The sequence below is a fragment of the Mustela lutreola genome, chromosome 10 (genome assembly GCF_030435805.1).
Source record: "Mustela lutreola isolate mMusLut2 chromosome 10, mMusLut2.pri, whole genome shotgun sequence".
Lineage (NCBI taxonomy): Eukaryota > Metazoa > Chordata > Mammalia > Carnivora > Mustelidae > Mustela > Mustela lutreola.
The window spans coordinates 108,541,988-108,686,166 of NC_081299.1; the positions used below are offsets into that span (position 1 = coordinate 108,541,988).

The 144,179-nt window shown below is 42.1% G+C and overlaps 2 protein-coding genes, 1 non-coding gene and 2 pseudogenes across 8 annotated transcripts in view; 2 read left to right on the forward strand and 3 right to left on the reverse strand.

Annotated features, from left to right (window-relative positions):
• The first annotated feature begins 2,462 nt into the window (after nucleotides 1-2,462).
• Nucleotides 2,463-3,234, forward strand: LOC131808917 (transcription factor BTF3-like; annotated as a pseudogene).
• Nucleotides 3,235-6,718: 3,484 nt separating this feature from the next.
• On the reverse strand, nucleotides 6,719-74,084 carry SNX27 (sorting nexin 27). The gene is made up of 12 exons (XM_059135198.1): nucleotides 73,555-74,084; nucleotides 48,857-49,088; nucleotides 33,824-34,016; nucleotides 31,771-31,835; nucleotides 30,166-30,270; nucleotides 24,420-24,498; nucleotides 22,241-22,404; nucleotides 19,696-19,785; nucleotides 12,382-12,531; nucleotides 11,949-12,077; nucleotides 11,443-11,502; nucleotides 6,719-10,530 (listed from the first exon to the last, which is right to left on the reverse strand). Exons 1-12 carry the CDS (start codon nucleotides 73,863-73,865, stop codon nucleotides 10,483-10,485), a joined length of 1,626 nt encoding a protein of 541 aa, XP_058991181.1. The 5' UTR covers nucleotides 73,866-74,084; the 3' UTR covers nucleotides 6,719-10,482.
• Nucleotides 74,085-97,880: 23,796 nt separating this feature from the next.
• The window catches only part of TUFT1 (tuftelin 1), a 48,316-nt gene continuing 2,017 nt past the window's right edge, over nucleotides 97,881-144,179 (reverse strand). For 2 of the 6 annotated variants that reach the window (XM_059137584.1, XM_059137586.1), the window contains exons 2-12: nucleotides 120,632-120,733; nucleotides 116,019-116,105; nucleotides 115,392-115,481; nucleotides 113,014-113,079; nucleotides 109,250-109,363; nucleotides 105,564-105,692; nucleotides 104,852-104,946; nucleotides 102,536-102,641; nucleotides 100,754-100,837; nucleotides 100,078-100,178; nucleotides 97,881-99,468 (exon numbers count right to left, since the gene is read on the reverse strand). In XM_059137584.1, coding sequence (XP_058993567.1) covers nucleotides 99,402-99,468; nucleotides 100,078-100,178; nucleotides 100,754-100,837; nucleotides 102,536-102,641; nucleotides 104,852-104,946; nucleotides 105,564-105,692; nucleotides 109,250-109,363; nucleotides 113,014-113,079; nucleotides 115,392-115,481; nucleotides 116,019-116,105; nucleotides 120,632-120,733 — 1,041 coding nt within the window. In that variant the 3' untranslated portion in view covers nucleotides 97,881-99,401. Of the gene's footprint in view, nucleotides 99,469-100,077; nucleotides 100,179-100,753; nucleotides 100,838-102,535; nucleotides 102,642-104,851; nucleotides 104,947-105,563; nucleotides 105,693-109,249; nucleotides 109,364-113,013; nucleotides 113,080-115,391; nucleotides 115,482-116,018; nucleotides 116,106-120,631; nucleotides 120,734-121,122; nucleotides 121,198-144,179 lie in introns of all 6 variants that reach the window. The other 4 variants (XM_059137582.1, XM_059137581.1, XM_059137585.1 and 1 more) reach the window with 4 other exon arrangements.
• On the forward strand, nucleotides 113,150-113,869 carry LOC131810023 (prefoldin subunit 1-like; annotated as a pseudogene).
• On the reverse strand, nucleotides 142,948-143,052 carry LOC131810661 (U6 spliceosomal RNA). Its single transcript, XR_009345648.1, has one exon. It is a non-coding gene; the product is annotated as a U6 spliceosomal RNA (small nuclear RNA).

Here is a 144,179-nt window from a genome sequence, read left to right on the forward strand (position 1 = left end):
AACCCTGGGCTCCCAGCCCTAAAACTCACTGCCTCCCCCATGGGCCCCCTCTAAGGAGGGTGTGGGGGAGCCCTGAGGGCCGCCTCTCGGCCGGTCAGCCACAGAGACCCTCCTCCTCTCATGAGGCAAAGACCTCCCCCGAAACCCCTAAGAATGTTTACAGTCTCTGCTGGTCCCCTCCGTGTAAATACCACTACCACCCGTGCGTTATCCAGCCCGGCCTGGCCCGGACGCTGCCGTCTCTCTTTCTGGGAGTTTAGACAATGTTTCCCTTGGATTTTTTCTCTCTCTTGATTTCTCCCTTTGCTTTGGGGGTAATTGGGTATATGGGAGGAGGGGTGTGGGGAGGGGTTACAGGGGTTTATTACCTGATCATTTTCTTTAGGAAGAAGTTTTAGGGGAAAAAAATGGGCGGTGGGGGGTGGGAGTGCTAAGGGGAGACTGGGGAGTCCATTTCAGACACTTCTCTATGCTTAACTTATTTATTTATTGCATTTTACTTTTAAAGAGTTGGTCTTTTCTGTCTAAATAAAGAAAAAAGTTTAAAAGCATCAAATAAGAGTCTTGGAAAGTTGAGGGTAGGGGATTTTGTGCACTGGGGAGGGGACAAAGGTGGGTGGAGGGGAGGTTTGGGAGAGAGACCTGTCAGGAGCGTCTAAGACCTTTGAGCTGGTCCAGGTCTTGACCATAGCTTCACGATCCCATTCTTCCACCCTTCCTTGGGGCTTAATCCTGGAATGCTCTGCAGCACTAGGCACAGAGGGAAGAAAGCAGGTCAGCAGGCCTTTCTTGTATCTAGCCCTGTCCCCCCGAAGGCTGGGGACTTGAGTCTCACATTCCTGGTCTCCATTTCTCCCTTGTTTGTGGGGGTGAACTGTCCCTGCACCCATCAGTGGGATCCAGGGAGCTACGATTTTGCTCTGCGATTCTGTTACAGGCCCTTTATGTACATTTCCTCCCTTAACCTCCCAACAACTCTGTGAGGCAGGATATAATTTTATAGACAGGTTAAATAAAAAGGGCTTGGGAGGGTAACTAACTTACCCAGAATCACAAAGCTACTAAGGGATGGCTGCGGGAAGGAGGCCCAATATGTCAGACTCCAAAGCCCATGATTCTCTCATCGGGCAGGCCCCATTACCCGTTCTTTGACCCAAAACAGAGATCCCAACAAGTACCAAGCAGGCTGCGGCAGTGAGTCCTATCACGCAGAAGGTGGACTGCGTAAGCCCTGAGGTCCCTCCGCTTTGGGTCTTCTTTTGATTCTTCTCTGTGAACTGCCTTAGGGTTGGGTTCAGGGGGCTCACATGGGCTCACATGGGCTCACACAGGAGTAGTGTGTGACTTCACAGCATCTCGGCCACTTGATTTTAGCAGCTACCTGCTATCCCACCCTCATTATGCTCCCTACTTTAAACTTGCTTACCTTCCAGCCCAGCCAGCCTTAGGCCAGGGTTGTCCCAGCTGAGCACATGGATGTGGCTCCTCACCACCCGCCCCCACATCGGCCCCATACTTTGGCCTTCTCTTAAACTGCTCCAAACTAGTAAAAGTAGTAAAAAGAGAAGCAACGTGTGAAGTACAATAGAAACATATCTGGATATTCTTTCAGGGAAAAGAGTCTCTTAGCTTGGCAGAGATCAGGGATGGGGCCTTACTCAGAAGAGAATCAGGTAGGAACATCTGAAATCTCGAATATATAGGTGTGTGTGTGTGTGTTCACAGACAGGCAGAAGTGTGTGTAAGGACAGCAGGAGTTGGTATCAACACCAGGAATTCTCCCTTGAAGTGACTCGCTTGTGTCCTCACCACAGTTTCTGGGTCAGGACAGAAAGATGGAAGGTGAATTTTAGACCAAAGAGCGTTTCCCAAAGTGTTATACTGGTGGGTTCTCGTAGGATGGAGGAGAGGGGAGGCAAAAGACTCCAAAATCTCCTCCTCCTGGTATCCTCCCTGATCACAGGCAGCCCCTTGACAAACACTGAAGACTACTTATTGTCATTGCTCACGGCTGTGTCCCTCCCTGCAAGACTGCCGTCACATTTTCTCCGGGGAAGCAGCAGATACAAGTGAAGTTGAAGGATGAAGAGGGAAACACAAGGGCAGTCTTTTGGGGGACAGGAAGCATTTTGGGGCAGGGATTCTCCAGGTCCTTTTTTTTTTTTTTTTTTTTTTTTTAAAGATTTTATTTATTCATTTGACAGAGATCACAAGCAGGCAGGGAGGCTGGCAGAGAGAGAGGAAGGAAGCAGGCTCCCTGCTGAGCAGAGAGCCTGATGTGGGGCTTGATCCCAGGACCCTGGGATCATGACTGGAGCTGAAGGCAGAGGCTTAACCCACTGAGCCACCCAGGCACTCCTTTCCAGGTCCTTTTTAAAAATTATTTTAGAGCTGCCATCTTGCGTCCCCGCGTGTGTGCACCTAATCTCAGCTGGTCTGCCCGAGACCCCCTGAGCGCCAACCCTAGTCCCCCGCGCAGTCCCATTTCCACTCCAACAAGATGAAAGAAACGATCGTGAACCAGGAGAAACTCGCCAAACTGCAAGCACAAGTGCGCATTGGTAGGAAAGGAACTGCTCGCCGAAAGAAGAAGGTGGTTCATAGAACAGCTACAGCAGATGATAAAAAAACTTCAGTTCTCCTTAAAGAAGTTAGGGGTAAACAATATCTCTGGTATTGAAGAAGTGAATATGTTCACAAACCAAGGAACAGTGATCCACTTTAATAACCCCAAAGTTCAGGCATCGCTGGCAGCGAACACTTTCACCATTACAGGCCATGCTGAGACAAAGCAGCTGACAGAAATGCTACCCAGTATCCTAAACCAACTTGGTGCAGACAGTCTGACTAGTTTAAGAAGACTGGCTGAAGCTCTGCCCAAACAATCTGTGGATGGAAAAGCACCACTTGCTACCGGAGAGGATGATGATGATGAAGTTCCAGATCTTGTGGAGAATTTTGATGAAGCTTCCAAGAATGAAGCAAACTGAATTGAGTCAACTTCTGAAGAAGATAAAACTTAAAGAAGTTACTGGGAGCTGCTATTTCATATTATGACTGCTTTTTAAAATTTTGTTCATGGATCTGATAAAATCTAGATCTCTAATATTTTTAAGCCCAAGCCCCTTGGACACTGCAGCTCTTTTCAGTTTTTGCTTATACACAATTCATTCTTTGCAGCTTATTAAGCTGAAGAGGCCTGGGAATAAAGTTTGAAACAAGATTAAAAAAAAATTATTTTAATTCTAGTATAGTTAACAGTGTTATATTAGTTTCTGGTATACAATATAGTGAATCAGTAAGTCCATACATCACCCAGTGCTCATCATCTCCAGGCACTTTCATGGGAAAACATAGGACACTTAGGGTCAGAAAAGGAAGTCCTGAACTTGTACCTTGTATAAACAGATTTCTTTGGCATCATATTAGCTTCAAATATAGTAAGCAGGGTATCAAGGAGGGTAGTTCTGTTAGCTCCCAAAGTTCACTACCACCTCTTCTGAGCAGGAGAGGTCTGAGCAGTAACAAAATGAGAAAGCAGAGGAAATAAGAAATGAGAATAATAGGATCCCCTAAGTCAGACCAAGCAGAATGAAACTCAGCTGCTGCTTCTAAAATGATCAAGTTACTGTTCCCATGTTAATGGTAGCATTAAGAGAAGGGAATGGGAAAAGAACTTACGGCAGAAGAGTGGAGCTGACAGATTAATAGCAGGGATTGGGAGAAGCCTTCCATTTATAGAAACAAAAACAGATATTTAGAAAAATATCCACAGTTAGGGGGCTCTAGGGACAACAGTGTGGCCAAGAAAAGCCCTGGATAATTCCTCCAATGTACCCCCATGCCCTGGCCATATTTTGAGAGCTTAGAAATGCACAAACGTCATGCAAGGTGTTTCCATTTCCTCAGTGGAGACGGGGCACAGCCTGTCTGATTTACATGGTTTCCTTTGTCTTTACACTCTTCCTGCTAAAATGCCAAAGCCAGTCTTGGCTTCTAGTATTTGTGACTGTAGGCATTTCCGCTCATGGCCAAGACTCACTCTTTTCTCCGAGTCTGACAACTTTGAGTTACCCTAAGCCAAGAGTCTAGTCCTTGGAAGATTCCCATTCTCTGGATCTACTTTCCTGAGTAATCAGGCAGGCTCCTCTTGCCCCCCACAAACTGGGTCTCCCTCTAATATACTGTATCCTCTCATCCACTTGATGAGAAGGACTCCCAGCTGTTTCTAACTGAACTTTTGTCCTGAACTCACTCTGGGTCGTGCCTTCCTCCCTCGGTCTTCCTCATGAGTGTCTAGTACTACTGCCGTCTCATGCCTCCTATCCAGTCCAACTGCAAAGCCCTACTTGTCTTCTCTCTCAAATATATTGTTGACCTACACATATCTGTCTCTCCGTCTCCATGGCCACAAAGTCCAAAGTCACCCTCGTACCACCAGAGCCCTCTGGTGGGTTCTCCTCTGTCTCTGTGGTTCCCTACCTGCCCTCCTCCAACCTGTTCTCCATAGAAGCCTTCTACAGATCCATCCACAGGGAGATGCTGAGTCTGTCCCTCACCTTGTTTACCACTGTATCCCCATCACCCTCAAAAGCGCCCAGAACACTAGGTGTTCAACAAATAATTACGAAGTAACTGCTAGATGCCTATGTATCTAGATTTCTCACCCATGCCTAAATCGTAATAGGTCCAAAGCTAAAACATTTTCTCCCTGTTTCAACTCTTAAATATTTCTATTTTCTAGCCACCTATTCATGAAACCTCAGGAGTCTTTTACTCCTGACACATGCATTCAATGTTATTTAATCACAAGATATTACTTCCACATTTTTTTTCCTCACATCCTCCTTTCAATGATCACTGCCTCCACTTACCAACAATGTCCTAATTGAGCCTTCTGTATGTATTTAGAAGTATCAGTTTCTAAACTGCAGCTGATCCAAAAAACAGCTGCAGGTTTTTTTTTAATGTAGAACTCCTCACCCTAGCATCCAAGGATCTCCAAACCTCATCTTTCATCTTATTCCTACACAACCCTAAGTTCTAATCAAATAGGACTACTCATTGTTCATCTGGACGTGTTTGATCCTTTCCCTCCCCCCATGGCTTTCCATTCCCAATTGTAAGTGTCAGACACATGATAGCTCAATAATGTCTGTGGAAAAACCTTCTTGTTGAAATCCTGCTTGTCCTACATGGTTCACCTTAAACACCACTTTCTTCACAAAGATTTCCTTAGTTGATTTCTTTCTTTCTTTCTTTCTTTTTTTTTTTTAAATTTGACAGAGATCACAAGTAGGCAGAGAGACAGGCAGAGAGAGGAGGAAGCAGGCTCCCCGCGGAGCAGAGAGCCCGATGCGGGGCTCGATCCCAGGACCCTGGGATCATGACCTGAGCCAAAGGCAGAGGCTTTAACCCACTGAGCCACCCAGTCACCCCTCCTTAGCTGATTTCATCCAGAAGTCTTTTTTTCTCCCCTCCTTATGGCACTTCAACCTTCCACTGCCATGTACCCGCATTCGTGAATCTCTCTGTTCTCTGCTGGGCTAAAAGCGGGAACAATGCCTCTTTTCCTTTGTATCTGCTGTCGTATGGAACAGGGTGCCCTGCGCAGGCAGATAGCCAATCAGTATTTGTCGACTTAAACTTCTGTAATTCAGCTCTGGGATTCCACTATTTCTCTACCGATTCTTTCCCTGTTAAAGAAAAATAAATTATTTACCCAATATCAGATTTATCAGATTCCAATTATTTAATGCTGATGGCTGAGTGAATGAGACCCAGAACAAATGTCTCTCCCCAAACTGCCAAAAGAAATGTCACAGTAGTTCCTGCTTTTATAGCTTTCAATCAAGGAGCAAAAGCATATGGTCAGGGGTTATAAAGATAAAACAGGTTTATAAAAATAACAGAAATATCTGACCTAACACAAATGCTGAGCTTTTCAGAGCAGATTCAGCCCAGGAGCTAATGTAGAGAAGAGCAGGTTTCTTTGGAGTAGGTCATTAGGTCACAGCACCTGAAACTCCTCTGTAAAAACAAAGTATATCCACAACCACCTTTATTCTCAGGGGTGTGGGCAGAAGGAATACAACCACCCAGAGTGCCTACTATTATGCATTACTATTATTATTGTTGTTATTGGGTTCAGATTCAGACCAGTCTCCTGAGGCATTTATAAAATGAAATACCATGTTGCTGGGGTAGAGGGACAGTGCTGTGTGTCCCAAAGGCTTTGCTAGGCTCTGAGTAAGGCTGAGGGAGAGGGGTCCTGTGAGCCTCATGTGGATTTGGGGGGGGCGGGGGGCTGGCACAATCAACTCTGACATCTGAGGGAGTAGGAGGCATTTTTTTTTTTTTAAGATTTTATTCATTTATTTGACAGACAGAAATCACAAGTAGGCAGAGAGGCAGGCAGAAAGAGAGAGGAGGAAGCAGGCTCCCCGCTGAGCAGAGAGCCAGATGCAGGACTCGATCCCAGGACCCTGAGATCATGACCTGAGCCGAAAGCAGAGGCTTTAACCCACTGAGCCACCCAGGCGCCCCAGTATGAGGCATTTTTAAAGAAGCCACATTCTCCTGCTCTTCTCTATCTCCTGCCCTCAGAAGAGTGCTCCTCTAGCTACTTTTTTTCAGACTGACCTAACTCCCATCTCATCCCTCTTCACGTCTTCCCACGCAACCCAAAGGATGTGTAGCCTAGGAAAGCACAGACCAGTTTCATCAATAAATCAATTTATTTAAAAGAATATGTTACAATTAATTACACTAAGTGACATTACCAAACAATTTTAGAGTGGTTAGCTCTAGAACAAGGAATGAAAGAAACACTGTTAGCCATTATGTGTCTGTGTATTTTCTCTTCACATTTCTCAAATCACAAATAAAAAATACAAGATACTGCAGTGAAAATACAATTAGAGTTTCTCAAATAAATTAAAAGTATGCATGGCCTGGGGAAAACTGAAGCCCAGCTCACTGGCTTAAAAAGGGGGGGCATGATATAAAACTGGTGTCCAATTTAGCAGATGGCCAAGTGCCTCCAGCCCCCAGCATTCCCCTCTTTGCTCCTGCCCTTCCCCAGAACCCTAAACATTCCCCACACTCGAGATTATTGCTGAGGAGTAAGCTGCTGTCCTGGTATGAGTGAGGCCTGGCATGACGTGCTCAGGGTTAGAGGGAAAGGAAGGAAGGAGGTGGAACTGGAAGACAGGAGTTGAAGAAGCAAACCCACTGCCTCTCTTCTGAGTATCAACAGCGTTGTCCTCCTTTCAAAAGGAAGCTAATGGGAAACAATCAATCTGGTGAGCGAACCTAGCAGTATCCTGGGCTCCAATAGCCCAAAGGGTCTCTATGCTGAACTGACCCAGCCAGAGAGCACAATGGAGAGGAGGGGGCACAGTAGTCCCTCCAGGTCTGGAGACTTCAGGTCAATCAGGATGTAGTCTCCATGAGGAAAACTGCCTTCTAGGAGCCAGGACATAAGCTGGCAGATTCTGAGAGAGATGTCCCCTCCTGTCAATGCCCTGTACTATTGCTCCAAGCACTAGGTTTGGTGCTACAAGAGGAGATAACCAAAGCCACTAGCCTGGGTAATGACAGAATGAAAAAGGCCAGGCCTAGGAGCTGCCCTGAGCACACACCTGGTTGAGCTTAGGCTGAGGGCAAGGGTAGGGCAGGAAAATGGAAGAGAAGAATAAAAATATAAAGAGCAGAGAGCCCAAAGCATGGCCCTAGGAAACCTTTCTGTAAGGACAGGTTTCTCAGGGCCTGCATTTTCTCCTGATCTATACAAAATTCTGACCTTTTACCAAAGAGGACAGAAACTGAGTGCAGAGGGGAGGAAAACAGATCAGGAAGATCCTGCTGGTTCTGCAGGGACAAAGCAGAGGGGAGGGCAAGCCCCTCCACTTCCCAGAGACAAACTGCAAAAGAAGACTGGGCAGAAGTCTCCCTGGGCACAATCCAGGACTAAGAAAGATAGCAGAGATTAGGGAGAGGAAGTACAGAGCAACAGGGGAAAGGAGTGTCACACTAACACTGCTTCATGCAAAAAAGAGCTTGATCCTATGAAGCCACAGTGACCTCTGCCTGGTCCAGGAGGCCTGCTGTGGGTGGAAGAGGGGAAGATGCTGTCTTCCAGAAGCTCCCTCCTTCCCCCCTCCTTGATGCAACTGGGTGCTTTGTTAGTGGTATGGCTGCTAGTAGGGGCTGTTTGATTCTGCCCACAGGCCAATACCCATGGGGCCCTCACCCCGTCTCCAAAGCACCAAGTGAATGAACGCTCTGCCATGAAGGGACCAGAGCAGCATCCACCCCCACAAAACGGGCCTCCATCCTATGGGCATCCATCCCCCCACCATCTCACATCTCACAATCAATGGGAGGTCAGTATTTGGGATACTGCACGGACCCCGGATTTGCTCATTCCTCTCGCACTCTGAGGGAATATGGGCAAACGGCTGCTATGTTTACAATTTGAACAAAGCTGGAGCCGAAAGCCTCTTTAGCATCTTGGAGTGGGGAATCAGCATTATCTTCTTTCTAGGGTCCTTTGGCTCATTATTAAATTCATTTAAGCCAAAAGAAGTTAATCCTGTATCAAAACTTTCAAACCAGGGATCACTCTCTGTAACTTTAAAACATTTAGCATCCCTACGTCTGTATTCTGTGATTTCACCTATGTTTGGAGAAGGGGAGGGAAGACAGGTGTCCTGTATGATCCCACACTGTCCTGGGGCAAACAGCTGCCAGGATAACAGAGTGAGAGGGAAAGAAAAGTGGCCTCATGACGATCCGCAAAAACAAGTTACCGAAAAAGAAACTTCAAACCACCCCACCACTGCTCAGTAGACTGACTAAACCAAGTATGGTTGCCTCCCAGTTAGACAAAGCAAAAGATGCCACCCAATGGAGGTTTCTGTTTAGAAGGTAGAGAAGGGAAAAAGAAAAGAAGGCTCACAGACGTGCTTTGGTTGCATGGGAGCCCAACTTCACACCCCCAATGCAATATCTCTAGAGCCGGGGGCTGAGAGTGTTGCCCCACCTGGTCCTGGGATACAGTTCTCAGGTCTCAAAAGCTCAAACCGCAAGGTGAGATGAGGAGCTCTTTGAGGGACAAAATGGTTTTCTTTCAGGCTCCTTTTCATTAAAAATTGAGATCCAACTCAAATCAGTCATATTCCTACTGGTTCTTCCTGGGTCCTCAGCTGGCTTGGATGAGCAGTAGATTGGTTGGCACAGACCACTGACTCATTCCAAGTTTCCCCAAGTCCTCAGGGATATCATCAGAGCCCTCTTCCCAAAACGGCTCTTTAAGGAAGTCATGGAGAACATAACTGGTTATGGGTGATTATTGGTCAGGAATGGATAGGGAAAAGCTTAGGTACTTAAGGGACATTTCTTCCTTCTTTTCCCCTAAGTCCGATCTTTGTGCCTAAAGGTATTGGCTTTAACTCTGGTCCCTAATACTCTGCCTGCTTCAGAAATGGTAGGAAATGGGAAATTACAACCACGAAGTGTTTCAGGTTCCTGTGGCATCAACCTCCTGAGCTGACCCTCCCCCTCCATTCTAGGCCAGTGGAGGAAGAGCATTCAAGGGGCCCTCGGGAAGTGAGAAGGAGATGAGAATGTGGCTAGAAAGCCATGAGTGGGAGAGCGAGATGGACCAGGAAAGGTGTCTTGGAATCAAGGACCACACCAAGACTTTTGACTCTCCCTGCAGATCTGCAAGTCTTGCTGCCCTTGAGATATACATCTCTTTCTCCTCCCCAGCAGCCTTGTGGAAGATAAAGAAACTATGCTCCTTGCTCCTCAGACTCTAGGCAATGCATAAGCCAGAATCTTCACTCAGTACAAAAAAGGGGGGGAAAACCCAAGCAGGTTGTAAACTTATCGAGTCCTTCATGAGGAGAGGTATTTTCCTGGTAAAATATTTTTTTTCCTTTTTAAAGTTTGTTTCAAAATAAAGAGAGCAAGAGAGAAGTCATGAATTCTAGTGAAAGGTGTGTAAAAACACAAGCTAAAAAAGGTACTGCCATCAATATGAAATTTAAAAAGAAATATATATATGTATATACGTGCAGCTAATTTGTGTATATATAATTTTTACATACATACATATATATGTCTGAACAGTGCAAATGGATGGAGTTCATAGTTCCAGTTTTAAAAATATAGTACAAGGAGAGTCTGTTGGTATGAGGCCCAGGTGAAAGGACCAAGATACCTTTGGCGCATTGTTGGCCTTATTTTCCTGTCTTAACTCAGCTGACTCCTGGTGCTGACCAATCTGTTGTTCTCTACCAGCTCAATTCCAGAGACATGAAATTCAGAGGGACTATTAATAGTATTTAGTTTAGGGCTTTTGAACATAATGACTTTTTTCCTTTTTCTCTTCTTTTGTGTTAACGGTTACTCTGTCTGACACAGGAGACGAAAGGGGCGAGAGGATGAGGGTGAAGAGGAGGAGATGAGGAAAGGCTAGGTGGCCACATCCCTCTGCTGTGACCTCGCCATCTGGAAAATGTTCTGAAAGGAAAACAGAGATCAGTTACTGAGGTGTCTGCATCTCCTCCCACCTGGAAGCCACCCTCAGAAAGGAGGAGAAAAATGTATGGCTACATGACTCAATCTGATCGGCCTCCTCCTCTTCTATAACTTCCCATCTAGAAGCACAGCTGTGTAGACCCAGAAAGAAGCTTAGAGATTAATTATCTGGTTCAGCTTTCCCATTTTATAGATGACAAAAGACAGGAAAAATGGGATCTAGGGAGGCTCATTTGCCCAACGTTGCAGGGAGGAAAAAAGCTGGGAGAAAATACTGAACTGATTCTTGGAGCCCAGTGCTCTTTCTACTATACCAAGAATACAAATTTTTATAATCCTGACTTTATCTTCTGAACTTCGGAAACATTGTCTTTGAGAATCAGTAGCTAATTATTCAGAATCTTCCAAATTCTGCTCCAGCACTGGCATATTCAGACAGCAGTAAAACAGGAGCAGAACGTTCCCACACCACGCACTCTTGGTTAGCCCAGACAGGTTCTGTCATGACTGGTCTAGTCAGAACGGCTAAAAGTGAGGACAGCTGCCCTTCTGGGTCAGGAACAACAAGGGAAGTAATTTAATTAAAAAACAAAAACAAAACCACTGCAGAGGAGGGTCCAGGAAGTCATGGGAGATGGAATAGCTGACATCCAATGGCTACCCACTAGGCAAGGGAGGAAGCAGGGCTTCTTTTGCACATTCCATTCAGCATCCAAAGCCTGAAAGAATAACCTCTCTAGAAGAATAAATTGTCTCTAATATTCCTTTAACGACTGAGATGGAGGTGAAGGTCCCAGGTATTTGGCCATAGGCCTATCATTTTAAACAAATGATTGTTTCATCTCATTTAAACAAATGAGATGAAAAAGTCAATTCAAGATTGTTTAGAATTACCTCTTTTCTCCACTTGAGCTCACAGAACACCCTCTCGAAGCATTCATGCATGTAATTAAACTGAAAAACAAAAACAAAATAGCAACACGGACTTCTCAAGATTAGGCATCACAGGGCCACACCTTTGAACTCCTGCCCTCCTTTACCGCACATCACAAACTTGCTCAGCCTAGAGGAAAAACCTGCAAGCATCACCAAAACAAACAAACAAACAAACAAAAAGCCAACCCAAATGAACAAAATAAAACAAAATAAAAACAAACAAAAAACCCCCAGGCCTGGTTCATCTACTATTCTCTGGCTCCTTCTAGTGGTAATTGTGAGTCAAATGGGATGTGAAACTGCCAATCCTAGTTAAGTCCTCCAGGAAAGACAGGAAGACACCTGGGGCTCTAGGATTCAAAAGACAACTGCTACCTCTACAGCTCTCCCCATTTATGCATTCAGCTTGAGAACTTCAAACCCAATCTACTTTCCCCTAGACCGTTTCCCTGTCTACCACTCACGTATGGTGTGAAGATTTTAACCCATCGAGGCTTCTTCTCTCCTCGGGCATATTCAAAGCAGAAGGCCATTCCTTCTTCATCTGTATCCCATCGCTGCATCTCATCCCATTCAAACGCGATTACCTGGTTCTAAACAACCGAGAATAAGAGTGTAAGTCCAAGAATGCTGGAGAGTATAGCTAGGATAGTTCTGAACCAGACAGCAGAAGTGAAAGGGGTGAGATGTCTGGATCATTTAAAAGACTTTGACAGAAGCGTCAGAGTTAGTAGCCAGGAAGGTAAGGATTAGTGTGGATCCAGTGCTGATTTACCTACCCCATCAAAATAGCTTTGATTTCACCTCCCCTCCCAACAGGAACTAAACCCCAACAAGTAAGTGAGCAACAGTGTCAATTCTAGTGCTCCTAGCTGCAGCCCCATGCTGAACTGTCACCTCCAGCTGTCCTTCTTCAGTGCAGGCATGCAGTTTAAAGTGCGTGATGCTGATGGCTGTGATGACATGTCCCTTCCTCCTGGAGTCACAGGCACAGTGGGGGAAGATGATTTCATTGTAGCCCTCACAAGTCCTTAGCATGTTGAGGTACTAAAAAAATAAAAGGAAGGTAAAAACAGTGTTACTATGGTACTGACCCACCACGAAGAACTGCTGGTATGACACCAGAGAAAGAACAAGGAGAATCCTCTCACCCAGCAACCTGAAGCCCATGCTTTGGTCTCATAACCAGCACTAAGAAGAGCCAGACTCCCGAACTAATTCTTTGTTCCACTTTCAGCTCCTGATTCTTTGTTCCATCTCCGCATTGCCAATCCCACCTCCTTTCTCTACCTTACTGGTACACAAATGGAGTCAGAACTCACAATGCCATTAAGTCTGCCTCTCCTTTCACTTGCCTCCGGGACGGGAATCAAACCCATCTGCATGATTAAGGAAAGGGAGCTGATATCTCCTTCCAAATCAAAAGTTATAAGGACCTCCATGAGGAGGAGTAAGCTACCCCAAATCTCATACTCATAACATGTTGAAGCTGAGAGAGACTGTTAAAGCTAGACCCAGAGTCTCCCACAGGAGACTTCCTTAAGATCACAGGTGGCACAGTCCAGACTAGAAGCCAGGTTTAATTTCTTGGCCACCGGTCCTTTCTCTGTTGCCAACTAGTCCCCAAATCAGTGCCACCATCCCCTGGTCTCCAGTACCTATGCCTCCTTAAAAAGCACGTGGACCAAATGAGTGGCATATACAACCCTTCAAGGTACAGTGCTACAAGACTGACTCAGAAAGGACTCCCAACTCAGCTCTTTGTCCTTTCCCTCTACAATAAGGACTGGCTTCTCTTTCACTGAACTCATTATTTTGAGTTTGGAGGGGAGAGTAAAAGATGAGTGGGAAGGAGAATAGAAGAGAAATAGGGAAAAGATGATTTAAAAAAAAAAAGATGCATGGACTCTGACCCAGTTTCCTCTCAGGGACTAACTAGAAAATAAGCAAAGAGCCTTGAGTCCCCACACACAGAAAGGAGCACACTGGGGACATGCAGGGAATGCTGGAAGGAAGACAAAAGCACAGCACACTAGCTGATCTGCACTAGATCAGCTAGTAGCCTTCTGCCTAAGAGAGAAGAGACAAAGGGGCCTAGGCACAAAAAGGGTCCTGAGCAACCTGTAGTTCTGGTACCAATGAACAGCACTCAAGACCATCGCTACTGCCCCAGAGACTGTCTGGGAAGACTTTAAGGCCCACAGAAATAAAATCAAACTACATGCTCCCTTCCATACTTTGTATTTATTTCTGTTTAGGTAAAATAATGGCAACTTCAAAGAGGGAAAATTATAAAATGACAGCAAGAACACAGCGACAGGCAGTGCCACAATATCTGATTTGCATTTTTCTTTTCTCATTTCTCCTTCCTTTTGTCACCTTACTCCATCCCCCTATTTCATCATCCTTCCTGTACTAGGGATAAAAGTAGATACTGCCTGGCCCTGCCATTAGCACTATGAGCAAAAAGATATCTCTGGCCACTAAACTTTGATATATAAGACGGGCAGTGCCATGGAATAAAACTCTTCTGAGATTTTAAGCAGAAACAAAGGTTGGGACAGGAAGCAGTACAAAGAGAAGTCAAGAGCCTGGGCCCAGACTACCCTGTGCTTGAATCCTGGCTCCATCACTTCCTAACTATGTCACCTTTGGCAAGGTACTTGCACTCCAGCAAATTACTAAATCCCAGGAGCCTTAGTTTCCTCTCCTGTGAAAAGGAATATAGTAATAGCACCTACATCACACAGTTATTTGTGACCATTAAAGTATTTAGCATAGTACTCAGTACGTAATTAGGTATTCAATAAATGACAGCTTAAAAAATAATTTTATTTTATTTTATTTTTTTTTTTAAAGATTTTATTTATTTATTTGACAGATAGAGATCACAAGTAGGCAGAGAGGCAGGCAGAGAGACAGAGAGGAGGAAGCAGGCTCCCTGCCGAGCAGAGAGCCCGATGTGGGACTCGATCCCAGGACCCTGAGATCATGACCTGAGCCGAAGGCAGCGGCTTAACCCACTGAGCCACCCAGGCGCCCCTAAAAAATAATTTTAAAGGCTCCATTATCCTTAGCCAGAGGGCTCAACTATTTTCCCTCTCAGGAATGCCCTGTGAAATGATGTATATATTACTCTTTTTTTCTTTTTTTAAATTTTATTTTTTATGTATTTATTTATTAATTATTTGTATATATTACTCTTAAAAACTCCAGGGGAGGGCGCCTGGGTGGTTCAGTGGGTTAAGCCTCTGCCTTCGGCTCAGGTCATGATCTCAGGGTCCTGGGAGAGTCCCTCATAGGGCTCTCTGCTCAGCGGAGGGCTTGCTTCCCCCTCTCTCTCTGCCTGCCTCTCTGTCTACTTGTGATTTCTCTGTGTGTCAAATAAATAAATAAAATCTTAAAAAAAAAAAAAAAAAAACAACTCCAGGGGAAGAAAGCATATGTGTGAGACAGATGAAACATGAACGGCAGAAAAGTGGAAGGTTGCTGGAACTGGGTAACGAGTACATGGAGGCTAAATGTACGATTCTTCCAACTTCTTTACATATTTGAAATTTCCTAAGGTATTAAAGGGAAAAAGAAGAGTGCCCTGCAAGCAGGCCTGCAAGTGCTCAATTCATGGCATCCTCCTAACACAGTCATCGGGGAGTCCGTAAGCTCAGTAAGCAGCACATTCTGCTCAAAGGTGCTTAGAACCTCTGTAAATGCTGGAAGGTGTCACGCAGCATTGGGACTGGTTCTGTTCATGTCCTTTACTGAAAGAGCCTTACATGTAACACAGCTGCTGAGACCTCTCTTTGAGAGACACCACTACTGTTTTAAAAATATTTCTGCCATATTCCTAATAGGGAGCTTTATTTTATTAAAAAGAAAAACATGTAGACAAAGGGAGGAATTAGGGAAAGACATCAGATGAAGCCTGGAGCTGTGCATCCCCTAAACTCTCTTTCTGTGACTTTGTGTAAGTCACTTTGCCTGGGGGCTTCACCTCTGCCATCTGGAAATAAAAGACACTGCTGCCAGCTTCTTTGCTCTGCTATAGGGAAAAACATACACTTTGAAGCCAGGCTGAAATACGTTCAAATTCTAGTTCCACTTCTGACAAGCTAAGTGATATTAGTAAGAATCAGACTCCACTTCTCCATACACCTCCATGGTTATAAGGAGGAAATGAGAATGTACATATTGTGCCTAGGACAGTACCGGGACATTCTATGTGCCCCTCTCTCTCACCTTCAAATCAAAATGCTCATTTATCCCTCCAAATTTAAGAATGTAGTCCTTGAAAGCAAAGGACCTTTAGGGGACTTTCTAATGGCATTAAGTTCTGAAAATAGCCTGAATGGAAACGAAGGGTACCTGTGGCTTGGTGTGATGACAGAGGTTAAGTGTCATGTGGGAAATACAAGGTTTTCAGAGATTCTCAGGTCAGGTAGTATTTGTCAACTTTAAATCTCTACACTCTTAGATTTGCACAAAGTATAAAGATATGAGCTGTCCTCTATATTTGGAAAATAAGGGAACTTACAGAATGTTTAAGAATTTTGGAGTCAAGAGTGTACTTAATAGCTGGCAATCCAAATATTCCCATTTTATAGAAAAGAAACTAAAACCTTGAAGTTTGTTGAAGATCTCACAGTGATTTGGCAACTAATAGTAGTGATGTGGCCTAATCTTGGGACAATCAACCATATTAAGTTATTATCAAGAAACATAGGCTCAGAAGGGCCCATCCCAGTTGGAAGATTCAATGTACTGAACATGACCACTGGGTAGGCTAATATCTTTGAACACTAATACTTGAATACATGAAATTATACTTGAATAAAATTCACACTTTTCAAACTTTGGTGGGACTTTATTTAAAATCTAATTGCAATATTATAGGGCTAGTACTTGCTTGTGGCACTAGGTTTTTAAGACAACAGAATTCCATAAATGTTTAAACATATGTTATACTCAATTCCAATGATCCAAGGGGATCAACTGTACTCAAGGTTTGCTGTTGCTGTTTAAGATTCATTTCTTTATTTGAAGAGGGGAGGGAGAGAGAGAGAAAGCACACACACAGGAAAGCTGGGAGGGAGGGGCAGACCCAGAGGGAGTGAGAGTCCTAACCCACAAAGGGCTCAATTTCGTGACCCTGAGATCATGACCTGAGCTGAACTCAAGATGCTTAATCAACTGAGCCACCCAATCCCCCCTATTTTCCAGTTCTTAACTGAGTGATCACAAGATAAAAATTTGAGTCTAAAAGTAATTTTTTAATACATAACCAAGCTTGTTAGATTCAGATCTTTTATATTTTGCCATAGGACAATCCAAATCTCTTCATATATTTTTAGCACCTTCTACTGTGCCTGCCACACAAATGATAATCAACAAATATTTGTTGTTGAATGCATAAATGGAAGACATTGTGTCTCGAGTACTACATGTGCAAAGAAACAATATGTATTCCATACTGGAATTATCAGAAGCCCTTATGAAATTACTTTGATTTGTTGCCTTTGGAAAAGGCAAAGAAGTACTTCAGAGGATGATGGTCCTTTAGTACTTGCTCCTTTTCACCAAAAAGATGCAGATGTGTTGGTCAGAATCATAAATTAATATAGAGAAGACAATGCCATGATCCTAAAGAACAGGTAGAAATCGAGTTCTTTGTTTTTTTTTTTTTTTAAGGTTTTACTTATTTATTTGAGAGACAGAGCAGGGGGAGCGTCAGAGGGAGAGGGAGAAACAGACTCCCCACTGAGCACAGAGCCTGAACCTGGCGGTGGGGTGGGCGGGGAAGGCTGGCTCAACTGCCGGACCCCCAGACCGAGGCCTAAGCAGAAATCAGATACTCAACCAACTGAGCCACCCAGGTGCCCCAAAATCGAATATCCTGTTTCTCACATAGTAAAATACCCTTTACCAAAATTCTGCCAAGAATTAGTTCTGTCTAAAAGATTATTGTATTGTCTATTTTAGCCTGTTGGTATGTAGAGCACTGGTAAATGGTTCCCTGATCTCTGGCAGTTTTCTAAGGCAAACAGATTTATTATTTTTTGTCAGATAAGCAATAAAATAACTATCCCAGCTAGATATAAGATTATGGGCTGAGTTCAATGGCTGACTTATTTGTATACTTATTCCAACCTGTTAGTTTAGAAAGAGAATATTTCCTCAGGAAAAAGTGCACACACAGAGAGTACAAAAGAAATTCAGTGACTTATCAGCATCATCACCAAAGTAACTGTCTTGAGTGAAAGATCACCAAAGATAACTGTCTTGAGTGAAATCATGAAAAACTGTAATGGGAAAACTTTCAACAATATCTGAATTTGCAAAAAAGAAATTTTAAAATTCTATAAGTGAAATTTTATATAAGCGTTCTTTACAAATTTTACTTTTGACAATTTCCAACCCTGTATTTATGGCAGGTGCAAACTGAAAGCTCATTTTAAAACATTTAAGGAGGGGTGCCTGGGTGGCTCAGTTATTAAGCATCTGGCTTTGACTCAGGTCATGATCCCAGGTTCTTGGGACTGAACCCCACATCAGGCTCCCTGCTCTGCGGGAAGCCTGCTTTCCCTCTCCCACTCCCCAGCTTGTGTTCCTGTTCTCACTGTCTCTCTGTCAAATAAATAAATAAATAAATAAATAAGATCTTTAAAATAAGTAAGTAAATAAGGGCGCCTGGGTGGCTCAGTGGGTTGGGCCGCTGCCTTCGGCTCAGGTCATGATCTCGGGGTCCTGGGATCGAGTCCCGCATCGGGCTCTCTGCTCGGCAGGGAGCCTGCTTCCTTCTCTCTCTCTCTCTGTCTGACTCTCAGTGTACTTGTAATTTCTCTCTGTCAAATAAATAAATAAAATCTTTAAAAAAAAAAAAAATAAGTAAGTAAATAAATAAAAATAAAACATGTAAGGAATACTGTAGCTAGCTCCTCTCTAACAGAACTTTCTGTGATGATCAAAATGTTTTGTATCTGAGCTGTCCAACATGGTAGGTACTAGCCATATGTGGCCACTCAACACTTGCAATGAGAACAGTGTACCTGAGGAATCGAATTTTACATTTTATTTAATTTAAATGAGTTTAAAATTAAATTTAAATAGCTACATGAGGCTAGCAGCTATTGAATCAAACAGCACAGCCCCAAGATATCACACTAACAAAAGGCACCACTGAGCATACATGTTTTAAGCCACTGCAGAGAAGGAAATTATAAAAACAAATAATTTTCCAATTGCTAAATCATAAATAAAATCATTTAAAAAACATTTATTTGAGGGGTGCCTGGGCGGCTCAGTTGGTTAAGCAGCTGCCTTTGGATCAGATTATGATTCCAGGGTCCTGGGATTGAGCCTCGTGTGGGGCTCCCTGCTCAGTGAAGAGAGCCTGCTTCTCCTTCTCCCTCTGCCTGCCACTCTGCCTAGTTATGCTGTCTATCTCTCTGTCAAATAAATAAAATCTTTAAAAACAACAACCACCCCAAAAAACATTTATCTGAGAGAGGGAGCCCACGCACATGAGCATGCAGGCACATTGAGGAGGGTCAGAGGGAGAGGGAGAAAAACGATCTCAAGCAGCCGCCCTGCTGAGTGCAGAGCCCTACGCAGGGCTTGATCTCACGACCCTGAGATCACAACCTGAGCCAAAATTAAAAAATTTCTAGTGTTAAAAATCTAAATATCAACTCTTTAGAACTGATATTTACATATTAAATGTTTTGCACATCTTTTGCTTCAGAAGTTTTTATCAAAAAAGAATACTGTTGGGGCACCTGGGTGGCTCAGTGTGTTAAAGCCTCTGCCTTTGGTTCAGGTCATGATCCCAGGGTCCTGGGATCGAGCCCCGCATTGGGTATTCTGCTCTATGGGGAGCCTGCTTCCTCCTCTCTCTCTGCCTGCCTCTGCCTACTTGTGATCTCTGTCAAATAAATAAATAAAATATTAAAAAAAAAAATACTGTTTGGTTGTTGTCAATAATAATGTTAAATACCCACACATAGCAAAATATCCTCTTATATGCTAAATGGAGGAACAAATATGACGGAGGACCCTCATAGTTACATGAAGGTCTATATCCCCCTCCTTTTTTTCTTTTTTTAATTAATTAAGCCACTGACCAGTTGCAACATCTTTCAAAAATGACTGGAATAACAGGTTTAAGAGATAAGAATGAGCATTCTATATAAAGAGATTATGGGAACATAAACGTACCATGACCATTTTCCTTTGTTCATACAGCTTCTGTAATTGGTAGGACTTTTCCTCTGCTTTGATGTAACCTTTTTTCACATCATCAACAGCCTGTCACCAAAACAAGGGAAGGGAAGAAAGGAAAATCAAAGTCATTATCAAGCACATTCTTGACAAAAGTAGAGAGATACAGATTCGTTTTCGTTTTCAGAACAACTCTTTTTTTTTTTTTTAAAGATTTTATTTATTTATTTGACAGAGAGAAATCACAAGTAGATGGAGAGGCAGGCAGAGAGAGAGAGAGGAGGAAGCAGGCTCCCTGCCAAGCAGAGAGCCCGATGCGGGACTCAATCCCAGGACCCTGAGGATCATGACCTGAGCCGAAGGCAGCGGCTTAACCCACTGAGCCACCCACGCGCCCCCGTTTTCAGAACAACTCTTATCCACTTGAACCATCATCATCATCACCAGTGAACTCTGCCACAAGGATATATTTATTGGACTAAAGTAGCATTTAAAGAGTGCCCCAGTATGTGCTTAGAATTGTTCTAGGCACATGAGGATCTTGTTTCTCCTGTTAAGAGATTTAAATTGCAGTTCATTTATACAGATTGAAGCAATTAGAGAATGCTGAAAGATAGTATATAATTGTTAAAGGTAACAATGAAGTAGCAAAGATGTACAGTATAGAGAGTAAGTGATATACAGTAAGAACAGCAGAGTTTTTTGCTAATTATAATTATCAGGGAAGCCTTGGTTGGACCCCGAATGTTAGGATGAACAGAAAAAACTATAAACAGAAGTCAGGAAACAGGAATGCATCTGAGCTTAAATATATTCAGGAGACAGATCTGCCTGATTTAAATAAAGGGTACATGTCAGGGGACAACAAAATATAATGCTGGATGGGTAAGTTAACAGATTATGATGGACCCCAGAAAACAGGCACAGAAATTTAGAGTTAAGTACAGCTCTAAGGACTACTGGAGCGAAAATAAGCAATAAAAAATTGTGTTATTTTGAAATAATAAGACTGATTTATACATGAGTGCCAAATGAACCAAGCTACAAAGAGGATGAAATAAGGGAGACTGATGAAGTTATGGTGCTTTAAGCATGAATTGAAACAAGACTATAAACTAGGGTGGTAGCAACTGCAAGACAGGAAGTGATAAATCTGAGACCATACATGGAGAAAAATCCCCAACAGGACTTGATACATGCATGATGGTACTTAAATATAAGTGCTTACTCTCAACTACTCCTGGTTCAGCTATCTGAAACATGTATCCCCTTCCCAACCTCATTCTACCCCAAGAAAAATTTTAAAAATCTAAGAGATGGGAATATTCATCTTTGGGAGAGGAAAAAAAGGAGGGAAAAGAACAAACAATCACTTGTCCAGGGCATTAGAATCCAACCTCAGTGATTTGCTATAAGGACAACTTTTGTAGGCACCAGCCTGGGGCCACTTGAACCTTCACTAGAAGACTGCTTATTTCTTTAAGGTAAAAATCATTCCCCATAGCCATTTAAGGGAAAATATTTACATAACACAATGAGTTCAGAGTTGAAGTCAAGAAACTAGTTTAATTTCTAGCTCTGTCACCTAGCAAAGTATGCTTGATATGCATATGCAGGAGTACGCAGTGGGAATGCAGGAGGAAATGGAGCTAGAGTCTCATCTTCTATAGTGGCAAATTAAGAGATACTGCTTGAATCTGAAAATTCAAGTACAGGAATGTAACTAAGTCATAAAAGAGATATAGGAGTAAATATAAAATAAAACAACAGGGACGCCTGGGTGGCTCAGTTGGTTAAGCAGCTGCCTTCAGCTCAGGTCATGATCCCAGCGTCCTGGGATCGAGTCCCACATCGGGCTCCTTGCTCCACAGGGAGCCTGCTTCTCCCTCTGACTCTGCCTTCCACTCTGTCTGCCTGTGCTCGCTTTCGCTCGCGCTCTATCTCTGACAAATAAATAAATAAAATCTTTAAAAAAAAAAAAAAAAGATTTAGGTCTATAAAACAACAAAAAAAGGTAAAGGAGGGGTGAAAATGGTTGTCTAAAAGAAGCAGAGATAAACGTAAGTGGAGTAACTGATATTTTTCATAATAACCTTTGTAGAACTATTTGAGCTTTAAACTCTATACGTGTAATTTTGATGAAAAGTTTTTTAATAGGTACATAGCCATATATGCTCATTTCTTGTTTTTAAAAAAATAATAATAAATTTATCTTAATTCCAGGACATCTTTACTTCTTTAACTTAATTATCTTCTGTTAAATGGGATAGAACATTTATTTTTTAACTTTTTTAAAAGATTTTTTTAAGTAATCTCTACATCCAACATGGGGCTCGAACTCACAACCGGAATATCAAGAGTTAGCATCTTCTACTGACTGAATCAACCAGTTGCCCCATGATAGAACATTTTAAAAATATAACTTAACTAAGATCCAGGAGGCAAAGCAGTTTATCAAGAATTCACACTGGATTGGCAAATTACATACTACATATAAGCAGAAAAAGAAATCAGGCCTTTCCGGGAAGATCAATTCACCTACCTGATGAAAAAAGTAGGTAACAGCAAGGTCATTGTCATTTAAGAGGATTTCTTCTTCTGTGGTAAAAAGCCACTTTCGAATGGTTAGGCAGGTGCCTGGCACAGCTGATGTGTAATTCTGGACGTAGAGTTTATGAGGAAATTCATTAGGTGCCAGCTTACGTACTGAAAAGAAAGTAAAAAAAAAAAAAAAAAAGGGGAAAGAAAGAAAGCTGAAGTGAAAAGATACATAAGGAATTTCCTCAGGACAACTGTGTAAGATCAAGAGTGGTGGCAGGCTAGGGGCACCTGGGTGGCTCAGTTGTTAAGGGTCTGCCTTTGGCTTGGGTCATGATCCCAGGGTCCTGGGATCAAGCCCCGAATTGGGTTCTCTGCTCAGCGGGGAGCCTGCTTCCTCCTCTCTCTCTCTGCCTGCCTCTCTGCCTGCTTGTGATCTCTGTCTGTCAAATAAATAAATAAAATCTTAAAAAAAAAAAAAAAAAAAGAGTGGCAGGCTATCCTTAACCAGAATACTGGTTTACAACCATCAACGAGCTCTGCTATGGGACCACAAAATAACCATTTCTCTAGCCAAATCTATCCCTTCTAACTGTGACTATGGCCAATCGAGTCTCAAATTGACAGAAATCTATCACTTGCATGGCATGCCCTTGAGTTAACATGTTGACTGTGCAGACAGCATTTATTCCAAACTCAAACTATCTTATCCATTATCTGGCAAGTTACCACAATGTCCACAGACATCTTTAAAGCAAGCCTTACCCACCCAGCTATGGTACATTCAGAGTTTCCCATGTGGCAATTCTCAATGAACTGCTTCTATTGTTAAGAGCTGAAAGCCTCTCCCTATTACTCTAAGACATCTATCAAAGTGAAAAGCGTCTTCCCAGTAATGTTTCTTCCTCTTCCTAACAAGGCACAGCAGGATAAAACACTATCGTGTTTAATTTCTATGTTACTTTTCTTTGGAAAGGTTCAGACTTTTCTTCTCTTGATGTTTACCTGACTTTCTAACACTGCAAAAAGACAGATCTTGTATTTCCCATTTTATTTGTTAACTAAAGTTTAGAAAAAAAGAGTAAGATTAGAATCCAAGTGCCCTGGTTCCCTAGCAATCCTCTGCAACATTTATATCTGCCTAGTTAGACCACAGGGAGTTGGGAAGATGAAGAATAATAAGGAGATAGCTGCTTTGAGGGGAATCGACCTTGTTATACCTCGACCAGGGATGGCAAGGCGACCCAAAGCTACCAAACTCTCCCCCTTTTTGGAGGAGGAAGGTGGGATCAGTCAATATTACCTGTCATTTCTGGCCTTAGCCCCATATATATATGATGTAGAAAGACCCATAAACTGTCATCAACAGCAAGCACTCGGCATCAGGGTGGCTCAGTTGGTTAACCGACTGCCTTTGGCTCAGGTCATGATCCTGGAGTCCCAGGATCGAATCCTGAATTGGGCTGCTCCTGGCTCCACAGGGAGTCTGCTTCTCCCTCTGACCTTCTTCCCTCTCATGCTCTCTCTCATAAGTAAGTAAGTAAGTAAGTAAATAAATAAATAAATTCTTTGGGGAGGGGGACACTCAGACTTCCTCCCCTTTGTGATCTCAATGCAACCAATGTGACCACCATCCCTAGCTTTTATAAAAGAACATATGAGAAACTTCCTGTCAACATGCAATAAAACTTCCTAGAAAAAGAATATCTATTTACACGGAAAATTAAATACATGCATTAAAGCAAAGGTTTTTAAGCAATGTATCTCTTTCTAACTCCTGAAAATAAAAAGCTATTCTTAATTACCTACAAAAAGCAGAGAAGTACACTAAAACAAGTTGTGGCTAAATTGACTATCCCTCTTTTTGGCTACTTCACTGGAATATATTAATTTTGAAACTCTGATTTTAAAAAATGCCATGAAGTATCAGTGCTAGGTATAAGTAAGCTGTATTTACAAAAGAAGAAAAAGGATCAGTGATCAGACACCCTTTTGACTTGGACTTAATAGGATCTGCCTAGTCTGCTTCTGCAAGACAGTCCTCATGAGTGGGATCTCCCCTTCTGCAAGCTCTTATTCTCTAGGCAAACAGTTTCAGTCTGACAGCTTCTGGGAGCTTTAGTTTGATAGAATTAGAATAAAATACCCTCAAACAAAATTTAAACAAACCAACTGGCACTTACCAAAGGAATGATTGATCACTTCAAATAAGGCAAAGTAATTCACTGTCGTACTGTCCATGCCAACCTTTGCTGCAATAGCCTATAGTGTAAACAGGATAGACTCATTTTAGGGTAACTAAATCAGACAATACTATGGGAAAAGACAGGTATGTCCCCCATGTGCAATGGGGGAGAAGGGAGGAGTTTTGCCATCTTGGTTTCAAATAAACTAAATACATAGTCTATAGCTATTCTTCTTTGTATGTATGTCTACATGCACTCATACACACATATGTATGAAATGAAAGGCGAAAAAAACCTGTATCTGACCCAAAGAGCTATGATCTCTAAATATAAGTCTTCCCCTTCCACTTCAAGCTAATAATAATCTCTCCTTAAATATCTTTTCTCTCTGAAATATGACTTCATCCCACGAAGGTCTTTTTTAACACCACTTGTAAGTCATGTGCTTGATAAGAACAGGTCTTAAGAAGAAAATAAATTCTTAAATATCCACTCTCACACATTTAACCTACAAAATCTGTATCTTTGGTTCTTGGGCTTAAAATAGTTTGACAATTTTATTCATGCTTCAAAATTATTCTTATTTATTTTTTGGAGGATCCATGCCTCCGCCTGGGGACCTCCGTTTTCTAAGCATTATCACCATGAATATCCACATGAAAACAATAGAATGTTGGAACAACAGAGGCATATTAAATAAGTATTAGGGGATGCCTGGGTGGCTCAGTCAGTTAGGCACCTGCCTTTGGCTCCGGTCATGATCCCAGGCTCCTGGGACTGAATCCGACATCAGGCTCCTTGCTCAGTGAATAGCCTGCTTCTCCCTCTGCCTGCTGCTCTCCCTGCTTGTGCTCTCTCTCTAGCAAATAAATAAAATCTTTAAAAAACAAGTATCAATCCTTCTTTCTAGGAGCTCATAGGACAAAAAACAATTGAAAAACTCCATGTGCAAATAAATGAAAACTGAAATTACAAACAGAAGACATCAAAACTCAAAAAACACAAAATAGTACCACAAGATCAATCTCAATATAAATATTAACAAGATAAAACTGTTAAATATTAGTGTCTCGGTAAGCCAAATATCCTTCTTCCTATATCAAATTATATCCTTCTTCCCATATCCTACTCACATTATCAAACCTAAGCTCATCCCTGATGTGAGACAGAAACTGGAGATTATAAATGTTCTAAGTCACCATTCTATACTGCACTGAACAGAAACTGAAATGCTTTCAAAATTTAGAAAATGGCTGACAGCGACAAGTCTCAGGAAGAGACTTGTGCCAAAAAAAAAGAAGAAAAGTGCAAAAAAAAAGGGGCAAGTAATTGGCTTTGCTAGAGAAATACTAGAAAACAAAACAAAGAATACAAAACAAAACTAGCAACTTGTAAAAATAACATTTTCCTTGTAATCACTGCATCATGCTATAATCTCAGAAATATATATCCTTTGTCATGGTATATAGTACATGAGTAAATGTAGGAGAAAGAGATTTATTTCTTTGCTACAAAGGAAAAATAAACATTAATATCCAGAAACCTTGTCTCCCTGAAAGTCTTGATCAAATCAGGATTAAAGATAAACAAAAAGGGGGGTACCTGGGTGGCTCAGTGGGTTAAAGATAAATAAAAAGCCCCACATCGGGCTCTCTGCTCAGCGGGGAGCCTGCTTCCCCCCCCTCTCTCTGCCTGCCTCTCTGCCTACTTGTGATCTCTGTCAAATAAATAAAATCTTAAAAAAAGAAAAGAATAAAAGTAAGGATTATATCTAGCACCCAGATCATAACCTTTAAATATAACTTCTCAGAATAGAGAACCCAGAAATGGACCCTCAACTCTATGGTCAACTAATCTTCAAAAAGCAGGAAAGAATAGCCAATGGAAAAAAGACAAGTCTCCTCAACAAATGGCGTTGGGGTTTTGGGAAATTGGATAGCCACATGCAAAAGAATAAAACTGAACCATTCTCTACACCATACACAAAGATAAACTCAAAATGGATGAAAGACCTAAATGTGAGACAAGAATCCATCAAACTCCTAGAGCAGAACACAGACAGCAACCTCTTTGAACTTCACTGCAGCAACTTCTTGCTACAGGTATCTCCAAAGGTAAGGGAAACAAAAGCCAAAATGAACTACTGGGACTTCATCAAGATAAACTACTGGGACTTTCCTTTGCACAGCAAAGGAAACAGCTGACAAACCCAAAAAGACAACTGACAGAATGGGAGAAGACATTCACAAATATATTACCAGATAAAGGGCTAGTATCCAAAATCTATAAAGAACTTATCAAACTCGGGTGCCTGGGTGGCTCAGTGGGTTAAGCCTCTGCCTTTGACTCAGATCCTGGGATCAAGTCCCACATCAGGCTCTCTGCTCAGTGGGGGGCCTGCTCCCCCCCCACCCTCTCTGCCTGCCTCCCTGCCTACTTGTGATCTCTCTCTGTGTCAAATAAATAAATAAAATCTTTAAACAACAACAAAAAAGAACTTATCAAATTCAACACCCAAAAACCAAATAATCCAGTCAAGAAATGGGCAGAAGATATGAACAGACATGTCTTCGAAGAAGACATACAAAGGGCCAACAGACACATGAAAAAAATGCTCAACATTGCTTGGCATCAAAACCACAGTGAGATACCACCTCACACCAGTCAGAATGGCAAAAATTAACAAGTCAGGAAACAACAAATGTTGGCAAGGATGCAGAGAAAGGGGAACCCTCTGACACTGTTGGTGGGAATGCAAACTGATGCAGCCACTCTGGAAAACAGTACGGAGGTTCCTCAAAAAAGTTAAAAGTAGGGCGCCTGGGTGGCTCAGTGGGTTGGGCCTCTGCCTTCGGCTCAGGTCGTGATCTCAGGGTCCTGGGATCGAGTCCCGCATCGGGCTTTCTGCTCAGCAGGGAGCCTGCTTCTCTTTCTCTCTCTCTCTCTCTGCCTGCCTCTCTGCCTATTTGTGATCTCTGCCAAATAAATAAATAAAATATTAAAAAAAAAAAAAAAGTTAAAAGTAGAGCTACCCTATGACCCAGCAACTGTACTCCTAATACTCCTAAGTATTTATCCCAGAGATATAAATGTAGTGATCTGAAGGGGTACCTGCACCACAATGTTTATAGCATCAATGTTCACAATAGCCAAACTATGGAAAGAGACCGATGTCCACTGACAGATAAATGGATAAAAAAGATGTGGTGTATATGTATATATATACATACACATACATATATACATATACATATACATATATGTATATATATGTGTATATGTGTATATGTATATACATAATGGAATATTACTCAGCCACCAAACAGAATGAAATCTTACTATTTGCAATGACGTGGATGGAATTATTATGCTAAGCAAAATAAGTCAGTCAAAGAAAGATAATTATCATATGATTTCACTTATATGCGGATAAAACAGGGGATCACAGATGAAGGGAGGGAAAAATAAAATAAGATGAAATCAGAGACAGAGACAAACTGTAAGAGACTCTTAACTAAGGAAACAAATTGAGGGTTGTTGGAAGGGAGGTGGGTTGGCAAATGGGGTAACTGGGTGATGGCCATTAAGGACGGCACATAATGTAATGAGCACTGGCTGTTATATAAACTGACGAATCACTGAACACTACCTCTAAAACTAATAATACACTATATGTTAATTAATTGAATTTAAATTAATGTGTGTGTGTGTGTGTATGTATATATATATTATTTCACTGATTATGAAACCAGGACTCCTGAGGAAAGTGGCTGATTCTAAATCTAGGATGAGAAATATACAAAGATGAGACCAGAACATCTTGTATCAAAAAGCAAGAATGTTATTATAAACAAGTAAGTTGCATCAAAAGAATACAGAAGCAGACATGAAGGAGCTTCCACTGGCCAAAACTGGAACAATCTGAGAATCAAAGATAATATATGTTAAATTATATTAAATAACCTAAAACCCCATGATAATAAAATTAAATTACATTTAAAAATAAAATAAAATAAAACAAAATAATTATTTCACTGGCCCTCACTGGAATCAACTAGGACACCAATTCTTTACTCTGAAAATTGGCAATAAAAAAATTCAATATTTATCCTCCCTTTTCTATAAACTGTATTTTAGGGTAACTATACAGCCCTAGTTAAGGACAAGTTCTTTACAGAAGAAGCCTACTTAACAAATATGAAGAAATGACAGAATTAGAAAACTAGTACTTTGTAACGCTTAATGAAATCAGTGGTTAAGGCAGCAATCACTGATGGCACATTCATCTAATTACATATCACTGGGAAATTTTACAGTAGAGGGCCCAGGTCATCACCACCTCAACCTACTAATTAATCTTAGTATCACAAAAAGTGGGATAACAAGATATTGTATAACTTCTGTTGAAAAGCAATAGGAGATATATATTTATATATTTGTTTTATAAGAATACTTCACTATCTATAAATAGATAGATATCTACCTATGTATCACCAATTGTGAAGTATTCTTATAAAACAGAGCTGAACCTGAACCTAATCGAACCTCTAGAGCAAACTTCAATTTATATAAAATGTAAGGAGAAGATAGACATATTAAATGACACAGATAAAAAACAAACAAAAAGATAAACTCAGAATGTGGGGCACTGTACACCACAGACCCAATTTCTGCAATAAATCAGTCACATGGAAATTAAAAGTTGGAGAAGGGAAGGGAGATTGCTTTATATTAAAACAAACATAAAGGGCGCCTGGGTGGCTCAGTGGGTTAAGCCGCTGCCTTCGGCTCAGGTCATGATCTCAGGGTCCTGGGATCGAGTCCCGCATCGGGCTCTCTGCTCAGCGGGGAGCCTGCTTCCTCCTCTCTCTCTCTCTGCCTGCCTCTCTGCCTGCTTGTGATTTCTCTCTGTCAAATAAATAAATAAAATCTTTATAAAAATAAAAAAAAAAAAACAAACATAAAAACCAAACCTTGTTTAGATTCAGATTCTTTTTTTAAAGGTTTTATTTATTTGTCACAGAGAGATATCACAAGTAGGCAGAGAGAGAGGGGGAAGATTTATACTGAAATATACACAGGTCCAATAAAATGGAATTTGCTTTAAAATATTTAAACAAAGGGGCACCTGGGTGGCTCAGTTGGTTAAGCACATGCCTTTGACTAAGGTCATGATCCCAGGGTCCTGGGATTGAGCCCTGCATCAGGCTCCCTGCTCAGTAGGGAGTCTGCTTCTTGCCTTTCCTCTCCCTCTGCCCCTCCTCCCCCTGCCTGTGTTTTCTCTCTCTGTTTCAAATATATAAAATCTTTTTAAAAAAATTAAACAAAGGAAAAGGAAAAAAGGATATATAATACAAATGTGGCAAAATCTTGATGATTATTAAATATAAGTGATAGAAAAATGGGGGATCACTGTATTGTTCTGTTTTCATGTATGTTAAAGTTTTTTACAATTAAAAAGAAGGGGTGGGCTAATCACAGCTACTAGGTAGGTAACTATCTAGTAGTTACCTACAGTAGGTAACTGTAGGTAGGTAACTGTGACAGTAGGTAACTGTACCCTTCCTTCAAGGGGGGCAAACTATTTTCACATTAATAATAACATCAACAAGAGTACCTAACATTTAATAAACTCATTATATGCCAGGTAGTTCAAGCACTTTATATGTTTTAACTCATTTAATCTATCTTCCTTAGCTTTATACCATTCAATATTGAGTCTACATGTTCAAGTTTAACTTACCTGATATACTTGGTCTGTAGTACTGTTCTTTTTAACCCTGACTGTAACTGTTGTTCCATCTGGTAGTGCTACTCTCAGCTCTACGTCAGAGACACCATTATAGTTCTGGGGGAAAAGACAAAGAGATAGAATTTATGACCCAGCATATCCTCACTCTCCTTGTAACATGTTAGCTAAACAACAAACCTAAACATGTGATAGAAAACAAGTTCCAGTGAAAAGGGGTAAAAAGAAACCTTAAAGTCAATACATTTTACAAGTCAGAAAGCTGACTTCAGGCTGCAGCAGAAGTTCACCTTTAAGATGAACAGGGAGGAAAGAAACATGTTAAAGCTAATATGTTCACATTTCAAAACGAACACTTGTGTGAAGCAGTCTAGGTCAAAAAAAGATGAGATTTTTGGCTTACTTCCAAAATTCAGAACTCACAAATGAGAAAAGAGAACAACTAAACCCAGTAGTTTTGACAAACATTCTCTGGATTTAAATGGTTAAGCATGCTAGATTGGTTCAAGTCGTATCTTAAGTTCCTTTCCAAACCCTGAAGTAATCATAACACCTTTGACAGGAAAAATGGATGAAATGCAGGATTCTGAGTTAGTATAATGCCCAATTTTCTTCTAGAGAAGAGTACACAATCCTTATCCCTTAATTTAAAAGATCCTTCTTTCTTATTGCTTTTGATGATTAATATATTCTTCTAACAGATTTTTTTTTTTTTTAAAGATTTTATTTATTTATTTGACAGAGAGAAATTACAAGTACACTGAGAGGCAGGCAGAGAGAGAGAGAGAGAAGGAAGCAGGCTCCCTGCTGAGCAGAGAGCCCGATGCGGGACTCGATCCCAGGACCCTGAGATCATGACCTGAGCCGAAGGCAGCGGCCTAACCCACTGAGCCACCCAGGCGCCCCCAGATTTTTTTTTTAAAGTAGGCTCCATGCCCAGTGTGGGGCCCAACTCCGGGCTTGAACTCATGATGCTGACATCAAGACTTGAGCTGATATCAAGAGTTTGATGCTTAGCCAACTGACCCACCCAGGTACCCCTCCTCTAACAGATTTCTGACTTTCTAAGTTTTATTAGAGAGAAACAACTATTTAAGAGCAAGTGGATTTTCGTTTACCACTTAAAAAATATTCATCATCTAAAACTATCCTAAGTATTACTTCATTGTAAGCCCTTGTCTGAAAGAAACTTATTTCTAGTTGGGAAAAAAAAGACATATACATAAAAAATAATTAGCTGATAAAACACTATTTAATATAGCAGCATTACATATTCATTCTTCTACTCCATTAATACTTATTAAGCACCTACAATATGCCTGACATTATGGTAAGGCACAGGGAATAGAAAGATGACCAAGATTTAGCTCTTGTTCTGGAGTTCTACTGCATGGTGACCAGAGTTAACAATACTATACTGTTTTATCTGAATTTTGCTAGGAGGATAGATCTTGAAAGATAAGCAGGGTACAGAAGAAAGGGAAGCTGAAAAAACACTCATTTGGAGAATTTATGGCAGTTCAATCTATAACCAATATCTTTGTTCTCCCCCACAAGGAGTCAAGGGGTAAATAGTCACTGAAGGGATTCTTCACCTACCTCATCTGATTCTGATAGGAATTCCTGCATGATGTCACTCTCACCAATGACTCGTATTGAGCACACTGTAGAAAATAAAAATAGAATCTGGCATGAGATTCTAAAATCAAGACTTTATTTATTTTTTTAAGATATTATTTATTTATTTGACAGAGAGAGAGATCACAAGTAGGCAGAGAAGCAGGCAGAGAGAGAAGGGAGGAAGCAGGCTCCCCGCTGAGCAGAGAGCCCAACCTGGGGCTCGATCCCAGAACCCTGGGATCATTACCTGAGCCGAAGGCAGAGGCTTTAACCCACTGAGCCACCCAGGTGTCCCTAAAAATCAAGACTTTAAAGTCAGGAACATACCAAGGTTTAAGCATAAATCGTGAGTAGCAGGCAACGCAGAGGAGGTATGCCATTCCTGACATATGACATGTTAAGGCACAACAAATATTCTTATAAATATGAACTACAACAGAGGAATAATAGGATGTTCAAAGATGTAGCTTGCTGATGGGGCACCTGGGGGGCTCAGATGGTTAAGTGGCTATCTTTGGCTCGGGTCATGATCCCAGAGTCCTGGGATCAAGCCCCGCATTGGGCTCCCTGCTCAGCGGAGAGGCCGCTTCTCCCTCTCCCTCTGCCTGCCACTCTGCCTACTTGTGCTCTTTCTCTCTCTGTCAGATAAATAAATAAAATCTTTTAAAAATGATGGAGCTTGCTAAAAATATTAAACATGGCCAAAGGAAGTCACCCAAAACCAGAGAAAGTTCAGTAAATTTAACTTTGCAATCACATGTGAACTAAGAACAAGACAATAGAGCAAGGATAAGGTCAATTAGGAATAAAGCAAATACAAAAGGAAAAAAGACTACTTTGCTTAGGAACCAGGCCAGTCAGAGAACCGTAAGAACTTAAAACTACTTCAGAAAAAATGGGTAGGTAATTAAGTAGTAAGCTCAGCACATCTTCTCATCTCACCAACTTTAGCTTCAAAACAACCAAAAAAAAAAAAAAAAAAAAAAAAAAGGAAGGAAGGAAAGCAAAGCAGGTAAGTAGTTGTCTAAATCTAAGTTAATTTCCTGACATTCTCATGAGGATGTTAAGTTATATGGATGATTTTACTTCATTTTATTAAAAAAAATTTATCCCCTTTTTCATTTCCCGAGGGCTATGTTTAGAGGCCATTCCATGTTAGAAAAAAGCTAAAAACAGATGAGGGAGTCTCACTAACTTCTACAGGGGAAACAGTTTTTTCTTCAGGGATAAGGCTCTCTACAAAAGTTTTAAAAAAATTCAATTAGGCCAATTAGTTCTTATACAAGGACACAAGGACATAGAATTAATAAATATCATGTAAGACCATTATTCTATTAAATTAGTATTTTCAAAAAGGCCTGTTGCACAACTGGGAAATTACATAACTCCATAATATAAGGATCTCTTCTCTGAGCCACCAGAATGAACTATCTTATTCTGGAAATCTTGGTCATTTCTCCTAATCTTTCCAGATAAGCAAATGTTTCAGCACCCACATCTCAGACTTCTGATACACTACTTGGAAGTCCTGAGATAACAAGTAGGTTTCAATACTTTAACCTATAACCTGCTTAGATCAACAGGACCTTAGATTACCTACAACTTTGCACCTGTAAGAGGAAAAGGAGTTTTCAAGTATGATTTGCCAGTGAACTGAGTCATTTTAATAAAAATGTTTTAAGTATGGCCTGTTTAGTTCTGAAGTCAACTCAGCATGTTGATGAGTCTGTCTGTGTTTGCTGGCAAATAACGTTAACCCTATAAATACAGGTCCCTAATGCATCAAAAACGAATTATGTATTTTTCTGTTGTTAAGTCCTCACCAAGTCAATGAAATGACAATTAATCCTTGTGCTGGACATTTCAGTCTGAGCTTCAAAGCTCAGATCACTCAACATCAATGGTCAGAGAAATGTGATTTACTTTCACTACTGAGTTTCGGGAAACTTAGCTATGGAGTTTAAGAGTTGCAACATATACCCACCAGACTCCACGTCTACTTGAGAGAGTAGAGTTTAGTAGGCCAGCTTACCTTTTTCTAGATATTCTTCCAACCCCCGACGTCGGGCATCTAGTTGCTGTTCTGACAAAGAGAATGGCCACTTCCCTGGAAGTCGGGGAAATGTAAAGTTGGCAAACTCTCTCTTCAGGTTCTGGTGTAGGATGGCAAACTCCCGGTACCGCTTAGAACACAGCTGCCTCCCTGCCATATAAACATTGTATACCTGGTGAGGGGAAAGAACAAAACAAAAAAAAAAACAAAAAAACAAAAAAAAAGCCTACTTACTACAAATTAAATCACAGAATCATCTAAAGTCAAGCTCAGACAAATGCTGGTGAGGTATATTCTGCTACGTACTTAACAGAGAATATGTTCATGGTCACTGTAAAATAAGGCTTACTTTTAAGAAACATGCCAGAAATGATAGGTACAAGAGTGCCACTCCTTTTAAGCAGTCCATGACCTTATTTTTGCTATTAAAATTACCTCCAACACATTGTTTTAAATATCTTCAAAGGCAATTATCAGCTTTAAAGAGTGGATTTTATTTTCAGAAAGTTAAGTCATTCAAAGTCAATGTGGTAAATCTAGTGAATGAACAAGCAAGTAAATTTGGAGATTTATAAAGTGAGGGTTGACTAGAAAGCAATGTGACTGTTATTTGTGTGTGGCCCAAACTTCAAAGAAGTTCCAAAAATTATGTAATAGTAGCATTTTGTTAGTAAAATGTTTTTGTTGCAAAAACTACTTTCCCAAAGTCAGATAGCTTTAGTTTTGTTCTTCCTTCCATCATTAAAACAGGGCTAACAAAAAGTTGAAGAATAAACATATTCTAAGGACCACCTTGTAATTACGAAGAGTTAAGAATCCTCATGAAGAAATGGTTAGAGACTTTTGTCTATTGTTCATAGATACATGCCAAGCTTCTAGAACAGAGTGTGGAACACAGCAGGCACTCAGTAAATATCTGATTACAAAATAAATGGATATATGTGAAATTCTTGACTATGTACCCTCATAAAGGAAAGTGATAGAACATGCAATCCAAAAACAACTAATAATCCAAGTTACTCTGTATTCTCAGAACATAACAAATGAGGCAGAGATGGAAAAACTGGCTCCAAATCACATTAACTGGTTTTGCAAAAATCATTACAAATTTTAAACGTGCACAAAACAGATCATCTACTCATGGAATCACAAGTTAATCACTGAGAATGTATAGGCCAAAGCCTTTCCTTCAAAGCTCAAGATGTGTCTTTCCCATGGTTCTGTGATTTAGGAAGTGAATTAAATGCAAAAAAAAAAAATTTTTAATTTATTCAAGATTCCTCTCCTATAACTTTTTACCCATGATTCCTCCAATTAAAAACAAAGCCTCTAATCACTATCAAACAGTCTCCAAGGATGTGTATGATCCGGATCAATGAGCGTTCTTCCTGTGATTATCACTCAAAGTTGTAATGAATCACATATATTATCAAGTATTCCCATCACTGCCTCCTGAAGTACAAATGCATAAAAGGAGAACAGCATTTCCCTTAGATAATACCACAGTTTTCCTGAGGGCAGGATGTCTTAAGAATTCTTATTTAGTCAGTCTGGCCTTATATACTTCCTTCTCAAACTAAAGTATCCAAATTTCTCAATAACATCACCATTCTTTTGCTTACAAAAACTAAGCCCGTAACAGTATGGGTGATACGTATCAGCCTGAGTTCCTCATACTAGGAAGGAAGGAAGGTAAAACTACTTAGGGACACTGCTAGTTCAAAGATACTCCCCAAAATCTTTTTCCAGGGAAGAATAGAATAGATCAATAGATCTTTGAATAATGCACAAGACTATGACTGTATTTAACATTTCCTAGGATAAAAAGAACGCTACAGCCTGAGAGGCCTTTGTGATAATTTCAACAAGAAACCTGAGAAATTGACTCAACTTTCAGTTTCTTTATACAATGAGAAGAGTAACATCAAATAGCCACTCACCTACCTCCCCCATCCCAATTTAAATGTGGTGTCAAGGCAACAGAAATATAAATAATCTGGATGCCTGACAGTTCTGTAATACTTTAAGGCAAGCAGGAATGTCCTCCCCAAGAGCCAAAAAGCATTTTTAAATTAATTGTGCTAGGGGCGCCTGGGTGGCACAGTGGGTTAAAGCCTCTGCCTTCAGCTCAGGTCATGATCTCAGGGTCCTGGGATCGAGCCCCTCGTTGTGCTCTCTGCTCGGTGGGGAGCCTGCTTCCTCCTCTCTCTGCCTGCCTCTATCAAATAAATAAAATCTTTTAAAAAATAAAATAAAATAAAATAAATTAACTGTGCTAAGCAAATAAGAAACATACAAAAAGAGTGCCAACAGATTGTCTTTGTTCTTCATTGGTCCTGAAAATTAACCAAGATCTATCAGTATTCATAGTTCCCTGGTTTGGACACACTCACTTGCCAAAAAAAAATGACTGATTGACTTAGTGCATGCTGAGGTCTTCTGCCTAAAATTCAAGAAATGTCCATGGGCCATGAGAAATGCCCACAGTCTCAGGATGCCTGGGTGGTTCAGTCAGTTAAGCATCTGCCTTAAGCTCAGGTCATAATCCCATGATGATGGCATGGGATGGAGTCCCACATTAGTATCCTGCTCAGTGCGGAGGCTGCTTCTCCCACGCCTGCCAGTTCCCCTACTTGTGTACTCACTCTCAAATAAATAAAATCTTAAAAAAAAAAAAAAAGAAAGAAAGAGGGCGCCTGGGTGGCTCAGTGGGTTGGGGCCTCCTGCCCTCGGCTCAGGTCGTGATCTCTGATCACAAGAGATCCTTGTGATCTCTGACTGTCAAATGAATAAATAAAATCTTTTAAAAAAAAAAAAAAAAGAAAGAAATGCCCATAGTCTCATTACAAACGAGAATGTCTATCAAAAATATGTATTCTCTGGGGGTGCCTGGGTGGCTCAGTGGGTTAAAAGCCTCTGCCTTCGGCTCAGGTCATGATCCCAGGGTCCTGAGATCACACCCCACGACGGGCGCTCTGCTCAGTACAGAGCCTGCTTCCCTTCCTCTCTCTCTGCCTGCCTATCTGCCTACTTGTGATCTCTGTAAAATAAATAAATAAATTCTTTAAAAAATATATATATGTATGTATATATATTTTTTCATTCATTCTCTGGACTTGAGGAGGACATAATCAAATAGGAACTACAGCTGTACATGGGCAGGCAGTGCTTTTGGGATCTTTCTACCTTAATTTAAACCCTAAGACTGGCTGGATCATAAACAGAATTAGATGAAGTTAGTCCAGCTTACCATAGTACACTGAATTTAACGATCACTGTTCACTTTCTTCAACTTGGAAGGTTCACACTGCAAAGCCAGTTGTCTGAGGCAACAAGTTTGTCGGTCTCTCTTTCTCTCTCTCCCCCTCTCCCTCCATTCCTTCTTTCCTTCCTTTCATACTATTTAGGGGTTCCATTTTTACTCCTCAACAGATTTTATGTATTTCTTTATATGCTTCTTTACCCATTAATTCTTCTAATTCTGAAGGATTACTGAGTGTTACCTTGATCAGCCAACCATCTTCATAAAAGGATTTGTTGACAAGTCCTGGATTTTCTGCAATTAATTTCAGTGACTTCTCCTGATGGTGGAGAATAGAGTTCACTAGCAGCTTCTACACTTTCCAAAGGACCAAACTCTTCTTGTTTGTTCAATTTTGTCCCACCTTTAAGGAGACTACATTAAACAACATCTCCCAAAGCTTCCTGTGCAAAACTGCTGAATCTCATTGTTCTGATACCACTTTCTGTTGTTATCCATTCATGGGCAGAGCCCGTGCAATCAGACAGCACCTGCCCTCAGGCTCCAGGGCTGGGGCAAGCAGGGCCCAGTGGGCTTAGAGGCTCTGCACTGCTCTTAGCACCATTGAGTTTCAAGTTTCAGTCCTCTTGAGATCCTCTTTGCTTAGTAAGAACCCAACAGAAAAAAATATGGGTGAGGAAAGTATAAAACTTCTGTCAGGGATCTAATTTTGTTTCTCTGGATTCTGTAGGTCAAAGTTTCAAAATTCAGCTTCAAAATAATTTCTAATATGTAAATGCTGAAAATTCATGTAATGTCATTTTTCTCTCTAGCCTCATGACTTAATCCTATGTAATAAATGCCAGATGATGATAACTGATAAATTCTTTTCTCTCTTTTTCTTAAACAGGCCCCATGGCCAATGTGGGGCTTGAACTTACCACTCTGAGATTAAGTCTTGTGCTCTATTAAATGAGCCAGCCAGGTGCCCTGTAACTGATAAAATCTTACAATGAGCACAATCCACTGCAGGGAAAGCAATTCTATTAACATCTGGGCTCTGTATTCAGTAGCAAAACCAAAATCCCAGAATATCAGATATCCCAAACATCAGAGATCTCCATTTTGTTGGTTCCTTAGATCCCCACCTTAAGGCTTTGAAATGGTAACATCTCATCCTATGTAGGATGTGAATATTAAAAAGTTTTCATTTTCTGACAGGAATTATGTTACTGAACACACAGAGGAGAATCTCCTTATATAATGCAAAAGTTACTAGAAAATAAAAATAGAATGGTGACATTTTGGCAATATCATCCAAGTTCAGCTTCCAAAAGTCAAATAGATGCTGTCCTGTTCCCTTTATTGATCTGGATGAAACTTCAATGTACATTATGACCAACAAATTGTTTCTAACACCATCCTGCTATTTAATCTTATTTTTATCTGAAAATTCATCTTTAAAAAAAAAAAAACAACACTGGGTGCCTGGGTGGCTCAGTGGGTTAAGCCTCTGCCTAGGGCTCAGGTCATGGTCTCAGAGTCCTGGGATCAAGGCCTGAATCAGGTTCTCTGCTCAGCAGGGAGTCTGCTTCCCCAGCTCTCTGCCTACTTGCGATCTCTCTCTCCTATCAAATAAATAAATAAAATCTTTTTTTAAAAAAGTCTCAAAACAGCAACAACAACAACATTGCCATTCTTAAGCTGCTTATAAAGTAAAAGGAGATACAGCACTCTTAGTTCACTTCTGTGAGATCCTTAACTCAGATTTTTCCCTAATGCTGAAGTATTTAGGCTCCTTCCTGGAAATAAAAAAGCACAAAGGCCACAATATGCTCTTCAATAACTTGGGTTTCTTGTGTGTTCGTGCATGCATGTGTATGTGTATTCTCCCACAAGATGGATCATAAATGGTCTATTTTTTTTTCTTTATGTAGACCTCAGGTGTATAGAACTAGATTAATCATAATCCCTGGTTCATAACGCAGTCTCATTTATGGCAAGCTCTTTGTTTGGAAATTTAATTAGTTACTTTAACCTTGTCAAAAGTAAACTATAAATAAGACCCTGACAATAATTTCTAACCATAGTCACTGCCACCTTTATCCCCTCCTCTCCCTGCTTCCCTGACCCTCAAAATTAACATATTCAATCACGTTCATCATTCCTTTGCTTTTCTTTTTATAGTATTTTCCTGTATCTATTAGTAATCCTTACATTTTTATTTTTTATATTAATTTTTAAAGGATATTTTAGTTTTAATGGAATATTACAAAAAGAAAGCTTGCCGTTTGCAAGGATATGGATGGAACTAGAGGGTAGGTTATTATGCTAAGCAAAATAAGTCAGAGAAAGACAAATACCATATGAATTCACTCACATGCAGAATTTAAGAAACAAAACAGATGAACATAGGGGAAAGGATGGAAAAATAAGATGAAAATTGAGAGAGAGGCAAACTGTAAGACACCAAACTCTAGGAAACAGAGGGTTGCTGGAGGGGAAGTGGTGGGGGAGGGATAATTGAGTGACAAGCACTAAGGAGGACGACTGATGTAATGAGCCCGGGGTGTTATATGCAACTGATGAATCACTAAATTCTACCTCTGAAATAACAAAAAAAGGGGGGGTATTTTAGTTTTATAAAAAGGTTATCATGCAGAGTGAGATCTTTTCATGGCTTATTTTTTTCCCTAGTCTCATCTACAATGTTACATACCTTTGTGGTTTATTCTGCTGTATATAACAATTTGTTGTTTTGCTTTTTAAATATCTGTTATCCCACTGATGGGCACTTGGGTTGTTTCTGGGTTTTGGCTATCGTGAACAAATACTGCTATGAATTTGTATACATACCCCCTGCTGTACATATATAAAAGATTCTCTTGGGAATGCTAAGAGTAGAACTGTAAGGTTATGAAGTATGTGAATAATCAACCTAAATAGATAATGCCAGACGGTAAGCTAAAGTGGTTAGTTACATCAACTTATACTCCTCTCAGTAAAACATAAAAAGATCCTCTTATTTCTTGCCAATGGGGAATGGGTATGAAAAGATTTCTCACTGTGGTCCTAATTCACATTTCTCTAATGTTTCATCTAATGATGTTTATCATCTCTTCACACATTTATTGGCCATGTGAGTGTTCTCTTCTGTAAAATACACATTCATATATTTTGCCCAGTGTTAGACTGAGTTTTTGTGCTTTTCTCACTGATTTGTAGAGTTCATTATAAGTCCATGACATAGGATTTTTCATGTGTGTATATTCTAACTTCTCCTACTGTGTCATTTGTCTTTTTACTTTATTATGTAACTTGATTTTTTAAAAATGTCTGTTTTATGAAGTCCAATTTATCAGTATTCTTATAATCACTGCTTTCTGTGTTAAACTCTGCTATACCCAGGACCAAAAACTCTTTGCTATACCTATTCACCTATACCTTCTATTAACAGCTTTTAATTTTTTTGTTATTTAAATCCTTAATTGAACTAGAATCAAATTTTCTAAATAGTATGAAGCAAGGTTCCACTGGTATTTATTTTAAAATCAAGAATATTAAAAATCAAGTTTTAATTACCTATAAATAAAAATATTCTGTTTTTATAGGATAATCTGGGAACTTCTAAATAGTCTGGAATTAACCTCTTACAATAAACACCTAGAAAACTGGGCAAAACATAGGAAATGACTATTTTTAGACACTAGACAACCAGCAACTAAGAACTGTGATCCCTGAGAAAAGGGAAATAAACAAGATGACCTCTACCATAACCTAGGCTTTCTAGGTTCTGGTTTCTCCTGAAATGGGGGTCAGACGGGGCATCCAGTGAAGTTGGGGCATCCAACTTCACTGAGTTGTGGAGACAGAAACTAGAGTTCAGGGAGGCCAAAGCAGCTAGGATTTGTAGGACAGAGTACACAAGAGGGGGGAGCAAAAGAGAGACAGAGCTCTAGAAATCCCCTTGATTTTGTATAGGATCCCCTTGAATTCTGGCCAAATAGCAATTTGAGGAAAGAACTATTACCAGGGTAAGCTGTAAAAATAATTTACTAGAGTTCAAAGAGCATCTGTAATCATTTGACTTCCCTCCAGCCAGAACAAAGAGACCTCCCTTGAATCTCCATGACATTCAAAAGAACTCAAAAGGGCCATGCTTTAGGAGTAGAGCTAAATTAGCTCTAGAGTAGAAAAGCTACTCTAGGCTTACCCTAAAAGAGCTTAAAAACCTGAAAAAGGATCAAAGTAATGTATAAGTAACTTAACTGCATGCCAGCAGAAAGAAAGAAAGAAAGAAAGGAAGGAAGAAAGAAAAGAAAGAACAGAACCCATCATTCTTTAAAGGAATATAACAAAATCTAACATACTGTCACATTAAATTAACAAGGTGCAAAACCCCATCAAAAATTACTAGACATATGAAGAAGCATGAAAATTTGATCTAAAACCAGAAGAAAACTCAGTCAATAGAAACAGACTCAGATACGACAGAAACAAGTAGTAGCAGACAAATACATTAAGTAGTTATCATTGGCTGCTTCTGTTTAAGATTTAGGAAGTAAATCTTAAATAAGTAATACTGCTCTAGATATAAGAGATTTCCCATGCACTTGGAAGTCTTTTTCATGCGCCTCTTGAAAGAAAGAAAGACCAGAGTCAGAGCAGGACACTAGAAATGGGCTACTGTGGCAGCTTAGGCATGACAGAGGTGCTTAGCAAAAAAAAAACACAATGCCCCACCTACATCCCCTAAACCCTTATCTTCTATCATTAAGCAAAAGCCTTAAGCCCTTGGGGGGGATAGCCAGCATATTCTCTCATTCAGAGGGCACTGGCAAAGATCCACTGCTTCTGGGGAAAAACTAAAATGAAAAACCCTTTACTCCCTACTCCTGGTGAGAGGCAGGAACCATCTTAGACCCAAATTCCTACACTGATACTAAGTAGAGCTCTGCTACAGCTAGAGAAGGGACAAGAAACTCTTCCAAGACTAACCACAGATACAAGGCAGAGTTTAGCTATGATAAGGAAGAAGGGCAGAAAAACTAAAAAAGTCTTGCTCCCAAGATACAGGCATAGACCCTGTCTGAGCCAGAAGTTGGACCAGATAACACAGAACTCCCACTATAAATCTAGCCTAAATAAAAAGCACGAGCAGTCTGTCAGAGGGGGATAGGCAAAGGTAGAGAGAACTTGTCTGTGGTATAGGCAACGCAGGGGAAGCTAAAAGTTGAGAGGGCAGGGAGAGCAGAACACAGAAAAACAGAACTTCTGACCCCAGCCCGTACTCTAAGCACAAAGCAGCCTATATTATTAGAGAGATTCGAAGCCTATGGAACAATAAAGGTACCAAAAGCCAAAACAACACCCAAACTGAGCCTGACTGACTCAATCCCCTGATGAAGACATGTGCTTATTTTCAGGTTCAAATATTATTTACGTTGGTCTCTATTTTTTTCTACACATGATACTTGGTACTCAATCATGTATTACAGGGCAAAAAAGTAAGAAAGAAAAAACACTTATGGCAAGAGATAAGGCAATCTCAGAGATAGCTAAATGTCAAAACTATCAGGCACCTTAAATAACTATGATTCATACATTAAAAGATGTCATGGAAAAGGCAGACAACATGTGTAAATAGATGGGGAATTTCAGGGGAAATGATAGAAATAAAAACATGGTATCAGAGAAGAAGAATTTCTCTGACAAGCTCAATAGTAGGCTGGACACAGCTGAGGAAATAATCAGTGAACTTGAATACAGGGTAACAAAAACAATCTAAAGCAAAAAAAGAAAAAAAAAGGAAGGAAGAAAGAAAAAGAAAACAATAGAACATCCAAAAGCTTAGGACAGTATCAAACAGTCTAGCATACAAGTAATTGGATCTCAGAAGGACAAGACAAAAAGAACACAGCTAAAGAAATATTTAATGACATACTGGCTGACAATTTTTGAAAAATAATAAGATATCAAACCACAAATCTATAAAATTTAGAAAACCCAAGCAGGATAAACACCAAGAAAGACTTAACTTTGAAGTTAAAAAACTCTGACGGTAACTGTAAGGGGTTAAAACATTACATCTTAGAGAAGAACAAAAGCTGAAATAATCAGGTCTCTCACTTGTCATTAGACACTATTCAGGCCAGTATATACAGGAGTCACATTTTTAAGATTTTTTTTTTTTTTGACAGATCACAAGTAGGCAGAGAGACAGGCGGGGGGGGGGGGGGGGGCGGGAAGCAGGGTCCCTGCTAAGCAGAGAGCCTGACGTGGGGCTCAATCCTAGGATCCCAGGATCATGATCCCAGCCGAAGGCAGAGGCTTTAACCCGCTGAGCCACCCAGTTGCCCCAGGGGTCACATTTTTAAAGTACTGAAAGAAAAAAACCCATCAACTCAGAATCTTACACCAGGTAAAAATATTCTTTCAAACATAAAGGTGAAATAAAGACTTTTTCAGACCAACTAAAACTAAGAAAATTCATTGCCAGAAGATCTGCACTATAAGAACATTAAAGAAAATTATTTAGGCAGAAGGAAAAGGATATCAGATGGAAACTGAATTTATACAAATGAATGAAGGATACCATAAATGGTAAATACGTAATTAAATTATTATAAAAGAGCTCTTTCCTGGGGCGCCTGAGTGCCTTAGTCGTTTATAAGCATCTGCCTTCAGCTCAGGTCATGATCCTAGAGTCCTGGGATTGAGCTCCAGGCATCGGGGACCCTGCTCAGCAGGAAGCCTGCTTCTCCCTCCCACTCCCCCAACTTGCGTTCCCTCTCTTGCTGTCTCTCTGTCAAATAAATAAACCTTAAAAAAAAAAAAACAAAACTTCCTGCTGAACAGGGAGGACCCTTTCCTTATTTTTCATTTCTTGAATTATCTAAAGCAAAGATAACAAAGTAACATGGAATTTATAACACATATAGAGGTAAAATGTATGACAACAATAGCACAAAGGATGACAGAAAGAAATGATATATACTGTTGTAAACGTCTTTTATTATACGAGAAGTAATATTGAATTATTTAAAGGTAGTACTTATAAAGATATATATTAAAAACCTGGAACAACACACATACTCAAAACAGCATTATTCACAACAACCAAAAAGTAGAAATAACCCAAATGTCCATCAACTGAAGAAGAGATAAATTAAATGTGGCATTTCCAAACAATGGAATGTTACTTGGCCGATACATGCTACAACATGGATAAACCCTTGAACACATATAATTTTCATTTATGTGGAAAGTCTAGAATAGGCAAACCTATAGAGACAGAAAGATCTATAGGGAGATGAGAGATAGGGAAAATGCTGCCTTTCTGAGAGGATGAAAATGTTCTAAAACTAACTGTGGTAATGGCTCTGTGAACTAAGAACCACTGAATTATATACACTTAAGTTGTACAATTGCTGGTATGTAAATCACACCTTAATAAAGTTATTACAAAAACAGAGAGTTAAAACTATAAAACCTTTACAAGAAAACAAAAGATTTGTGTCCTTCTGTTAGGCAACTGTCTTAGAATATAAATTATCCATAAATGAACAAAACAGACAAACTCAACTTCATCAAAATGTAAAACTTCTGTTCTTTGAAAGATACTGCTAAAAATAAAAAGAATGTCCTTCAACGGATGAATGGATAAAGATGTGATCCATATATACAATGGAGTATGACTCAGCCATCAGAAAGGATGAATACCTACCATTTGCATCAAAATGGATGGAACTGGAAGGGATTATACTAAGTGAAATAAGTCAAGCAGAGAAAGACAATCATCATACATTTCACTCCTATGTGGAACAGAAGGAATAGCACAGAGGACCACAGGGGAAGAGAGGAAAACTGCATGGGAGGAAATCAGACAAACCATGAGAGACACTGGACTCTGGGAACTTGAGGGTCACAGAGGGAGAGGGGTTGGGGGATAGGGTAACCAGGTGATGAGTATTAAGGAGACACGTGGGGGTGATGAACACTGGGTGTTATACACAACTAATCAAATGTTGAACACTACATCAAAAACTAATAATGTACTATATGCTGGTTAATTGAACATATGACAAAAAATTTTAAAAATAAAAATAAAGGGTGCCTGGGTGGCTTAGTTGGGTTAAGCAACTGCCTTCGGCCCAGGTCATGATCCTGAAGTCCCACGATCAAGCCCGTATAAGCCTCCCTGTTCAGCAGGGAGTGTGTTTCTCCCTCTGACCCTATCCCCTCTCATGCTTTCTCTCAAATAAATAAAATCTTTTAAATAAGTAAAAATTTTTAAAAAGGCAAGCCACAGCCTGGGAAAAATACTTTACAAAACACCTCTCTGATAAAGGACTCCAAATACATAAAGAGCTCTTAGCAACAAAATAAGAAGATAAGGGGTGCCTGGGTGGCTCAGTGGATTAAAGCCTCTGCCTTCGGCTCAGGTCATGATCTCAGGGTCCTGGGATCGAGCCCCGCATCGGGCTCTCTGCTCAGTGAGAAGCCTGCTTCCTCCTCTCTCTCTGCCTGCCTCTCTGCCTACTTGTGATCTATCACATAAATAAATAAAATATTTTAAAAATAATAAAAATAAAAATAAAATGGGAGGAGCACCTGGGTAGCTGAGGTCATGATCTCAGGGTCCTGGGATGGAGCACTGTGATCAGCTCCATGCTCAGGGAGAAGTCCGCTTCTCCCTCTTCCTCTACCCCTGCCCCCACTCATTCTCTCATGTTCACTCTTTCTTTCTTTCTTTTTTTTTTTTTTAAGATTTTATTTGTTTATTTGACAGAGATCACAAGTAGGCAGAGAGGCAGGCAGAGAGAGAGAGAGGGAAGCAGGCTCCCTGCTGAGCAGAGAGCCCGATGCGGGACTCGATCCCAGGACCCTGAGACCAAGACCTGAGCCGAAGGCAGCAGCCCAACCCACTGAGCCACCCAGGCGCCCTCATGTTCACTCTTTCTAATAAATAAAATCTTTTTTTTAAAGATGGGGGAAAAAGTTGAACAATTCAACAATGAAAATGTAAGAATGGCCACTAAGGACATGAAAATAAGCTCCGGGGTGGTTCATCGGGTTAAGCATCTGCCTTTGGCTCAGGTCATGATCCCGGGGTCCTGGGATCAAGCCCCACACCGGGCTCCCTGATCAGCAGGGGAGTCTGCTTCTCCCTCTCCCTCCCCTCACTCCTGTTCCCTCTCTTGCTCCTCTCAAAAAAATAAATAAAATCTTTGGGGAAAAAAAAAAAAGATTAGGGGCACCTGGGTGGCCCAGTCAGTTAAGCATCTGACTTCTGCTCAGGTCATGATCCTGGGGTCCTGGGATTGAGCCTTGCATGGGTTTCCCTGCTCAGTGGGAAGTCTGCTTGTCCTTCTCCCTGTCCCCCTCTCTCTCTCCGCCCCCCAACTTGTGCTTGTGCTCTCCCTCAAATAGATAAATAAAAACTTCAAAGGAGGGCACCTGGGTGGCTCAGTAAGTTAAAGCCTCTGCCTTCGGCTCAAGTCATGATCCCAGGGTCCTGGTATCAAGTCCTGCATCGGGCTCTCTGCTCAGCAGGGAGCCTGCTTCCTCCTCTCTCTCTGCCTGCCTCTCTGCCTACTTGTGGTCTCTGTCCCTCAAATAAATAAATAAAATCTTAAAAAAAAAAAAATTCAAAGGGAAAAAAAGATTAAACTTTCATTTACAATATGACCGTGCAATTCCACTTCTAGCTACTCAAGAGAAATTAAAATATACATCTACATAAAGCCCCATATATTAATGTTATTTCATGGTTTAGTCATAATAGCCCCAAACTGGAAACAACCCAAACATGCATCAAAAAGCCACTGGAAAAACAAATTGTAGTAAATTTATTCAATTAAAAATTAACTGCAATTAAAAGGAACAAATTACTGATATATGCAACATGTATCAATCTTTTAAAAAAATGAACAAAATGAACAAAGCCAGATACCCAAAACTACTTATTATATGACTATATATATATATATATATATATATAATATTATTATATGATTTCACTTATTTGACATTGAGAAAAGGCAAAATATACTAACAGGAAGCTCATCAGTGGTCGACAGGGGTGGTGTTATAAGGAGAGGACTGACTGCAAAGGGTTACCAGGGAACTTTCTGGGGTGGTGAAAATGTTCTGTATCTTGATTGTGATGATGGTGATTGTAAAACTATGTACATTTATCCAAACTCGTGAAAATGAACATTTAACCTGGGTGAATGTTAATGTTGGTAAATTATGCTCAGTAATATCGATTTTCTTAAAATGGATAATTAGTAGTTTCATTCCTTTTCTAAAGTCTACAGAGGTTCCAAAGTTCTCAGGTAATTCCCAAAAGGTCTCAACATCGAATCTGCTCTACTTTTAAGAGCTGACCTTGATTTCTACTTTTTACATGCCTTGTGATTCAAAGTATAGTACCTCCAAAACACAAAACTCTAAACTTTGTGAGTAAGGCTTTGAGAATCCGTAGACCAGGCTGACATAAACTGTGCTGTGCTATATGGATTACCATCACCAGCTAAATTAAAGATGCAGTTGAACACTATTTGATCCTTCTGAACTTTTCTGGCTTCTCTGCTTGCTTTTCTCCACTAAAAAAAATTTACCATAGGGGCGCCTGGGTGGCTCAGTGGGTTAAGCCTCTACCTTCGGCTCGGGTCATGATCCCAGGGGCCTGGGATCGAGTCCCGCATGGGGCTCTCTGCTCGGCAGGGAGCCTGCTTCTCCTCATCTCTCTCTCTGTCTGTCTCTCTGCCTATTTCTGATCTCTCTCTCTGTAAAATAAATAAATAAAATCTTAAAAAAAAAAAAAAATTTACCATAAATGTCCTGTGGCTCATTCCTACACAGGGAATAAATCCCAGTTTCAGAGACTACATCTTTAGTCAGCAGTTCACCTTGAAACACATATGGTCTGTTTGCCAATATCTAACAGAACACACTGCACTTTCTACAAAGAATAATGAATTTCTCATTATTTCAACACTCCCCAAATAATCAAAGGCAAATAAAGCATACCTCAATCAAGAGAAAAAATAAGTATATTGGGCTACCAGCCCCTATCAGGTTTTGAGGAACAAGCAAGGCACTCAAAAAAGGGGCTGGCACATATCACCCAGAACTCAAGATGGGCGTTCCTGCACATCTACAACAGTAACAGGTTGACAATATATAGAACAGTGCATGAGAACTGTAGTCAGAGTATACTTAGGACCTTGCGGAAAACCCAAGTTAATCACTCAACCAGGATCTCCAAAGAAAAGGAAAAAGAACAAGAGGTAGAAAGGAGTGCAGGGCATTTGTAGGTTCTGATGTGGACAAATTCTGTATTACCCAAATGTTTTAGAAAACACCATCTTTTGAAATTAACCTTGCTCTATAGCTCTACAGAGTCAACAATAAGTGAGAGACTGCTATTAGCAAAGATATATGGCAACCAATAAACGAACAAACAAGTCAACGAAACCAACTTAAACATGTTTACAAAAGACCAGAATGCAAACTTAAAACTGTCTGGAAAGACAGTGGAATTATATTTAAACAGAAATAGAAATCCTCTCCATTACCGTACTTTACTCCCTGCAAAAATCATAATCAGTATCTTTTATTTATGTATGAACCCATCTTGCTGGTAGACAAACTAATCAAAGTTGTGGTGATTACTTCTAATGCTCTAATATATATCATAAATGACAAGATCGAGGGGAAATAAAAGCTAAATGTTTTGAGGATTGAGTTGAGCTGACACTCACCACAAACTTCTCACCATTCTGCTCCACATGTTTGTATGTGGGGACCGATATGGGTACTGCTTGCTTTTCTGTGTAATCATAAAATGATTGTCCCAACGAGTCGTCACTGGGATCTAGGTTATCTGCCTCATGTGGAGGTACAGATAACACTGTCAAGATCAATTCCTTCTCGCCTGCTCGGATCAGGTCCACCACCTGCTTGTGTGTCGCCCCCTCAACATTCACGCCGTTCCTAAGAGGAAAAAGGGAAAAAGAAATCCCATAAACCAGAAGGGTCCAAACACCTTGTAACTCCACCCTCCTGCCCCAGCTGTCACGCAGTATGAACCATAAAATCAAGATTAATTTGGTTCCAGAAAAGCTGTTATTATTTTTATAAATCATACATGAAAAAGTATTTGTGAACTTATGGCAGGGAGAAAAAATGGAAACAGGTGAGAGGGCCTGCCCTTCCTCTATGCTAGAATCCCACACAGAGCTTCAGGAAAAACACATGGTGAAGCTGCAGAGGAAACAAAGCTTTCAAAGCCAATTTCCTCATCCTAACCAAGCATGTATACAGTACATTCAAAACACCTTTTAATAATACTGCCATTTGAACTCTACTTAGTTCTTTTTAAACCTCCTAAAATTTCTGTAAGAAGAAATTTTTTTTACAAAATGCATTCCTTTAACTTGTAAAGACTCAAAAGTATGACTTAAAATAATTTTTTATATTTATATCTGATTCTATCCCGTAACTCCAAATCAGTCAATTTAATTTTCCTTTATACCAAGTTTCATCACCTTGGGAGTTAAGTGGTATATATTTTCATATAAATAATTTCTTTTATCACTTGGTTTTTAATAAAAAGGCAATTTTGAAATTTCATTATCTGAACCAACTTTTGTCCTCCCAATTACATCAATTATTCTCTCTTAGCATTCTATCTACTCTTCTTTCTGCTCTGTGCTATCTCACTTAAAGCCCTGTGTCGTCAGTTCAAACTAAAAGAACCTACATCTAAAGTTATATAGTAAATCAACCTACTCATTCTCCTCCCTGCTTCATTGCATAAGAAGGCTGCAACTAGGAAAAGTACAAGGTTTGAAAGAACAATAATTTTGCCAGAAAGATGCTGAGTGTCACAAAACTCACTCAGCAAAGTGAGTTTTGTGAACTACCTTTCTACGATGCTGACCCTGCCTGCTGTCTCAGCAAAAACCACAAGGCAGCTAGCTGAGCTGGAGGTTCCCTCCATGGCTATCTCCCAAGAGTTAAGAAATAGACACCTGACCTTACTCAGTGTGATAAAAGCTTATCTACAACCCTTTAGAGGTATGCTCTTTTTCAGTTCCAAACCATTAGGATTTTTCCTTCCTGAAAATGATGTTAAATTTAGTAACAAGCTTTCCACAAACTTTCCAGTCACTTGAACTGTCTCTGTCAAAGTCTGGTATCTGAAACATCCATTTATATAAACAGAACAGGCAAGAGATCACCCTGCTAAACCTCCTTCCTTTTGGGTTTAACAATCTAATCAGTAAATTCAGCACTCTAGACCTTTCACAACCTAAAGTCTAACTTATACACACACAAAAAATTCAGTAATTTTACAATTGGCTAGCTATAGAAAAAATAAAAGCACCCCTTCCACTGATAGAAATTTGGGCTTTTAAGATTTGGATCAGGTCAAACTAGTAATCAAAAAAATGATCAACTCTCATCACAGAGCCAGAGGGTAAAACAGAGAGAAAATGAGCTTTGAAGCTATGGGTTCAAATTTTTGGCCCTACCTTCAGTGCAGGCACTTGTCTTAACTAAGTCATTTAACCTTTCTTAGCATTGTTTTCTGCATCTGTAAAATGGGGACAATAATAAGCCCCTAAAAGGATTCTTGTGAGGATTACTGTAATGAAACATGTAACTCGCTAGGAACACCACCTGAATACTTGCACTAGAATGAAGTATTGTGGGGTTCCTGGGTGGCTCAGTGGATTAAGCCGCTGCCTTAACCTGCCTTTGGCTCAGGTCATGATCTCAGGGTCCTGGGATGGAGCCCCGAATCGGCCTCTCTGCTCAGCGGGGAGCCTGCTTCCCCCTCTCTCTCTGCCTGACTCTCTGCATCTGTGTGATCTCTCTGTCAAATAAATAAATAAAATCTTTAAAAAAAAAAAAGAACAAAGTATTGCATCGCTGTTGAAGAAATGTTGGTTGAAGAAGAAATGGAAACCTAAAGTTGGGAATTGTCAAAGGATTTCATCTAATCCTAGCCTTATGAATAGTTCTACAAACATGTTTTGCTGGTAGAAAAAATTGAAAAGAGCAAAAATTTAGAAATCAACATAGAGTCTACGGCCATACCACCCTGAACGCGCCCGATCTCGTCTGATCTCGGAAGCTAAGCAGGGTCGGGCCTGGTTAGTACTTGGATGGGAGAAATCAACATAGAGAACTTCATCTACCCTTAGGAATCTTAGCTTATTCATGAATACCCTTAAAAAAAATTTTTTAACAAAGTAGGGAAAACTCACTTTAGAGACTGAACACCTTGGATACTAAAACAAGATTTTACGTTAGTATAAGCAATTTTATGAAACACACATTTATGAAAAAAGTTTAACTACTAAAATCTTATTTTTCAGCTCCCCATTTTTTTCTCCTTTAAGGTATCTTTAATCTGGGGTATTCTGTCAATAGGCTGTGAGTTGGTGAACACCTATATCATTTGTCTGTAAAACTATATTTGTGCATATATGTATTTTTCACCGTGAGTATGGGGTCCACTGCTTCCACTGGCTTTAAAAGTTCTTAACCTTTAGGGGCACCTGGGTGGCTCAGTGGGTTAAGCCACTGCCTTCGGCTCAGGTCATGATCTCAGAGTCCTGGGATGGAGTCCCGCATCGGGCTCTCTGCTCAGCAGGGAGCCTGCTTCCCTCTCTCTCTCTCTCTCTGGCTGCCTCTCCATCTACTTGTGATTTCTCTCTGTCAAATTAATAAATAAAATCTTTAAAAAAAAAAAGTTCTTAACCTTTAAAAGTTCTTAACCAAAAAGGTGAAGAACTACTGCTTTCAATGCATATTTCCACCATCCATTCAGTTTTTACATTAAAATACACTTTTCCTGGGTCACTCAAAAAACAAGCCCTGAAAGTCATCTGGGAAACTGCAGTAGGGCTTATTCCAAGAGCCAGGGAGCAAGAGAGCTTGCTTATGTTTCAATTCTTTATCAGAAAGACCAAGCTTCAAATTGGCTATCAACCTAAAAACCTCTTTTAAAAAATTAAATAAATAAAGACAGGAACGAACTACCACTGTCACATTCTAAACACACTTGCTAATGTTTATTTGGTTCTACTAAAAATGGAAGGTTATACATTCCACAATTTAATACAAGGCTGGAAATTCCTTCATTCTTCAGAGAATGAAATGAGGTCAGTAAAAACCCCAGGATGTTTAATTTCAAAAAGGATCCTCCCTCCTCAAAAATTAAGAGGACTCTGCAATTATAAAAATGTTTATGATACCCTCTTTTCCACAAGAATGCCACCATATTAAGCTCAAAGTGTGGCCCAATTTGGACAATTCTAAAGACATAAATGTAAACTATAAATTCTGCAATAAAGGAAACTTCCAGCAGTTGACTTCTGGTTCAAAGCATGGGTTTTAGAGTCAGAGAGACTTGGCTTTGGGTAACACTTGTGCCATTTAACAGATGAGACACTGCTAAATTATTCAATCTCACTGAACCTCAGTTTCCTAACCCATAAAATTGTGCTAATAATACCTAGCTAACAGAATGAGAACTAAAATGAGATAAAGCTCTAGAAGACGGTAACTACTCAATAAATGACAGCTATTCATGTGATAGTATTTGTATCAGTTGGGCAAGCAGGTTAGTAGCATTTTGGCCTCCTGATGACACAAATCCTTTCTATCACCAATCTCCCTTGCCTGTCTTCTGCCTTTGTAATAAAATGTAGCTGGAATTCATCTGAAAATAAATGATTGAGCTCTCAACCTACGCTGACTCATCACAAGAAGGGAATCACCTTCATAATATCACTGCATCAGAGAAACACCTAGTCCTATACCACACAAAAGTAATTACTGCCCAATGGGTCCCACTCATCTACGTTCTTCCACAAAGAAAGGGAACAGCTCAACCACACTATCAAAACATTTTCAGCAGGTATTTGATTAAACAAATTCAGCAAAATGTTAATTATAAAATTTAGGTGGTGGGTATGCAGGTATTCACTGTGCATTACCTTCAACTTTTCTGTATGCTTGAAATTTTTCATAATAAAGCATAAGGGAAAAAAAGGCCAGTAAAAATCTCCAACAATCCACAAATTTTGTTTCTCTGGGTAATCAGATATACCTACAATGTATACTTTGTGTTTTCAGCATTATAAAAATATACCTAATAATTTTAATAAAATTCTCATTTTTTACATAAGACCAAAATCTGGCCCAATCAGGCCTTTAGCTAGCTAACGGGAGTGGCTTTATTTATTTATTTGACAGAAAAAAGAGTGCACAATAGGCAGAGCAGCAGTCAGAGGGAGAAGGAGAAGCCGTTTTCCCACTGAGCAGGGAGCCCCATGCTAGGCTTGATCCCAGGACTCTGGGATCCTAACCTGAGCTGAAGGCAGATGCTTAACCAACTAAGCCACCCAGGTGCGTGGCTTTAGATAAGACTTCGGTTCAACTAAAGTAAGCCAACAGGGGAAATTGTAAAGCTAATATAAACACTCTGAAAAGCAAGGGGGAAACGCTCTAAATAGTCAGGATTAGTAGAGGAAGGTGTACCTACTGAAGGAAGCTGTACATACTGAAACTAAATATGGATGGAAATATGACAGCGCCAATCACTAAATGTACCACAGCAAGGAGCCATTCTGTGTGGTAAACAGAATATGATCTTGATCTCCCACCCCTGTGACATTCACAAAAAGTAATTAAAGGGCAATTAGTCCCTTGGAGACAGACTGTAAAAAAAAAGACAATAAATTCCTATAACTGCAAGCAATATGACATAGATTTCAATTATATTGATTAAAACACAGTGGCTACATGCCCACAAGAATGGTTAAAATAAAAAAGAGGATAAAACCAACTTTTGCCAAAGATATAGAAGAAATGGACTTCTCATACACTGCTAATGGAAGCACAAAGCAAAAACAATCTGGCAATTTCTTATAAACAACTGCTGTTGAATGTTCACTGAGGCTTTATTCGTTAACAGTCCAAAGCTAAAAACATCCTAGTATCTACCAAAAGGTAAACAGATTTTTAAAAAAATTGTGGCACACTCATGCAATGAACTCTTAATTGGCGATAAAAAAGACCAAAACTACTGATATCCACAACAACATGGATGAATCTCAAAAACACAATAAGAAAAAAAAGTGAAACAGAAAAGGGTCTGTGATTGATTTGATTCCATCTATTTAACTACCAGAATAGGGAAAACTATTCTACAGTGGTAAAAATCATATCAGTGGTTATCTGTGGGGCACGGGTAACTACTGAATGCAAAGGAACACAAGGAAGCTTTCAGAAATGACAGAAGTATTCTGTATCTTGACTGGGGGGGGTGGTTAAATGGGTCGATACCTCTGTCAAAACTCAAACTCTGCACTTAAGCTGTGTGCCATCTGACCATACATAAACCTCAATAACACTTATTTAAAAATAAAAATTATTGGGGCATCTGACTCAATAGGTGGGGCATATGACTCTTGATCTCAGGGTTGTGAGTTCAAACCTCACGTTGGATATAGATACTTAAAAATAAAATCTTTAAAAAATAAAAATAAAAATAAATCTTTAAGCAAGTGATTCTTGATCTTGGGATCCTGAGTTCAAGCCCCACTCTGGATGTAGAGTACTTAAAAAATTAAATCTTGGGGCGCCTGGGTGGCTCAGTGGGTTAAGCCGCTGCCTTCGGCTCAGGTCATGATCTCAGGGTCTTGGGATCGAGTCCCGCATTGGGCTTTCTGCTCAGCAGGGAGCCTGCTTCCCTCTCTCTCTCTCTCTGCCTGCCTCTCCCATCTACTTGTGATTTCTCTCTGTCAAATAAATAAATAAAATCTTAAAAAAAAAAAATTAAATCTTAAAAAATAAAAATTAGGAGCACCTGAGTGGCTTAGTCAGTTAAGCGTCCGCCTTCAGCTCAAGTCGTGATCCCAGTAGAGACCTGGGATGGAGCCCCACATCATGCTCCCTGCTCAGCAGGGACTCTGCTTCTCTCTCTGCCTGCTTCTCCCCATGCTTGTGCTCTCTCTCTCTCTCTCTCTTGTTCTATCTCAAATAAGTAAGTAAAATCTTTAAATAAAAATTATTATACAATATCCTCATTTATAAATGTGAAATAGGAGTCCATCATCAGAGTGAAACACAATCCTTATTCTACTTTTAAATTACTCTGAATAAAGACATTGAAGTACATCAAGCAAATGGATCATACAATTCTTTTTCCAGTTGTTTAGTTTTAGGATTTTATTTATTTGAGAGAGAGATAGAGAGCGAGCAAGCATGGGGTGGAACACAGTGGGAGGGAGAGGGAGAGAGCATCTCTAGCCGACTCTCCACTGAAAGCAAGACCAATGCAGAACGCAATTTCACAATCCTGAGATCACAACCTGAGCCAAAACCAAGAGTCAGGCGCTTAACTGAATGAACTACCCTGACACCCCTGGACCAATTATTTTTTTTTTAAATATCTGTAAAGGGGGCGCCTGGGTGGCTCAGTGGTTTGGGCCTCTGCCTTCGGCTCAGGTCATGATCTCGGGGTCCTGGGATCGAGTCCCGCATCCGGCTCTCTGCTCGGCGGGGAGCCTGCTTCCCCCTCTCTCTCTGCCTGCCTCTCTGCCTACTTGTGATCTCTCTCTGTCTATCAAATAAATAAATAAAAATCTTTAAAAAAAAATATCTGTAAAGACTACATGCAACATAACATGGAAAAGTTCTTATATTATGTTAAATGCAAAATACTGGGTATTGTGATTATGAGCGCATAAAATATTTTTGCCCAAGAAAAGGCACACTGTGTAAAATATGAAAATAGTTTAGAGTGACTAGAACTATGAGTAGTTTTTTAAAATTTTACATACCTATTATTTCTTCAATTACACAAAGCTTTTTATAAACCTCCCCACTCTGTCCACAACGTATCTTTATAGAAATTGGATGAAGACTCCAAGTTGGAGAAAAACAGACCCTTGACACATCAGAAGAGAGACACTTCCTTTGACTTTTCATTGGTTCATTGCCCAGTTGGTGGGTACACTAGACTATAAAAGCAAGGATCTACTCTACTGAAATGTGAATGTATGTCCTTTCTAATTTGTAGTGAAGGCATCTGACTGGTTTAGATTGACTCCTTTTCATCTAACTCTGCCTCCTCACTATCTTACTTAAGCAAACAATCAAGTCTGGGAGTATGTTTATTGACTAATTGTCTTAGCAATCAGGCTGTACTTTGCCCTTAAACTCCTGAGATAAGAGATTCAATCACATGTAAGCCGAACAAAGCCAAAAGAAGTGAAGCCTGGATGCATCTACACAAAATTACTATTCTGGACCACTAAATAAAGAAATTTTTTGTAATTTGTTTCAGAAATAAGAACATTTTGCATCTTACATTTTAAAACACCTTATTGACAGGAAAAGAGAAGTATAACTAAAGAATGTAAATGGCCAAAGATTTCTAAAATGTTTGAGCTTTTTCCAATAAATAGCAAAACTTGTCAACAATTTAAAAAGCGCAAAATTATTATCTCAATACTTTTTTAAGATTTTATTTATTTATTTGAGAGAGAGAGCACGAAGGCAGGGGGCAGGGCAGAGGGAGAGGGAGAAGCAGGCTCCCAGCTGAGCAGGAATCCTGAGATGCAGACCTCCATCCCAGGACCCTGAGATTACAACTTGAGCCAAAGGCAGAAGCTTAATGGCCTGAGCAACCCAGCTGCCCCACCTCAGTGCTTTTAATGTTAACTTACAGGAAAAATGAGATGATGACTATGTAAATAGGTAAAATCCTTCTGAAAAGCAATTTTACAGGTAATATGCATCTAAAGTTATTAAAGTGTTCCTATCTTTTCAATTAAAATGGCAATTAAAATTTATCCAAAGGAAAACATCAAAATAGGAGCTCCAAGAGAGTAATAAGAACTTACTAACCTTTGTATGTGGACCACTCTCAAGTATGTTGAAAGAAAAAATGAAATATTCCTAAACAAAGAAAAAGACTGTTTCCAAATTTCTGTTCTTATTAAAAAAAATAAATAAATAAGAGGGGCGCCTGGGTGGCTCAATGGGTTAAAACCTCTGCCTTAGGCTCAGGTCATGATCCCGGGGTCCTGGGATCAAGCCCCGTATCGGGCTCTCTGCTCGGCGGGGACCCTGCTTCCTCCTCTCTCTCTGCCTGCCTCTCCGCCTACTTGTGATCTCTGTCAGCCTAATTAATTAATTAATTAATTAAAATCTTTAAAAATAGAAAAATAATTTAAAAAAATAAGAGGGATGAATAGTTAAAATTATAGCACAAATTAACTATAAAACAATCATTTAAAACAATGGAGATGAAGAAAATAACAATGTTTGAGCCAATATTATGTTAAAAAGTGGATTGTAGGGGTGCCTGGGTGACTCAGACAGTTAAGTGTCTACGTGAGGCTCAGGTCATGAACCCAGGGTACTTGGATGGAGCCCCACATCAGGATCCCTGCTCAGCAAGAAGCTTGCTTCTCCCTCTTGCTCTACCGCTCCCCTTGCTTGTGCTCTCTAGCTCTCTAACAAATAAATAAATAAAATGTTATTTTTTAAAAAGTGGATTATAAAATACAACCTCTAAAAGGTAACATAGGAGACAAGCTAGGGTATGGCAAAGAGATTTTAGATACAACAACAAAAATGTTATCTAAGAAAAAAAAACTGTTAGGCTGAACTTTATTAAAATTAAAAACTTTTGTTCTGTGAAAGATACTGTTAAGAGAATGAAAAACAAGCTACACTCTTGGGGTGAAATACAGAAAATGCATATCTGATAAGGGACTTGTATCCAAAATATAGAAAGAACTCTTAAAACTCAACAATAAAAACACAAACAACCCAATTACAAACTGGACAAAAGATATGACACCTCACCAAAGAAGATTTACAGACAGCAAATAAGAATATGAAAAGTGGGGCACCTGGGTGGCTCAATGGGTTGAAAGTCTGCTTTCAGCTCAGGTCATGATCCCAGGCTCCTTGAATGGGGTTCCTGGTATGGAGCTCCCTTGCTCAGTGGAGAGCCTCCTTTTCCCTCCCTCTCTGCTGTTCCCCCTGCTTGTGCTTTCTCTCTCTCTCTATCTCTAATAAATAAATAAAACCTAGGGAAAAAGAGAGTATGAAAATTTACTCAACATCATTCATCATTAGAGAACTGCAAGTCAAAACAAGATACCACACACCTACTTGAATAGCTAAAATCCAAAAAAACTGATGACACCAAATGACGATGAGGATGTGGAACAAGAGCAACTCACTCATTGCTGGTGGTAATGCATAACAGTATGGCCACTTTGGAATACAGACTGATAGTTCCTTAAAAAGCTAAACTTAGTCTCAACCATAAGACACAGCCATCACACTACTAGGTATTCACTCAATTGACTTGAAAGCTTGTATTTACACAAAAACCCACGTACAAGCGTTTATACCAGCTTTATTCGTAATTGCCAAAACCTGAAGGCAACCAAGATGTCCTTTTTAAGTGAATGGCTAAACAAAACTGTTTATCCATTCAGTCAATGGAATATATTCAGCTATAAAAAGAAATGAGCTATCAAGTCACAGAAAGACATGGTACGGGGGAGAGACCTTAAATGCATATTGCTAAGGGAAAGAAGATAATATGAAAAAGCTATATACTGTATGATCCCAATTATACAACATTCTGGAAAACGCAAAGATCAGTGTGTTGCTGGGGTGTGGAGAGAGAGGAAGGATGAATAAGTGAAGCACAGGGGATTTTTAGGGCAATAAAACTATTTTGTATGACACTGTAACACACAATCACGACAAAATGCATTTGCAAAACTTAAGGATATTTATAACATTGAGTAAACCTGAAGGTAAGCAAATTAAAAAAAAAAAAAAAAAAAAAAAAAAAAAACAGCTAGCAGGTTGGGAGAATCCCAGACTGTGACAAGAGAATCTATTCGTATTTCAAATGTATTTTAAACAACCTCACTGAAGAGGATGGGGGAAAAGGTACAGACCTAAGTAACCATAATGAATTCTATAAGATAAAGGCAAAAGCAACTGCACATAAATACTATACTCTAGTCGATAAAATTGCTTCCCCAAGGTACAAGTTAACAACTGCTATACGTGTATACTGGAATTAAACAAGTAAATGAATGATGAACATGGGAAACCAAATTTCTCACCTTTGAAGTGGAAATGCACAGATCTGCAAGGGAGAGTAACCAAAAAATCATATGGTAATGGAGTAAAGCTACAGTATCAGTAAGAACTCATGTTTAACTTAATGCAGATAAAGATGGTTACATATAGAAATATTTACAAATATGCATATATACAGGGGCTAATATACACACATATATTCTTTTGTTGTCAACTGAGAGGACCTGAAAGAAGTTATACCCGGTAGCTACCACCGCATCTAGTGTCCAGATCTTGCTTTCTAATACCATTCCCCACTAAAAATAACTAGGACCCATTGGAGAAATGGCTGATTCAAGGATTGGGCATGAAATACACAACACGAGCCCAGAGCCTTTTGTAGTGCCAGAAAGTAAAGAAGTGCTCAAAAACAAAACAAAACAAAACAACCCAAACATTAATGGGGAGGAGGGTATGGCAAAAGGCACAGGGGCCAACTAAAAGACCAACCAATGGTCAAAGCTAGAACAAATGGAGCAATAAAATAAAGCAGTATTGGATTATAAAACCCATATTATAAAATAAGTATCCATTGAGCCCATGACATAAATGATTGATAAATTTATACATGGGGGAGAAGAGGCATCCTTCTCCTATGCAGAACAATTCTAAATAAATTAAACAGATACTACACTCTAGAGGGGAGAAGTATAACTCCCTACTCCTTAAGTGTAAGCTACGCCGGGTGTGACTCCTATCCAAAGGGTACAATAGGGGAGAGGGGCTGAGCACAACTTCCACCAGATGATCAACATCACAAATCATAATAACAGTATGTACTCCTCACTTGAACTATTTCTCCCCCAAAAACAAAATCCCAGTTTAATCATGAAAAAAAAAAAAAAAAAAAATCAGACAAATTCCAGTAGTCAGGCATCCTATAATATACCTGACTAATACTCACAACTGTCAAGGTCATCAAAAGGTCATCAAAAACACAGAAAGACTTGAGATACTGTTACAGCCAAAATGAGCTTAAAAAGACATGACAACTAAATGTAATGTGGTATCCTGGATGGGATCCTGGAACAGAAAGACATCAGGACTAGACACTAAAAAAATGTGAACAAACTATGGGCTTAAGTTAGTAATAATACATCAATATTGGTTCCTTAATTTAAACAAAAGGACAATACTCATGTAAGATGTTCAAAAAAGGAAAAATTCTATGGCTGAGGTGGGAGAAGGATATATGGGAACTCTCTGATATTTTCTTTTGTAAATCAAACTGTTCTGGTAAATAAAGTATTAATTTTAAAAGTTAGATTACAAATTATAACAGTACGATCTCAACTTTATAGAAGATGCCTACATAAAAGCCAAAATACCAAAAGTAGTTTTGTTAGGATGATAAGATGGGGGATTATTTTTCTTTTCCTTAGTCTCCAAATTTTCTCTATCATATTACAATACTTTATAATTAAAAGAGTGAATTTTATGCCACTACACACCTAATAAAATAACCAAAATCCAGACCACTGACAATACCAAACGTTGGCAAGGATATGGATTAACAGAAATACTCCTTCATTGCTGGTGGGGATGCCAAATAGTACAGCCACTTTGGAAGACTGGAAACTTCTCACAAAACTAACATACTCTTACCAGCTGAACTAGCAACTGTCCTCCTTGGTATTACCCAAGGGAGTTGAAAACTTGTCCACACAAAAACCTGCAGATGTGGGGCGCCTAGGTGGCTCAGTGGGTTAAGCCGCTGCCTTCGGCTCAGGTCATGATCTCAGGGTCCTGGGATCGAGTCCCGCGTCGGGCTCTCTGCTCAGCAGGGAGCCTGCTTCCTCCTCTCTCTCTCTCTGCCTGCCTATCTGCCTACTTGTGATCTCTCTCTTTCAAATAAATAAATAAAATCTTTAAAAAAAATAAAATAAAAAAACCTGCAGATGTCATAGAAGCTTTATTCATAATTACAAAAACTTGAAAACACCCAAATGTCCTTCAGTAGAGAAATGGATAAACTTTGCTACATGCAGCTAATTTCCTAAGGGCAAGGACTACATGTTACTCATCTTTCTATCCCCAGTGTCTAATCCCATGTTCAGGTAGTAAGCACTCACTAAAATTTTTCCCTAAGGGGCACCTGGATGGCTGAGTTGGTTAAGCAACTCCTTTCAGCTCAGGTCATGATTCCAGGATCCTGGGACAGAGCCCCACATTGGGCTCCCTGCTCCCTGCTCGGGGAGGGTTGTAGGGTGGCGAGGAGCCTGCTTCTTCCTCTCCCTCTGCTGCTTCCCCTGCTTGTACTCTTTCTCTCTCTCTCTCTCTGCCAATGAATGAAAAATTATTAAGACTAGCACAAAAAACATTCAATAATGGTTTTCCTTCATGTACTCCCATAATTCCACTCCTTATTTTTAACTTTTATACTGGTTTCACTGTTTAGGGGGAAGTACTAAAAACATTATGCAAGCTCTACATTTTTCAAACTTTAATATTAGTGATAATTTTGCTTTCTATTATGGGAAGTAACAGAAATAATGCTTAAGAGTAAAATATGGCATTCAATTACATAAGCAATTTCAAAGTGAGGCTATGTTTTCTTTTACTCAAATGTGTTGAAAATAAAAGTAACTAACTGTTATTAATTTTAAAAATAACACTGACTCCAAGGATAGCAAAATGAAGTAAGGAGTAGTAAGAAATAAACATGTCGACATTTAAAAAGCGAGTCTTTATTTCACGTAAATTCTGGGAATAATCTATTATAATTATACTGTTTCATCCATGAAAACAAAATGCACCACATTTAGTATAAAAAAAAAAATTAAGTACAGTGGGTTCCCTCACATGACAGAGGCTAAAGAATTACCAGTAAGGTCTTAAAGTTCTGATACTAAAACTATTTACAACATCACTTATTTTGTTTTGATAGGATTGTTAGTTTTTCAGTTTTTGTCTTTAAACATTGTCAGCATGTAGTATTGCATGGTTCTATTTAAACTATTTAAAAGTAAGGTTGAATGTGAAAATTGGGTTACTTCTTTACATTATGGGATGATGAATGTTAGGTAGGGGTTAAGAAAGTTGCTAGTAGCCATTATGGTTTCCCTAGCCTAATATAGCTTCCCATGTACACCACTACTGCTGAGAACCAACCCCCCTCAGTTACTGAACAGTAAACAAACGTAATCAGTTTTAAATCATTTCCCAACACCAACTCAGAAAGTCTGAGATCTGCTGTATTTTGGACCCTTGCCTTCATGGCCAATTGAAATGGAACCCCCAAATGTTTTTAATTTGGTACACTGATCATAGTGAAAGTTAAAGGATAAAATCAACCAGGTTTATCAACAATCTTAGTTTGTAAGTGGCACAAATTACCAAAGAAGGAATCTTAATTTTTTAAAGTTCTATTTCACTACTATTTCTGGATTACTACATAACGTGATTAAAAACATGACTCCTCCTGTGATGGGATAAGTTTGTTCTAGGACAAGAGCCTGCACCCTGAATCCTACTAGCTATTTCCTAACCATTCAATTACTCTCAAGAGGTACTATACATGAGTGTACAGAAAGAAGTGTAGAGGGGCGCCTGGGTGGATCAGTTAGTTAAGCGTCTGCCTTCAGCTCAGGTCATGATCACCGGGTCCCATCAGCCCTTCATCAGGCTCCTTACTCAGCAGGAAACCTGCTTCTCCCCCTCCCTCTGCCTGCCACTCCCCCTGTTTTGGTGTTCCTGCTCTTGCTTTCTGTGTCAAATAAATAAATAAGATCTTTTTAAAAAAGAAGAAGAAGAAAGGTACAATAAGACCTTTTCTGAATCAGCAATATAAAGGATAACTGGGTAAGGCAGAGAAATCTAAAATAATCTACTAGCACATAACTCATAAATAAGTGTCACATTTCCTTGGATTCAAAATACCAGCCAGAGAACAAAACTCATTGCTGTTTCCAAGTAAAGAGAGATGCAAGTTACATATCTTGAGAAAACAGATCCAGAAAGTAGTTTTTAACCTTACCAAAATCAAAATGACAGTAACATTGGGTAAAAAAAAATTAAGTAACCCATGATGCATTCAGTAGACAAACGACACACTTTACAAGTTATAAACTTTATAGATGATTAAATGATTAAACTGATCAGCAAAAGAAGTTGAAGAAGTTTCCAAAACTTTCACATTTTCCAAGACCACCAAAAATTAATTTAACCAATATACCAATTTTTAAAAACATACTAAATAAACCTAACTAAAACATGACAGACATATAAATATAAAAGTACTGCAGTATTTGGGGGAAAAAAACAACTTCCTGGTTAATCTCCTGGAATAGTTCTCTAAAAGTAATCAGCTGCTTGAACACAGCTGGGAGAATATCCACACAAGCAGCTGACTCTCTGCAGACACTCTGTACTTTTCCAAAGAGAAGTAAACTAATTACTTGTGTTTCAAGTCCACAGAACACATAGATTTGTCATTTTAGTTTTGCTCTGAGGTCTGACACAAGAACCTACACTTTTAGATAGCTTAAGCAAAAATAAATCATTTTTAAAAAGATGTTTGCGGGTGCCTGGGTGGCTCAGTGTGTTAATAAGCCTCTGCCTTCGGCTCAGGTCGTGATCTCAGGGTCCTGGGACAGAGGTGGCCTCTCTGCTGGGCAGGGAGTCTGCTTCCCCTTCTCTCTCTGCGTACTTGTGATCTCTATCAAATAAATAAATAAAAATCTTTAAAAAAAAATACTTTAGGGGTGCCTGGGTGGCTCAGTGAGTTAAGCCACTGCCTTTGGCTCAGTTCATGATCCCAGGGTCCTGGGATCAAGCCCCGAGTTGGGCTCTCTGCTCAGCAGGGAGCTTGCTTCTCTTCCTCTCTCTCTGCCTGCCCCTCTGCCTACCTGTGACCTCTGTCTGTCAAATAAATAAATAAAATATTTTTAATAAATAAATAAATAAAATACAAACTTTAAAAATAAAAAGATGTTTTTATAATAACTTAAGTTCATGGAAGGAAGTACCTATAAGGATACTCAAATACAATTTCTTACTCTGCAACTTCAATACCTTGCAGATAGGTTTATTTCCTCAACTACCATGAGAACCTTACTTGCTTAGCAGGGAGCAAACTAACAGCAAGAGACTACATACATACTACCTTGCATTTTACTAAAACCATATCACACAATTTAATCCTGAAGTACCCTTCAGATTACGGACAGAAAGCAAAAATTTACTTTGTGGTCATCACCAATTCTGATTTAAAGATGTATTTTCATTCTGAATGTAGACAGCACATATAAATCTTAGTACTATATTAAGCTGTCTGTCTTCAGTCCCCTCAACTCCCAACAGTATGCTATATGCAGAAACCAAATATTTAAATTAAAGGAGGCATCTTCAAATCAGAGGAACAGACTAGGAATTCTTAGAACAGCTAAAACAGAACATTGTAGGGCAGAGCACAGTGGGTCTGTAGCATGTAAGGATCAAACTTACCAACTGTGAACAGAACAGTAAGTACACTCATTTTAAGCTTAAAGAGAAGTGGGAGGCCAGGGTGGAGCAGTGGGTTAAGCATCCGACTCTAGATTTCAGCTACAGTCATGATCTCAGGGTTGTCAGATCCTCATGGAGCCCCACATGGAAACCTGCACCCAGCATGGAGTCTGCTTGAAGATTCTTTCCCTCTGCCCCTCTCACCCTGCCTCTCCTCTCTCTCCCAAATACATAAATAAATTTAAAAAAAAAAAAAAAAAAAAACTTAAAAAGAGAAGGATATATTAGACAAGCTAGGCTAGACTGTGAAGTAAAACTTATACAAATTAAAGGCAACCAGCTCCTCACCAGCTGTTCCCAGCTATGGGTGTTAGAGCTTAGTTGTTCTTAGTTCCCTTCTTTATACAGTATAAGATAGCCCAAGTGACTAGATGCTCTGAAATTCTTCTAATTCTAATAGTGATTTTCCTCTTTGGCCTTGGAAGTTATTCAACCTCTTTGGGTAAATAATTAAATAAAAACTAAATTCACAGGGAGTCCTAGGTATTAATGCACATATAATTATATTCTGACCTCAAAAACAGAACAGAATCCAAACTTCATAGCTTTGGATTCAAAGCCCTTTTTGATCTAACTTCAAGCCCAACTGTCTACAAATAGCAACTTTAGATTTCTTGTTATCCCAAGAACTTTTCATATCCTCCTCCCTTTGGTCACAGTTTCCTCAGCCTATGAAATCCTTCACCCTTCTCTGACTACTGAAATTAGACTTGTCCTTCAATCACAATTTAAAAAGCCTTCTGTGACCGATCTACCCACCAGTCATCTCAACCATATCACTCTTTCCTTTAAACTCCATTGTGTTCTTTATCTCCCCTTAATTCACTTGCTTTACACACAGTAAATTGTATACTACCCCACTGCAGTGTTAAACTTCTCAAGGGCAGAGATGCAGGGACTCTGTGATTCATACAAGCCTAACAGTAATTTACACGTAGTTTGTGCTTAATTGCTAAACCAGATGGGGTGATATTAGTAGTGGGCCATACCAGAAAAGCGATACCCTAAATCACTACTTTTCAAACTGTGGATCATAACCTAATAGTCATGAAATTCATGTGGATCACCATCAGCACTCAAAAAACAAAACAAAAAACTCTCAAATACTGAACAGACTAAAAAATGCCAGAGAGCACAAGAACACTAAATATTGTTTATTGAAACTTGGTTCAGATGGGTTTTTTTGGTATTTTATTGGTTCTAATATAAAATAGATCTCTTACAGAGACTTGCAAGTTTTTAAAAAGATATTTTAAAACTGCCTAAATATTTTTGGGGCACCTGTCTGGCTCAGTCCGTAGAGCATGCAACTCAATCTCAGGGTCATGAGTTCAAGCTCCATGTTTGGCATGGAGCCTACTTTTTATTTTTATTATGATTATTATTTTTTAATTTATTTGACAGAGAGAGTGAGATCACAAGTAGGCAGAGAGGCAGGCAGAGAGAGGGGAGAAGCAGGCTCCCCGCTAAGCTCCCCGATGCGGGGCTCAATCCCAGGACCCTGAGATCATGACCTGAGCCAAAGGCAGAGGCTTAACCCACTGAGCTACCCAGGTGCCCCTAGAGTCTACTTTAAAAAAAAGTCCTAAATATTTTTTTCCACATGTGGGGCTTGAATCATACCACCCCTATACAGGCTTTTAGAGAACTGCTCAAAATCTATATAGCTGATAGTCAAAAAGAACAATTCTAATTGGCTCTAACCTAAACCACCACATTATCCACTGTGTCAGTAATACCATCATCTAATGAATAAAACTTACCACACATCACGTTCCCAAAGCACAGGGCAGTGATCATAAATTTTAACTGTCTGCTTGTCAACTGAGTCTCTTTGCTTATCATAAAAATTACTCCCAATGGAACTTACCTTAAAAAATAATTATCCTTGAGAGCATGGTAACAAACCCTCACCTGAAACAAACTAGTCAGTGGGGGCTGAAGAGAAGCCTTCTTCATAATAATTTATATGAACCAGACAAATCTTGTTACTAACAACAGATCTTTTCCTGGTAACAGCGGTGTTGTGGAAGTGATTTCCAAGAGGAAGATAAATGCTATTTTCAAATTTAGTTTTATATGTTTTCTACCTCAATTACCTAGGGAATTAAAAGTATTTCCTGGGACTGCAATTATGATTATATCAGGCTCTCTTCACTGCTAACCAATAAAGAGTATCAACAAACAAGAACAACAACTAGCCATTTTGGTTCCCTGTAACCCATCCAATTTAACAATCAGAGACAGGGTAAATAATGATAAAAGACAGTTACATTTCACAATAGAACCAAAGCTCAAATGCTATTCAAGTTTATAGGGATGTGACTGAATTTTAAGAATTTTAAGGGACCGGGGCGCCTGGGTGGCTCAGTGGGTTAAGCCTCTGCCTTCGGCTCAGGTCATGATCTCAGGGTCCTGGGATCGAGGCCCGCATCGGGCTCTCTGCTCAGCCGCGAGCCTGCTTCCCTCTCTCTCTCTGCCTCTCTACCTTTCTGCCTACTTATGATCTTTGTCAAGTAAATAAATAAAATCTTTAAAAAAAAAAAAAAAGAATTTTAAGGGACCATTCAGTCAAAAATAGTTGACTATTAACAGCCAAAAATAGCTGAGAAAACAAAGAAGTGGAAAATATACTGGATTTAGAACCCAAAGACCTGGGTTTAATTCTGGTTAACATTCACTACTGCAATACTCAGTTTCCTCTCTTATGAAAAAGGGACAAATAATACTCCTATAGTCATTCAACAAATATTTACTGAATAATACCTTGTATGTGCCATTAGACCTTTGACTAGGGAAACAACATGGGTATATGTAGTCCCTATCCTCAAGGAATTTATATTTTCCCTATCTCACAAGGCTGTTGTAAAGATCAAATGTAAAAATACTATGCAAATTGTAACACATTACATGAAGTGCAAAGTGAGGGGTGCCTGGGTGGCTCAATTTGTTGAATGTCTCTCTCTCGCTCTTTTTTTTTTTTTTTTTAAAGATTTTATTTATTTGAAAGAGAGAGAGATAGCAACAGAGAACATAAGCAAGCAGGGAGGAAAGAGAGAAGCAGGCTCCCTGCCAATCTCAGGACTCTGGAATCAGGACCTGAACCAAAAGCAGACACTTCAACTGACTGAGCCACCCAGGCACCTGACTGCTCAACTCTTGATGCTGAATGTCTAACTGTTGATTTTCAAGCTCAGGTCATGATCTCAGGGTCATGAGATCAAGCCCCGCATCTGTGCTCAGCAGAGTCTGCTTGAGGTTCTCTCTCTCCCCCTACCGACCCCCCCACTCCTGTTTGTGCCCTCTCTCGCTCACTCTCTCTCTAAAATAAATCTTTAATTTAAAGAAAGTGTGGGGTGCCTGGGTGGCTCAGTGGGTTAAAGCCTCTGCCTTCAGCTCAGGTCATGATCCCAGGGTCCTGGGATCAAGCTCCACATCCAGCTCTTTGCTCAGCAGGGAGCCTACTTCCCCTCCCCCCACCCTCTGTCTGCCTCTCTGCCTACTTGTGATCTGTCAAATAAAAAAAATAAATAAGGGGCACCTGGGTGGCTCAGAGGGTTAAGCCTCTGCCTTCCGCTCGGGTCATGATCCCAGGGTCCCGGGATCGAGCCCCGCATTGGGCTCTCTGCTCAGTGGGGAGCCTGCTTCCCTTCCTCTCTCTCTGACTGCCTCTCTGCCTACTTGTGATCTCTGTCTGTCAAATAAATAAATAAAATCTTTAAAAATAATAATAATAAAATAAATAAATAAATAAATAAAAATAAAAATTTTAAAAGTGCAAAGTGATATAAGGATTTTATTAACTTGTTCTAACCCTTCACCACATACCTTTATTACAACATTTAGAAAGATCCAATAAAGTCTAAATGAGCAGATATAATAGTCTACTATCTTATTGAATTGATTTTCTAAGGGCTGGAGTTCAGGAGTCTAAAAAAATCATTATTTGTTAGTATAGTCTTAGCTCATAACTCTCAATATAACCACGAAGATAAAATGAACTGAGAATTCAAGACCTAGAACCTGTTGCTCCAGGTATGGGCTGGGTACATAGGTTGCAAAGGGAGTAAAAAAATAAAGACTTTTAGGCCCCATGCAAGACCTACTGAATCATATATAACCCTTAAAGTGTGAGCCCAAGAATTGATACTTTTGACAAACACACCCAGTGATTTTTATGTTCACTAAAGCATAAGAATCAGTACCATAAAATTTTCCTTTGATCAATAACCAGGACTTCAAACATCATTTCTAAAATCTACCTGGAAAATCTGGGCCAAATAGAATTCATCTATAATTGAGAAAGCAGCTCCTGAGAAGGTACTTAGCAGTCAACATTAAATGACTCACACGTAACTTGTAAAAATATTTCTTGTAGCACCAACCTCTTTATTCCAAACTTTTACATTAAATGAAGCCAAAAAAAAAAAAAAAAAAAAGGAATGGCCATGAGATATTCCTATAAGATGAACTCCCAATAAACAAATTTATATAGACATAGATATATATACAGCTTTAATTTTTTTTCTTTTTTTTCTTTCTTTCCCTTTAACAAGGGAATCACTTCTCAGCCTTTTGGCTAAGAGCAAGTGTAACTTTAACAAAGGAAAGTCGATGGGTAGATTATCTTGACACTATGAAGAGGAAAAGCATAAACTCTACCCCACACAAATATACCAGGATTTTAAATGCTTGCAAGCAATCTTAGGGGTCCATGCTTATTAAAGACCACACCACCCAAATACCAAAGAGATAAAACAAACTACTCAACAGATAAGCCTAATCACTTAAAAATAAAGATGGTACCACAACTATAACCCTTCTACGGGCACCTCTCAAGAAATCAGTCAAGAGCCTTTGGAAATACTTTAACCTTAAGAAAATTAACCTGAAGTCAAATATTACTGCACATACTATATAATTAGTGCAAAGACATGTGCATTTTGGTTCTACTTATTGAAACCATCCCTCCAGGTATATACACATCAAAGGGAAACATTCAATATATGTTACACTGGGAAAAATTACAAAGTGGAGACTAACATTGCTAGCACAAAATTTTCCATCTAAAGTAAAATTTAGAGCCCAGAGGGCTTGTTCATATCCCGCAACATGACTCTTTTTTTTTTTTTTAAAGATTTTATTTATTTATTTGACAGAGAGAGATCACAAGTAGGCATAGAGGCAGGCAGAGAGAGAGGAGGAAGCAGGCTCCCTGCTGAGCAGAGAGCCCCATGTGGGACTTGATCCCAGGACCCTTAGATCATGACCTGAGCCGAAGGCAGGGGCTTAACCCACTGAGCCACCCAGGCGCCCCGCAACATGACTCTTTGCAAAGCAGTTAGAATCTAGTCAGTTTTGAAGGGAAAAGGACAAACTGATTCATACTGAATTTAGTTGTTTTTTTGTTTTTTTTTTTAATATTTTATTTATTTATTTGAACAGAGAGAGATCACAAGTAGGCAGAGAGGCAGGCAGAGTGAGAGGGGGAAGCAGGCTCCCTGCTGAGCAGAGAGCCCGATGCGGGACTCGATCCCAGGACCCTGAGATCATGACCCGAGCTGAAGGCAGCAGCTTAACCCACTGAGCCACCCAGGTGCCCCATACTGAATTTAGTTTAATGACTGTTCTAAGATTCAATGAGGACAGGACCTTTGTAAGACAGACTTTAAAATACAAAGAAATCAATGTTCTTACTCTTATCCAAGACTTTAGTCCCTTAAATCTCAAAGTTACTCAGTTCTTTTCACAACTCAATCAGTTGCCCAAATGACTACAATATATGAAAATTGGAATAATTTGTGTATAGCAGGAAAGCATCTAAAATAGGGACAAGTCTTAAACAGCAATCATCAAGGTCCAGACATCCACCTATGACTTCATGCAAACTATGTCTATACACAATAATAATCTACCTATGCCTAACCCTGATCCCACCTGGCACTTCAGTAACATGCAAAACTTTCCTGGGGCAACAAAGAGGTTTAAGGAACCTGTAGGAGACAAAGAAAAGCTCTAAGGAGTGCTGCCTAAAGAATGCTACAGGAAAATTAGCATCAACCTAAACAAAAGCAAAACAAGTAACAGACATAGATATCCCTCAAGAACTGTGTCTGTTTGATTGCTGATTTCCTCCTTCACAAGAAAACCTAAGGAGAAGATAAAGACTTTGGAAGAAGGAAAGAGGCTGTAGAGCTGAAGTCTCAGACAATTTGACAACTTGCCTGACTCCGTGTTCCAACTATCACCATTTCCACAACGATAGCAAAGAAGCTTTACAGAATTTGGAAATCAAAATACAACTGAAAGGTGAGAAACCATTGCCAGGAAAAAGTCTGATCATCACAACCCTCCAGAGTAAGGTTCTCTAAGCAAAGAGCATTCTTTTGTCCTGCCCACTTTCTTGTCTCTTTTAAGACAAAGTCCCTACTCACCACCACGTATGCACCAAAATTCAATGTTTTCTCTCTAGGAAGAGGAATGGGCCTAGCCTGGAACCTGGACCTGAGGCAAGTCCTTCCATCTGTCCTAAGGGATCATCTGAAGTATTCCTTACAGTAACTAATTTATGTCAAGATTCTGTTATAAAATTGTTAGTTGATATATATATCTATATACATATAAATATACACACACATATATATTTGAAATGGTTGATCGTGTTAGCTGTAGTCATCTACAGAATTATTTGTGGTTTAGTTTTTTTTTTTTTTTAGTTCCTTTAGTTCTTATAAAGAGTAATGTAGAACTTTATGATGAATTTCTAATTTTAAATAAATACTTCAATTTTAAATTTAAAGATAAACACCTGGATCCAAAGTTAACTTCCAAAGGGAAAGGAAAATGACAATTACAAGAGCTTCTATCAGAAGAAAACATCAACCACAGATTTTTAGTTATCTAGAAAGAATAGAATTAGATGCCCAGGTATGAAACAAATTTGGGCCACAACTCCATTCTATATCTGAATGCCCAGGCCCCCAAAGATTAAAAATGTATCACCAGAGAATAAGAAAAAAGAGCACATAGAACATTAATGGAAAAAGAAAACATAAATGGAAAGTTAAATAGCTCCAAACAATTATTTTGATGAGCTATTCTTTCTTCAGGTGGAAGGTAAGAGTAAACAGAATGAGTGAATTCCACAGAGAAAGTGTGTAGAGGATAAGGGCAGGGGTGATGAGGTAAATAAAAAGGGAGGGACTCCTCAACTAGGCTAGATCCTCACGATACTAACCTCTTTGAAAACTTCGGCAAACCTACTGTTTTCCTACAGGAGAGACTGAAAGTTGTGGAAATTATAACTAAAATAACATTTATAAAAAATGAGAAAGACCTCATGAGGACAAATCCAAGCACTGAGGGAGAGGGCAAAAGTGTGGAAAAAATAAGGTTCAGTAAGAACGCAAGAGATACAGGATTGAAGACTGCTGAGGAGAATGGAGGTAATGAGAGTCAACCAGCAATCACTATATAAATTTTAATACAAAGTATAAAGGCACCAAGGGTAAAACCTGGATGAGAGTGATGGAGGAGGTCTGCACAGAAACACAGGAAGACAAGGCAGCAGAGCTCTGGGATGCAATGGGAAGTAAGGTTGAAGGAGTATGAAGGAGGAGGGGCTGCAGTAGGAAGAGGATGGGTTGCAGCAGCAGCAAGAGCCTAAACTGAGAAGTGAAAGCAGCCTGGAGGAGATAAAGAATAGGATAAACTCAAGCGTGGGATCACAAGAGGATGTAGTAAGAGAGAATAGAAAGGGCATGCCCCAATAAAGTAAGGAGGTCAAAGACCCGAAAGAGGAGCATAATTTGGGGGGAAGCAGGAATGAAGGAGAGATCCACCATAATCCTGACTAAAAAGAAGTAGGAGTATGGTGCAAAAATGAAGATCAGAAAGGGGGGGGGGGGCTCAGAATACGGATGCTCACAGAGGTACATGGAAATGGTAGACACTAGATTCGAAATGCTTGCGTGAGATGGGATATTCTTTACACAATAGTGTAAAGAAACTAATGTCAGAGACACCCTCCTCCACCACCAAAACAAAAACAAAAACAAAGGCATGCAAGCAAGGATCAGAGAAGAAGGTACACTCTTGGGAGTGTGAATCCAAAAGGGAGGGGGGGAAAGGGACACAAGGCAGGATAGAAAAAATGAGGGGGTGCTTAACCACAGGAGAGGGTAACTAAGGAAAGCAAAAGGAGTGCAGTAGAGGGATGATATTTCCGCAGGAAAAGTGGGAGCAGATCACAGGTTTGCCTACTTCGTCTAGAGGACAGAGGGACGGTCCATGAGGGTTGACCGCAGCGGCGAACAAAAACTACGATGCTTAAGATGAAAACTTGGGGAGGACACGAAAGAGGCCGGGTCAGAAAAGGAGATTCCGTCAGCAGGGGACAGAAGTCCATTATGAGGGCAGCAAGGAGAAGAGAGCGGCATACCCAGGGGTAAAGCAACGGGGCCGAAAAGAAGGCAGAAGAATGGGGGCAGGGGTAAAAACAGAGGGGGCGCTGGGACGTAGACTGGTTACAAGGAGGGAGGTGCGCGCTGCGAAAACCCAAGGAGCGGGGAGGTGAAAGGGTCAACCCCAAGAAGGTGCGGGGCCTGAGAGGAACGGAGTTCCCTAGGGCCGGTTCCGGGGCTGGAGGGGGGAGGGGGGACAGTGGGGCCTGAGCTCGACAGGGGTAGAGTGAGAGGCAGGGACGGCCGGAGGGGGCGGGGTGGGGTGGGGCGGCGGGCGCCCAGATACTCACACCTCCAGGATGCGGTCCCCCTTGCGCACCCCGGCCCGGTCGGCCGCTCCCCCGGGCAGCACGGCGCTCACATGCTGCAGCGGCGCGTACAGCTCCCCGTTGATGCTCCGCAGTTGCCCGCCCTCGCTCACTTGGCCCCGCACGTTGAAGCCGTAGCCGGACTCGGACTTGACGATGCGCACGACCCGCGGGCCGCCGCCTCCCCCGCCGCCGTTCCCGGTGCAGTGGAGCCCGGACCCCCCACCGCCGCCGCCACCCCCGTTTCTGTGAGGGGCTGAGGGGTGAATCCCTTCCCCGTCCTCGTCCGCCATCTTGCGAGCGAGCGAGCCCTACCGCCGCCCCCCTACGCCTCCACTCCCTATTCGCGCGCGTTCGCCCTGTTCAGCAGCCGCGCGACCCCCTACGCGCGCGCCCGCTCCGCCGCCCGCGGGACCCAAGTCCGTCGCAGAGCCGCCGGAGAGGGTAAAGGGGAGGCCGGGGGCGGGGGGAGAACGGACGGTTAGGCCCGTGGCGCCTCCTGGGAGTTGTAGTTTCTGGACGGTGGGGGCGGGGGTGAGGGCAGGGCCCGGGGCAGAGCGGAGGTTATGTGTGACGCAGTTCGGGGACAAAGCCTGACGGGAGTTGTAGTTTGGGCGACTAACACTGCATCGAGTGCGGCGGACTGTTCCAACTGTTGACATGCGGTCAAGTTTTTTCTTCTTTCATTTCAGAACTCATTTTGTAGCCTCTAAAGCAAAATATTAGGATAAACTGATGTTTGTGACTCGACAGCCTTAAGTTGCAACCTTAAATCATTACAACTCATTTGTTCAGTACCTTCTGTGTTAGCATACATTATTTTATTCCGTGGCCCCAACAACCTTGTGAGCTGAGTGGATCATGAATTCATTTCTGTATTTCACTTATTTGGAAACTGAACTGTAGAGAGCCCAAACTCATTCAGCTATTAGCTAACAGGAAATAAGACCCGGTTATTTTTTCGCAACTTTCACGTATTGCAACTATATAAAAACTATACTCCAACTATACAGAAAGTATATGCAGAGAAAACTACAGTCTCAGCGATTTAGAACTGGATATTAGAGGGGCTAAGTAATAATTTAAATTGGGCAATGATTTTGAAGTTATCCTTTATTTCTGATTTATTTTGTTTCCCCAAACAGCACTGTAGAATTCTTGGCCAATGGCCCAGTTGATGCTTTTCAGCTACCTACCCAAATGCACACTCACAGAGAGTGTGCAGAATGCCCAGCAAAGGCAAGAAAGAAGAGCAAGAACCAAAATAATGAAAATAGCTTACTTAAGCACTTAGTACTGGAGTCTGGTATTTCAGTTTACCCTCCTGACTGATGTCTGTGACTCGACATAAGTTAGTCTGTTACTGTTTTGTGGATGCTGACAAAAGACACAGAATTACTGGGTCGGAGACAAAGGGCTATTACCACACAGGAAGCAACATGAGCTTCAGCACGTTTCTGTCAATTCCTCTTCCCCCAGGTCTTACAAGGGCTCACATGAAGGCTGTGCACTTACTTGGTTGTGCACAACCAAGGAACACTGAGTTGGGGGGAAACTGCCTTTTCATAGGAAGCAATGACAAACCTGTTCTCTGTCATGTAGGGAGACATTACTTCTTTCCTTAAAGTTGCTCACTCTAAATGCAACCTTGAGAATTGACCCTGGTGAAGAGTAGTCAGGGTCTTGCACTTTTGGCATTCCCAGGAAGATGGGTAGAAGCATGAGAGACCCATAAAGAGCTGTTTCTCTCAACATTACTATGTGCCCAACACTGTTCTAAGCACTTTACATCTGTAATTTTATTTAATCTTCACAATCCTATAATGTGCCCTACTTATAGATGAATAAACAGGCGTAGAGAATCCATAGAGCTAGTAAACAATCCAGGAGGAGCTACAGGGATTCACAGTGTAAAAAAGAAAAGAAAAGCAGGGAACCTGGGTGGCTCAGTCTGTCGAGTGTCTGACTCTGGGTTTCAGCTGAGGTCATGATCTTGAGGTCCTTCGACTGAGCCTCAGGTTGGGCTCCATACTCAGCTCAGAGTCTGCTTCAGATTCTCTCTCCAGCTCTCTCTGCCTCTCCCCTTGCCCCACACTCTCTCTGTCTCTCAACTAAATAAATAAATAAAATCTTAAAAAGAAAAAAAAAGGCAGTAAAAGTTTCATTGCAGAGAGAGGTCTGATGACATATAAAAGCAACAAGCAACGACCTGAAAGAATTTGTGGACTGTGTACGGGCTTCTAGTAATTGCTCAGGATGTGGGGGAAGAGAGTAGTAGAATAATTAAGACATCTCACAAAATGTGGGATAAGGATTCAGCTATTATATTAGAACATAGAAGTTAGTATGATCTTATTTTATAACCAACCTGATGAAGAAGTATATCAATTGCACAAATAAGGAAAACAGTACAAGTTGAAATAATAAGAATTTTGCTCTACAGTAATACTCTACAATCATTTGGTTTGAATTGAGCTCTATATGGGCATAGATTTTTTCCACTAGACATCAAAGAAAGGAAAACGGGAGCTTTCACTGAAAGAGCTATTTTTTCGTTTGTTTATTTGACCAAAAAAAAAAAAAAAATGTACTGAATGCCTGCTCTGTTCTAGACTTTGCAGTGGTGTTAGGGATACAAAGATAAAGAAGATTTAATCTGCAAACTCCATGAAGGGCAGTATGACATGGTAAAACTCACAAATGCACGTACACCTTGATCTGGCAGCCCCACTTCTAGGAATTCATTCTACTGTTACACTTGTGTGTGAAGTGACATTTTTGTGAAGAGAGTCATTGCAGTATTATCTGTATTTGCAAAAGACTGAAAGTAACCCAATGTTCATTAACTTAGGGTACAACCACAATGGAAAACCGAAAATAAAGAATAAGGAGGCTTTTTATGTGCTGAAATGAAATGATCTCCTGGATACAGTACATAAGTGAAAACAAGGTACAGCATAGTCTGTAGAACATGATAACATTTTTGTATAAAAGGGGAACCATAGATATGTTTTTATGTCTAGAAATATTTATATCCCTAGAAGTATTCACAAGAAACTGATAATGTTGATTGCCTCTGGGGAGGGCGATTGGACCACTGGAGTGGGACAGCAGTTGAAGGGAGACTTCATTATATAGCTTTTTGTAACATCTGAATGGCAGATGTTAGGCAGACGAATGTGTTACCTATTCAAAATATAACTACATAAAATATGTAGAAAGGATCAGATTGGAAGAAAAGGTGATCAGAGCATCAAAATAAGAAACTAAAATAAGACACCATTACTGCTCTGGAGAACTCACAACTAGGAAGAGAGCAAAAGAAAAAAAAAACAGTTACAACCCAGGCTTTGGGTCTGTGGAGTAACGAGAGCTGTGATAGAGGCCTACACAAGCTGGCAAGAGTGCCCCTAGGAGAGCCTTGAAAATGGAACAGCTAAGCTGGGTAATTCTGGATAAGAAGGGCTGGCAAGGCAGAGAAGGATAGTGTGGCCAGGTATTTCTGACCAGAGAAACAGTGCATTCAAACCCAGAGACTTGAAAGAACATGGTGCCATGTGAGAACGGACTGCAGTTCAGTAGGACTGGAGCAGAGGCGAGGGGACGTGGGCAAGAATGACATCGGAGAGGATTTCAGACATTGAAAATCATGTCCAGGAGTTTGAATTTCATTCCCAAGTATTTAGGGGCCTCTGAATGCTTTAAAGCAGAGCAGACACATTATTAAATTCGTGCTTGAGAAAGTTCATCCAGCAGGAAGTGTGGAGAACAAAATGAGCCAGAAGGATATGTTGAGAACCAGGTGCCCTGACTCCCGTGAGAACTGACAAGAGGGAGGCGTGGACTGTGGTGACTGGAGGGTCACACTGGGCAGAGAGGACTTGGCATCACTTGGAGCTCAGGTGTGAGGCCAGGGCAGGAAAGAATGTTCCAAGCGGTGAGACTTGGTGGTGTGATTTCCCAAGACCAGGAGGAAGAAGAAGAAGCTTGCAGGGAGGGCAATGAGTTTAGTTCTGGATATGAGAACGATATGAGGGGTTTCGGGGAGATCCAGGTTGGATTGGTTGGTTTCGTGAGTCTGGCACTGGGGAAGGGGTCTGGCCCCAGCATGGATTGATGAGCGTGGGCTCAGGGTGGTGGGTGGTGATGGAGGAGCACACCAGGCAGAGCGGATCACAAAGTGATTAGGGGTGCCAAGGCCAGAACCTGAAGAGTGCCTCTCCCTGGCCATTTAAGTGATGACTGAGAAAGAGGATTCCCAGAGAGCCAGAGAGAGATGGCCTTGGAGAGAGTGGGATCTTGGAACTCGATGAAGCTGCCTTTGGAAATGGGACCCAGAAAGTGTATAGAGCACTTCCCACCCAAGAGCTTACAAAGTCCTCACAATAGCAACATAAATAGAAGCATCCACAGGAAGCCAGTAGGCTCAGCTAACCAGCAGGCCCCAATCATACTACTAGTTTATAGCAGAACTGAACCATGAACCCAAATTTTCTGACACCACAGCCAGGACTCTCTTTAATACCCAGCTTCCTTTTGGTTAAAGAGAAAAAAATGCTCTGGGGCTCCTAGGCACCTAAATCCGTTAAGCGTCCCACTCTTTATTTTGGTTCACATCTTGATCTTAGGGTTATGAGATGGAGCCCTGCCTGGGGCTCTGTGCTCAGCCTGAGTCTGGTTAAGACTCTCTCCCTCTCCCTCTGTGCTGCCCCATCCCCCTCCCCAGCTCTCTCCCAAATAAATAAATAAATCTTTGGGGGAAAAAGAAAAGAGGGGCACCTTGGCAGCTCAATGGGTTGAGTGTCTGCCTTTGGCTCAAGTCTTGATCCTGGAGTTGCTCCCTGCTCACTGGGGAGTCTGCTCCTCCTTCTGCTCCTCCTCCACGCTCATTCTCTCTCTCTCTCTCAAATAAGTAAAGAAAGAAAGAAAGAAAGAAGAGAAAAAAAGATCCTCCTGTCCTTTGTAATATAAGAAGTCAGCAGGTTTCCATTGGGCTTTTGTGTGACATTAACTTAAGAGAGAACCCCACCTTCACACCTTTGCTCATATGTGTATGGTCCTTTGATTCTAGATAGTCTGCCTCTTCTCTTTCCCTCTTTGGGGGTCTAAATTCTACTCCTTCTTTAAACTCTAGCTTAAGTCCCTCCATAAAACCTCCCTTGAGGGAGTCCACTTCACTCTGACTTACCTTTTTTTCCTAAATTTCTGTGGCAAACACACCTTCCTGGGACACTCCACCACCACCACCTCCCAGTGAGTCACACTCTTGTGTAATCTCCTCCCCTTGCCTGTGGGCAGGACTTGTGACTTTCTTCTGCCCAGCAGAATGTGGCAAAGGTGATGCGTGTCACTCCCATACAAACAGTTCCATTGTATAACACTTCTTAGCCTACTAGGATGAAGGAGTCTCCTGCTGGCTCTGAGAAAGAAAGCCTCCATGTTCTGATGTGCCTGTGGAGAAGGCCCATGGCAGGGAGCTACAAGAGCCTCTAGGAATGGAGACTTTGGAAACTTGTCCCTATCTGACAGCAAGAAGATGGTGGCCCTCAGTCCAGTGCCTCTAAGAGTTCCACCAATGACCACAGAAGCTTGGAAGGGGATCCTGGGCTCCACTTAGGAACATACCCTGCCCAAAACCTTGATTGCAGGCTTGTGAGACCCTACAGAGGATCCAATTAAGCTGAGTCCAGACCCCTGCCCCACAAAAACTATGAAATAATACATGTGTGTTGTTCTAAGCTGCTAAATTTGTGGTCATCTGTTACATGGCAGCAGATAACAAATGTTACTCCTATCGTATTTGTGGTGTGCCCCTCAGTTTAGACCATAATAATTTAATGTCTAGTCCAGCTTTACTTTTCTAATCTGAACATAAGTTTCTGGAAAACCAGGAACTTGTCACACATGACATGTCCTCAACGAGTTAAGAGAGTGAGGGGCACAAGAGAAGGAGTATTGATGAAATCTCAGTCCAGAAAAGGACCAGAAAGTGTCTAATAACAGCTGCTGTATAGGAGTAAAATGAGTCATATGGGGAAAACACCTAACATAATAACACAGTTATCACTAATATATATAAAATAATGGACCTCTATTATTTTAATTATAGATATCAATAATAATATCATATCTAGCCCCATTCCCTCATTTTGATGATGAAGAAATAGCTCCTCCACTACAACTCTCTAAAAAAAGAAATAGACCCAGCAATGTGTCATGACTTGTCAAAGGTCACTCAGCTGGTCAGTGGCCAGAAATCAACACTAGTGAAAAAAAAAAAATTAAATGGCTTAAATGAGGCAGTAAGGTATATCATTACCCATGGACTCACAGGTTGAAGAAAACAAAAACAGGGCCCTTTTCTTAACCCCTTTTCTTAATTCTGAGTCTTCTATCCTTCTCACTATTTTTTCTGTACTTTCTCCATGAAGACCACATAAAAATTATTTATTATTTATTTTTTTGGTAAATTGAATAACTGATCTGCAACAGTGAATAATACCTACAGACTAAAGAGTACATGAATCAAATTTCTTATAGCTGCAAGTGACAGAAACTTAATCCAAACTAGCTTAAGCAAAAAAGAGAATGTATTGGTTCACATAACTGAGAAGGACACTGGGTATTCATGTTAACTGTAGCTATAAATAAACCATCCCCAAACTTAGTGGCCTGAAACCATCATTTTATTATGCTTATGGACTGTATGTCAGGAATTCAGATAGAACACATAGAGATGACTGGCTTCTGTCCCACAGTGCCTGGGGCCTCAGCTGGGAGGACTCAAAAGCTCAGGGTGACTGGTGGCTGAAGTCATCTGGGCATGTCTTACTCCTGGCAATTGAGGCTGGCTGTCTGCTGGGACTTCAGCTGGAGCTGATCCGATGGCCTGACCCCCATACATAGCCTCCTCATGTGGTTTCTTCTTCTTGGCTTCTTCAAGTTTTGTGTCAAAGCTCCAAAATCAAAGGTTCTGGTGCATGAGATTTTTATGACGCAGCATTGAAAGTCACATGATATCACCTCACCATATTTTTTTTGTCCTGGTGGTCACAGAGGTCTGCCCAGGTACAATGGGAAGGGATACAGACACAACCCTAGATGAGAAGAGTGTCAATTTTGCAACATAATCAGAGTGGGATATATCACATTGGCCATCTCTGAAAAATATAACCTGCCACATTGGGATGGCTCCTTGACTCTTTTTAAGATTTTATTTATTTATTTATTCATTCATTTTTTAAAAGAGTTTATTTATCTATTTGGCAGACAGAGAGATCACAAGTAGGCAGAGAGGCAGGCAGAGTGAGAGAGGGGAATAGGCTCCCCACTAAGCAGAGAGCCCAATGCAGGACCCCGAGATCATGACCCGAGCCGAAGGCAGAGGCTTTAACCCACTGAGCCACCCAGGCGCCCCAAGATTTTATTTATTTATAAAGAGAGAGCACCAGCAGAGGGAGCAGCAGGGAGAGGGAGAAGCAAGCTCCCCACCAACCAAGGACCCCAATGTGGGATTCAGTCCCAGGACTTCAGGATCATGACCTGAGCCAAAGACAGATGCTTAACCAACTGAGCCACCCAGGTATCCCTGCCTCTTTGATTTAAACCAAGCACTATAGAAACCAAGGCCTTTTAAGTGTCAGACACAGAGAACCTGGGGCCACCTAATTCTTTTTCATCTGCCTGCCTTTTTTTTCATCTCTGGTTCTCTTTATCTATTAGCAAAAAACACCTTATTTTTCTCAAAATCCATGTATTATTTTTCAGGAAGGACTTTGGCCCTTTTGTGTGCACATCACCTGGACCAATTCAACTTGCCTGGACAATGAAGTACTATGATTGTCCGAACCTGGATCACATACCCAGGTCACTTGTCAAAAGAAAGCTTTTGGGTAAACTATAAAAAGTAGCTAATAGAATCTATCACAGGCTTAAGTGAGCATTGGAGTCAACTTAGTATGTACTTATAATTATATTACTTCTCTAGCAGCACCGAATAGTTCTGGTGTCTCAAAGCCCTTCCCCTGGCCATCTTCATGTCATGCCCTTGTCTCCCATTTGCTACATACCACCTCTCCAAGATTTGCTGGGCTTCCCATGGGAAGGAAAAGCTCCCTGGCTCTTATAGCCTCACTGGCTGGCTTTTTTCCATCTAGCCCTTCTCATCAGACCTGACTGTTATGTTTCAGCGGATCGTTCCCAAATAACATTTTTCACCATCCTTCCAGTTGTAATGCACTAGGCAGTTGTCACTCTGTCTCTCGTCATTTTCTCCAGTGCCTCCAACTTTTTCCTCAAAATTGAACTTAATTTTCCACAGGTCCTTTTCACCAAAAATTACTTCCCACAGCCAACAGTTCAGAAATAATACAACAGGTTGGGAGGTCGCATAGCAAAAGACCAGTCCTGAGGCATTAGCATCATCCAGTGGAAAAGGGGAGTGAGACTTGCATCTTCTGCATTCCTGCTCAGCTGTTATCATTCAAAATCATTGAGTATTTTTTTTAGCTGTAAATACAGAAAATTTAAAAGCGCTTTAAACAGTAAGGAAATTTATGATCTCACATAAGTATCAAGATCAAGGTGGGGAGTTCCAGTGTTGATTAACTCAGCAGCTTATTCATATCATTCAGGATCACATTCTTCCATCTCTCTCCTCTGCCATGTCAACATTTGCTAACTCCTCCCATAGTGACAAGATGGCTGCCGAGCTCCGAGCATCACCCACACAGGTGACCACTTTGAGAAGCAGAAACTAGGCCTTTTCTTCTTGTGTCTATTTGTAAAAGTAAAGACACTCTTTCTAAAGGTCTTGCTTCAGCTTTCTCTTATGTCTCTTGGCCAAAAGTGTATCACCTAAACCAGTCATTGGCAAAAGACCTGAGATAACTGTGATTGAGTCAAACTAATCAAGATTTACTCATGGAGCTAAGAGTATTCCCTGGCATAGCTTGCCAGTAAATATGAGAACATAATTGGGGCTCTGACAAAAGAAAGAAGGTTGTGAGGGAGAGAGTATAGGGGGATACAGATTTGTAAAAGCATCCAGTCATATCTGATGTACTTATCGTCTCTTCAACTCTTCTACAGTTTCTCTTCAACAAACTCTTCAACAGTTTCTCCAACTGTAAACTAGAGATGACGATGTCTACTTTATCTACACATGGAGATACTTTAAGAAATAAGATTTTGTGGGGCGCCTGGGTGGCTCAGTCAGTTAAACATCTGCCTTCAGCTCAGGTCATGATCTCGGGGTCCTGGGATCAAGCCCTGCATCGGGGTGGGGGGGCATCTTCTTCTCCCTCTCCCTTTGCCCTTCCCCCCATTCATGCACGTGCTCACTCTCTCTCCCTCTCTCTCAGATAAAATCTTAAAAAAAAAAAAAGGATTTTGCAAGATGCACTTATGAAACAGTGGTGGCTCAGTCAGTCAAGCGTCCGACTCTTGATTTTGGCTCAGGTCGTGATTATCAGGGTTGCGAGATTGAGCCTCATATGGGGCTCTGTGCTGTGAATGAAGCCTGCTTGAGATTCTCTCCCTCTTTCTCCCTGTGCCTCTCCCCCTCCCCAACAATAACAATTAACCAGTGAGACAAATGCTACAACGTTGATGAATCTTAAAAACATGCTAAGTGAAACCAGCCAGTCACAAAACAAGTATTGTATGGTTCCACTTATATGATGCCTAGAGTATTCAAATTTATATGGAAAGTGGAATGGTAGTTGCCAGTGGCTGGGGGAGGAGGAAATGGGGAGTTCGTGTTTAATGGATATGGAATTTCAGTTGTGGAAGATGAAGTTCTGGAGGTGGATGGTGGTGACCGTCGCACAACAATGTAAATAATACTTATTGTCATAGAATCATACACTTAAAAATCATTAGAATAGTAAGTCTTATGTCTATTTTATCACAATAAAAAATTTAATAAAATAGTGAGACTATCTAAGATATACAACAAATATATCTGTATATTATATATATGTATGTATACATATATACATATGTATATATGTGTGTCTACATATACGTATGTATATATGTATATAGCCATATACAACAAATATATGGCTCAAACCTGGATGGCTCAGTCGATTAAGTGTCTGCTTAGGCTCAAGTCATGATCTCAGAGTTCTGGGATCGAGTCCAGCATCGGGCTCCCTGCTCAGCTGGGAGTGTGCTTCTCCTTTTCTCTCTCAGTCTGTGTCAAATAAATAAAATCTTGATTTAAAAAAGATATACAGGGACGCCTGGGTGGCTCAGTTGGTTAAGCAGCTGCCTTTGGCTCAGGTCATGATCCCAGCGTCCTGGGATCGAGTCCCACATCGGGCTCCTTGCTCCGCAGGGAGCCTGCTTCTCCCTCTGCCTCTGCCTTCCACTCTGTCTGCCTGTGCTCGCTCTCACTCTCTCTCTCTCTGACAAATAAATAAATAAAATCTTAAAAAAAATAAATAAATAAAATAAATAAATAAAAAAGATATACAATGAAGGAATTGCACTAAACTTGAAAAAGGTACAAATGTACAATATAAATTCATGGTTCTCTCTGATAACCTAATGCTGAACTTTTGCCCATTTTAATTTGTGGGTAAGAATCATTTCTAGCCTCAGCAATCACTTCTTTCACATTCCTGTGTCGTCCTTCCCTCTTTTCTCAAACCTACTGTTGTTTTGATTGACATGCAGTTCAAGAAATTCCATTCCCCCAAAGTGCCCTACAAGGGAACCCCCAGCACAGAATTGAACCAACTACGATACCCACTTCCTTTCCCCTTAAAGGTTACCTGCCCCCTTTCTTCCTTTGTCTCCCAGTCCTCTTTTGGTACAGTTGGATATCCCCACATCCATGCCAAGAGGCTGCGGAACAAGGAGGCAGAGAGGAAGACTCGGAGCCAGAAAGGAGCACAAGGACTTAGCACCAGCAGGTGCTGGCAGTTCTCGCAGTCTATTTACTGACAACATGTATCTACTAATATTTACTAATCCCTCAGATGTTTGCAAATGAGGCAAAGCTGTGAGGAGCTGTGCAGAGAAGTGACAGTTATGTATCCAACCCCAACACCCGTTCACGTTCACGGAGGGCCACGTCATTCCACGGGAAGCTACCAAAGCCCCACCCCGTGTCCAGTGCCCAGAGCTGAGCAATTCTATTACATAAACTTACAATCAGAAGTCTCTGTTCATGTTTACCTACTCACTCCAAACAGTCTTTTCTAAAATACATAAATTATGCAGCTCTTCAATAGGGAATACCTGTCACTTCCTCAAATTCATGTTCTGGAGCTTAATCACATGATCAGAAAAATTCTCCTTACATGTAATCTTCTTAAAATAGATTCTAGGCAAATGGTCTCCATTAAGTTTTGAATGCTGTGTGCCTTCCAAGCACGAACATTGACTGTTAGCAGTTTTCTGCATTTAGTTCCGAATACCAGGCAGAGCTCCAGGGCTCCCTTTAGGAATGGTTTCCATTTTGTTCTGTGATCCTGGTCAGTCACCTTGCAAAACACTCTGCTGGTTACAGGAAAGAGAATCCATTTCTGGTCAGCTGGCATTTGCTGAATATCCACAACGTGCCAGGCACTGGGCCAGGGCTGGGGACACAGACATAAATCATCAGCCCTACCTTTTAGGAATTCTCAGATCTGGGGGGAGAGACAGACATGAAAACAAACAATTCCTGTAGAATGGGATAAGCTTTGTACCAGCTAGTATGGAACCACTGATTAACTGTGGGCGATTCTCTGTGGAGTCGGGGAAGACTTCACCAAACGGTGTCATTTCAGGGGGGTTTTTGAAGGTTGAACAGAAGCTTGTTAGAAGGCTAAGGCAGGGCAGAGAGTGCCAGGCAGAAGGAACAGCATATGCAAAAGCAGAGAGGTGGGGAATGGCACACAGTGTGTTTTGGAACCTCACAAGGTAGTAGAGGTCCAGAAATGAGGCTGGTTGAGTAAGGCAGTGGGCAGCTTAATCCCAGTCATCACCCCTTCATGGCCCTGGGGGTAGGGGAAAAAGAAATTGAAGCTCTAGCTCTACAACTGATAATTAAGCAAGATTCTCTTTCTATATAAAGCTCATATCCTTACGTTTTTGTTGTGTGGGTGTTGTAGAAGTTTTGCAAGATTGTGATCTGCAATGGGAACTGTCTTCTCAAGGAATCAAGGTCTTTTATATATTTGAGAAAGCCCTTGGGAAGGTCCTCGGGAATCTCTGGGCTTTTGTGATGATCTGAAATGTGATTATTGGTGACTGGAACTCTGAAGAGGTTAAGCCAAGCCAGTATGCGCAGCCGTCCTCAACATCTTCACCAAGCTTCCTCTCCTATCCACACATTAATGTGCCCAGGCTGGTGTTCTTCATTCAATGACACATGATAATTTGGGTTATTTTACCCTCTCCCTCAACAACAACAACAACAAAAAGTGGTGTCTTGTCCTGAGGAAAGCCTTACTAAACATGAGCAAAGGGCACCTGGGTGGCTCCGTTGGTTATATGACTGCCTTCGGCTCAGGTCATGATCCTGGAGTCTCTGGATCAAGTCCCACATTGGGCTCTCTGCTCAGTGGGGAGTCTGCTTCTCTCTCTGTCACCCCTCTCATGCTCTCTCTCTGTCTCCCTCTCCCACTCTCTCTCTCAAATAAATAAAACTTTAAAAAAATAAAATAAACATGAGCAAAATAAACTGAAACTTCTCAAGAAGCTTTAGGAAACACTGATCTAACACATGAGCCTCACAAGTTTTTTTTTTTTTTTATGGTACACTATTTTATTAACATAATGTATTTTTTTTCAGGGGTACAGGTCTGTGAATCATCAGTCTTACATAATTCACAACACTCACCATAGCACATACCCTCCCCAATGTCCATAACCCAGCCACCCAATCCCTCCCCCACCCCAGCAGCCCTCAGTTTGTTTCCTGAGATTAAGAGTCTCTTATGGGGCGCCTGGTTGGCTCAATGGGTTAAGCTGCTGCCTTCGGCTCAGGTCATGATCTCAGGGTCCTGGGATCGAGTCCCGAATCGGGCTCTCTGCTCAGCAGGGAGCCTGCTTCCCTCTCTCTCTCTCTGCCTGCCTCTCCATCTACTTGTGATTTCTCTCTGTCAAATAAATAAATAAAATCTTTAAAAAAAAAAAAAAGAGTCTCTTATGGTTTGTCTCCCTCCCAGGTCCCATCTTGTTGCATTTCTCCCTCCTTTCCCCCCACAGTCCCCCACTTGCCTCTCAAATTCCTCATATCAGAGAGACCATATGATAATTGTCTTTCTCTGACTGACTTAATTCGCTTAGCATAATACCCTCTAGTTCCATCCACTTTGTTGCAAATGGCAAGACTTTGTTTTTTGATGGCTGCATAGTTTTCCATTGTGTGTGTGTGTGTGTGTGTGTGTGTGTGTGTATGCCACAACTTTTTTTTTTTTTTAAGATTTTTATTTATTTATTTGACGGACAGAGATCACAAGCAGGCAGAGAGGCAGGCAGAGAGAGGAAGGGAAGCAGGCTCCCTGCTGAGCAGAGAGCCCGATGCGGGGCTTGATCCCAGGACCCTAGGATCATGACCTGAGCCAAAGGCAGAGGCTTAAACCCACTGAGCCACCCAGGCGCCCCTGCCACATCTTCTTTATCCATTCATCTGTCAATGGACATCTGGGCTCTTTCCATAGTTTGGCTATTGTGGACATTGCTGCTATAAACATTCGGGTGCACATGCCCCTTTGGATCACTACGTTTGTATCTTTAGGGTAAATACCCAGTAGTGAGATTGCTGGGTCATAGGAGTAGCTCCATTTTCAACTTTTTGAGGAACTTCCATACTGTTTTCCAGAGTAGCTGCACCAGCTTGCATTCCCACCAACAGAGTAGGAGGGTTCCCCTTTCTCCGCATCCTTGCCAGCATCTGTCATTCCCTGACTGGTTAATTTTAGCCGTTCTGACTGGTGTGAGGTGGAATCTCACAAATAAGTTTTTAAAATCACCTATAAGCCTGCCATACTTTTTATCAGCCTGTAAAATGCTCCCCGCTCTTCTCAAAGCTCTGCCTCTGATGATGTGAGCTGCAGGCAACTTAAACTAGGACAGGGATACATTTTCAATATTTCATAAAATATTTACTTTCCTAGAATCCAATTTCTTTTTAGGCCTGGTCTTTCATCTTTTTGGTGCTAGACTTAATTTGCAAAATTGCTCCCTCGTCTCACCCTAAGCTTGCTGGCTGCCTTTTGCTAAAGAAGTGAGTTTGGCATTTACAACAGGAAAACTCTGGGACCCCAGGGAAGGTCCTGGAGAGAGCCTGCTTCCTCTCTTCCTACGGGGCCCACCCCAGCCATCTGCCCCGGGGCTCGAGGACCTGCTGCCCTCTTGTGGCTGCAACCTGCGGTATAGCAGAACCTCCACTTAGCAAACAAAAACTCCTTCTGTTTTTCAGGTTTACTGAGTAAATATGCTCTGAAAGCATTCCCCACAAGACCCACGCCCTTTTAGAGCTAAAAGAGACCTTAGTCCACCCCCACTTTTTTGGCTTTTTTTTTTTTTTTAAGAGAAGGAACCCAAGGATCAGAGAAATTCTGTCACTTGGCCATCCTCATTGGAAGACAAGGCAGGAAGAGGGAGCTGCCATTTGAAGTTTAGAAAGACAGGACGATACTAAAGACTTGGTGAGCCAGGCAAGCAGAGAAGATCTGATGGGCTTCTCTCTGTCTGTCCATGACACCCCCAACCCCATCTTCTGCTCCCCCAAGGAAAGCTGCTTTGGAAACGCACACCAGCGTTGGATAAGGACCATCTCCTGCCTTTTTGGACACTTTCTTTAGGCCAAGGACCCAGCACTCCAATGCAGGAGATCTGGATTCTCATCCAAGCTTCCACCTTGAGTGACCCCCCCCACCCCCACTTTGGGCCTCAGTGTTCTCACCTGTAAAGTGAGGCAGTTCTAGGCTCTGTGGTATCTTTCAGCAGTGAGAGTTCATGATTGTCGCTTTGCCTGTGGGCCCACAAATATCTAGTGGCAGCAGCGGACTGGTAGCAATCTGAGGGCCGAGTGTGTCTCTTCCTGGTCACACTCCCAGAGCCTAAGCCTATTCCTTTGACACATTAGATGTTCAAAAATGTTAACAATATTAGCATATCCAGTGTCTGCTGTGTGTCAGACCTGTGGCACGTGATCCTTCCATATGGCTTTGTGGGGACCACGGCCACACCTCTGAGGTTCAAAAGCAGCCCAAGCACAGGAGCCATGGGATTGGATGGCCTAGGACCCGCTCCCAGTTCTACACTTCTCACCTGTGCATGGTCAGCCTCTCTGCGTATCCATTTCCTCATCTGTAAAATGGGACTCAAATGGCAGTGCCTGGCACATGGTTAGCTCTCGGTAGATGTTGTAAGGTGGACATTATCATTTTGATTTTATGGATGAGCAAATTAAAGAGAAGATAGGATAAATAAATTTTCCAAGCCAGCATGGCCAGTAAATGACAGATCTAAGATCTAAGATTATAAGCAAAATCCAAAGCCGATGCTGAGCTTCGGCTCTATGCTACACCATTCCCCTATGACTAAGCCCATATAAGAACTAATGAATGAATGAAATTCCTCATTGCTGGTGGCAATGCCAATAGTTGGCCCTTGACTTTTCCATGGGGAATGTATTAGTACTCAGGATGGGCCTCCTCCTCACTCCCTCGAACCTCCAGGCATGAAGTAATGAGAGAAGATGAAACTAAGGCATGAACTAAGAGAGAAGATGAAAATAATTTTTAAAAAAGAAAAAGAGAAAAGAGAACAAAAAAGAAAACAGAAGTAAAGCACCCTCTTCAGCATGGAGGAGAACACAGGTCTCTTCTAAATGATTAAAGACTTACTGAGCATCTACTTTGCAGGAGTAGGAAGGGCAGGCATTCAGGGGCTTGGAGATAACCCTGACCTTTTAAAAGCTTGTAGTCTAGGGGTGGCTCAGTCATGTAAGTGTCTGCCTTCTGCTTAGGCCATGATCCCAAGATCCTGGGATTGAGCCCCGCATCAGGCTCTCTCTGCTTGACGGGAAGCCTGCTTCTCCCTCTCCCTCTCCCCTGCTTGTGTTCCCTCTCTCGCTGTGTCTCCCTCTGTCAAATAAATAAATAAAATCTTTAAAATAAAATATAAAGCTTGCAGTCTAGTTGGGGAAACAAGCACTTGCAAAGTCTGGATGATAATGTTGCACCCTAAAACGGGGTGATACAGATTATTTGTATTAAGTTCAGAAAGGGAACACACAGCTTGAGAATTCTGGGAAGCCTTCCTGGCAGAGGAACCCAGGCCATCTTGAAGCATGAGTGACTTTCCTTGATGTTATCTTAGATTTTTTTCTCCCCATGTCCTGCATTCAGTTGGTCAGGCACCAGGACCTATCCCATCTTTCCAAATGACTATCACAGCAGTCCCTTACTTTCCAGTTCTGTAGCCATTAGCGCAGGTCAGTCTCTCATTACTTCATGCCTGGAGGTGCCCTAACAGTCTGTTAATTTGTGTCTCTGCCACCAGCCTTGATCTTTTCAATCTGTGTCATCTACCTCTTTGGGATGAGCCTTCATTCCCACTTCCCTTCAACTGACATTTATTGAGCACCTACTGTGTGCCAGGAACCATGCTTCTATGCACTAGGGATTCAGTGTTGAACAGGACAGACAAGGAAGACCCTTGTCCCGCTGAAACCTACACACTAATTTTTTAAAAACTCCGTTGGAGACCTGTTATTGTAAAGATTAGAGTCCAGATTCTGGGGGCATGCCCACCCTAGCTGCCTCCCACACCTCCTAGTCCCCCACTACTTCTCCAGCAGGATTCTTCAGCTATGCCCACTACCCCCCACACAGGCTGATTATTTCTCACTTGGACTTTCTTTTTGCCCTTTCTCCTGGGACCTACCTGCCCAAAGCCTTCAGGGTCTGCTTCTAACCCCACATCCTCCCCACCCTTCTCTCACAGCACTACTTGCCTCTCTCGTGTTGGCATTCCACATGTTGTTGTTTTTCCCCTACCCACCTGACTAGATGGTAAGCTTCTGGATTTTTCCAGTCTGTCCTCCCTTAGCGCCTGGCACAATAATGTGCAAAGAATAGGCATCTTTCTCTTCCTCCTCACTCCTTCCTTTTTATTTCCTCATGATAAAAACTAACATCTGTAAAGCTCTACACAAAGTGTTTTCTTGTCCACTGTCTTCCATGCTTTCCACAAATATCCTCGTGTTGATTATCAGTAAATGTCTAACGGGTTAATAGGTCAAAAGAGGAAGGCATTTCAGGTGAAGGAACCAATACCGGAAAATGTACAAAGACAAGACTGATCCCTGCATGAGCTGAAGGCAGTGTGGGAAGCAGCCTTGCTAGAGAGAAAAGAATGAACGCCATAGGAAATTTGGAAAACGAAGGGCTAAGTTAGCAAAAACCAAGCAGAAAAACAAGCCACATTGCACAAGCATGGGGAGTGGTTCAGAGTATTTATTTCTAGCCTTTTCAGAAACATTTTTTTCTTTTGCAAAGCTGTAATAGGTGTCCCTAAAATGCTGAGCCCTACTTTTCGTCACTTAACATTCGAAGCATAGTCTTCATAAAGGCCATTTGTAGTGAACGCATAATATCCCAGGGATATGTGCCAGACCCATTTCTCTGCTGTTGGACACATGTTGTCTCTCATTTTACACTATTACAATAAGCACTGTAACAAACCTCTTGCGCAGAGAGAACAAAGAGAATGAACCCAGGTCTTTAGTGAGACCTCAGAGTACTCTATGGACACTTGCCTGGGCCTACAGCGTCTCTGACTTTCCTGTCACCTGAACCCTAAGACTGACCCTTTATTGCTTAAGCCCATCGGACTTGCAACCCACGTTCTCCGCCTCGACACACTTGTCTCCCTTGGTCACCCTAGGGGAATCCTAGGGTGCAAAGCTACATGGCTTGCATAGAGTGGGAGCTTAATAAACATGTGTAGGAATTATCCATCCTCATATTGATCAGTGGTCTAAGGGGATCTTAGTATTTCAATCATTTTGTTTGAGCTTATCAGTAAAAATGTGACTATTTTTTTTCATCTTTGTCACTAAGAATTCCTCATTCTTTTGGCCTTCAGTTTAATTCAGAAGTCACATTTTTGTGAATTAAAATTTTTTTATTGAGGTATAATTGACATATACCTTCATGACCTTGAGGACTAAAATTCTAAATGGATCTCCTCTCAGAGTTATTAAATTATATTTCTGCCTACAGTTAACTTGTAATATTTAATTTACCTGGAATTTATTTAGTTGTACTATTTAAGGATAGAGTCCTATACCTGCTCCCATGTCCCAAATTTTAACCATCTGTTCAAATGCCTTTCTCCCCATTGTTCTTTTTATTTTTTTAAAAGATTTTATTTATTTGTCAGAGAGAGAGAGCACAAGCAGAGGAAGGGGCAGGCAGAGAAGGCAGAGGGGGCAGAGAGTGAGGCTAGTTCTCCACTAAGCAGGGAACTTGATGTGGGGCTCGATTCCAGGACCCTGTGACCAGGTTTAGAGCTGAAGGCAGATGCTCAGCTGACTAGGCCACCCAGGAGCCCCCCATGGTGGTTTTTTGTTTGTTTGTTTGTTTTTTTAAGATTTTTATTTATTTATTTATTTGACAGAGATCACAAGTAGGCAGAGAGGCAGGCAGAGAGAGAGGAGGAAGCAGGCTCCCTGCTGAGCAGAGCTTGATGTGGGGCTCGATCCCCGAATCCTGGGATCCCTGGGATCATGACCTGAGCCCAAGGCAGAGACTTTAACCCCCTGAGCCAAGGCTTATATAAAATTATATAAAATTTTTGCCTTGCCAGTCTGTTAAATTGATGTATAAGCTATATAATGTTTTACTGTTTGCCAAGGCTAATACTCTTTCTTCCCAGTTAAGCTCTGTCTTCAACATATTCTTTGCCATCTCCCCTATTTATTCTTCCAGATAAATTTTAAAATAATTATAGCCAATTCTAAAAGGACTCTATTGGGATTTTCACTGCAATTACACAAAGCCTGAAATAAATTAAGAAAGAATTGACATCTTTATAATTTTAACTTTGCCAGTCAGGGAAGTTTTCCTTCATTGACTTTTCCCATATTTCTCAACAAAATTTGGTCATTGTCTTCACATCGCTCACTGACATTTCCAATAAAGGCAATTGCCAGGTATCTTTTTTTTTTTTTTTAAAGATTTTATTTATTTATTTGACAGGCAGAATCACAAGTAGGCAGATAGGCAGGCAGGGAGAGAGAGAGGAAGCAGGCTCCCTGCTGAGCAGAGAACCCAATGCGGGGCTCGATCCCAGGACCCTGGGATCATGACCCAAGCCGAAGGCAGAGGCTTTAACCCACTGAGCCACCCAGGTGCCCCTGCCAGGTATCTTTTTAAAGATTTATTTATTTGAGAGTGAGCAAGCACAGGGCAGGGGGCAGAGAGGGAGAAACTCAAGTAGACTCCCCGGCTGAGCGAGGAGCACATTGCGGGGCTCGATCCCATAACCCTGAGATCATGACCGGAGTTGAAGCCAAGAGCCCAACGCTGAATCAACTGCACCACACAGGTGCCCCAATTTCTAGGTATTTTATATTTCAGGGTGTTTTCAAATTGGGCTATTACTGGTGTCTGCAGGGAAACTTGCCAACTGGACAGGACAGGCCAGCTGACTCCCTCCTTGTCCACGCATTCTTTCGTTTCTTGGCGGTCTCCCACCAAAACCACCCACAGACCCAAGTTCTGCCCTCTGGAGCCAGATGGAGTAAACCTGCCCCTCCTCTTACAGGTAGATTTTAATCTTTGGAGACTGTCCTGTTTCCCCTCAGTTTTTTTTTTTTTTTTTTTCATCCTGTCTGAAGAATGAACCTTCAGCTAATAGGATGAACCTAGTATTTGGGAAAGATTCAAATGATGGTGGTAAGGAGGATGGGCTTGGGGTAGGTTAGACTAGAAGGTAGGAAACCAGAAGACACTGGCTTCTGAGGCAATCCAGCTTTTAAGGCTGACTGAGACAAGGCTGTGGACACAAGAGGCAAGTCTTAGGGATTTTTCAAACAAGGAAGCATCAGGACATGTTGACCAACGGGATACAACGGATGAAGGAATGGAAAAAGGAGTCAAAGACAGCCCAAAGTCTCCAGCCTGACTCACTGAAGAGAGTGACTCTTTTTACAACGAGAAAGAGAACGGTGTATAGCACTATTTGGGAAGGTAGTCAATTTCTGTCCTCCTGACCCTGAGATTACAATAGATCCAAGAAGAGAGGTCTGTACTATAGACAAGTTGTGAGATAACAGAAATATATACATATATACATATTGGTTTCAGCTCTCAGTTCCTGGCACAGAATTCCTAAAAGCCTTGTAATATCCTAAGTGATAAGGACACTGGGAACATTTCTTGTTCTCATATTTGGTCTTTGGCCTTGGTTCCCAACAACAGGGCTCCCGTAACCCTTGTGAATTCCTAAGTGATAGAAGAACATTGGGAGCATCTTTGTTCTTGTGAGGTGACTCTGGGCAAGCTCCTGGGCAAGAGCTGGTCCCAGAAAGGTCAAGCGTGATTAGAAGCTTGGCATTTGCAGCCTCATCCCCAATTCTTCAGAGAGGGAGGGCCTGGAAATGGGAGTTAATAACTGACCATGCCTATTTGAGAAAGCCTCCAAAACCCCCCAACAGTATATAGGGCTCCAAGAGCTCTCAGGCCAGCAAAACACGTGCACACGTGGAGGGTGGCACGCATCAACCCCTCCTCCAGCTCCACGGGGACAGAGGCTTCTGCACTTGGGACCTTCCCAGACCTCACCTTCGGTATCTCTTCACCTGGCTGTTCATCTGTATCTTTTATCATGTCCTGTAATAAACTGTAAACTTCGACGTTTCCCTGAGTTCTGCGATCCAATGTAGCAAATTAAGCTAAAGAGGGGGTTGTGGGAACCTCCAATTTGTAGCGAAGTCAGACAGAAGTTGTGGGAATCTGGGAAGCTGCTACTTGTGATTGGCATCTGACGCAGGGAGCAGTCCTGTGGGTTAAGCACTTACCTGAAGGAGAGGCTGGTGTCTCTGGGCAGATGGTGACAGAATGAGGTTAAATTGCAGGACGCCCAGCAGGGGTCCTCAGTGGGGAAGAGGGGGAAGCCTACCCATTCTGTGACCAGGAGCCTCAGAAGTGAAGTGTCCTGTGAGAGTACTACAGAGGAAACATGGGTGGAAAAGAGAGGTTTTCCTAAACGACAGAGTTTTTCAGATTTCTCCCCCCACAATAATGTTTTCCATAGCAGGCAGCACACACACAAACACAGAGAGAGACACATAGAAGAGGTATAAGGGTCCCCAAACTCCTGCAGACACAGTACCCAGAATACCAGGGAGAGGGAAGAAAGGCCTAGGTGTGTAAGCAGCACTGAGCTAGCAGATTAAGTGATGGGGATGAGTACCTTCTTTCCCTCAGCTGTCTGAGATCCTGTGGCCTACAAGTTGGTGACCAAGACCTTGTCAGGAACTATATTATCCTGTCACCATCCACCCTCAGTCCCATGTCCCAGGAGGCTCCAGCGGGAGAGATTGCGGCTAGAAGGCCACACACATTTGAGAGTTCAAAGCAGTCTCATTGACAACCTGCAGAGCACGCAGAGCTATCACTCCCTGTAAGAAACATCTCCTTTGCCTTCAGCCTAGGAACTATTTAGGTCTCCAGCTTTGAGTTTCAAGGCCATGGTGCTCAGAACTGGGAAGACAGGACATACTTTCTCCTTGTAAAGCCAGAGTGCTAAATCGAAGCACGGAAAAGAGGCCAAGGGCCCTAGGCTAACATCTGCTGTTGGGTCAGAGCCTGAACAAGCTCAGGCCCAAGCTCTGTGATGCTTGACTCTGAGGAATGAGGGAACCCAGGGGATTGTTAAAAGCCCCACAGAAAACAGCAACACATCCTGAAGAGCTCATTAAAGGGGAGAGGCCGCTTTAGTTCCCCAAGGGACACTGCCCTCCTTGGTCAGATTAAGTTGTTTCAAGCCAAGCCATATCTTATCAAGAGCATCTTTACAGAGTAAATCTTGGAACACTTCATAGTGAAAGATTCTTTTAAATAGAGATGAAGATACGCAAACCAACTTTGGGCTTTATATTCATTCATTCATTCATTCATTCATTCATTCATGTATTTATTTATTTGACAGACAGAGATCACAAGCAGGCAGAGAGGTAGGTGGGGGCAGGGAGGAAGCAGGCTCCCTGCTGAGCAGAGAGCCTGATGAGGGACTCAATCCCAGGACCCTGAGACCATGACCCGAGTCTAGCTGAAGGCAGAAGCTTAACCCACTAAGCCACCCCGGCGCCCGGGCTTTAGAAATTTAGTTTAAAAAAAAGAAAATTGCCGAGGGGCGCCTGAGTGGCTCTGTCAGTTAAGCTTCCGCCTCTGGCTTAGGTCATAATCCTGGGGTCCTGGGATCGAGCCCCCTAGAGCCTGCTTCTCCCTCTCCTCCCCACTCATGCTCTCTCTACCATTGTCTCTCTCTCTCAAATAAGTAAACGAAATCTTAAAAAAGAGTTGCTGTGGGTGGGGAGATGGGTTAAATAAGTGATGGGGATTAAGAAATGCAGAGCATCCGGTGTTGTATGCAAGTGTTGAATCATTACATTGCATGTTTGAAACTACTATCACACTGTGTATTAACTGGAACTTAAAAACTAAAAGAAACAAAAATTCCAGAAGTTGCCATGCACCTCTTGGTTGCAATACCATGTCCCTCTTGGGCTTTTTTTCTGTTTGCAGAAGGGTACACGTGAAGGGATGTGGGAGCCGAGGAGTGCTCCTGCAAAGCCGCTTTTCCCACGTTGGGGCTGATGCTCCAGGTTTGTAGGGAACTGGTTGCCGATGGCTGCGTGTCCAGGCAGCCCTCAGCACCCAGCTCAAAGAAACAGGCCTTCATGGCAAAGGTCCCGGGCAGGCAGATTCAATCTTCCCTCCACGAAGTCATCAGGCAGCACGGAAGAGTTGGCTTACCAGTGCCCTAACGCAGGCAATGAACAGGTCGCTGCAACCAAGGAGCAGCTTGCTCCCCGCGCCCTTCCTCGGGCTCTGGGCCCCACGTCCTGCTCCCCTCTCTCGCTCTCTACTGGAAAGGTCGCTACGACATAAATGACCTTTTGCTTTCACGCAGCGTGCTCTTCCCATTGTTCCTCCTTAGCCTTGGGAGCAAGTCCCTGCTCCTTTTCAATGGTGAGACAAGTAGGCAGGGGCAAATATACAGGAAGGCATGGTGTGGTCCCAGGACTTTCCCAGAGCCCCAGTTCTAGCCTCCAGACCACTTCTTTGTCTCCAATCCAAGTCTCTGCTCATCCCACCAAACCCTTGAGGCTCTGGGTGAGAGCACCCTTTTCCCGTGAGGCAGTACACTCACTCCTGCCTTCCAGCCTTGCAAGTCTTGGCGCCACAGGCAACCCCGCCCGGCTTCCACCCTCTTCATACTCTGTGAACAAGCACAGTCTAGATAGACCCAGGTCAAGCAGGACTGCCAAAGAAAAAAGAGAACCCTGGGCCGTCAAAACGCAGACCTGGGTCGGTAATGGAAGGTTTCCAATGCATTCTGAAACCTGGGGTGTGAATTTGCTAACAAGCAGAAGGGAGAAGAAACATCCTAAGAGAAAAATGTCCACGCTGCCCAGTGAAGGAGTAAGGGGAACGAGAGGGAAGGGGCCAGGGAATAAAGGCAGCTGCATTGCTAGTTTCTTTGGTCTAGGAAAGATTTGTGTAAACTTGGCTATGCCCCAGGGGGCTCTGCAGTCAACTATATTCTTGGCAGAGAGAAAGAAAAAGATCAGTGGACTGACTAATGGAACGATGCCCAGAGAGAGCCAAACGCAGAGTGCTTAAACGGCTGCTGTCAGCATTTCCAGAGCGCTAGGCGTTTCAACAAAGGACCTGGAGTGGTTCCCACTTCCTCCCATGTTGATTGGTGAGTCTCTAAGTGAACACAGAATCTCTGCTGTGACCAGTTCTTCTCTCCCATCAAGGAGGACACACCTTGGCTAACTGTAGGGCTCCCACAAGGCCACCACCTCAGATAGGGCCATAGTTGGGGGCCATCTCCTACAATGAAGACCCAGCCCACAAAGCTGAGCTGCTTCAGAGGAACGTTCTAACTCCTCTGAAAGCCACAGTCCTTTAGCGTTTGGGCTGCTTGGCCCATACCTTCCAGATGTGGACAACAGGCGGCCCAGCTTCAACAGGCACTAAAATCATGTTTTTTCATCCTCCCAGAAAAGTTGGGGGTGGTGGAGTAGGGCAGGGGAATAGGCCAGCTTCTCAAAGAGACACATTTAACATATTTTATTAAGTTTGCCATATCAAGACTATGCCACAGGAAAAAATCATCAGAACTGAGAGGGCCCATGGAAATTATCCGGACCCCCTCGTTTTACAAATGAGGAAAGTGAACGAGAATACCAGCATGGCACTCTGGACCCCAGCCTGTCCACCCAGTCCCAGCACACGGGCTTCTGGTTTCGAGCCAAAGAGGACCTAAAGACTTAACCCATGTTGACTTTGAATGTTTCTGTGCCCTACAGCAGTACCAGTACAGTAGTACCACATTCTGATGCATATCTCCTCCTTGAGGCTGCAGGAAGAGCCCTAAAGAAAACACGATGAGTGTCAGGGTCCTTCAGAGCCAGGGAAACAGATGGATTGTGGAGCAGAGGGTGCAGAGGGCTGAGGGGAAGAACTCAATCCCTCCCCAAGAATCCTGATCACCCTTTTCCCTCAAACAACACACACTCAGACCCCAAAGCCTCAGGACAAATATGCTTGCCGCCCTGAGGCTCAGATCAGGTTTGAAGGAGGAAGGGAAAGAAGCAGATAGAAGGAAAAGAGAAAGATTTACTTCTGAAATCAACAAGTCCAGTGGGAACACATTTTTCCCAGCATGGAGCAAATCCAAACACCACAAGAGAAGGCTATAAAACTCCAGTATTAAATCAATCGTGAGATGTAAGGGAAAACACCAATAACTTAGCAAAATAAATACAATGAGAGTTTCACTGAGATCAATGTAACCCAGTGAAAACAGTTTTTAGCTCTTGAGTCAAAAAGACTGAGGTGTACCTTGCACTGCATCTTAGGGGAAAACCCTAAGAGATGCTGGGAGTCTCCCCAGCAGAGAGAAGTCACACATTACTCCCTGTGGCCCCACAGAACCTTTCCACTAAATGCTACTCGCGGAATGTACATTTCCTTCTCCCAGGAAGACAAGGTTGGCCAGTCAAAGCTGCAGCTCACTGACTCTGCCCCAGGCCATGACAGGTCGCTCTGGGTCTGTCTGTAGGAGGCCCGGGTAGGCAGGGGCTGAGGGCAGAGTGAGTGGAAAAACAAACAATGAGTTGTGAAGAACTGAGCTGTGTTTGTGGAGGGAACTTCATTCCCCCTTCCCCGGATACCCTCCCCTCGCTGTAGACCTTGGTGCCTCCAGCTTCTCTGGGTGAGGGAAATCTTGCCACCTCTCCCGACCCAGTGAGGGCCTGGATCCTGGGGCAGCTGAACTCCAGCCTACAAGAGAAGGGCGGCTCTACTACAGAGAAAACTAGTAACTATAGGAATAAGGATACTGCCCTGGCTCTCGCTGGTGGGTGAACGTCCTCCAGGGCTGCAGTGTCCAGAAGGGGTGTGCATCCTCTGTCTGCCCAGCACACAGGGGGCAGGAGCTTGGAAACAGTGGGACACATGGACCCCCAGCCCAGGGATCAGTCAGGAAGTCAAAGTCGGGGCGAGCAGCCTACAGGGGCGGCGGCTTCTCCGCAGGTGAGAAGCAGCGGCAACAGCAGCGTCCAGCTCTTCTGCTCATGTTTCCACCACTCGAATAAGAGGCATGGGCTTATTAGGGCTGGGGGGCTTGGATATCCTCACGCTGAAAGAAAATGGCAAACTCTGAGTGCTGCTTGTCGCCTGCCCCACACACAGCCACCTCCCATGTCTGAACCCCCACCCGGCCCTGGGTTCCACACGTCAGTGCCAGCTGAGTTCTTGGTTCTCAGACTTCGGAACTGTAACTGTCAGCAGCGTCTAAGAGAAGAGAAGGGGGGGCGGGTGCTGCTATCTGAGGAATAGGGGTGGCGGAAAAACAGGGAGCAGTTCAACAGCTGAGAAGCGGGTCTAGCTGTGATTCTTGATGTTTTTCAAAATCTGGGACCTTTCTGTGAGTCTCTTGGGAAAAAAAAAGGGCCTCTCTCTAGAAATACACACTTTGCTACACCTTGATTGTCACAAACAATTTCAGGGGGTCCATCTGCATCCAGAGGCTGTTTTGTGAGCCTCCCTGGGGCTATGCTACCAGGCTCTACTCCGACCTGGTTAGAAAATGGTTCAGGTGGAGAACAGGTCAGATTAGACACTGAGAGCAGAAACAGGATTTAAAAGAGCCTTGTCCTTGGCCTCAACACTAAAGCTTTCCTTCCCACAGCTCTGTCCCTCCTCCCATACTCCTCACCCAGGCCCCACCATGGGCACTCCCACTCACTTGCCCAGGTTTTCGGTCTTGGTCCAGGTCTGGGTGCTAAAATGGCCATGACTGATCTGCTTTTCTATCAGGTGTTCCATCCGGTCATGCATCTCTAAATTCTGTAATACAGGTTGTGGGGTCAGAGTCGGCCAGCTGTGACATTGTCTCTGCACCTCTGTCTGTGCTGCGGTCCCCACTACCCCTGCCATGCATGCCACCACCAGGGTACCCTCCCCTCTTCCCTCATCTTCACCATGCCTGACCACCCTCTTCCTCCAGCTCTCACTCCTGCTTCCTCCCTTCAAGAATTCTGTGCGACACTGATCGTTCCCTGCTGTCCTCCCCAACTTTCAGGAAAGGGGGGAATTAGACTAAGAACTCATGAGCTGAACGAGGCCACCACCTTAGCCGTGGAGAACACAAGACCCCCTCCTAAGGAATGCCTCCCCATTCACAGCCCAGCTCGTGGTCTCCTCTTTTGCTAAACTCATGACACGGGATGATGGGCCCCCTTAGAGTGGGGACAGGTTTCATCACCGTAACTCCCTGAAGGGTTCCAGAAAGCACTGACTCCATAACAATGATCCCAGATGCTCATTTCAGAGCAGCAGCCAGGCAGAATCTCTCTCCCTCCCTATGTACGGTCCTGTCTTCAAGAGCCTGCTCCCTTCCCAGGACTGCCCAGTACACACACCTCTGCTTCTAGGTAGGCGATTTTCTCCTTAAGCTCCTGGATAGTGCTGTCCTTTGACTGGACCACAGTTTTTGAATTCTGGAGCTGCAAAGATGTGGGAGACAATAGGGTTCATTTTTTTTTTTTTTTTTTTTTTTTTTTTTTTTTTTTAAAGATTTTATTTATTTGACAGAGAGAAATCACAAGTAGATGGAGAGGCAGGCAGAGAGAGAGGGGGAAGCAGGCTCCCTGCTGAGCAGAGAGCCCGATGCGGGACTCGATCCCAGGACCCTGAGATCATGACCTGAGCCGAAGGCAGCGGCTTAACCCACTGAGCCACCCAGGCGCCCCAATAGGGTTCATTTTAAAATGACTCAGTATATGCTTGTCAAACCTCCCCTGCTGCTGGGGAGCCAGAAGCAAAAGACAGACTTTTGTACCTCTTACATGACTTCCTTAGCTTTTCGAGAAAAGCCTCCTTTCAGTCCATATTGAGCTCTTGATTATCCCAGGTGTGAGGGGAAGGGTGGTGAGAACACCACCCTGACGATCCAAAATCAGGGATGGCTTAAAACCCATTCCATTTAATGTTGAGAAATACACATTGTTCATTTATTCATTCAAGAAGTCACTGTCGGGGGGGTGCCTGGGTGGCTCAGTGGGTTAAGCTGCTGCCTTCAGATCAGGTCATGATCCCAGGGTCCTGGGATCGAGCCCCACATCGGGCTCTCTGCTCAACAGGGAGCTTGCTTCCCTTCCTCTCCCTCTGCCTGTCTCTCTTTCAAATAAATAAATAAAATCTTAAAAAAAAAAAAAAAAAAAAAAAAAAAAAGAAGTAACCGTCAGGGCACCTGGGTGGCTCAGTTGGTTAGGCATCTGCCTTTGGGTCCTGGGATACAGCCCCACATAGAACTCCCTTCTCAGCGGTGACCCTGTTTCTCCCTCTCCCTCTATGCATCCCCTACACTTGTACTCCCTCTCTCTAAAATAAATAAAAATCTAAAAAAAAAAAAAGAAAAAAAAGAAATATCTCTTGAGTGCTTACTATGAGACAGGCTCTGTTCTAGACACCAGGAAACAGCAGGGAGCAAGATAGAAAAATCCTAGTCCTTGTGGAGCTGACAGGCAGCAAATATGCCCTCCCAGTTAGGGTGTTCTAAATTCTGAAAGAATTCTAAATTCTAAATTCAGAATTCTAAATTCTGAAGACTATTCTGCAAAACACCATATCCTGAGTTTGGTAGGGGAAGGCAGAAAATCTGCTGTGAGGGTCAAAGGTTGATAATCTGCACCCAGATAAGTGACTTTATTGTGACTTCATTATTCATTTACCAGTGTTCTTCAACGTTTAAGAGAGACTAACCTTTTCCTTCCTTCCCAGCAGAAGGCAGATGATTAAAGTCAAAGGGGAAAGACAGGAGAAAAGCAAATACCAATCACTCGAATCTAGTAACTGGTAGCCATAAATGTTTTTCTTGTTTTTTTTTTTCCTTTGTTCTTTATTTTAATTTTTATTTACTTGAGAGAGAGCAAGAGAAATTCAGAGAATGAGTCAGGGGGAGCAGGGAGCCTAACTTGTGACTCCATTCCCGGACCCTGGAATCAAGACCTGTGCTGAAGGCAGACGCATAACCAACTGAGCCACCCAGGTGCCGCATAAATGTGTTAATATAAGAACTATAAGCCAAGCTCCCCAGGAGCATGAACAGCAAAGGCATAGACTTGACAGGAAAACAGGGCCGGGCCCCACATGGCGACTTCCCGAGGGGGTGGGTGGCATGGGGTGACGCGGGCACAGCTTACCTGCTCTATCATTTGCCTCACTTTCCGCTGCTGGCTCTTCAGCATGTCATCCAAGTGGTGGATCTTCTCCCGCAGCCCGGCCACTTCCTTTTCCAGGTTGGCAGCCCTGGGGAGGAAGAACAGAAAGCTGAGGCGAGGAGGGGAAAGATGCACTTCTCTACCCAGTCACAGAAAGAACCTGGGGCTTGGGGGGTATCCATGACCATGATCCTCTCTGCCTGATGCCCCAGTGGTCTGCCACAAGGAGGAGTTGCTTGGGACACCTTGGAACAGTGCGGTGGAAGCCTCACTAGAGGTCAGCTAGACTGAACAAGGGAACTGCCACTCAGAGAGGTAAGAATGGATAAGTCATTCTGGAAAGTTCTAGAAGGTACAACTAGATCCGACAGGTTGATGTCCAGGGAAGCAGTCCTCATGCTAACACAGGACAGCATTCAAGCTGTCAGAACATGCCCTGCCTCAGGTGTGATGAGCTCCTCATTCCTGGAGAGATTTGAGTGGGAGCTGGGAGTATGATACCCAATGCCATCAAGCTGTTGGAGAGGACTCTGTGTCAAGAGGGAGATAAGATTCAAGTGTGTTCCTAAATCTCCTGATTTCCAGAGACTGCTATATTCTCTGCATCTTCTCAACTGGGCCAAGATCCCCAGAGGTCCAGCGACCAGGCAGGGTGTCCAGGAGTTCAGACTGCTAGTACCCATCTCTCTCCGCTCCTGCCTGAGGCAGCAGGAGGGCAGGGCTCCTGGTGAGGTTGGGGGTGGAGTATAATGCACTCTGAACCCCGACATCCTCCCTAAGCCTCACACAGTCTGAGTGTCCACCATCAACTCTCCAGTGCCCTACTGACCAGTCTCCTTTTACTAAGAAGACTAACATTTTTGGTGCATAGCCATTTCGTGCCATTCCCAAGCCTCAGTTTTGGATTATCTGGGTCTTTTCTGTTTCTCCTGATGCTTCCTCTCAGTCACCTGCCCATAAGCACCACTGCTGGGAAAGAAGGAGTGCTGAGTAATTTAAAACAATTCCGTGATGACATTGAGCCCAAAAGGAGGCTACGATACAATGTCTCCATTTCCCATGCCTAGACTGAGGTTATCCCGAAGGAGGGAAGATACTCCCCACTGACTGTGGGGTCCAAGCGGGCAAGGATCATGTCTGTAGGGGCGCCTGGGTGGCTCAGTTCATTAAGCATCTATCTGCCTTTGGCTCAGGTCATGATCCTAGGACCATAGGATGGAGCCCCACATCGGGCTCCCTGCTGTTTAGGAGGCTGCCATCTAGGGGGAGTTCATTTTCCATGGAGTAGGAGGTTTCTGTGTGCTCTTTGGCAGCACACAGAAACTTCCCAGCCTCACCCAGCCACCTGGACAGAGAGCTTGGCCCTGCATTATCCAGGCCCACCTGGTGGCTATGGCTGCTGTTCATGCTCCTGGGGAGCCGGCTTCTCCCACTCCCCCTGTTTGTGCGGCTCTCTCATGCGATATCTCTGTCAAATACATAAATAAAATCTTAAAAACAAAAAAGAAAAAAGATCATGTCTGTTCATCTTGAAATGCCTTAGAAGGCCCTCCAGGTGATGTCTATTGAATTTTAAAAAATCCAACTCACACTATGGAGAACAGACCCAAGATGCTGTTAACTTTGATTTACCATTTGCGGTCTTACTTATTAGTTGCCAGCAGCATGAAAAATTTCCAAATCCTTAAAGGTCCAAAATGGCCCGTTCTTTGCTCCATAAGTTTCACTGGTAGGGCCTGGGATCTCTTATCAGAGGGAATCTGTGAACATCTTGGAGCAGAAAGCATCCCAGCGACCCCTGGTTCTCAGCTGGAGTAGCTTCAAGGGACAGGAAGTTCTGAATCTCTTCATGAAGATACTTATTGTATTTTTTGAAGCATGACTTGTGAGGAAGTTTTTGATTTGCCCTCAAATAATTTCCAGTCGGCCTTTGTTTTGAGGGGCGGAAACTATGGTGCAATACTACCACATGCGCGTCCCGTATGACAGCCTGTAGAATGATGTGCCAGAACAGCAGGAACTTCACCAGCTCCCACTTGACCTTGGCACTAACACCATGGAAGCCTTTACTTTAGGCTCCTACTCTGTGGAAAATGAACTCCCCCAAGATGGCAGCCTCCCAAACAGTATCTCCCTGGGCAGGGCCCCACCCAGAGGAGCCACACCGTGACTCAGAGCTGGAAGATCTGACATCAGCTCCAGCTTCCTCCCCAGGCCAGGCTGCCACAGAGCTGCAGGCTGCATGGCGCGCCCTCCCCTCCCTGCACCCCAGCTTCCCCGGGGAACATGGGCCCTTACTTTTCTCGCTCTGTTTGACAGTCAGTGTTCTTGCTCCGAAGTTCCTCCAGGGCTGTTTCTCCCTCCCTGACCTTCACCAATAAGGCCTGATGCTCCTGGATGGGCCAAAGGGAAGAAAACCTAGGATAAGGAGGTAGCAATGGTTTCTGTGTTTGGGGTGATAAGGGCCTGAGGGCTGGGGCTCAGTCCCTATTGGGTCTGGGATAGCTGCCAAAGAGCAGCAGGCCAAGCTGGTTTGCTGAGGCACCCTCCCCTGTCAGGGATAACTCTTCCCACCCTCAGCACACAGAAACTTCCCAGCCTCACCCAGCTACCTGGACAGAGAGCTTGGCCCTGTGTTATCCAGGCCCACCTGGTGGCTATGGCTGCCGGTCCCTGGGAAACCAGGCCCTGTGGCTCCTTAAGAGCAGTCCCGTCTTTTCTTTTTTTCTTTTCTTTTCACAAGCCCATAAAGGGCAGCTCTATAAGAACCCAACTGAAATGGAAATGGGTTCAACTCTAGTTAGCAAGGGCTGAGCTTAGCAGAGAGAAAGACCTCTTGTTCCTTAAAGGCTAAAAGGTTCTCGAAAGTATTTGCTGAGGAAGCAGTGAAGTGTGTTTTACTGGTACTGTTCATAAAAGCAGACTACAGTGGTCTCAGTTATTCCCAGGACCACCCCCTTCTTCCCCCAGCGCAGGAGTTAGGCCCTGAAGGCAGGACTCCAACTATTACCGCCTGCATGCCTAGCAGGCGCTTCTGGAGCTCTCCGACATCAGCCTCCTTCTGCTCCACTCGGTCCTCTGCTCTCTGAAGGGCCACTTGACTCTGTTCTGCTTCTCTCTGGTACCGGCTGAGTGTGACCTAAGACAGGACGCAGATGGGTGAAGGGAATGGAGGGGAAAGAGCAAACGTGGATAAAAACCTTAGGAAAGAACCCAGGATCCAGGGCCCAGGGCGCAGCGATAGGGGAAGGGAGGCACCCCCCTCTTTCCCATTCATGATTCTAGGATGACTTGGGAAACCAGCAGGTATCTCCACTTCCAGGGTTCACTGGCACATACTTGATCAAGCTGTTATTTTTTTAAAAATTTTTAAAGATTTATTTATCTATTTGAGAGAGAACATGTAAGGGGTAGGGGTGTGGGGAGGGGCAGAAGGAGAGGGAGAGAGAGTCTTAAGCAGACTTTACACTGAGTATAGAGCTGGACACCAGGCTCGATCTCATGACCCTGAGATCACGACCTGAGCTGAAACCAAGTCAGACACTTAACTGACTGCACCACCCAGGCCCCCTGATCCAGCTCTACTTTAGAGTGACATTTGGAACCCATTAGCACTTTCCAGATGGTGGACTTTGTCAATATCTCCTCTGCCCCAGCCCCCAGTTGGCCAGTGCCACCCAAGATTAACCCAGGGCTGTGACTTTCCTATAAATGCAAACACAAAGAATCCAGGGGAGCATATCTCCACGTCCTTCCTTCTTTGTTCCCACTCTTCCTCACCCTCACATCAAGCAATACTGCAGCCTGCATAACAAGGACAAAATAGCACCTAGAAGGGCCCCAGGAAGAATTGTTCCATTTCCAAGATGACAGCCAATTTGGAAGAGAAAGAAGCAGAATTTTAGAATGAAAAATTAAGGAAGAACTTGCCTCCCTTCCTCCCGCATGCCAACATCAGGTCTCAGCTTAGATATCCTTTCTTCCAGAAGCCTCCATGCCCAGTGAGTAGTCCTTCCATTGTGTGGCCTTCCTTCTTAGAGCACTGAGGGGATTTTGCCCAGTCACTTGTGTGCACGCCCCAGTGGGCCATCGGCAAGAACCATTATATTTCCAGAGCTCAGCCCAGTACCTAGCACACAGTTACTGCTCGCTAATGTCATGAAAAGAATTGGTACTCATCTAGTCTAATCCTCTCCTTTTGCAACTAAAGGTCAACTGATTTACCCAAAGTACAAAGCTAGGGAATAACAGAGCCAATGCTAGAACACAATGACTTCATTATTCATCTCAGTTCTTCCCAGATACCCCACACTGACTCCCCAGTCAGTTGCTACAGAAGAATCCATATAACCACTCAAAAGTCCACGCAGCCCTGGGAAAACAGAACACCAAAGTCACCAGTTTGTCTGACCCCTCCCAAAGTCAGACTCAGGGAAGAGAAAGCAAAGCCCAGGAGGACATGTGATGAGACACATCCATGCTGCACACCAGCCCTGTGCAGAGCCAACTCTCTGTGAACCTTTCCTGACAGCAGGCTGCTGCTGGTGGAACAGAAAACCCATGCCCACTGGCAGGTTGTTTTCACGGTAACTAACAATCTTGCCCTTGCTACCGCCTTTATAGAAACGTAGATCAGAGAGTTTCATTCATTAGAAAGACAGAGAAAAGCCTCCAAAGGTCCCTTTTTAGCCTGGAACAGGCTAGCCCCATGGACAGGAACATAAAAACAAAAGCTCTCACTTCTGTACCTAACATTGCACGCAGGTTGGTGTGTCCTCAGAGCACAGCGTTAATGGGTCATGGGCTGATCCTCACACTCTGCTGCGGGATCACAAAGGAAAAAACCTACTCCTCTGCCACATTTGTCCCTGTTGCTCCAGTCAGCAATGCCTGGAAGGAGCCTCTGAATCCTGAGAGGGTGTGCCAACCTACCCCAACAGCAGAAACAGCATCTCTGACTGCAGACAGGCTGCTTATTAAGGCCAGCCCCTTCTGGGAAACTGGGGGCAGGTGGCTACAGCGGTCTGGGACCTTCTGGTCTTAGGGTTTCACTCTGGACCCTTTTGGTCAAGCACTGAAACCCAGAGCTAGCAGACCCCCCGCCCCCACAGATGGCCCAAACCAACAAGTGCTTCATAACACCCCTCAGTGTAGAAATTTCTTCCCAGGGCACCTGGGTGGCTCAGTGGTGTAAGCATCTGCCTTCAGCTCAGGTCATGATCCCAGGGGTCTGGGATCGAGCACTGCATTGGGCTCCTTGCTTGGCAAAAAGCCTGCTTCTCCCTCTCCCCCTGCTTGTGTCCCCTCTCTTGCTGTGTGTCTCTCTGTCATTAAATAAGTAAAATCTTTACCCCCCCCCCCAAAAAAAAAATTCTTTCCAAAATTCAGAGTCTGGTCAGTGCTAAAGCCTCAGCATCCCTTCCTCCTGGTGTGTACCAAGAAGGTAGGGAACAGCTGATCACCAAAATGATCCATTGTCAACCCACTTATCCAAATTGTGGGTTCTGAAACAGATGCGGCAAACTCCTTTACTGCACAACTACTTTGTTCCAAGAACAAACTCGTCACAGTATCACGTGAAGTCCAAACTATTTAGGATAGCAAAACCCGCTTAACTAAATTGATCACTAAGAAAAATACAGGGTTATCTTATGTTTCTAAAATCCTTCGGAGCAATATATATATGTACGTGTCTTACCTCTCAATTCACAGACCACACTTGTATACTTAAAATGACCCCTTTTTACATTATGTGGAACTGATACTTAGGTTAAATTACTTGCTCAAATAACAGATCATCTCTAAAGGCAATTGATTAGCCCTGTGCCTTCTCCTGCCCCCTCAATATCCCTCTTAAAAATTCTCTCTCTTAGTCTCACAGAAGAGAAGCATTCGGTCTTCTTCCTACCACCAGCTCCTGGCATGCCTGGGCAGGGCACAGCCTATCATTACACATTTATGACACAGAAATTCTTTATATGTGGATGAACAATAGCAGATAACAGATGGCTAATCTCATGCAAAAGCCTAGTATCTTTCCAGTGTACCTCATTTTATACTCAAAGAATTTTCTGGAAAGTATGGCAGACCTCACACACTTTTAAATTGTGGGGGGCTTTCACTCTCAACAGACTTTTGTACTTTTTAAATCTTCCATAATAATTAGTATTGCTTTTGTAACAATAATTGAAATACTCATTCCAAATCACAAAGCTCTGTAAGACTTGACTTCAGGAAGTCCTCTGACTCCATGGACACAGATTTTTCTATAGCCATACTGTTCCACCCACTTATCCAGTCCACATTTAAGAGGTACCCACCTTACGTCAGATGTTATGCCAGACATGGGTGACCTTGACAGCAACAGTCCCTGCCTGTGAGCTGCCTAGAGCCCAGTAATTCTTACTGTGGTAAGAGTAACGGCCCCTGAGTTACCCGCTATCCCAGACCAGCACCACCACTCAACTTCAGCAGAGAAACAAGTGCCAACCTTTAAACCACGGACTCGACTTGAACAGCAAAAACTGTAAATGCCCAGGAATGCGAAAAGCAGACAGGAAAGTGCCCAGGCCTCAAAGCCTGACCTCTCTAGGGGCTGGCACATGCCAGAAAGACATGAAGTCCATGCTAAGTTATGGCCCCTATATTCAGCAACCCAACCCTTGGGGCACTTTCTCCTTGAACCCCGAATCTCACCTCAAAAGCCACTCGGTCTGACTGGTGCTGCCGCTCAGCCTCCCGCAGCTTGACAAGCAGGTCCCGCACAGTCTTTCTCAAGCTCTCGGCATCTTCACTTATGTAGGCATCTACCTACAGTCAGAGCAGAGAAAAGAAGGTGAAGGCCCCGTGTTTGTGTAAGAGGAGGTCCCCTGCAACACACAGGTGGGCCCTCTTGTCCAGACCACACTGAGTTATTCACACGAAAACACTCTTCATATGCTGGGGAACTCAACTAGCAAACTCACCTGATGATTTTAGGACACACCCAGTAATTTTTATACAGGTATCAATGGATTAACAGGTAGGCTAATGCCATCCTCACCTGTAGGTCCTGCTTCCATTAGACGAGTTCTTCGAGAGGGGAGACTACAGCACCCCAAGGGCAGGGACTGGGCCACACCCACCAGGAGGGATGCACCCCAAAGGCACACGTTTTGGTCTTCTCTGCAGCTAGCACAGAGACCAGCACACAGAGGGTTACTGATGGATGGGCAGGTTTAGAGCAAAAACACCCAACCAACTACAAGGACTCTGATTCGATACTTCATCAAGGTTACCACAAGTCTCTCCCCAGACACACCCAGTCGTGGGTTGGTGGTTAGCACTGTGCTGGCATGTGGGGTCTTGCCCCCAGTTACCAGCTCCCAGCAAGTCTAACAGAAAAATCTTTACCTGTCTTGCACTTTAGGAAGCACGGAGCTCTCAGCTGGGAGGCAGGCCACAAGGCCCTAGTTGCTGCACCATCACTGAGTCCAGTGGGCCTTTGTGAAGCAGCAAGAAGACGCCTTACCATGGCCTGCCTCACAGGCTGACTCAAATATAAGATAATATCCGGCAGGGCTTAGAGCTCGTGAGGAGAAAAGGCTGAACAAATAGTACCAGGGGTTATTATAACCTGTTACCAACTATGGTGATGCAGGGGAAGGGAAAAAATTCAAACTGCACATCTAGAGTGAGCAGCTAGAATCACAACATGCCAAACTCTAGCCATCAAGATGTTATCCAGTTCATGGCCCTCGATCCATACCTAAGTTGCTGAGCAGGTGAAAACAATTTAAAAGCTCCTGGAGAAAACCACTATGTGCTTATTTCAGACGGTGTTCTAATAAGGCTATTTAATGACATGGAAAATGTTCATGGTATAATGTGAAGAGAAAAAAGTTAGTTACAAAACTCTGCATGTAGGAGTTAGAAACACACCAGATTTAAGTACAGTTGTGAGGATAGATCCTAAGAACATGGTGTTGGGTAAAAAGGAAAACAAAATTCATTATAAAAATTGAAAACATAGACATATCTAAGCCATACATTGAATATATTAGAATGTATACTTTTTGGCAGGGTAGGCAGAATAAAAAAAAAAAAAAAAAAAAAAAGGAAAAAGGTCATTATGAGACCAGAGATGATAATATGCCCTAATGGATGGGTAGATCTGATTCAGACCTGCACTCCAGAGCCATAAAAAAAAACAATCCAACAACAAAACAAAACAAAAAAGCCCACCCAGACAAAAGAAACAAACAGAAAGAAATGCTATATACAGTATAATCTCGATATTATAACACACATTTGCATTTAAAACCGTCGTTTTTCAGATGAATGGATAAAGAAGATGTGCTATATATACATATACAGTGGAATATTATGCAGCCACCAAAAAATAAAATCTTGCTATTTGCAACAACATGGATGAAACTAGAGGGTATCACGCTAAGCAAAATAAGTCAATCAGAGAAAGACAATTATCATATAATCTCTCTGATATGAGGAATTTGAGAAACAAGGCAGAGGATCATAGGGGAAGGGAGGGAAAAATGAAACAAGATGAAACCAGAGAGGGAGACAAACCATAAAAGACTCTTAATCTCAGGAAACTGAAGACTGCTGGTAGGGAAGAGGGTGGGAGGGATGCGCCGGCTGGATGATGGACACTGGGGAGGGTGTATGTTGTGGGGAGTGCTGTGAATTATGTAAGACTGATGAATCACAGACCTATACCCCTGAAACAAATAATACATTCTATGTTAATAAAAAAAACAAAAAAATGGCTTTTCTCTGGGTACATTCAAATGACATTTTTTCTTCTTTCACGCTTGTTTCTGAATTTCCTAAATTTTCTATGATAAGCATATCTTATTACATTATCACAAAAGGTAATAACAAAGGCCCCACCCCCTTTTTTTCCTAACAATGATAGCCATGTTTATTTCTTAATTAAACCTCAATAAAGCTGGGGGATAATTTTTTTCAAAAAGGACAGCCAGGATGAGCATTGGGCAATACATAGGATTGTTGAGTCACTGTATTATACTGACACTGTATATTAACTATACTGGAATTTTAATAAATAAATAAACAAGGGCAGCCATGGAAAGAAATACCACTATGGCATTATTCAAAAGGAGGAGGTAGATCTACATGTACTAAAATAGAGAGAAGGCTATAAATTTAATAAACTTTAAGTTGATGGAAGCTACAGTTTAAAAAAAATTGAAAAGAAAGCACGGAATAATGTATTTATCATGACCCTGAATCTGTGCAAAGTATGTGTATATTATACACATGTATTTATACATGTGTCAATGGTATGTATGTATATATTAATATGTATACAAACAAATAGGCATATGTTATTTAGATAAGGTGTTCTATGTATAGAAAATTACACTAGAGGGGTGCCTGGCTGGCTCAGTCAGAAGAGCATGAGACTCTTGATCTTGGAGTTGCAAATTTGAGCCCTACACTGGATGTAGAGATTAACAAAAGAAAGAAAGAAAGAAAAGAAAAGAAAAACATACTCAGCTTTAGCTAAACATTAGAATCCCCTAAAGAGATATATTCTCTTTTTTCTAAGATTTTATTCTTAAGTAATCTCCACACCCCACATGGGGCTCAAACTCACAACCCCAAGATCAAAAGTTGCATGCTCAGAGTGCCTCAGGGGCTCAATCGGTTAAGCCTCCAACTCTTTTTTTTTTTTTTTAAAGATTTTATTTATTTATTTGACAGAGAGAAATCACAAGTAGATGGAGAGGCAGGCAGAGAGAGAGAGAGAGAGGGAAGCAGGCTCCCCGCTGAGCAGAGAGCCCGATGCGGGACTCGATCCCAGGACCCTGAGATCATGACCTGAGCCGAAGGCAGCGGCTTAACCCACTGAGCCACCCAGGCGCCCCAACCTCCAACTCTTGATTTCTGATCAGGTCTTGATCTCAGGGTTGTGAGATGGAGCCCCAAGTCAGGCTCCACATTGACTGTGGTGCCTACTTAAGATTCTCTCTCCCACTCCCTCTCTCCACAGCCCCCCTCAATAGATAGATAGATAAACAAAGAAAATTAAATAAAATTAAAGTTGCATGCTCTACCCTCTGAGCCAGCAAGGCTCCCCCTGAAGAGCTTTTTCAAGTCCCAATGCCCAGTCCACGTCTCAGACCAATTAAATTACAATCTCTGGGGCTGACACCAGGCTTGTCTCCTGAAAGCTCCCAGGGCCATTTTAATCAGCAGCAAAGGCCAAGAGCACTAAAGGATCCACCCACTTCAATCTGTTAACAGTGGATCCTTCAAAGGAGTGGAACTGGGCAAGGAGAATTTCCAGTTTGTATTGTTTCTCTGTTTGAATTTTCACAGAAACTTTACTCTTACCTTTAGTGAGAGAGGAAGAGTGATAACAAGGGGATCAGGGAGGAAGCTATCCTGCCTCTTTTGCAGTGAAGTGGTTACCATTTTCCCTGTTAACGTACCTCAGGTGAACTGCTATACTGGGTCATGGAGCTTGGATTTAATCCATTTGGCTTTTCTAACACCACCTATTCAAAGGAAAATAAAATAAGTAGTTAAAACAGCCCAAACACTGGTTTTATCCTACTGCGCAGGCGCACCGATTGAACCAAGATGACGGCTCCCGTGGATCTGGAGTTAAAGAAGACCTTCACAGAACTTCAAGCCAAAGTAACTGACACTCAACAGAAGGTGAAGCTTGCAGACAGCTAGATTGAACAGCTAAACAGAACGAAAAAGCATGCACATCTTACAGATACAGAGATTATGACTTTGGTAGATGAGACTAACATGTATGAAGGTGTAGGAAGAATGTTTATTCTTCAGTCCAAGGAGGTAATTCACAGTCAACTATTAGAGAAACAGAAAATAGCAGAGGAAAAAATTAAAGAATTAGAGCAGAAGAAATCCTACCTAGAGCGGAGTGTGAAGGAAGCTGAGGACAACATCCGGGAGATGCTAATGGCACGAAGGGCACAGTAGGAAATCTCTAGCAGAAGCTTCCTGCCCCCTCCCATTCCTGGCAAGGGCAGAGGGGCCCATGTGGGGAAACAGCCTCTCTTCTACCCTGACGGACTTTTATTTGGATGATCTGGTTACCCTATATTTTCTACTTCACCCTAATCCCCTTTCAGATCCCAGCTCTGTATTTTTTATCCTGGCTCTGTCTGCCACCCCTACCCAGAACACTCTTCTCCCCTAGGGGTGAATCACCAACTCCCAGGAGAGGGAAGATGGGAGCCAGGACAGACAGGGGAGCTCTGTCCAAGCCTATTACTCATTACACTGCTTAGACCAATAAAAGGCATCTGTTCCCCCCCTCCCCCAAAAAATAACAACCCAAACAACCAACTTTGAAACATTTAATATCTGAAGAATTCAAATCTCAGAATAAAAGAAAGAGGTGGAGAAGATAGAGAAAGAAGAGGAAGGGGAAGTGAAGGAGGAAGAGAAAGAAGAAAAGGAAGGAAGGCGAGTAGGAGGGCAGGCAGGAAGAGAAAAAAGACGTTGAGCACTCTGTGGAAAATGGAGAGGACAGGCAGTGGAGAAACATGTGTGGCCTTGGAAGGGAATACTCTATCTAGCCTCGTGGGGAGGATGAGGGGAACCCCAGGCTAAAACCTTTCAGCACACAGAACAACATGCAGGCTGACTCCTGGAAGCCCAGGGAATACATGCAGCTGCCTGCCACCAACAAAGAGCTTCCACTGCCCCTCAGGGATCCTGACAAGGTTTGATGAAGCATAAAGCGGAAGGCGAAGCGGCCTTTGCTGTAATCCCTTCCAGCCCAAAGCCTGATTATTCACCATATGACTCCTGGTCTGTGCAAGCAAGGGCCCTGGACTTTCGGGCCTGTCTCTGGGCACATCAGGCTCTTCAGTCACCTCACAAAGCACCTCCCAGCCGCCAGATGTGAGCTTAGGCAGTGAAAGTCCTACCTTCCATCACAGCAAAATGAATTAGGGGGAAACACCACACAAGCCTCGTCCACGCTTACGCCAGAGAGGAACCTTGCTGCCATTAGCTTCCAGGTCACTGTTTCCCTCAGGAGAATGAGGGCAGGGGCTGCTGGAGAAAGACTAGCCCCCACCATTCCCCAAACAAAACACAGATGAAGGAGATAAAACTCAACATCTAAAGGAGGATGAGAGTGAAATGGAAGAGACAGGTCTGTTCTCCTGAGCACCCTTCTAGCCTCCAATTTTAGAAAAGCCAAAAAGCAAGATCCCAGGGTTACTCATTCATCTCAAGAAGACCTCTCCAATAGGTTCAGTAGACATTTACTGATGACCTTCTGCATCGTTGACCCTGTGCTGAGTGTGGGGCTACGGAGACACGGGGTGGGATGAACCCTAACCTCAGGGAGCTTCTGGTGCCTGGGTAGAGACAGCTACATACACAAATAACACACAAGGGCCAAGACCTCCAATTCACACCATGGTGCCATCCCAGTTAAGCAAGATTGACTTATAAGAAGTTTACATTTATAGGCAAGTGTCTGCTTCATGAGACTCCATGCCGCAAATAGAGCGATCACAGAATCCTTGCAGGGGAGAGGTTTTCACCAATAACTTAATGGTAATTTTATTTACATAAGCTCTGTTTTTATACACTGCTTTGGGAACATGGATACTTTTTACAGGCTGATAGGTGTAAACACCAGTGCCCACCAGCTGGAGAGCACTGAAGGTTGTGAGTGCTCTAAGAAAGCCAACATCGCCTGTATTTGCGCCTTTCCTGGCAGTGGTGGGAGACTCCGCACCCACGATTCGACTGGCAAAAGGGACTGCCTAGAACAACATCTTCCATGAGGATCCGACCATCAACCATTTCCTATTACCTGTATCTCCTGTCCACGGAGAGAATCTCCCGGATCTCTGTCAAGCTTGCTACTTATGTCCTCCCGGAGCTTCTGCAGGCAGTTCCGGGCCTGGGAGGGGAGGGCAAGAAGCCTGAGCTTTGGGAGAAGGAAAGAGAGCGTACCACCTCACCCAGCTTTGTGTCCATCCCCATCCCTTCCTCCTGTGAGCTAGGTCCTGCCCTCAGCACTGGCTAGGGGCAAGTCCTTCCTACACAAATAGGAAGCCCTGCCTGCCAGAGCGAACATTTTTGTTGCAGAGACACACAACGCGAAAGGCAAACACATGAAACATGTAATATGTTATTACATGATGACAAGGGCCAAGGAGCCAACAAGAGCTATAGGGGAGGGTCAGGAAAAGCGGGGGAAAAAAGACCAGCAGTCTTAGAGATGATGTCTGGGGTAGTACAGTGCTGGGCACACGGTAGTCGGTAACTACTGTTGGTGAATGGATTGGCTGACTGATGGAAGGGCAGGAAATGATACCTGACACCAGGGGCCCTGGTGGCACTTTGGGGATGAAGGGAGCAGATGGGAGAGAACCAAACCTTACAAAAGAAGGGAGTCAAAAACATGGGAGGTTCCCACAGAGGGATGGAGGCCCACCTCCTGGATGTATTGCACCTCACTCTTCAGCTGTTTGATATTCTTCTCATGGATCATCTTATCCCCAGACCGCCCCTTCAGGTACACCTGCAATAAGGAAAACAGCACCACTCAGTTACGGAACACCCTGGTGAGTTCATGGCACACGGGCAGGCTCATACACTGCTGCTGGGAAGGTAAACTGACTGCCTTTCTGCATGCCAATTCGACCACTGAAATCAGAAGGCTGAGAACGATACTGACTCTTTGACCTACCCAATCTACTTCTGGAAATTTATCCTAAGGAAATAAATTTAGCCAAACTGGCATAAACACTCAAATATATATATATATGTAAATTTATGCAAAGGAAGTTGTAAAAAGAGATTTACACATTTTTCTCTATACATGCTTGACTCTTTCACAATAAAGAAAATATTTATTTCCTGTATTATAAAAGACATTCACAGTGTAGTAACATGTTCAGCAAAATATTGTTTATGACTACAAAAATGGAAACAGGCATAATGTCCCACAATGGGGAATTACTTAAATTGTGGTATGTCTATAATAGCATACTATGCAGCCATTAGAATACCAGACATTTACATTTATGGACACAGAAGATGTTACAAACCAACATTTAAAGCATTACATTGTTGGGGGGCAAGCAAACTGTAGGACAGAATATATACAGTACAATTTAACTTCTGAAAAAACACACACGCGCACGCAAGCGTGCAAAGGAAAATGTCCACGCGCGAAGGAAAATGTCTACGAGGATACACAACACAGTAATAACAACAATGACTACATTGATAGAATTATGGGGTGGTTTGGCTTTCTCTAAGGGCCATACAATGGCCCTTCTTATTCTTTGAATAAGAAACAGAAATTAATTAAAGGCATTCAGATTGAAAAGAAAGAGGAAAAACTATCTCCATCTGCAGATGAAGTGTTCATTTATATAGAATACACCAAGGATGGGTGCCTGGGTGGCTCAGTGGGTTAAAGCCTCTGCCTTTGGCTCAGGTCATGATCCCAGGGTCCTGGGATCGAGCCCGTCATCAGGCTCTCTGCTCAGCGGGGAACCTGCTTCCTCCTCTCTCTCTGCCTTGCCTTTCTGCCTGCTTGTGATCTCTGTTTGTCAAATTAAAAAAAAAAAAATTAAAAAACAAAAATGTTAAAAAAAAAAAAAGAGAGAGAGAGAGAATACGCCAAGGAATCCACTCCAAAACTATTAGAGGTTGTAGCAAGGTTGTAGGATATAAGACCAACATACAAAAAACAAAACAAAAAAATTTCTAGACACTAGCAAGGGACAATCTGAAATGAAATTTAAAAACAATTCTATTTACAATAGCAACAAAAAGAAAAAATACTACGTGGATGGAACTAGAGGGTATTATGCTAAGTGAGATAAGTTAACTGGAGAAAGACAAATAGCATACAATTTCATTTATATGTGGAATTAAAAAAAAAAAAAACAGATGAATACTCCCCAAATTGATCTATACTTTCAACATAATTCTTATCAAAATCCAAGCTGGCTTCTTTGCAGAAACTGACAAACTGATCCTAAAATTCATATGGAAATACAAAGGACTCTGAATAGCTAAAATAATCCTGAAAAATAACAAAATTACAAATACTAATAAATATTAACAATTTTTTAAAAAGATTATATTTATTTGTCAGAGAGAGAAAGAGAGAGTGAGCACAAGCAGGGGGAGCATCAGGCAGAAGGAGAAGCAGACTCTCTGCTAAGCAGGGAGCCCAATGCGGAGTTCAATCCCAGTACCCTGAGATTAAGACCTGAGCTGAAGGCAGACGCTTAATGGACTGAGCCACCCAGGTGCCCCAGTATTAACAAAATGTTAACAAAAATAACAAAGGTACAGTAATCAAGTCAGTGTGGAATTGGCATTAGGAGACCCATAAATCAATGGAATACAACTGAGAGTCCAGAAACAATAATAACACAATAAAAATATCCTAAACTGATTTTATCTGACAGGATGCCAAGATAATTCAATGGGGAAAGAATAGTCTTTCCAACAAATGATGTTGGTATAAATGGAGATTCGCTTGGAAAAGAATGAAATTGGACCTCTTCCTTACGCCATACACAAAAATTAACCCAAAATGGATTATAGGCCTATTCAAAGGGCTAAAACTATAATTCTTTGAGGAAAATATAGGAATAAATCCTTGTGACCTTGGGTTGGGTTGTGACTTTCTTAGATATGTCACCAAAAACCCAACAAGAGAAAAAAAATACATAAATTGGATTTCATCAAATTAAAAACTTTTGTTTCAAAGGACATCATTATGAAAGTAAAAAAACAAGGGGTGCCTGGGTGGCTCAGAGGGTTAAGCCTCTGCCTTCAGTTCAGGTCATGATCTCAGGGTCCTGGGATCGAACTCTGCTCAGCAGGAAGCCTGCTTCCCCCTCTCTCTGCCTTCCTGTTTGTCTACTTGTGATCTCTCTCTCTGTCAAATAAATAAAATCTTTAAAAAAAAAGAGAGAGAGAGAAAGAAAGAAAGTAAAAAACAAAAAAAGAATGGGAAAATTTTTTTAGATATTTCCAAGTCATATATATCATAAGGGTCTAGTTAGTATCCAGAATATATAAGGAACCCTTATATCTAGAAAATTAAAACACAATTGACTTCTTTTAACAAATATGATAAGGTTTTATTTATAATATTCATATATCCAAACCCTTTTTGGCCAATTTAATTACTCATCATTACAAGTCTTTTGGACTATTCACTGCTATTTAAAAATTCAAATATAGCAAAGATAAGACCATAGAGAAAGTGTGGCCACATCATCACTTGTACCTACATATAAACTCTTTAAACACAACTGAATTTGTATTTATTTAATTTTTAAAAATATTTTATTTATTTATTTGACAGAGAGAGACACACAGCGAGACAGGGAACACAAGCCGGTGAGTAGGAGAGGGAGAAGCAGGCCTCCCATTAGCAGGGAACCTGATGCAGGGCTCCATCCCAGGAGCCTGGGACCATGACCTGACCCAAAAGTGGACCCTTAACGACTGAGCCAACCAAGCATCCCTACAATTAATTTTTTTTAAGATTATTTATTTGACAGAGACAGTGAGAGAGAGAGAACACAAGCAGGGGGAGTGGGAGAGGGAGAAGCAGGCTTCCCGCTAAACGCGGAGCCTGAAGTGGGGCTTGATCCCAGGATCCCAGAATCACAACCTAAGCCAAAGGCAGACACTTAACAACTGAGCCTCCTAGTTGAATTTTTAAATGGGCAAACGATTTGGATAAATATTTCTCTGGAGAAGATACACAAATAGGCAATCAGCATATGGAAGCATGCCATCAGAGAAATGCAAATGAAAACCACAAGACATGGCTTCACGTGCAATAGAATGGCTATAATCAAAAAGACAGATAATAACAAGTATCAGTAAGGATACAAAGAAACTGGAACACTCCTACCTTGCTGGTTGGGGTACAAAACGGAATAAATGTTTTGAGAAAAAGTCTGGTAGGTCCTCAAAAGATTAAATACAGAGTTACCAAATGACCTAGCAATTCCACTCCTAGGTGTGTACCAAGAAAACTGAAAATATCCACAAAAAACCTGCTCTTGAATATTCACAGCAGCATTATTCATAACAGCCAGACAGTGGAAACCACCCAAATGTTCATCAACTGATGAGTGGGTAACAAAATGTGATATATCCATTCAGGGGAATGTTATTGAACCATGAGAAGGATTAAGTACTGACATATGTTACAACATGACTGGATCTTGAAACTATTATGCTAAGTGAAAGAAGGCAGACACAAAGGCCCCATGTTCTAGGATTCCATTTACGTGAGCTGCCTGGAAGAGGCAAATCCACAGAGACAGAGAAAATAGATTGGTGACTGCCAGAAGCAGAAAGGAGTGACCGAAAATGTTCTGGAATTAAGAGTGGTGATGATGGCACAATTCTGTGAACATACTAAAAATCTGAATTGTAAGGGCGCCTGGGTGGCTCAGTGGGTTAAGCCGCTGCCTTCGGCTCAGGTCATGATCTCAGGGTCCTGGGATCGAGTCTCGCATCGGGCTCTCTGCTCAGCAGGGAGCCTGCTTCCCTCTCTCTCTCTCTGCCTGCCTGCCTCTCCGTCTACTTGTGATTTCTGTCAAATAAATAAATAAAATCTTTAAAAAACAAAACAAAAAACCTGAATTGTACACTTTAACTGAATCAATTGTATGGTATATGAATTATACCTCAAAGAGCTGCTTTTTAAAAAGAAAAAACAAAAATTGCTTTATTAAAAAATAGTAAGTTCCCTAAACACACCTCCCACCTATCTTCACAACCTCCAGAAGCTAAATATGGATAGTGAGATAGGCACCTGGAAAGGTCCTCTCATCCATTCTCTTGCCTGGGGCTGGGTTGCACCAAAATCACCACACACTGACTGTGGTCTCCTGGTGTTAATTAAGATCTTTACAGGGAAATGCCCAGGAACTAGCATTCCTGGTTCCTCCTAGTCAAACCCTGTGGCAAAGTCAGCTACTCCCTCTTGCAGGCCTATAAGGAAAGAGAGGAGAGAGAGGAGAGAGAGAAAGAGTGCAGGTGAACTAAGCTTACCTTAATGATCTCCTCATGTCCATCATTGGACTCCACCAGTTCTGAGGCCAGGGAATGACTGATCGAGCGGCCAGACACCATGGCATAGGTCTTCCTGCCCGCCTGCCAGAAAGAGAGAGAGAAAAATGGCTCAGAAATCATGACAAGCCCGGAACATGTGCCCCTTGCCCAATGCAGAATACCTGCTCCTTAGAAGATGTAAAGGGTTAGTCTGATTTCCCCTATAAAATTCACTTCAGAACCCCTACCAGAAGCCACACAGCAGCAACACCAGACAGGGGAAATTAGCAGAAATTGCAGGTTAGTTTCACTTTCAGTGGGGTCTCCCCTCATCTCAAAGCCATGCACAATGCCGCGGTCAGGTGGTGGGTCTGAAAGGTGATCCTGAGCAGCAGCGGAGTTGGCTCCCGGCAGCACTGGCATGGGAAGTCAGCAGCAAGGAAGGAGAACTGGCTGAGGGAGAGGTTTCACCCCACCAGAAACCTCCCTACCTTCTGGGCTAAGTGTTCAAGTTCATCTCCTGTCAGTTCTCTCTGTAGAGTCAGCCTGAGAATGTCCACGCTGCCCTAATAATGACAATGACAGCAACAATAACCCCTTACCTTCACCATCCGGGACTGGCCCAGGGATGCTTTTGCCAGCCCTGTGGAGTGGCACCACTGGACAGAAAAGCTGAGGTCTGGAAAGGGGACATTAGCTTGCCTAAGAGCAGTCACTCCTGGGTGGCAGGATGTCCCTGGGGCCTCTGACCATGCTCTTGATGCCACACCAGAGACTGTCCAGCATGCTGCTCCACGGAACTCCAGAAGGGCTAGCCACCCTGATCCTCAGATTATAGCACATTGCACGCACGGCCGTTTTCCCAGCCTCGAAGGCACACCCAATCCAAGGTTCCCGCACCTGACAGCCAACCAGGAAGCCACCGACGCACTTTACAAGCCTAGGATACCCTTCCTGAACCAAACTATGGGACAGAAGCTGAATCCAAACCCTCCCCCTCCTTTTTTTTAAGATTTACTTATTTATTTGAGAGACAGTTGGAGGGCAGAGTGAAAGGGAGAGAGGAACCTAAACAAACTCAGCAATAAGCGCGGAGCCCAGTGTGGGGCTCAATCTCACCACCTGATCACAACGTGAGCCAAAACCCAGAGTCAGAGGCTTAACTGACGTGCCACCCAGGCGCCCCCAAGCCCCTGCTTTTTTTGAGAGAGAGATTTTATTTGTTTATTTGACAGAGAGAGAGAAATCACAAGTAGGCAGAGAGGCAGGCAGAGAGGGAGGGGGAAGAAGGCTCCCTGCTGAGCAGAGAGCCCTATTCGGGGCTTGATCCCAGGACCCTGAGATCATGACCCAAGCAGAAGGCAGAGGCTTAACCCTCCGAGCCACGTAGGCACCCTAAGCCCCTGCTTTTACAAGACATCCAGAAATTATCCAAATGAAAGAAGGCACGACAATAGATATCTATTTACAGATGAGTCTCATTTCAAAAGAAGAAGCAGGTTTTCTTGCCTAAATCAAAGAAGGTTTAAAACACAAACTGTGGGTCAAATAGAACACATGGAGAGGGAAATCCTATGGTAATAGGAAAAAGCAGGTGGTGGAGATCTGGGGTAATAACATTAAAGAGAGGATCAGCAAGGCAGAGAGGACCCAACCCTGCCAGTCTTCTGCATTCTTTGTAGAGCTGGATGGAAGATGTAGCCTTGCTGGGCCTCTGGCTTGCACCAGAAAAATCAGGAGTTGGACTATGTATCTCTAGGGTTCCTCCCAGCTTTGATACCATGAGAGCATGAAAAGAGAGTATATGCTTCCCCCAGGCAATGATGGGAAGATGGATGCTGAGCTACCCAAGGACAACAGTGACCTTGAGGTCCTTAACATGGTTTTAAGGAACCTTCCTAACATTCCAAATGACTGGTGGAAGGAAAGGAGGAAGAAAGAATGTGCTCCATGGAGGGAGCTGGGAGAGGCTTCTCTGGGCAGGGAACAGTCCTTCCTGTGCAAGGAAAAGAACTTGGGAGAGAAGAAATCACTCTCTGTGGTTAGATACTTAATTCTCAGTGTTCTCGTTATAAAATGACAACACTACCCTCCAACACTACTAGCGGGGGTTTTGCTGAAAATTAACTGAAAGTGTATGGAGGTTGTTCTTTGCCACATAAGAAAGAGGTACTCAAATATTAGCCTCCTCCTACTTCTGGAAATGAACCCAAATTTGGGACAGATGGAAGACACTCCCACATGACTCTTAGGGCTTCCCAATCCTAGCAATGTAGCTGCTTTTACAAAAACACTTAATTCCTACCAAATACAAGTTAGATCCTTAGTGGGGACATATCAGGCCCTCCAGAGCCTGGGTCAACTCACTTCTTTTGTTACTGCTCCTCATTCCCCCAGTCCAATACATCCCGGGCTTTTCCACCTTGGTGACTTTGCTTCCACCATTCGCCTTAAATGTCCTTTCTTCCCATCTTCACATGGGACATCCGCAAGGCCCTCAAGAGTTCACACTGAAATGCCACATCTTCCATGACACTTCCCTACCTCCCGTGGGAAACATACCTTCCCCTCCCCGAGCTCCCTCTGCATTACAGGGCCTCCCATGGCACCTGCCTCTCAGTTAGTCATGTTTCAGGAGGAATTGCCCCTTCTGCTAACTCCTTGTGGGCTGCTGTCTGCCCCAGTCCTTTACACAGGAAAGTATTTTCTGAATGCATACGAGTACTCCATGACATCTAGGTCAAGAGAACATTACACAAGAAAGAAGAGGAAATGATTTCAAAATAGCCAGAGTGGCTGCCAACTCTTTTTCCCCAGGACACAGACAGGCACTTTGGCTATAACATCCTCTCCATACCTGGAGGCATTTGGGGAAACCTGGGGCATCCCTCAGCCAAAATAAAGAGGTCATTATTAGCTAGTGAAGATCATCAAGTCTGGTTTATTGTATGAACCCAGGCATTCTAACTGAAAGAGCACAAACAACTAGGCTAGAAGGGAGCCTATGAAAAGTTACCTCACCCACACATGTTATCAGAATTCCAGGTGGACAGGAGGAAGTAGGCAACTTGCAAAAGTACTCAAAGAAATAATGGCTGAAAACTTACCGAATTTTACATAAGATATAAACCCACAGATTCAGGGAGCTGAGCAAATTCCAAACAGGATGGACCCGCAAATCATGCCAAGACACATCATAATTAAACTTCTGATAACTAAAGGCAAAGAAAAAATCTTTTCAAGTCAGAGAAAAAAAAAGATACTTTACTTATAAGGGGAAAACACCCTGAATAAAAAGCAGATTTTTCATCAGAAACCAGGAAGGCCAGGAGAAAATGGCACACTAGTTTCAAGGACTGAAAAAAATCTCTTAATCAACAATCCTATGACCAAAAAATCTTCAGGAATGAGGGGGGAAATCAAGATGTTCTCAGGTAAAGGAAAACTGAGAGAATTTCTTACCAATATTTTAGCTACACTAAAAGAATGGCTGTAGAGAAGTCTGGTGGCTCAGTCAGTTAAGTGTCTGACTCATGATTTTGGCTCAGGTCATGATCTCGGGATCGTGAAATCAAGTCCCACATTGGGCTCTGTGCTCTCAGCATGAAGTCTGCTTGTCCTCTCCTTCTGCTCCCCTCTCCACCACCACTCTCATGCTCTCTCTCTGGAATGAATAAATAAATAAACAAATAGATAAAATCTTAAAAAAAAAAAAAAAAGTAGGACATCCGTGTGGCTCAGTCAGTTAAGCAGCTGACTCTTCATTTTGGCTCAGGCCATGATCTGGGGTTCTGGGATCCAGCCCTATGTGGGTTCGGCATCCTATGAAAGACTCTGCACTCAGCACAGAGTCTGCTTAGGATTCTGTCCCTCTCCCCTCTGCCCTTCCCTGCCTCCAGAGCTCTCCCTCCCCTTCTCTCTCCCCAAACAAACAAATAAAAAAGAACAGTTGTAGAAGGTCTTCAAACATACAGGAAACAGTACAAAAGGAAGTTTGGAACATCAGGAAGATAAAAACAACATTGATAGCAAAAACATTGTTAAATACAATAGGTTTTCCCTCTCCTCTTGGGCTTTCTAAAATACATTTCATGGTTGAAGATAAAATTATGACACTGATTCAGTTCTAAATGTACTCAGAGGAGAGGCCACCTCAGTGACTCAGCTGGCTGAGCTTCCAACTCTTGATGTCAGCTTAGGTCACCGTCTCAGGGTTGGGAGATCGAGCCCCACTCAAGCTCCACACTCAGTGGAGAATCTACTTGAGATCCTCCATCTCCCTCTCCCTCTGTCCCTTCTCCAATCTCTTTCTCTCTCTAAATAAATAAAATCTTTAAAAAAAAAAAAAAGAAAAAAAAACAGAAGTTTTTTCTTTTTTAGAAAGAAATAGAGATAATATTTAAATTAATTATATTATGAATGGGAGAAGGTAAAGGAAGGTAAGGTTTCTATACTTCACTCAACTGGTAAAACGGCACACTGGTATACTGTGAAAAGTTTTATTATATAAATTATTATATAAGAGTAATACCTTGAGCAATCATTAAAAAGTCTATATAAAAAGATTAATATCAAAAACAACAAATGAATCAAAATGGAATCCTAAAAAGCTGTCAAGTAGCGCACAGGAAGGCAGGGAAAATAAAACAGATAAATGAAAAATAGAGAATGAAAAACAAAAATAAAATGGCAGAATTACCATGGCAATAATTACATTAAATGTAAGTGGTCTATATACACCAATTAAAAAAGATTGGCAGAGTTGATTAAAAAACATGAATCAATACATGCTGTCTAAAAAAAAGCATTTAAACATAAACATATAGGCAAGTTAAAAGCAAAAGGATGGGAATAGATATATCATGCAAACACTAATCAAAGGAAAGCAAGAGTGTCTATATCAATATCAGATATAGTAAATGTCAGAGCAAAGAGAATTATCAGAGACAGAGAGGGTCATATAATGTAAAAGAGTCAATACACAAAGAAAACATAGCAATCCCAAATGGATAAGCATCAAACAACAAAGCTAAAAAATATGTGAAGAAAAAAACCAAAGAACTAAAAGGAAAAACACACAAACCCACAATTATAGTTGGAGACTTCAAAATGCATCTCTGAGCAATTAATAGAACTAGGCCAAAATGAGCAAAGACATATAAGAGTTCAACATCACCAACCAACACCATTTAATCAACAGTTATGGAACACTCCCCTCAGTAGCAGAGTAACACATTCTTTGTATGTACCTATAGAACATACAGTAAGATATACAATAATTTGGCCATAAAACAAACCAACAAACTTGAAAGAACTGAAATAATAAAGAGCATGTTATCTGACCACAATGAAATCAAACTAGAAGTAACAGAAAGAGAAAATAAAAATTTTAAATACTGGGAAACTAAACAACATACTCCTAAATAATTCTTTGGTCAAAAAGGAAGTCTCAAGGGCACTTGAGTGGAGACCACTCATTTAAGAGTGGTTGAGTGTCTGACTTCAGCTCAGGTTATTATCTTGGGGTCCTGGGACTGACCCCTATATCCAGGGACACAATCAACAGGCAGTTTGCTTCTTCTTTCTCTCCCTCTTCCTTTGTTCCTCCCCCCACTTGTGTTCACTCACTCTCTCACTCTCAAATAAATAAAATAAAAATAGGGCACCTGGGTGGCTCAATGGGTTAAGCCTCTGCCTTCAGCTCAGGTCGTGATCTCAGGGTCCTGGAATTGAGTCCCGCATCGGCCTCTGCTCGGCGGGGAGCCTGCTTCCCCCTTTCTCTCTCTGCCTGCCTCTCTGCCTACTTGGGATCTCTCTCTGTGTGTCAAATAAATAAATAAAATCTTTTTAAAAAATAAATAAATAAAAATTTAAAAAGACAGTACATACTTACTAATGTAAAAAAAGGGTACATACTTACTAATGTAAAAAAAAAGGAAATCTCAGGAGAAATTTTAAAAATCACTGAACTTAAGAAAAATGAAAACACAAAATGTCAAACTTTGTGGGACATATCTAAAGCAGTTCTGTTGCTCGGTCAATTAAGCATCTGCCTTTGGCTTGGGTCATAATCCCAGGGGCCTGGGATTGAGCCCCGCATTGGGCTCCCTACTCAGTGGGGAGTCTACTTCTCCCTCTCTCTCAGCCCCTCACACTCACGCTGTTCTCTCTTTCATAAATAAATAAATAATCTTTAAAAAAAATAAGTAAAGCAGTCTGAGAGGGAAATTCCTAACACTAAAAGCATACATAAAAGGGGCACCTAGCTGGATCAATCAGTAGAGCGTGAAACTTTCTCTCTCCTTTTTTTTAAAGATTTATTTATTTATTTTAGAGAGAGAGAGAGAGAGAGAAGAGAGCACAGGAGTAGGGGGAGGGGCAGAGGGAAATAATCTCAAACAGACTCCCTGCTGAGCAGGAGTCCCACGATGGACTTGATCTCACTACCAAGAAGTCATGACTCAGGTGGAAATCAAGAGTTGAATGCTCAATTGACTGAGGCACCCAGGTGCACTGAGCACGCAACTCTTGATCGGTCAAGGTCATAAGTCTGAGCCCTACACTGGCCATATAGATTACTCTAAAAAATAAATAAATGCATATATTAGAAAAGAAAAAAATCTCAAATCAACAATGTAGACTTCTCACTTTTAGATAAAGAACAACAAATTAAACCCAAAACAGGCAGGAGGAAGGAAATAATAAAGATAAGAGAAGAAACGAATAAAATTTAACACAGAAAAGATCAAAGACAATTTTTTTTAAAAGAAAGGAAAGTAGGGGCGCCTGGGTGGCTCAGCTGGTTAGGCAACTGCCTTCAGTTCAGGTTATAATCCTGGAGTCCCAGGATCGGGTCTCGCATCCAGCTTCCTGCTCAGCATGGAGTCTGCTTCTCCCTCTGGCCCCCTCCCCTCTCATGCTCTCTCTCTCTCAAATAAATAAATAAAATCTTTAAAAAAAAATAATAGAGAAAAAATTAAAAAGAAAGAAAAACAAACATTACGGACCAGTATCTCTCATGAACATAAAGTTCTGTTTCTTATTATTTTGTTAGAATATGGCTAAAAGACACGAAAATACATTTCACTTTAGAAGATATATAGATGTGAATAAGCACATAAAAAGATGTTCACTGTCACTGAGGTGATACAAATCAAAACCACAGTGAGATACCATTCTACACCACCTATCAGAATGGCCAAAACAAAAAACAGTGACACCACCAAATACTGTGGAGAATAATGTGGAGAAATTGGATCCCTCACACACTGCAGATGGGAATTTAAAGTGACAGCCACTTTGGGGCAGAACAAAAAGGTTGGCAGTCTCTTTAAAAACCATACAAATACCGGGGCGCCTGGTGGCTCAGTGGGTATAAAGTCTCTGCCTTCGGCTCAGGGCATGATCCCAGGGTTCTGGGAACGAGGCCCACATTGGGCTCTCTGCTCCATGGGGAGCCTGCTTCCTCCTCTCTCTCTGCCTGCCTCTCTGCCTACTTGCAATCTCCATCTGTCAAATAAATAAATAAAATCTTAAAAAAAAAAATTTTTTTTTAAACCATACAAATACCATATGACCTAGCAGTTGTACTCCTGGACATCTATCCAGGAGAAATGAAGATTTACATTAACACTAAAACAGGTACGCTAGTGTTTATAGCAGTTTTGTCTGTAATACTACAAAACTAGAAACAAACCAGGTACCCTTCAATGCAGACAACAAACTGTGGTGTATCTATATCATGGACTACTTACTACTCAACAAGAAAAGGGAACAAATTATTGTTTGTTTCCTATTGTTGTACACATCCCTATTGATGCATACATAAATTCCCAGAGAATTATGCAAGGGAAAGAAGCCAATCCCAAAAGGTTACATACTGTATGATTCCATTCATTTAAGGTTATTGAAATGAAAAAATTATAGAAATGAAGAACTGACTAGTAGTTGCCAGGAGGTAAAGAGAAGATGGGTGAAAAGGAAGTATGCGTGAGTTTCAACATGAAGTGTCTTTGTGGTGATGGACATATGCTGTATCTTGACTGCATGAAGTACATTCTGGTTGTGATGGCATGCTGCAGTTTTGCAAGATGGGATGGGGAATCTCTATTATTGCTTATAGCTGCATGTGAATCTACAATTATCTAATAAAAATTTAATTAATACTTTCAGGAACAAAAATTAAAGACTATAATGAAGAAAATAAGTACTTATAATCCTACTACCTCAAAATAGTCACTATTAAAATGTTAGCATATTCCTTATAATTTTTCTATACAATTTTTTAAAAACATACTACTGTACAAAGTTATATACTTGCTTTTTCCCTTTCATATTTCATCGTTAATGTCCATCATACTCAATATTCTTCAAAATTGGCTTTTAGTGGCCACTAGTATGCCACTGAATAGATTAAACCAAATAAACTTAGGTATTCAAACTAAACTCCTTCCCTTGCCCCCACTTTTGTAGATTACTGTCAAGTTCTTTTTATTTCTAACATATTTATTTATTTCAGAAAATATGTTTTCTTTTGACAGAACGAGATGATACACAACAGTACCTAGATCATCACCAAATTTATTGCCTGGTCCATTACCCCTCAAGCCCAGTTGGCTTTCTCTCTTCTTTGCAGAAAAAGAATCACCTTTGGAACAGTTGGACTTGTGCTCAAACACTGACACTGGCTTTCATTTGTTGTGTGTATTGATTTATTCTCCCCCTTATTAGTTGGTAAGATGGACAGTATGATGCTTAAGTGAAAACACAGTGATTAAAACACGCAGATCAGCAAAAGTTTCAGTTCCTCAAAATTTGATGTAATGCTCCTCTTCAAAATACCTGCCGCAGTATATGCTTACAAGCTAAAGTAAAAGTGTCTCATTGGAAAAAGATGTATATTAACTTCTACCTCACACCATATCACAAATATCAATTTCAAGCGGATTGCTTATTTATTTATTTATTTTAAAGACTGTATTTATTTATTTGTCAGAGAAAGAGAGGGCAAGCACAAGCAGGGGAAATGGCATGCAGAGGGAGAAGGAGGCTCCCTGCTGGGCAGGAAGCCTGATGCGGGACTCAATCCCAGGACCCCAGGATCATGACCTGAGCTGAAGACAGCCACTTACCCAACTGAGCCACCCAGGCGTCCCTGGATTGTAGAGTTAAATGTAAAAAGAAAAAAAAAAATCTTCCCTATAAAAAAAATTTGATAAGTTGGACTGTATTAAAGTTTAGAACTCATGATAATCCACAGAGAAGGTAATCACTCTGTATTTATCTGGCAAAGAATATTCAGAATATATTAAGAATTCCTATAAAACAAAACGACTAGGGGCGCCTGGGTGGCTCAGTGGTTTGGGCTGCTGCCTTCGGCTCGGGTCATGATCTCAGGGTCCTGGGATCGAGCCCTGCATTGGGCTCTCTGCTCCGCAGGAAGCCTGCTTCCCTCTCTCTCTCTCTGCCTGCCTCTCTGCCTACTTGTGATCTCTGTCAAATAAATAAATAAAATCTTTAAAAAAAAAACAACTAAATACAACATGGTATCCTGGACTTGATCTGGATCAGAAAAAGTATATTAGTGGAAAAACCAGCAAAGTCCAAATAAAGCCTGTACTTTGTTGTATCAACATTACAATGTTACATGTATACATATATAACATTATGTTACATATGTTACATATATAACATTTCATGTTACAATGTATACATACAATGATACAACAATGTTGTATCAACATTAATTTTCTTAATTATGATAAAGGCACCATGGTTATGTAAGGTGTTAACACTGGAGGAAACTGAGCAAAGACTGTATGAGAATCTCTGTAATATCTTTACAACTTTCCTAAAAACTTAATATTCCAGAATAAGAAGTATATTTAAAGAAAGAGAGAAAGGGCAAGGAGGGAAAGAAAGGGAGAGAAAACAGGTGCCCAACAGAAAAATGGGCAAAAGACTTCAAAAGATACATCACGTAAGAGGTTATCCAAATGGTCAATAAACATCTAAAAAGGGTTCAGTTTCATTAGTCATCATCATCAAAGAGCTAGACACTAACCGAAAGACAATACTACAAAATACCCATCAGAATGACTACAAATGAAAACAAAAAAACAAGTGTTGGGGGGCTATGGAACAATCAGAACTCTCCTATACTGATGGTGAGACTGCTCATAACCATAATCTCCTTGGAAACATCTACCAAAGATGAACATTTGCAAACCCTGTAACATAGTAATTCTAATCCCATTTATCTACTCAACAGAAATGTATACCTATGTTCCGCCTAAAAACACAAAAATTCAGGACGCCTGGGTGGCTCAGTGGGTTAAGCCGCTGCCTTCGGCTCAGGTCATGATCTCAGGGTCCTGGGATCGAGTCCCGCATCGGGCTCTCTGCTCAGCAGGGAGCCTGCTTCCCTCTCTCTCTCTCTCTGCCTGCCTCTCTGTCTACTTGTGATCTCTCTCTGTCAAATAAATAAATAAAATATTTTAAAAAACACAAAAATTCTACCCATAAAAAATGATACTAGATTGTTCACAGTAGCATTTCTCCTAATAGCCAAAAATTAGAATTTATCCAAATGTTCCAGAATATAAAGGATAGGGGCACCTGGCTGGCTAAATTGGAAGAACATGTGACTCTTAATCTCAGGGTCGAAAGTTTGATGTACAGATTATTTAAATACATACATACATACATACATGAAACCAAAAAAAAATTTTAAGACTTCATTTATTTGAGAGAGAGAGAGAAGCAGACTCCCTGCTAAGCAGGAAACTCAATGCAGGACTCAATCCCAGGACCTAGAGATCATGACCTGAGCTGAAAGTAGACGATTAACTGACTGAGCTACCCAGATGCCTCTTTATTTTTATTTATTTTTCTTCTTTTTTTAAAGATTTTATTTTTTCCAGACTTGTGTATTTTTAGAAAGAACAAGAACGTGGGGGAGGGACAGAGAGAGTATTAAGCAGACTCTGTGTTGAGCTCAGAATCCAACATGGGGCTCCTTCTCACAACCCCGAGATCACAACCTGAGTCAAAAACCAAGAGTCAGCCCCTTAACTGACTGCATCCCCCAGGCACCACCTAAAGATTTTACTTTACTTTTTAAAGATTTTATTTATTTGAGAGAGAGCGAGAGAGCAGGGAGAGAAGAGAATCTCAAGCAGACCCCATGCTGAGCAGAGAGCCTGACACGGGGATCAGTCATGACCTGAGCTGAAACCAAGAGTTAGACACTTAACCAACTCTACTACCCAGGGGCTGCTTAACATTTTATTTTAAAGTAATCTCTACACCCCCAACCCTGGGATCAACAGTCACATGCTCTTCCGACTAAGCCAGGTGCCCCTAAAACCCCATTTTTGAAAATTTTATTTATTCGTCGGAGACAAAGACAGTGTGAGCACAACCAGGGGGAGCAGCAGACAAAGGGAGAAGCAGGCTCCCTGCTGAGCAGGGAGCCCGATATGGGATGATCCCAGGAACCTGAGACCACGACCTAAGCTGAAGGCAGACGCTTAACAACTGAGTCACCCAGGCTCCCCAAGTAAAAGAATTCTGACACAGAAGTATACTATACAATTCCACTTACATAAAAAGTATAAAAACAAGCAAAACTAATATATACTTTAAAAGTCACGATAGTGGTTACTTGTGGAAGATGGGGGAAGGTACTGACTAGAAGGGGATAATGACTAGAGGCAGGGCTTTCTGTGGTGCTGATGATTTGTTTCTTCCTCTAGATGCTGGGTCGGAAAATATGTCCAGTTTGTGAAATTAACTGACTGTACGTTTATGGTACATGCACTTTTCTGTATGTAGGTCATTGTTAAATAAAATCTCCTAAAAAAATTAAAATTCAAAAAAAAAATTAAAATTCCCCATGGCATTAAAATCCCCACAGAATTAGGCTTATCACTGTCTATACCACATAATGTCTTGACTCCTCCCACTACCCTACTTGTACCCTACACTCTATCCCAAACTTACCCGATCTAATAGTAGGAAGGCAACCAAACCCAAATCTCTTACAGTTGATGAGTCCTGCAATGCATTATGTGTCTCACCTCCCCATGAATGCACATGTTGCTTTCTCTTTCTGGGTCCCTTCCCCTCCCTTTCCTCTTTGGAGAATTCTCAGCTCAGGCATCCCTGCTCCATGGATCTCGGCCCCAGCACTCCCCAGTCAGAGCCTGCTCTCTGCATTCAATGCATACATATTGTACACTGTAACAATGATCCCCCTTATAAATACTTATTTATGCATCTCCCCCAGTAAAGTCATAAGCTTATTTAGCACAGTGTCTGACCTAAGTAGGTTCTCAAAAAGTACACATTGCATCAATTCCAGATGATGAGATGGAGGATCTCCCCAATTCCCTCTCTTTTGAGAAACAAACTTCTCAGTGTAGTGAAGCAATAGGAAACACTGGAAAAAGCAAACACAAAAAGAGGGGAAACAAAAATAATGAGCAAAGTCTAAGAAAGGTAACTCTAAGAAGAAATATAAGTAGTGGGACGCCTGGGTGGCTCAGTTGGTTGGACGACTGCCTCCGGCTCAGGTCATGATCCCGGAGTCCCGGGATCGAGTCCCGCATTGGGCTCCCAGCTCCATGGGGAGTCTGCTTCTCCCTCTGACCTTCTCCTCGCTCATGCTCTCTCACTGTCTCTCTCTCAAATAAATAAATAAAATCTTAAAAAAAAAAAAAGAAAAGAAATATAAGTAGCTAATAGACTAATGAAAAGATACTCTGCATGGAGAAAGAAGGTAGCTACACTTGTGAGCACAGCATAACATATAGACTTGTTGAATTACTCTGTTGTACACTTAAAAGTAATGTCGCATTGTGTGTCAATTATAATTCAATTAAAAATAATGGTATAATAAAATTTAAAGTTTAACGTATAAATAAATCAGTTGGTAAACAGAAGGGTCATATGGATTGATAGATAAAGGACAGGTCTGGTCTGAATATAGGGAGTTGGGTCGGTTAAGTCAAGTCATTCACTATCAAAAACTATGTTGTCCAATGTGGTAGCCATTAGCCACATGTGGCTATCGACCACTTGGAATGTGGCCAGTCCAAATAGAGATGCTCTCTGTACAAAGACATAGTACAAAAAAATTGAACAATTTCTTTTTATACTGATCACTTGGAATGATAATATTTGCATATATTGGGTTAAATAAAATCTATTATTGGAAAAAATTTTCATGTAAAAGTTAAAAATATATGAAAGATGCTCAATCTCACCAGTAATTAGGGAAATGCTATAAAAAAATAAGGACTTATCATCTTGGGGAGAATTTCATTAAATTGTAAATTTAAGAAGTGTAGGGGTGCCTGGGTGGTGCGGTCAGGTAAGCCTCTAATGCTGGGTTTCTCGGGTGATCTCAGGGTTCTGAGATGAAGCCTCTTGTCAGGCTCCACACTCAGCCCTTGGAGTCTGCTTGGGAATCTCTCTCCCTCTCCTTCTGCCCCTCCCACTCAAGCTCTCTTTCTCCCACTCTCAAATAAATAAATAAATCTTTTTTTTTTTTTAAAAGAACAACAACAACAAATAGTAATAGTATAGTAGTAGTAGCAGCAGTAGTAAAGAGGAGAGGTGCCTAGATGGTACAGTCAGTTAAGTGTCTGTCTCTTGGTTTCCACTCAGGTCATGATCTAGGGACTGTGAGAGTAAGCCCTGCATCAGGCCCTGTGCTCAGCACAGAGTTTGCTTGAGATTATCTTTCCCTCTTCCTCTGCCCCTCCTGCTCATGCTCTCTCCCCTCTCTTTCCCTCTCTCTAAAATAAATAAATAAATATTTAAATTTTAAAAAAGAAGAGTGGGTGCCTGGGTGGCTCAGTTGTCAAGTGTCTGCCTTCGGCTCAGGTCATGATCCCAGGGTCCTGGGATCAAGCCCCCACATTGGGCTCCCAGCTCAGTGGGAAGGCTGCTTCTCCCTCCCCCACTCCTCCTGTGATCCCTCTCTCACTCTGTCTCCCTCTGTGTCAAATAAATAAAGTATTTTTTAAATAAATAAAAAATTAAAATTAAAAAAAAGTGTAAAAAGGAAACAAGCAAATGTATGCTCACAGCAGCATCTGGGCAATAGCCCAGATGATCGGCTGACAACAAAATGGATGAATAAAGTCTGGTCTACTAGTACAGTGAACTAGTATTCATCTGTGAACATAACTGAATTACAGCTTCATGCATCAACATGAATGAATCTCCAAATTAGCAGTAGTAAGTTTAAAAGCAGGCTATAGAAGGGGCACCTGGCTAGCTCAATTGAGAAGACCAAGAGAGTCTCAATCTCAGGGTCATGACTTTAAGCCCCACATTTGGTGTAGACAATATTTAAATTAATGAACTAATTAAAAAAAAAAATACAAGTTAGAGAATATAGAGAATATCATGAATATAAAGTTTAAAACGTGCCAAACCAAGCACTGTAGCACTCGTCTAAGTAGGATAAGTATAATAAAGAACAAAGAAATAAACACAAAATTCGAGACAGTGATCACTTCTGTGGAGGAAGCAGAGCATTATGAACTAGGAAGGAGGACCCCAGGGGCTTCAGGAAGATTGGTAATGTTCTATTTCTTAAGCTGGGTGTTCAGTGCACAGCTGTCCATTTTATTGCTTTGCTTTAAAACTTCCCATATACTCAAGCCTTCTTTCTGGCTCTCAGTAAAGCAATGGACTTTTCCTCATGTAAATCCTGCAGAAATAGCATTTGTAGACCAACAAATTGGCAAATATTAAAGATACTGGGGCACCTGGCTGGCTCAGTTGGTTAAGTGTCTCCCTTCAGCTCAGGTCACGATCCTGGGGTCCTGGGATTTAGCTCCTCATCGAGCTCCCTGCTCAGCGGGGAGCCTGCTTTTCCCTCTCACTCTCTCCCTCCTCTCTGCTCATGCTCTCTCTCACAAAATAAATAAATAAGATCTTTTTAAAAAAATAATAAAGATACCGATAAAGTCCAGGATTGGTCTCATGTATTGTTAGAGTTTAAGTTCATACAGGGATCTTGGGAAGTTAATTTGGCAATATTAATAAAAAGCATTTGCATATTTCATAAACTTTTTGACCCAGTAATTCTACTTTTAGTAAGATGCGCTATGAAAATACCAAAGATACATGTATAAAACTGTTGACAGCAGTATTGTTTACAATAGTTACAAACTGGGAACAGCAGAACTACCTTCCAGTAGGTGCGGGTATGGTATCATCCACACTGTGGCATATTACACTGCTGGTAAATAAACTTTTATTTATTTAACAGAAAATGATCTCCAAGATAAAGCAGGAAAAAAGCAAGGCACTAAATCATAAAAAAAAAAATGACTTCCTATTTATTTAAGTACATATATATATACACACACATATATGTTCATAGTCATTGCCAATTCCTATATATAACAAATACTATGTGCTGAGCCCTACTGGGCTCTGCGCTAAGTGCTTTAAATATATTAACTCATTTAATACTCATAATAATATTATATGGCAAATGTTATTATTAACATGCTTATTTTATAGAGGAGAAAATCAAAGCCCAGACATTAAGTATCTTGCCCCAGGCCATATAACTAGCAAAGGTCAGAGCCAGGATTCAAACCCAGGTCCTATAGCTCTAGAGTCTGTGTTCCCAGCCACCATGCCACACGGCATTTCTAGAACGTAAGCAATGAGAAAGGCACTGAATGTATACACATTAAACAAGAGGAGGACAAAGGAGTAAAGAGACTTTCAGTCAATGCTTCTACAGTGTTTTAAACTTGAGGAACAGAAAATGTGTGCGGCACTGGTCTAGTGAAACACATAAATTAAGAGAAGGCAAGAAAAAGTGCCAGAGCTGGAGGTGGGGTCTGAGTCAAACTGACACCTATTAACACTTGAGCAATCACTTTATCTCTAAGGGCCTGTTTTCTATCTGCAAAATGGTAGTGATAATAGTACCTTGCCTACATTTAAGGCAGGACAGGTAGAGATGGTAGGATAGTGTGAAAGTGCTTGGCAAACCATAAATCACTTCACAAAGGCGAGACAGCATTACTTTCTCAAGGAGCTCTAGGAAGACACAGGGAGGAGGGTGGGTGAGCCAAATTGTCTAAACGAAGCCTGTGAACAAATCTAGGGTTCTCTGCCACCTCAGCCTCCAAAACCAGAGAATCCAGTCTGCAAGGCCATGAACCTCAACCTACACTCCAGCCCAGAGCGAAGGAGGGAAACCCAGGCCCATCTCTGCTTGGTGCCATTAGCTATTTTCTGGAGCAGGACTCATCTCAGGGCTAGGAGAAGGTTCCAGGGACCTTTAGGAATACCCCAAAATGTCTAGCAGGGAAGTCCTACTGGAGACTCCCTGAAAGGCAAGATAAGAAGTAGAACCTTCTCTAGGGAAAAAGTAGCAGCTAATCACAAGGTAAGCAGCCTCTAACCTCATAAACATTCTTGGGGAGAAGCCCAGCCACCTCCAAATTACAGGCAGCCTCTTGCTTCTGTTCAAACAAATCTCCAGCTGTGAATCACTCCTGAGAGTGGGAAGGGAATAAACACATAGCTGAGGGGTTAGAGATCAAGACGCTGTGGACAAACGATAGGGAGATAAAGAGGGAGGCCCCAGTGGTTCTCACACCCTGGGCTCACGTGATAGGGGACAGATCTATGGGAAATTATGTTTCCCTGGCTCGCACTCCCCAGGCTGCTAAGGGGACCGTGAGCATGGGCAGCAGGTGAGAGTCGAGGCTCTTTCTAGGAGGTAAGGGCAGTAGAGACAGTCCCTGAGCTGGAAACCAGCATCCTTAATTCTTCACTCTGTAACTCATTCCTCTAATCACTCTGTCCCTCAGTCCTATCCCCTCTCCTGCCCAAAACGTACGTGGTCTCTCAAGCAGCTGCGACAGCCACCTCAAGTTTCCCCTTCTGAGAAATGGGAATAGCCAGCCCCTTGAAACACTGGCTCCCAAGAGGCCAGCACAAGGCCAGATGAGGTGGTTGGGGCTTACCCTCTCCTGGCTGCCACCCCACTCTCAGGTTTTGGACAGCCTTCGTTCTGGCCTCTCTAGGCCAGAGATGGCCCTTTGTTAAGTATGACACAAAGAATTATTCCTCTCCTCCCCACAGATTAGCCAACAAAACAGGTGTCTGCTTTTTGTCTGGCTACCTGCCCAGAGGCATGGGCTGGACAAGCACTATGCAGAGGGCTGACCGGGGTGAATGGGAGGTGAAATGAGAAAAAGGATTTGGGGTGGCACTCTAAATGGGGCAGCCTTTCTCATCACCAGGCATCCGCCAGGGTAGAAGAGGCCTAATAGTGAACGCGTACAAGGACGAGGGGGGCTCCTGAATGCTCTTGAATGTGAAGGAGACACCCTTTTGCTGAGCTAGCCACTCTCCAGGAAACCTGCCAGGTACCCAGCCAGCCTGGGATGGAGGGGCAGTGCCCCCTCCTCCCTCTTGTCATTTTGTCATTTTTTGCTTTTGTGGCCCCAGACCCTAGAAGATCCTTTCCTTTTTCTTCCTTCATCTACCCATCTCCATCAGACCCTGTATTTTTTTCTCCTCTTCCTGCCCCTGCTGGCCAGGCTTAAATCTAGGCCACTAAGTTCCCTGGTTCATACCTATTCCCCTAACTAAACCTCCCCACCCCTAAGAAACAAAAAAGGATTTCACAAGACTGCATTGTGACCCAAGGAGGCATGTACCATAATTACAGGCAGGCAGGGAAGCTCGCCTCACCTGCTCTGAGCACATGTGTCTGGAACCGAAACCATCTAAGTGAACACTCCATTCCCCCACCCCAGAAAAATATGGCCAATGCTGGTGCCAAATGCCAGGTGATTGGGTAAGCCTCCTAATCCCAGATCCTCTGGCAGAGCTCAGGATTTCTCAAATCCCTGGCAGGCTTGGAGACATCAGCTGTAGTGCACTAGAAAGTAAGAATCTGGCAATGAATGGGGGAGCTGGAATGGTATGAGAAGGAATTTATGGGCTGAGCTTTGAGTGGAAGGAACAGGCAGGCAGTCACCAAACTTGAAAAGTTCCTCTGCCCAGGAGTTTCTTCCCTACTCCAGATGTCACAGAGGCAGGGCTCTCACCATTCTGAATTCATTCATTCCTTTGGAGTAAGTATCAATGAATCCTCTTTCAAAATCTACTCCTAGGTGTGTGTCTCCAAAAGAAATTAAAGAGATTAAAATATAAGTCGATGTTCACAGCAGCATTATTCATAATATATGAAAAACAGAAGCTACCCAAAGGTCCATGAACACTTATCCCTGACGAGCATATGTGATAATATATCCACACAATAAAATATCATTGAGCTTTAAAAAGGAATGATGTACAGGGGCATCTGGGTGGCTCAGTCGATTAAGCATCTGCCTTCAGCTCAGGTCATGATACCAGAGTCTTGGGAACAAGCCCCATGTCAGTCAGTCCTACTCCCTGCTCAGCAGATAGCCTGCTTATACCTCTCCCTCTGCCCCTGCCCCTCCCCCTCCACTTGCGTTCTCTCATTCAAATAAAATCTTAAAAAAAAAAAAAATAGAATAGAATGAAATCCCAATTCATGTTACAACATGGATCAACCTTAAGGACATCATGAAAGAAGCCAGTCACAAGGGACGCCTGGGTGGCTCAGTTGGTTAAGCAGCTGCCTTCGGCTCAGGTCATGATCCCAGCGTCCAGGGATCGAGTCCCACATCGGGCTCCTTGCTCCGCAGGGAGCCTGCTTCTCCCTCTGACTCTGCCTGCCACTCTGTCTGCCTGTGCTAGCTCTCGCTCGCTCTCTCTCTGACAAATAAATAAATAAAAAATCTTAAAAAAAAAAAAAAAAAAAAAAAAGAAGCCAGTCACAAAGGATCACATATTATATGATTACATTTACATAAAATACCTAGAACAGGAAATCACAGAGAAAGAAATCAGTAGTTGCCTAGGGCTGGGGGTGGAGGGAGCAGTTAAGAGAAAATGGGGAGTGACTGCTAATGGATCAGAATTTCTTTATAGCTAGACAAAATGTTCTACAATTGATTGTGTTGATGACTACACAACTCAGTGATGACACTAAAAGCCACTGAATTATATATTTTAAATGGGTTATTTGTGCAGTCTATGAATTATAGCTCATTAAAGTAGTTACAGAAAAATTAGGCCCAGAGTAAACCTTCAATAAATCATAGCTTTAGTTAAGAAAAATTTGGGGGGCACCTGGGTGGCTCAGTCGGTAAGCCTCTGCCTTCGGTAAGCCTCTGCCTTCGGCTCAGGTCTCAAGATCCCAGTGTCCTGGGATGCAGCCCTACAATGGGCTCCCTGCTGGGCAGGGGGAGGGGACCTGCTTTCCCTCTCCCACTCCCCCTGCTCATGTTCCTGCATTCACTGTCTCTCTCTCACTGTCAAATAAATAAATAAAATCTTTTTAAAATTTTTTTTTAATTTTTTTAAAAGATTTTATTTATTTGCGAAAGAGAGCATGAGTGAGGGACGGGCAGGGAAAGGGAGAAGCAGGCTCCCTACCAATGTGGGGCTCAATCCCAGGACCTAGGGATGATGACCTGGGCGGAAGGCAGGCACTTAAATGACTGAGCCACCTAGGCACCACCTCCCCCCAACCACCAAAATTTTAAAGGAATGGAACTCAGGAAAGACTTAATATTAAACTAATTCAGCTTCTGAGATCCTAAAGGAATAACACCTATTCCAGGGTAAAGACAAAGGTTCAGGCTGTAGCAGATGAAAAAATTCCAAATCCACCCAGGTGTTGTTTAGAGAAACTCTCTGGCCAAGACTGATCAAGACAAAAAAAATTAGAGAGGCACCTGAGTGGCCCAGTTGGTTAAGCAACTGCCTTCAGCTCAGGTCATGATCCTGGAGTCCCAGGATGGAGTCCTGCGGACTACCTGCTCACTAGAGAGTCTGCTTTTCCCTCTGACCTCTCCCCTCTCATGTTCTCTCTTTCATTCTCTCTTTTTCTCTCTCAAATAAATAAATAAAATCTTTCTTTAAAATTAGAGATGAGTAAAGTGTAAATATTCTGAGGAAGGGTAATGTTGATAGATTACTTAAAGGCAATCAGCTTACCAAAGAGTCCAGAGCATCCTGGGACATCAGCTACTTCGGCCATGAGTCAGAAAAAGGAGGAAGAGAAAAGGGGCCTAGAGCAGGATACCAAAATATGATTCCTGACCATCACTCTTCCAAGACCCATCCTGGTTGAGCTGGTGATGGCAAAGGTTACTCTAGGCCGACTACGGACCCCTTCTCCTCCTCGAGACCCTCCACTGGCAGAGGTAAGGGGAAAGGAACAGAGAAGCATAAATGTGAACATAATGAAAAGATGCACACCTTGACCAGACCAGAGAGTTCCCAGACTCTTACTCCACCCTTTGGGCAGGTGTCTCACGAGAGGCTGAAACAGTCTCATCTAAGCCAGTAGGCAGAGCAAACAGAAAATAACAGCTAGCACCTGAGCACTTACCATGGTCCAGGCCTGGGGCTTAATGTTTCACATACATTTTTTTTTAAAAGATTTTATGTATTTATTGACAGAGATCACAAATAGGCAGAGAGGCAGGCAGGGGCTGGGGGTTGGGGGGGGAAACAGGCTCCCTGCTGAGCAGAGAACCGGATCCAGGTCTATCCCAGGACCCCGGGATCACGACCTGAGCTGAAGGCTGAGGCTTTAACCCACTGAGCCACCCAGGCGCCCCTTCGCATACATTATTTTATTTAATACTCACAACAACCTTAGAAGGGTGCAATTATTATCCCTGTTTTACAGATGAGGAAACTGAGATGGAAAAGATTAAGTAATTTACTGAAATGATCTTGGGCAAAGCCAACTTCAAAGCCCTGACTACAACCCCACTGTAGAGTCAGAGGCTCAGGACCAGGCTCTTAACCACAATGCTATTAACAGAAATCAGAGTTTAGCCCAAAATAGTGATGTAAATACACTGGGAGGATGGGAGAAGGGAAATAGAGTATGGAAGGGGTGGGAGTATAAACTTTCCTGTAATTCCTACAGCAGGAAGTCAATAGTTGTCTGAAACTGATTAAGTCAAGAAGTATCACTCTAAGCATATTATTTAGAAACACGGGGGTAACACCTGACAAAAGTGCCAAAAGCTGAAAGTGGTCTCTCCCATGGGGCAGGGATTGGGGCAGGAAACTTCTTGTTACTTTCTCTTAGAAAGTCTTTTGATAATATTAGTCTTTTAAAAATCATGCACATATATTTGATTAAAAAATGATTTATAATTAAAAAAGAGGGGCACCTGGGTGGCTGAGTTGGTTAAGTGTCTGACTTCGGCTCAGGTCATGATCTCAGGCTCTTGGGATGGAGCTCCACATTGGGCCCCAAGCTCACCACGGAGCCAGCTTCTCCCTCTGCCCTCCCAGCTTGCTCAGCCTCGAGTGCTCTCTCTCTCTCTCATATAAAGAAAATCTTTAAGAAAGAAAGAGAGAAAGGAAAGAAGGAAGGAAGGAAGGAAGGGAAAAAGAGAGAGGGGCACCTGCGTGGCTCAGTCAATTAAGTATCTGACTTCAGCTCAGGTTATGCTCGCAGGGTCCTGGGATTGAGCCCCATGTTGGGCTCTGCACTAAGCATGGAGTCTGCTTGAGATTCTCTCTCCCTTTACCTCTGCCTCCACTCACTCATGCTCTCTCTCGCGCGCTCTCTCTCTCTCAATAAATAAATAAATAAAATCTAAGGAAGGAAGGAAAGGAGGAGTGCCTGTGCCTGGCTGGCTCAGCAGGTGGAACATGCAACTCTTGATCTCAGGGTCAACGAGTTCAAGCCCACGTTGTAGCCAACGTGGAGCCTACTTAATAAAAAAAAAAAAAAAAATTTTTTTTTTTTTAAAGAAAAAGAAACAGATCATTCAAACTGAAGTCTAACATAGTAAACTTCTGTTGCTTTTCCCACACAGCTTCTATCTTCCTCTACCAGTAATAGCACTTGGGTTTTGCTTTGCACACTCTCCCTCCTTTACAGGAGAATCTGGTGAGCCTGTCCATCAGGGAACATCGTATTGCCCTGGCTACGGGGGGCGAGGGGCCCATGAAACCCTCTCCTTAGAATCTTGGACAGAATGACAAAAACACTGGGAACCAATTCACCCAGATGTAGAAACCCTTCATTAGTCCCTTCCACTTAGCCAGATCCAAGACCCTCCAAGTACAGCTGACACAATGTTCCATTAGTCTCAGGAGTACCACTTAATGCCTTGACAACTCTGTGGTTATGCTATGCTCACCAAAAGTGTAACTACCATGTGTCACCACACACTGCTATTATAGCAGTACTGAAAAACAGGGAAGGCTTCACAACTTTGAATGTCACCCTGGCACAGGGGCCAAGCCAATCTTCTCCGTATCCATTCAGTTTTAGTCCATGTGTTGCCAATGCAAACAGCCTTGGTCCACACTTTTTAAGCTTTCCCTTAAATTCTGATTGGCCATTTCGTTCTAATAAATTCCTCTTCTGCTTAAGTTAGCTAGAGTCCCTCTATGCTGCTTATAACCAAAGGAACTTAATGGAATGTCTAATAAAAATGTTTGAGGTTACTTTGTGCGTCCATCTGTCAGTATAACTTACTACAGTAGCTTGCAGACTCCTCTGACCTAAAAGATTTACCTCAAGATCTAATAAGCACACACAGGCACACACACTTATACTATGTATACATATAACTGAAACCACATCTTTGCTAAAATGTCCACCCTAACACTCTGATAGTGCTAATTCTATTTCTTTTGTTTTGAAGACTTTATTTTGTTTAGAGCAGTTTTATATTTACAACAAAATCTATAGGAAGGTACAGAGATTCCTCTTATACTCCCTACCCCCAAACAGGCAGAGCTTCCTCCCTTACCTATCTCACTCACCAGAATGGCACATTTGTTACCAAGAATGAACCTACACTGACACATCTTAATCACCCAAAGCCCCTGGATCCCCTTAGAGTTCACTCAAGTAAAGTAAATAATGTACATTTTGTGGGTTAGGGGGAAAAAATCCTCTGCGCTCTATTTCTTTCCCCTCTACCCTCAAAACTCCTGGCAGCCATTGATCTCTTCGTTGTCCCCCCAGTTTTGCCTAGTCCAGAATGCCATGTAATCAGAATCCATTTCTTTTCTAATACTAGGGCTCGAACCCACTAAGTTGACTTCAGACCCACTGTAGTCATGATCTGCTGTATGAAAAACATTGGCTCACCCTACCTGCTGCATCTGCCTCTAACAATAAAAATAAACCAGAGAGGTATTAGCTGTATTTCCACATCCAAGTGTGATGCACCAAGGCACTCAGCCTGCCTGGTAGGGAAACACCAAGAGTCCCAGAATCCTCACTCCCACTAGGATGCAGAAGCGGGTTAAATTGTCTATACCCCTGACACTAAGGAGGAACATCTGTTCATCTACATATCCATTCACTCACTTTGAGCATGCACTGAGCACTCATTCGATGGTGTGAATATTCTACAGCTTCCTGGGGACTGTCTAGAGCCATAAAGTCTATCTTCAGGCTGGCTCAGAG

Bases quoted from the DNA above. Each gene is read 5' to 3' on its own strand.
- SNX27 (XM_059135198.1), bottom strand. From the start codon at position 73,865: ATGGCGGACGAGGACGGGGAAGGGATTCACCCCTCAGCCCCTCACAGA. The intron at 12,078-12,381 runs GTGACAGTTCAG...TCGGTTGTTTAG, and splicing joins CTGAAGAAGGACAGCTGGAG to AACCAGGTAATCGCGTTTGA. The intron at 11,503-11,948 runs GTGAGTGGTAGA...TTTGTTTTTCAG, and splicing joins TTAAAATCTTCACACCATAC to TTTAATTACATGCATGAATG.